Here is a 144,179-nt window from a genome sequence, read left to right as displayed (position 1 = left end):
AATGGAAATTTTGAAATTGATTTTGGTGCAGAATTTTCGGCTTTAACAAGTTATTTTAAATACGCCCCAATTACTTCTGTTGATGTTGAAAATAGTTTTTTAAGTTATAGAAATATTTTATCTAATCAAAGAAAATGTTTCCTCGTAAAAATTTTGGAAAAACACATTGTAGTGAATTATAATCGAAGATAAATATATTTATGTATATAGTGATATTGTTGTATAGGTGTAACTATTGGTATCAGTTTTTGTAAAAAATGTGAATAAATTGCATATATAAAAAATAATGATTTTATTTGAAAGATAATAAATAAGATTGCCGCCCACCCCCTATAAAAGAACCCCCTAGAATAGAATAGAAAAGAAAATTTGTGGTTTCTCCAAATTCGCATTTTTTGAATTTTTGTGCATATCTTGCGCATATTTCGTAATTTTTTACTGCATATATATGCGCATATTTCATCAAAATTGATAGCATATAAATCCGCTCCCTACTTATTATTAACATATTTTTTTGTTAATGATTTATTTATTGATTCAATTAATTATTGCAAATGTGCTAATTAAATACGCCAATTAAAACAAACGACCGAAATTGAAATAAACTCCGATAAGTCATGAGAATCTTGAAATTAAATGTCTAAACTTCAATTTAGCACTTGACAACCGTAAAAATAATAATGTACATATGAATTTTCAAGCTTCGAAAGTGCTTATTTTCGCATTTTTCAGAATATAAATCGCTCAAAACTTGAAATCTATCAAGTTTTGAGAAAAATGACAGAAAATCTTTTTTGTTTAAGATGACCCAAAAATGCTAAAAACATATTTTCGGGAGCAAAAAAGGTGATGTTTTGGATTTATTAAACAACAGTTAAAAACAATTTCTGCCTAAAAATTTCGCACTGCACCCTCCTGATTTGTTTACCGAATTGGAACAACCAGACAGTAGTCCATTCTTTGACGGTTTTTGCGGTAAATTTTAAAGAACCGCTTGGATTGACTTGAAATTAGGCATACATATAGATAATATGTCAAAGAAAAAAAGTGATATTGTGCCGATGTGTGCTTTTGCTCTGGGGGTGGGTACCACCCCTTATCGGGGGTGGAAATTTGTAACCTCAAAATAACCTCGGAAATTAATAGATATTTCAATTCTGAGTAAAAAATCTTATATACGACTTTTTCGGTAAATTGATATTTAGCAAGTTATTCACGATCGAAATTGATGATTTCCTACATGAAAAATGCATGTTTTTGAGTGGATTTTCAAAAATATCTCTAAAATTATGCATTTTTACGAAAAAGTCATTATAATCAAAAAGAAACCTATTAAATGAGTGAATGGAGTGGTGTTTTTTAAATTATTATAGCAATAACGCAACCTAAGTTACAGCCTACTTAAAATCGGGGTTTTTTCGAATTAACCTTGAATCAAACATTTTATCATTAAATAACGCAAGAAATAGAGATTTTTAGAAAAAAATTATGGAGACATCTTTTAAATATTTCACTGATGTCTTTAAAAGGTGCTATGATAAAAGTGAATTGGATAAAAAATGGCTGAGTTATTACAAAAACAAACGATTATGTCGTTGAAAAATCAAAAGAGTAATTACTTAAATTGGTGAATTTTCCACAAAAATAAAAATTAACATTATTCCATACACAATTAGGTTTATTTATAGCCTGACTACGCGTTCTGAGATTTTAACCAGTTTAAAGTGCTTAGGTTTGAAAAAAATTTCAATTTAGTATTAAATTATTTTTTGATATTTTATAAATGTTTTCCATTTTTCCAAAATTACTTGAAAACTAAAAGAAATCTGAAAAATATATATCAATACTAAAATGTGGTACTTTTTATACTAAAACTTATTCAGTTTTTTCAATGTCTCTATGGTAAACACTGAGTGAGATATTTATATTTTAAATTTGCACGTAAGTGTGAGAAGCAGTTTTCTAAGCTGCTTGAATCGCATGCTTTAAAAATCAAAGATATCCAGAAAGTCCAGCTTCTACATGCTTTTAGCACTTACTATTCCCCACAAAATGAGCTTTGGAACAATGAAATATCTTGAAGATTACAGAAGTTATCTTAAAAAACCACATTGAAACTTATGTCGAATATTTTTAAGCGTTGATATAAGTATTTTATTTTTTTTTTTCATGAAAAAGGCTCATCGTATGAAAGAAAGGGAAGATATATTTTCTGTCATAAATTAAATAAGTAACTCAAAAATGCTTTTTAATTTGAAATATCTCAGTGGCGTACTATTTTTTTTTAATTCAGAGTAGTACCCTTATGCGCGCCAATGATGAATATAAAATTCTTAATAGTAAGTCTGTCAATAAATGCGTAATAACTACCTCTTACAACCCACCAAATTTCATTTGCATATCTCAACCGGTTTTAGAGCAATCAATAAATCTTCACTTTGTAAGAGAAATCTCAACAACCCGTATCTTGGAACTTCATTAGCTACGACACTGGTTCTACTAGGTCTCCAAACCTCATACATACACAAATTTTTTCAGTTTTTCATAATCTATATTTCTGCTCAGAATATTTTTTCGATAAAATACTTACTTTTTGAGTTATTTGCGAAAAACCGTCTAACAACGTGGTTCTTTTGTTGAAAAATGAACATATTCACTCGCAAATAACTCGAAAAGTATTGACTTAGTGAAAAAACTTTATAGAACAAAAGTTGCTTAGAATTAGTCAGTTTATCCATTTCTGGACTTATTTTGGACCTATATTTTTTCACCCCCGATAAGGGGTGAAACTCACCCCCAGGGCAAAAGTACATATCGGTACTATATCACTTTTTTTCCTTAACTTATTAGCTATGTGAATGCCAAATTTCATGTCAACCCAAGCGGTTGTTTAAAATTCACAGGTTTTGCAATATTTTAACGTGAGTGAATGATCTAATAAATCTGTTTGTAGGGGTAATTTATAAGGGTTGAAAATATTAAATACTTAATAAACTAAATTGCAAACATAAAATAAAGTTCAGATCACTACAAAATACATTATTACCTAATTTAAAGTTACAAAATATTTTTTAAACAAATTCTTATTAGAGGGTAGTGTTTAAGGGTTTAAAAATAGTTATAAACTATAAAATACATTTCAATATGAGAAACAATCAAATTCCTATATTTAACATACTATTTAACGTACCTACACATAATTTAGATTTAAATAACGCTTATATCGGCTGTTTTTAATTTTTGGTAAAAAAGGGTAGTTTTCACCCCTTAAAAATAAAAAGCATGTATTGTAGTCATATTACTTTTGAGGAGAAGGATAAGACGAGCTTATTTGAAAAATTTCTTCTAAATTGTAGCGGTTCTTTAGAATTTAGAGGTCTTGCAATATTTTACCGTTAACGAACGGACTACAGGTAGTGTCAACTCCGAACCCCAGAAGTGTCATAGGTTTTCGAAACGGACCCTCAGGACATATAATTGGTGACCCCTGCTATAGACCTACGATCCTATAGGGTGTATAGTACCTACGCCTGTAGGGATTCAAAGATAACAAAACGTTCGTACATTTTCATACATGTTATAGCCGTCACAATAATTATTGATACACGGTTTTTATAAGCCTGAAACCAAAGTGTTTACAGGTTCAGTAATTCCATCGGTTCCAGTAATTCCCTGCTTCTTCTTAAATTGCCGAGACCGCTTGTCGATCGTTGGCTCTCATGTTGTCCAGCATATTAACAATCACTGTCTTATTTACAGATGCACGTAATAGTTCAGTGCTAGTTTTCCCAAACCATTGGCGTAGGTTTTTTAAGCCAAGAAGTTGTATGGTGGTAACGAGTTTTTTACTACCCTAGCAACGGGGTTGATTAACTGGATATACTATTTTCTCATTAATTCTTTATTATTATAAAAGGTACATTTATTAGTGGTTTCTAGTACCCAGTTGACGATGGAATGAACGTCCTCTCTTCGAGGTGGCACTCTCTAAAGTAACCTTAACATTAGACTATTAGACTGCCCTAAATATCTCTGTGTATGAATACTTATTGATTATCTATGTTTGTGATACTTTCGTATATGTGTGTCAAGATTATTATGTCAATAATAATATACAGAAATGCCATCTTGCACTAATACCTACATGTGTAAGTTTTGTTTACAAGACTACTTAAACATTCGGCATGCTTGATTGTTTATTAATATATTTAAATATATTACAGTGGATTAATTTTAAGATATTTGAAATTATCTGAAATATTGTTAAAATCTAGGATAGTTGTAAGGCGGCCCAGACTTCTTTTTCCCATTATTTTACCTTGCATTACAAGGTGAAGTATGTCATATTTTTCTGGGTGATGCATTATATGACCAAAGTATTCCAATTTGCGCCTTTTAACTGTGTTCACTACTTCGCAACTTTTATTCAAACGTTGTAGAACCCTTTCGTTTGTGACTCTTTCTACCCAACTGATCTTCAGAATACGGCGGTAGACCCACATCTCAAATGCTTCTAGGTTTTTAAAAGCGGTTCTGTCAGGGTTCATGCTTCAACTCCGTAAAGTAGTACTGGGAATATATAACATCGAACCATTCTTATGCGAAGTTCCAAATTTAGATCATGATTGCACAGGACTTTCTTAAGGATTTTCTTAAATTTCATAAAACTTGTTCTTGGTAAGTAATTCCATACGTTTAAGTAATTCCATACATACAGTAGAGCAAATCATTTCAAAATCTAAAGAACACAACAGAGAAATACACCTAATATTTATAGACTTCAAAAGCTCTTTTGACACAATTAACCGGACGAAAATGTTGTAGGAGCTACAGAATCTTAGAACCCTCGAAAAATTAAGACATTTCCTAACAGTGAGCCTAAAGACCACCACACCAAAGATCAGTTTCAACGGAACAACTTCTAACGAGATCAATGTAAACAAAGGCGTGAAACAAGGTGACTCTATCTCACCGACACTATTTAACCTGATATTGGAAGTAATAATAAGAAGGACAAACTTTGCAAATAAAAACATTACTACAGATCAACTTCGTTTAGGTATAACCGGAAGTTGCAAAGAGATGAAAATATTTTCATTTAATAGATCATCCTTCAAAACCCCTTTATTCCAATTTTCATGATTCTGTTGCCTTTAGTTCTCGAGATATTTCTAATAGGCCCTTTATTTGCCTCACCCTGTATAAAAGACATAAAAAGACATTATATACATTAAGTTCACATAATTTTATTAACTAGCGGGTTTTATTGGTTAAATTTGTCTGTCGATATTTTAAGTTTTATGTCAGCTAATATATCGTGATGTTCCAACAATTTTTTTTTAATTTTGGACCCTGTTGGGGGAAATTTTCCCATTTCCCCCCCTTGTATACCCGCTACTGGTTCTCTCGAAAAATTGTAGTAAATCGTAATTGCAACAATTTCAGTTCTTACACATTTTGTCGAAAAGTTGAAAATGGCGGAGATATTGAACAAAAACAATTGCTACAAAATCAATCAGGTCTTACGCTCGCACATTTACCACATACGCACTACCTTAAATATTGATTTTATCAAAAAAATGAACGGCACCAAAATTGTACAAAATTTAAGTCTTTTCATTTTTGTATAGGTAAATATTTGTTGTAAAACTAATAATAAACGAGATAATTCAATAATTCAATAATTATGCTACAACTGTCACTATTTTCCCCTCACAACTCGGAAAATATCAACCGCACGAAAAAAATTATAATAAATTAAATTATAGAAAATCGTATTTTCAACAATTTCAGTTTCTACACCTTTTTTTCCCAAAAAATTGAAAATGGCGGAGATATTGAGCAAAAACCGTTCTCGTTTAAAATCAAGATGGCGGCTAACGCAACGGTGAAATTCAGTCGAGATTTTAAATTTATACTAATATTGACCCTCCCTAAAGATTAGAAAAATAAAATTTGGGACAGCTCCTAATGCAAGGTCAAATGCTATCCCGACTGGGCTAAATACATTTAAAAACATTGAAAATTTTGACAGGCGACATTTGGCGCCTTTCACTTTAAGGGATGCAAAGCCTACAAAACGTTCACACATTATCAGCCATGTAGGTAATAGCCGTCACAAGTGATATTTTTTATTTTATAAACCAAGTGTAGGAAAAGGCTGGTCAACGGATCTCAGTACACTGAAAGAGCTGTAAAATTATAATATTAGATTAAATAGCTCTATTCTACCTGGACCTGCGTACCAAAAAAAGTTGATTAATAGCAAGCTGAAAATGTGTTAATAGCTCAAAGTTGTCTAGTCGGACAAACTTTGATGTATGGGAACACTGTATCAGGGGAAGTTTTAATTGTGAAACAGGTTAAAAATTTGGAACATCAGTTCTGTCCGACAAAATACATAGGACGTTTTCGTAATGTGGCGTTCCAAATTTGTAAAGTGTTCCACAATTAAACCTTCCCCTGTTCCAGTGTTCCCGTACATCAAAGTTTGTCCGACTAGACACCGTTAATCTATTAACAAATTTTCAGCTTGCTATCTATCAATCAACTCTTTTGGTATGCGGGATCCAGGTCTATATATGATTCTTACAATAATTCTGTTTTTAGGTAAAATTATTTTTATCTTTTTGATTTAAAATAAAAAAATATGAAAAAAGAATTTTGAAGAAACGCTTTTCTTTAGTTACGAGTGACTAAAATTAATAATATAAAAAAATCAACCAAAAAGCAAAAAATAAAAAAGAAAATTGAAAAAATCTAACACATCCGTCAAAGAAAAGCGTGGCGCGTGTTCATCGAATAAACGGTTTTCACCCCACGCTTTTCTTTAACGAATGTGTTAGATTTTTTCAATTTTTTTTTATTTTTTGCTTTTTAGTTGATTTTTTTAAATTATTTTTAATTTTAGTCACTCATAACTAAAGAAAAGCGTTTCTTAAAATTTTTTTTTCATATTTTTTTATTTTTTACTTTTTAGTCTTACACTTTTCAAACATTAAAATATATCGTCATGTTTATTAAAATATATATAAAACATATGATGTACTAACATGAAAAGTAGTCGGAATCGGCAAAAAATTTGAAACTTTATTGTTTATTAATGAAGCATAACGTAAACAATTAACATAAAAAGTGAAATTATGTATTGTTCATATCATTAGCTATACAATCCGTTAATGTTTCAAGTTTTCACATTGTAAAAAATAAGAGAATTTAAGCGTTTTCCATTAAAATCGTTTTTTTTTTTATTTAAACAATTAATAAACATGAAATTTTTTTTATTTACTATTCGTGTATTGTTCCCGCGAATACATATGTCTGCAAATTTTCATTCATTTACATTGAAGAAAATACAGTCAAACTAGGGATGGGAAAAACCTACCGGTTTTAACCTAAAACCGGTTTTTTACTTCGCATTAACCGGTTTTACCGGTTGTTTCTTTGTCCCGGTTATAACCGGTTTTTTCTTTTTAAAGTAAAAACCGGTTATTAGGTTTTTAAGGTGATTAGGATTAGGTTAGGTATTATTTTGGATCCCAATCGTAATTATTATTTTTAAGTAATTATTCCAAACAAAACCATAATTCAAATTTTATTTTATAAATACAGAAGCAAACTGAAAGTGCAAACTCACATCAGCCAGAAACAATTCAGTTTTATAATATTTCGTTGAAAAGGTATTTGTAATAATATTATTTACATAAGAAGTGATCTGGTTGAAGTAGAGGCAAACATCATCTATTTTTCACACTTGACTCTTGACATTGAAAGTGGGTTAATGACTTTTTCTGATTACCAAAAATAATGTTCTGACTGTGAATATCGAATTCCCGATTACGAATACGAATCTCCAAGGATTTCCCTCCGTTTTCAAAACAATACACACATACAGGATATATTAAATGAGTTAAAATGTATGACAAATATACAAACGTGTTAAAAGAAATACGTGATAAATTTTTTTTGATGGTAGTAAAAATAAAAGATAAATTGCATTATCCAATTTATTTTTAAGTAAAATATTTATGTTGATATTATTTTTTTTAAATTCCATTTGTAAGAGTCTGGGAAATTTTTTATAAGTTGAAATGGTTGGGTTAAATTGTATATTATTGCATTATGTACCTATATATTAATCTTACGCTATATTATATTTAATAATAATCAATAAATATATAATAATAATAAAATAATAAATAAATATAATAATTAATAGAATAAAATGGTTTTATTAAAAATTGTGTTTAATTTATATTGATATTGATGTTCCTTCGATAGTACTAATTTTGATCATATTGATATCGAGTATCGAGTTGAGTGGAGTATCGCAAACTAAAGTGCAATGTAAATGTAACATTGTAACCTATTGGATTAAAAAAACCAAAAACCGGTTTTTACAAAAACCGGTTTTTTTGGCCGGTTACAACCGCCAGGTTAAACCGTAAGCAAAAGAAACCGGTATAACCGAAAACCGGTGTTTTGTCAAAAACCGCCATCCTTAAGTCAAACTAACGTCTAAAGATTTGACGCACACTATTGAACTAAATAAAAGCGTTTAAAAATGCTTATAAACCTTCTGGAAAGGTTGGGTTTGGGGAGAACGGTCAAATTACTCTCGAACTCGAGTGGCAGATACCCTAGGAACGGCCCTGCTTATAATATATATTTTGGTAAATCAATTTATTACAAATACAAATATTTCCTTATGAAAAAGCCTAAAGTGCTGATCGCTTCTTATTTCGAAAGAGGTTTTATTATTAAAAATGGTACTTTACTAAATGAAATAAGTCAAATTAAATAAAAAGTTAATGGATTAATGTTTTGCCTTCCCTTTTTCGTATTCGTAACAGCAGGTCTCATTCAACGCGACACCTCTGGTAAATATTTAATAAAGATGTTTACCAAAAATAGGATATAAAAGAATTTGAATTTCTTGTTAAATTAGGCTTTTTTTCGGAATGAAAGGAACAGGGTCAAAAGAAAATTAAATTTTATATTGACTTTGACATAGCTGAAATGTGTACACCGTTTCAAGAATTCATGAATTAGTGGAACATTGTATTGTCCATACGAGTATATTCCGTATATTCCTATAATACACTAAGCATCAAAATTAACGCACCATCTTAAAATGGGACATTTTTGATGTCTCGTATTTCCTAAAGCTTTTGTCCGACTTTAGTGATTTTTTAGTATATGATAGCCTTATTCTTCCAGAATATCGATGTAATAATATTATTGCTAAAGATGTAAGTGTCATTGTATACCGGGTGTAACAATAATAGTATGTTTTTTCCTTAAAGTTTGGAGCACCCTGTGGACTATTCTAGCGGCTAACGTATATAAAATATTGAAATTAAAACTCAACTATAGCCTTAGGCTTTCTTAACATTTTGCTATTTGATTCATTCGCTTATGTTGGATAACAAAAAAGTTAGGTACTTTAACAACTAACAATGTTATTCATCAATACAGAGTGTTTCTAAATAAGTGCAACAAACTTTAACGGGTAATTCTGCATGAAAAATAATGACCATTTGCTTTATAAAAATATATCCGCAAATGCTTTGTTTCCGAGATACGGGATGTAGAATTTTTTCTTACAAGCAGACGATTTATTTATTGCTCTAAAACTGGTTGAGATATGCAAATGAAATTTGGTAGGTTTTAAGAGGAGTTATTGTACATTTTTTGACATACAATTAAGAATTCTATATTCACCATTGGCGTGCATACGGGTATAAACATTTTAGATCCATCCCGTATGCACGCCAATAGTGAATATAAAGTTCTTAATTGTATGTCAAAAAATGCGCAATATCTACCTCTTAAAACCTACCAAATTTTATTTGCATATCTCAATGGGTTTTTAGTCCATGTGGTGAGACCGCTCCCGTCTGGAAAAATTTTTGATTCGGTTTCTTTGTGGATTCCTATTCAAAAATGTCCCCTTTAAACAAATCTGAAGGGTGCCGGGCGGAATTTTTGGGCAGAGATTGTTTAAACAACTTTTTTAAACAAATACAAAATATCACGTTTTTTTGCTCCGGAACATAGATTTTTAAGTTTCGCGGGTCATTCTGAACAAGAAAGGTATCTTGCAAATTTTCTCAGAAATTGATAGTTTTCGAGTTATAGGCGATTTAAAATCTGAAATATGCGAAAATACGCATTTTCGAGGCTTAACACTCATATTCAAATTAGTATTTTTGAGGTTGCCATACATTCAGATTGAAGACTGAATATTCAGCTTCAAGATTCTGAAGAGTGCTCGCGTCTAGCTTTAATTTGTACCGTTGTTTTTTAATTGTTAAATATGCATGTTTATCCGATATTTTGCCAGTGCGGCGCGATTTGTTTCAAAAATCTCCTATTTTCCTCCGAAAAATATTTTTTCTAGATTATCTGGGACATTCTAAATAAAATTAGTTTTTTGATATTTTTTTAAAAGTTAACAGTTTTAAAGTTATAAGCGATTTAAAATCCGAAAATGCGTTTTTTGTCATTTTTCGGATTTTAAATCGCTTATAACTTAAAAACTATTGACTTTTGAGAAAAATGACAAGAAACTTATTTTATTTAGAATATCACAAAGAATCTAGAAAAAATATTTTTTGGAGGAAAATGGGAGATTTTTGAAATGGAGCGCACCGCACCGGCAAAAAAATCGGATAAATACGTATATTTAACAATTAAAAAACAACGGTATAAATTAAAGTTAGACGCGATCACTCTTCATAATCTTGAAGCTGAATGTTCAGCCTTTAATCTAAGTATCTGGCAACCTCAAAAATTCTAATTTAATAATGAGTTTTTAAGCGTCGAAAATGCGTATTTTTGCATTTTTCAGATTTTAAATCGCCTATAACTCCAAAACTATCAATTTCTGAGAAAAATTACAGTATACCTTTCTTGTTTAGATTGACCCAAAAAATCTAAAATAATATGTTCCAGAGCAAAAAAATATGATCTTTTGTATTTGTTTAAAAAAAATTGTTTAAAAAATTGCTGCCCAAAAATTCCGCCCGGCACCCTTCAGATCTGTTTAAAGGGGACATTTTTTAATAGAAATCCACAAAGAAACCGGATCAGAATTTTTTTTCAGACGGGAGCGGTCTCACCACATGGACTATTTAGAGCAATAAATAAATCGTCATGTTTGTAAGAAAAAAATCAACATCCCGTATCTCGGAAACACAGAATTTGTGGACATATGTTTATAAAACAAACGGTCATTATTTTTCGTGCAGAATTACCTCTTAAAGTTTGTCGTACTTATTTAGAAACACCCTGTACTGATGAATTTTTCATTCGAAGCGAATAAATCAAAAAGTAGAATGTTAAGAAAGCCTAAGCCTACAGTTCAGTTTTAATTTCAATATTTTATATACGCTACAATATTCCACAGGGTGTTCCAAACTTTGAGGAAAAAACACACTATCATTGTTACCAGGGCCGCTCCGTCCACGTGTGCAATGTGTGCGGAGCACACATGCGCGAGCAATTAATGGGCGCCACTAGAGTTTTCACAAAAAAATTAGGCGGGTTAAAATAACACTTACCTTTTTTTCAGATTCTACCAAACGTTGGGATATCACAATTTGCAAGTCTGGCTTTAAAGCATTTATCTAATACACGCTGGTCCAGCAGAATTGATGCTTTAAATTCATTATACCAAATTTTGTCAGAAATTTATTATGCTTTATGACGTGATATAACACATTCTGATAAACATCGTGATTCAAAATATCAATCTAGATATTTAGGAGATAAAATATCAACATTTACATGCATATTATGCTCAGATGCTTAGTCCTCATACCTATGCTATAAAGTTGTGATGAAAGTTAACTTTGGTATTAAAATTTTTCAATAAAAAACAATGAATATGCAGCTGGCCTTAAATGCTTTACAAGAGATAAAACAATTGTTGCTCGAGTTTCGGACAGATAGCAAATTTAATGATATTATTACTACAGTAAATGAAACTGCAGAGAAACTGGAGTTGATTTTACTGTGGCTTATGACGTGCTTGCTTCACAATTTTCCATAATTTTGTACGTCAGCAGGTCGTTAGAGCCTGGTTGCCTGGTGGCCACATCTATTGCCCAATAGCCGTAAAATTTCGCTGGTGGCTTGAGATTTGAGACCATTGTTGCAGAGCCTGTTTTACTGAAATCTTCAAATTTCAAAAAATGTGGCTTACGTCCCCTATTGCTCCGAACTCTTCATTAAGGCTGTTTTATCAGTTGAAGCACATTGCAATTTGAAATGGGCGTATCACTTACTTTAATAGACTGCTTACGTCAGATACACTGACAGTGACTCCCTACTTGAAATTGATTTGAAGTAGGGAGTGCGACCGACAATTCGATCTTTACTCAGTGGCGCCGGCGGACAAGTATTTTAATTACAACAAAATGCATTATTCTCCATTCAAATTAGTTTTGTCGGGAATACCTTTTTAGATTGATTTTATCGTAGATAATATTTTAAAAAGAATTATCACATTTTTGTCACATAGTTTGGCCTAGGTCAAACTAGTTTATCCTGATATAATAAAGATTCACACTTCAGGATAAACTAGTACGGCCTTCTTCTTCTTCTTGCCATCATGGCAATCTCTACTTTTCACACTGCTGCTCTGAAAAGATTTGTAGTGGTTGTGTTGAACAACGTACGTAGACTTTTCAGCCAGGAAATCTTTCGCCTAGTACGGCCTAGCCTACACTAATTTAGCCGAGTCGAAAGTAATTTGACGAACATGTAAGGACTTTACATGCGGGGAATTCCCAAATTACGTCCTTTATAATCCAAGGATGGTACTAAAAGTGAGAAATTTGACCTAGGCTGTCTGTCCGTCGGTCCGTCCGACCGCGAATATAACTGCCCCGTCACTATACTAGGTAGAATGACAAATAAGGTGTCAAATGAAAGCTTATAATCCAAGGATGGTACCAAAGGTGAGAAATTTGAGCTAGGCTGTCTATCCGTCGGTCCGTCCGACCGCGAAAATAACTGCTCCGTCACTATACCAGGTAGAATGAAAAATGAGGTGTCAAATAAATGCTTGTAATCCAAAGATGTTATTAAAGGTGAGAAATCTTAGCGAGGCTGTCTGTCCGTCTTTCCGTCCGATCGCGAATGTAATTCTTCCGTCAATATACCAGATATAATGACAAATGAGGTTTCAAGTGAAAGCTTAGAATCCAAGGCTGGTACTAAAGGTGAGAAAGGACCCCGCAGAAACCTTATGGGAAATGGCTCTCTGTCAAATGCTCTGATACTTTGGATTCTGGTAGTCCTTGATATGTAGAACACAAGACGCGTGTAGCTCCAAAAAATTATAGTTCTGAGATATAAGCCTCTGAAGTTATAGGTACAGTGAGGACGTTTGAGTTGAAATAAATTCATTTTCTAGAGAATGGGAGACTCTGAAGGTAAATTACGAATCAGCTTGATTTTTATTTTTAAATAATAATTTTTTGGCGTAAATATCATACTAGTGACGTCATCCATCTGGGCGTGATGACGCAATCGGTGATTTTTTTTAATAGGAATAGGGGTCGTGTGATAGCTCATTTGAAAGGTAATTTAATTCTCTATTCAATAATGTAAACATTAACATAATTATTTATACAGGGTGACCAAAACTTTTTTTTAATTATATTAATTGAGACAAAAAGAAGAATGTATATAATTTATTTATTTCGAAATACATTTTCCTGCTGTCAGAAAACAGAAAAAAATGTTAATTTGAAAAATAAACATTGCCTTTCGCTTAAATTAAATGTTCAAACTGCTAAGAGTTAGGTGGGTGGCAGCTTTAATATTGAATTTAAGCGAAAAACAATATTTATTTATCAAATAAACATTTTTTTCTGTTTTCTGACAGCAGTAAAATGCATTTCGAATTAAATAAATTATATACATTCTTCTTTTTGTCTCAATTAATTTAATTAAAAAAAAAATTGGGCACCCTGTATAAATGATAATGTTGATGTTTATATTAGTGAATAGAGAATTAAATAGCCTTTCAAATGAGCTATCACACGACCCCTATTCCTATTTAAAAATATCATCGATTGCGTCATCACGCCCAGATGGATGACGTCACTAGTATGATATGTATGCCAAAAAATTATAATTTAAAAATAAAAATTGACCTGATTCGTACTTTATCTCCAGAGTCACCCATTTTCGAGAAAATGAATTTATTCCAACTCAAACGTCCTCACTATACCTATATCTTCAGAGGCTTATATTTTAGAACTATGATTTTTTGGAGCTACGCGTCCATGGAGTCTTTTGTTCTACACATCAAGAACTACCAGAATCCTAAGTTTCAGAGTATTTGACAGAGAGCCATTTCCCATAAAGTTTCTACGGGGTCCTTTGTTCTAGGACTTCCGGTTCTAGACGCTCACTTCAGGCCAAACTAGTTTGGGCTTTAGTAACATTCTTGGATTATACGCTTTTATTTGACACCTCATTTTTCATTCTACCTGGTATAGTGACGGAGCAGTTATATTCGCGGTCGGACGGACCGACAGACAGACAGCCTAGGTCAATTTTGTCACTTCTAGTATCATCGTTGGATTATAAGCTTTCATTTGACACCTCATTTGTCATTCTACCTGGTATAGTGACGGAGCAGTTATATTCGCGGTCGGACAGACCGACAGACAGACAGCCTAGATCAAATTCCTAACTTTTAGTACCATCCTTGGATTATAAGCTTTCATTTAAGACCTTGCTGAATTAGTGAAGGCTAGGCCGTACTAGGCGAAGGATTTCCTGGCTGAAAAATCTACGTACGTGGTTCAACACAACAACTACAAGTCTTTTCAGAGCAGCAGTGAGAAAAGTAGAGATTGCCATGATGATCACCAACATCCGAAACGGATAGGCACTACAAGAAGAATAAGAAGAAGGCCGTACTAGTTTATCCTGAAGTGTGAATCTTTATTATATCAGGATAAACTAGTTTGGCCTGAAGTGCGTCTTTATATCAGGATAAACTAGTTTGGCCTGAAGTGCGTCTTTATATCAGGATAAACTAGTTTGGCCTGAAGTGTGCGTCTTTATATCAGGATAAACTAGTTTGGCCTAGGCTAAACTCGAATAGAAATTGCAAGAGGAGCGTTTATGATACTTAGATCTATTTTGAGCAACTCTCAGCTGAACTTACAACTAAGAATCAAGTTCCTAAAATGTTATGTGTATCCTGTATTACTATATGGATGTGAAACCTGGATCATGAAGGTTAACATGATGAACAAATTAGAAGCCTTTGAGATGTGGTCGTATCGTAGAATGCTCAGAATATCTTGGGTTCAACGCATTTCAAACAGAGAATAAACAGAGTAGGTCAAGGCGATGGTGACTTAATGAAGATGATAAAAAAGAGAAAACTTGAATATCTGGGGCATATAATGAGAGGTAGCAGATACAGGATGCTGCAGTTAATACTCAATGGAAAGATCGACGGAAAAAGGGGAATTGGTCGAAAGAAATATTCATGGCTCCGAAACCTTCGTCAATGGACTGGCTTATCAGCAGATCAATTGTTACATGCCGCACAAGATCGAGAACGATATCGGCAAATTGTTATGGAAGCTACCCAAGCCTAAAAATTTGGGCACAGTACTTAAAGAAGAAGAAGAAACTAGTTTGGCCTGAAGTGTGTTTATTTATATCAGGATAAACTAGTTTAGCCTACGCGTGATATAATAAACTAGTTTGACCTAGGTCATACTAGTTTATCCTAGGCGGTTAGGAGAAATTAGTTTCGCCTAGGCCAAACTAGTTTGTCCTGAAATCGGGTTTGGCCGGTAACATATACATTATTTTAATATATTTATAGGTTGCAGTTACATAAGAAAAGTATCCAATTGATGAATAAAACACAAATCGTGGATAGTAGTATAATTTTCTGTCTTATTTTAAAACACCCTGGGACTCATTTCTTATCTTGTCAACTTATATCACTAAACTAATGTAATACTTAAAAATACGCGTAAACTAAAGAACTTGTAACTTATACCACTAAACTAATAATATATTAAATACTTAAAAATACCCGTAAACTAAATAAGTTTAATGTTTTCAAAATAACTAAGAATACTGTAAACTGTAAACACTAAGCAAGTTGATGAAGAAAATAAAAGAACGAATAACTACTGGAAATGGATTCTAATTCAAGCGAACTGACCGACTGACCGTACGTTCATGAGATTTGTCGTCACGAAGGCGATAACGATGAAACTAAGCGCCAATGCTGCGTAACACGTTTCATTATTAATTTCAATATTTTTAGCAAATTTTCTTCAAAGTTGGAACACGCTTTTCTCGATTATTACTGGACACACAAAGGTGAAAAAAAAATCAACGATTACAGAAAAAAAAACTCTTTCAAGTGATCGGAGTAAAAAGTTTGGTTATAATAGAACGTTAAACATTATAATCTAATTTTTCAACAGAATTTTCAAAAAAATAAAATAACTAAAACCATCATTTTAAAGGCAATATAATTTCGAATAACGTGTCCAAATTTCGAGACATTCTGTCGGTAAATAACAGAGAAAACACTGTCCCTAGGTTTTGGTGCACCGATAAAACAGCCTTAAAGATAGACCATCAGTCAAGAGCGGTTTACAAATTAATTTATCATCTCTATAGAATAGAGTCATCAATATTAGATGATAATCACCAACTGCAAGCGCGAAAAGTGATTTTTTTTTATGTTTACCTGTATCTTCAATCTTTCATGTTGATACGCCAAAGATTTATTTTTACTTAATTATTTTAACTTGGTTATTTTCCTGTTGCATGTATGAGAATTTTTAGTTATTTTTGTTTGGTTACAATAAATAATTGTTCATTTGTATTCACATTGTTTAATTTAATGAGACGATTTAAAAAAATGCGTATTTTTGGGCGCCATTAAATATTTTGCACACAGGCGCTAACACGTGCTGGTGCGGCACTGATTGTTACACCCGGTATACAATGGCACTTACCTGTTTAGCAATACAGTCGAACCCGCTTATTAGAATCCCTGTTATAGGAATATCCCGGTTTATGGAATATAAATTCAAGTTCCCGAAACATTTCCATTTACTCCTTAATAAATTTATCTGTTTATTGGAATAGGATCTAACTAGATAATACCGCTTATTAGCATATTTTGCAGGTCAAAGAATATTTTTTTACAATTTACTAAAAATTTAAATTATGTATGTTTGGTATTATGGTTTGTCGTCAACGGCTTGTTTGTAGTGCTGGATTAGATATTATTAGGGTAATAAATATTTATTACTTTGTTACGAATACCAATTCGATCTTTAGCAAGGCCGACAAATGCATGGGTCATAAAATAATTTTTATTTGTCTACACAAAGGCACTGTTGCCTGTTATAAAATTGTTAGAAGCAGTTTATTTATAATTCACTCAGAGAGTACCTACTTGTTTGCAAGATGGAATTATGGCTTTGTTAAATTCGAAAAGAAGAGAAAAGAACAAGAATGTAACAATCCATTTCTTGACGCCAATAAAACTTCTATTCAACCAATGGATTAAGGATGACCACACGGATTAACAACGAAAAAGTTATAATTACCAATAATTTCTCAAGAAAAAAAAAGTAATTTTGTTATATATGCATTTTAATAAGAAAATATTTACATATCTACATATTGCATACATTTCATATTAATTACCTAATGTATTCATTCACATACATGTAATGTAATTTGGTATTTAACACATACATAAATAAGTACTAGTTACACTACTGTATTATTGACGTAAAAAGACCTAAAACCATTTACATACACTGATTATGTAGGTACATATATGATATACATATTGGCATAGTATGTAATAAAACTACATAATGGCATAGTATGTAAAACTACACATTGGCATAGTATGTAAATAATATTATTACGTATATTCGGTAACACTTATTTCGACTAGCCACCAATGATCGGTTATTAGAATATCCCGGTTATAAGAATATTTTTGCCTTGCACAAAGGCTATTCCTATAAGCGGGTTCGACTGTACTATCATTACATCGATAGTCTTGGAGAATAAGGGTATAATATATAGTCGATTCGCTAATCTGAGACACAACTGTCTATACTACAATCACAATAAAAATGTACTACCTATATAGAAATAAACAAACCAAGACACGTCGAATGTTAGAGGAGCACTCCCAAATGATGATTTGGGGGTGCTCCTCGTTCTTGTTTATTTCTAATGCATCTTTATTGTGATTGTAATGTAGACAGTTGTATCTCAGATTAGCGAATCAGTCTAGTAAAATAAAATTACACTACATGTAAATCAAAATGTAAATTCGTACAGGTTGAAACAAATTTTATATCAAAGTTTAGGTGGGTACAAAAGATATTTTCAAGAAAGTATCCAAATCATACAAGGGGATCATTCTTTAAATAATTAAAAAGGGGTCATTTTTGCAAAAAACTTAATTTTTTAACTGCTGAGGTCATTCAATTACTAATGAAGGTCTATAGGATTGTTTTCTGCAAAGTTAAATGGTAAGTCTTTCACGTAAGACTTACTAAGTTAAATTTGACCCCCTATTTATTTAAATAATTATACATAAAACTTTAAAAACAAATTTGCAAAAAATTATTTTTAGAGTTTTAAACAAGCACTATAAAATATCTTATTTTACAGGTGAAGTTGCGCTATGTTATCAGTATTATTCCAAAAAAAAAAAAAATGGTCCAAAAATATTTCATATTTTTTGAGATATTGAATTTGTTTATTTAATGTTACTCTATTTTCAATTGCAAAAACGCGGTTGTTGCCAAAGAAATATTCACCTATATTAAATATTATTATTTTTATTTTTATGTATATTTTCGATAAATTTATTGATAAATTCAAATTTCAATTAAACTTCTCCCTAAAATGGCATTTGAAAATTATTCAAATTTGTTTATAATTTGTTTTTTTAATAACGTCGCGGGGATTAAATATTTTGAAATGCCGTTTCGATAATTGAGTTCCTGGGAATGTTTCACTAATTAACAAATTTTTTTGTGTTTTTTTCCTCTCCTTTTTTTTTCTTGGAGTTATATTATTACGGGCCCTTTTAGGGTTAAGTTTCATTAAGAATGTCGAATCTGTGTGTTGTAGATTCTAGACCTAAAAATATTAAGATTGGTCTAAAATCACTTAAATAAAATGTGGCTACTTACTGAGTTACAGGGTGTTTTATTTAAAAATTATTTTTACCAAGTACTTTCAAACCATTTGACGTATCCTTATCATACTTGGAGTGTGGGTACTATACAGTCTACTAAATTGTGATAAATAAAAGTTTTTAGCTACTACCAGAGGCATACGACAGGGAAGAGTTAATGGTTGATCCTTCCCAAATTCTACTCCACTGAGGGAATTACTATTTTAGCGAAATTTTTTGATTCTCCAATACTTTCTATGTAAATAATATACTCGTTACTGGTAACGATTAAATCATTAGTTTTCGAGATATTGGACGTTAAAAATGAAACGGAATTGTTATTTTGATTCATTCATTCATTCATTTTAAATTTCCAATATCTCTCAAACTGATGACTTTTTCAATACCAATAAAGTTATTTACATACAAAGTATTGGAGAATCGAAAAATTTCGCTAAAATAGTAATTCACTCAGTGACGTAGAATTTGGGAAGGGTCAATCAAACACTATCCCCTGTCGTACGCCGTTGGCACTAGCTAGAAACGTTTATTAAGCACAATTTAGTAGGGTGTATAATAGCCACACTTTCTGCCAAGTATGATAAGGATACGTCAAATAGTTTTAAAGTACTTGGTAACAACAATTTTTAATAATTGATGGATTCGACCGTTACTTGATGGAAGTTCATTTTATCTAACAATAAAACACTGACAACGTTTGTTTTCTATACTTCCACAAAATTTATTATAACTAAGTGACTACAGCTGTTTCGGCGGAGTGCCTTTCTCAAGTGATATAGTTTACAATGTGTTTGCCTTTTTAAGTCTTCAACTGAAGAGGTTGAGGAGTGGGGAGCTGTTTGTCTCGAGTTGGTCATTCAGAATTATATCTGTATTTTTCAGTTTATTAATTTCCATAGATTCTAAAAAAGATAGCTTAAGGCCTTTATTTTGAATATGTAGAATTTGAAACTCTTCGTTGAAAGAATGATTATTATCTAGAAGGTGAAGTGCGTATGTAGAAGTGTCTGTTTTTCTATTGTTTAATGCCCTTTTGTGTTCTGCTATCCGTTTGTCAAAAGTTCTGCCAGTTTGACCGATGTACGTTTTCGGACAGTCACCACAAGTTAGTTTGTACACACCACTCTGTAGTTGCTTTCTCTTTCGGCTTTTATTGTTCTTAATATATTTGCTTAAGTTGTTGTTAGTTCTGAAAGCTGGTGTTATTCCTTTCTTTTTTATGTATCTGGCTATTGTTGTTGTTATCTTGCCAGTACATGTGAGAGAGCAGAAGATACTGGGTTCTTTCTGTGGTGGTGGATACACTAATTTCAGGGCTTTCTTATGGAGTTTTTGGTTTAAAATTTTGTTAACTGTTTGTTCGTTATAGCCGTTGTTTACTGCTATTTGTTTAATGATGTTTAGTTCTATCTCGAAGTTATTTTTTGTCATGGGAATTTCTGTCAGTCTATGTATCATGCTATAGTAGGCTGCTAATTTGTGTTGTGTAGGATAGGATGATGAATTGTGTATAGTTGTGTCAGTATGGGTTGGTTTATTATATACGGAGAACTCATGTTTGTTGTGTAGTCTGGAAATCGTTACATCTAGAAAGTTTATGGAGTTATTCTGTTCTGTTTCTATTGTAAACTCAATATTATTATGAAGTGAATTAATATATGATAGAAATTGGTCAAGTTGTCTGTTAGTTCCTGTAAAGCATACTAGTATATCATCCACGTATCTCCACCAATATAAGAACTGTTTAAATACGGGATGTTTAGAAATTGTTGTTTCAAGTTGGTTCATAAATATATCTGATAGCAATGGGATATACACAATCAACAGTGCAGAACTTATTATGGGTAATCCTCTAAGCCCATTGCTATCAGATATATTTATGAATCAGAAAAAGAAAATAATCGTTTTCGTTTTGATTCAATTCCAGTCTCTTGCCATCCTCTGACACGGTGTTTCTGGATCTTTATCCTTTATCAAAGAGGCTATTGCAAGTAGACTTCAGACTTCAGTCTACTTGCAATAGCCTCTTTGATAAAGGATAAAGATCCAGAAACACCGTGTCAGAGGATGGCAAGAGACTCGAATTGAATCAAAACGAAAACGATTATTTTCTTTTTCTTTTTCATGCTTTACTCGGTTTAGAGTACAAAATGACCAAGTGTTCTTAAAGTATTCTGAGACGCATTGTTGGAGAAGCTCCTCCTAGCGGCGCCGCTTGATACTATAGTATCTCGGTTAACAGAATCCTGACTCGTGGTCGAAATTTATTTTATTTATTTTATTTATGAATCAACTTGAAACAACAATTTCTAAACATCCCGTATTTAAACAGTTCTTATATTGGTGGAGATACGTGGATGATATACTAGTATGCTTTACAGGAACTAACAGACAACTTGACCAATTTCTATCATATATTAATTCACTTCATAATAATATTGAGTTTACAATAGAAACAGAACAGAATAACTCCATAAACTTTCTAGATGTAACGATTTCCAGACTATACAACAAACATGAGTTCTCCGTATATCATAAACCTACCCATACTGACACAACTATACACAATTCATCATCCCACCCTACACAACACAAATTAGCAGCCTACCATAGCATGATACATAGACTGACAGAAATTCTCATGACAAAAAATAACTTCGAGATAGAACTAAACATCATTAAACAAATAGCAGTAAACAACGGCTATAACGAACAAACAGTTAACAAAATTTTAAACCAAAAACTCCATAAGAAAGCCCTGAAATTAGTGTATCCACCACCACAGAAAGAACCCAGTACCTTCTGCTCTCTCACATATACTGGCAAGATAACAACAACAATAGCCAGATACATAAAAAAAGAAAGGAATAACACCAGCTTTCAGAACTAACAACAACTTAAGCAAATATATTAAGAACAATAAAAGCCGAAAGAGAAAGCAACTACAGAGTGGTGTGTACAAACTAACTTGTGGTGACGGTCCGAAAACGTACATCGGTCAAACTGGCAGAACTTTTGACAAACGGATAGCAGAACACAAAATGGCATTCAACAATAGAAAAACAGACACTTCTACATACGCACTTCACCTTCTAGATCATAATCATTCTTTCAACGAAAAGTTTCAAATTCTACATATTCAACATAAAGGCCTTAAGCTATCTTTTTTAGAATCTATGGAAATTAATAAACTGAAAAATACAGATATAAATCTGAATGACCAACTCGAGACAAACAGCTCCCCACTCCTCAACCTCTTCAGTTGAAGACTTAAAAAGGAAAACACATTGTAAACTATATCACTTGAGAAAGGCACTCCGCCGAAACAGCTGTAGTCACTTAATTATAATAAATTTTGTGGAAGTATAGAAAACAAACGTTTTCAGTGTTTTATTGTTAAATAATTTTTAAAAAATCCACAAGGAAAAGAAAAAGTTTTCCTGTAGTTGGCTGTATACCATCAATCACAAAATTGGAAAGAAATCCTTTGTAAAAGGTATAAAATTTTTTATTAAAAATCCCTTAAAAGGGCTACATCACAACAAAACGTTTTCGATTTTTATAAAAAATCATCATCAGTGTTCGATAAACTGGATGCTAGCTGAGCCGCAAAAGAAAAATATCCGGGTAAAAACACTTTACATAAAATATAGATGCCTTAAAAGTGCATACTTCAATAAAAAGGCCTGTGATGGTCACATGGCAAACAGGATAATGCCCTAAGGTAAAGTATACAGGTTTCCCAACACGTGGGATCCAAATTGAGTTGATCACATTTCAATGACTTAGTTGCCATTAAGTTGCTTAGTGGCTGGAGTTGCCATTAAGTCATTGAAATGTGATCAACTCAATTTGGATCCCACGTCTTGGGAAACCTGTATACTTTACCTTAGGGCATTATCCTGTTTGCCATGTGACCATCACAGGCCTTTTTATTGAAGTATGCACTTTTAAGGCATCTATATTTTATGTAAAGGGTTTTTACCCGGATATTTTTTTTTGTGGCTCAGCTAGCATCCAGTTTATCGAACACTGATGATGATTTTTTATAAAAATTGAAAACGTTTTGTTGTGATGCAGCCCTTTTAAGGGATTTTTAATAAAAAATTTTATACCTTTTACAAAGGATTTCTTTCCAATTTTAATAATTTTTAAATTTTTAAATAAAACACCCTGTAACTCAGTAAATAGCCACATTTTATTTAAGAGATTTTAGTTAAATCTTTATATTTTTAGGTCTGGAATCTACAACTCAGAGATTCGACATTCTTAATAAAATTTAACCATAAAAGGGTCCGTAGTAATGTAACTCTAAGAAAAAAAAAGAAGAAAAAACGACAAAACAATTTTGTTAATTAGTAAAAAATTCCCAGGAACCCAATTATCGAAACGACATTTCAAAATACTTAATCCCCGCGACGTTATTAAAAAAACAAATTATAAACAAATTTGAATAATTTTCAAATGCCATTTTAGGGGGGAGTTTAATTGAAATTTGAATGTATCAATGCATTTATCGAAAACATGCACAAAAATAAAAATAATGACATCTTAAGCAGGTGAATATTTTTTTGGCAACAACCGCGTTTTTGCAATTTAAAATATAGTAACATTTAATAAACAAATTCAATATCTCAAAAAATATTAAATATTTTTCGACCAATTTTTTTTGCTTAATACTGATAACATAGCGCAACTTAGTCGCTAAAACAAGATATTTTATAGTGCTTATTTAAAATGCTAAAAATAATTTTTTGCAAATTTGTTTTTAAAGTTTTATATACAATTATTTAAATAAATAGGAGGTCAAATTTAATTTAGTAAGTCTTATGTGAAATATTTACCCTTCAACTTTGGAGAAAAAAATCCCATAGACCTTCATTAATAAGTGAATTACCTCAACAGTTAAAAAAGTATTTTTTGGCAAAAATGACCCCTTTTTAATTATTTAAACAATGATCCCCTTGTATGATTTGGATACTTTCTTAAAAATATCTTTTGTACCCTCCTAAACTTTGATATAAAATTTGTTTTAACCTGTACGAATTTACATTTTGACTTTTTTTTATTTTATTAGGCTAAATCGACTAACTAAAAAAATCACTAAAATCGGACAACAGGTTTAGGAAATATGAGACATAAAATATGTCTTATTTTTAAGGTGGTGCGTTAATTTTGATGCTTCGTATATATATACTGCGCGTTCAGAGAAAACGGGCCACCCACTAAATGAGTCAATTTTGATGTCTCGAATTTCCTAAATTTGTGGTCCGATTTAAGTGATTTTTTAATATGTCTTATTTTTAACAGGTAAATTATTGTATAACCGGTACCAATCAAACTGTGTTTTTTCTCAGAGTTCACCAGACCCTATGGAATATTTTAGCATTTATAAAATACTCAAATTAAAACCCAACTATAGCCTCAGGTTTTCTTAACATTCTGTTTTTGATTCATTCGTTTACGTTGAATAATAAAAGAGTTAGGTACTTTAACAACTAGCCAATACGTTTCTAAATAATTGCGACAAACTTTTACCTTCGTCGGGCGGCATAGGTACAATTGTAACTTTTGAGTTTTCAAATTGTGATAACTTTTTTTGTTAAAGAGATAGAGACTTAAAATTTTGTGACATCTCTACATTTATCCAGTAGATTACGTCAGCCAAATATAATCTTTATTCAGTTAGCAGCAGGGGGCTTAAATTTTTCTTACCCCCATAAACGACGGCATAGGTACATTTGTACCTTGTATTTTTTTAATAAAATATCAATACATTTTGTATTTAAGGCCATGGGTACATAATTCGCAAATATTTTACGGCTATCCGTATTTTTTCTGTCTTAACACGGCAAATTACGTGTAGTAAAATTCTCACTGGTATGAAAACTGCAGATGTAAATATTAGGTTGACAGTGACATTGTCATTAGAATGGTAGAAATGGCTATTTCGGTTTCGTTCAGTTTTTTAATGTTCTTGGATAACCTTTACTTGTATAAATGATAGGATTATTTTTTCACTAATTATACAGTGAGCACGTAAAGGTTGGAATAAATTCATTTTCTCGAGAATGGACGATTTTGGAGAAAAATCCCGAAACAGGTCAATTTTTATTTTTAAATTACGACTTTTTAAGTCTATATACTAGTGACGTCACCCATCTGAGCGTGATGACGTCATCGATGATTTTTTTAAATGAGAATAGTGGTCGTGTGATCGCTCATTTGAAAGGTAATTCAATTCTCTATTCAGTAATATAAACATTAACATAATTATTTATACAGGGTGTCCAAAAAAAAATTTTTGGATTAAATTTATTGACATAAAAAGAAGAATATCTGTAATTTATTTAATTCAAAATACATTTTACTGCTCTCAGAAAACAGAAAAAAATTAATATTTGAAAAATAATCATTGATATTGGCTTGAATTAAATGTTCAAATTGTCACGAGGCTGGTGGGTGGCTGCTTTAATATTGAATTTAAGCAAAAAACAACATTTATTTGCCAAAAAACATTTTTTTCTGTTTTCTGATAGCAGTAAAATGTATTTTGAATTAAATAAATTACACACATTCTTCTTTTTATGTCAATAAATTTAATTCAAAAAAAATTTTTTTAGGCACCCTGTATAAATAATTATGTTAATATTTATATTACTGAATAAATAATTGAATTACCTTTCAAATGAGCTATCATACGACCCCTATTCTCATTTTAAAAAATCATCGATGACGTCATCACGCCCAGACGGGTGACTTCACTAGTATGATATATATGCCAAAAAGTCGTAATTTAAAAATATAAATTGACCTATTTCGGGATTTTTTTCCAAAATCGTCCGTTCTTGAGAAAATGAATTTATTCCAACCTTTACGTGCTCACTGTATATTCAGTGGTTACCATTATTTATATACTATACAAATAGTCGAAAAAGAAAAAAAGTTGTAAAATTATTTTAATAATATACTGTTACCATGGAAAGCTTAGATAAGGTTTGAACATGTGAAGGACTGCGTTGTATAAATGTAGTTAGTATTACTCAATTAAATTATAAAGACTATTTTTATTTCTTTATTTGCGTAAATTAAAATATGGGACGTTGTTACAAGAAATGTGTTACTGAAAAGCGAAGAAATAGACGGTTAGCTTAATTGAAGTAGCTAAGTACTTTTTACATAAATCAAATTAATTACTTTTGTATTTTTCGAATTAATTTTAAATTTATAGTGAAAATATGATCTATAAAATCTATCGGCAAACCAAGAATTTTCGCATTAAATTTTATTCTCGTTTAAAGGAATAAACTATTTGTTGGATTATTTAATTATTAGAATTTTACATGAGTAAACATGAGTAACTCAGATTCCGAAGCGACAAACGAGTTACGCGAGGATACAAATGAACAATTGTTATTTGTTAACCTTCTTCACAATTGTTAAATTTTATTTGATAAAAGAATGACCCCAAAAATTAAGAATCTTCTTCTTAGTTTGTAAATTTTTCTATGACACACATTCATGGATGCTGCCATATTGTAACAAAAAACTACCTACGCCGAAGACGTCCATCCACCAACTTCACTTAAACTGAAGCAAAATACATACTACTAAACAAGCACATACTTCAAAAGCTTAGTACATTCTTCTAGGTATCTGATAAATAGTAGCAAATACTAAGGAGAAAAGAAAATGCTTTGTAAGTGTAGTGAAATCTTCAAAAATGTAGTAGTACGTACTTAAAGCATTAGCATTTACTACGTTTTATACCACCATGGGCACTTTACTTTATAGCTAAACTCGTACCTATTTATTGTTATCAAAACAAACTCTTATAAAATAATACTTTTATTTGAACTTTAATGACTTGAAATACTTGCATTTTACATAAATAACCTATAAACAGTAAATAACTTTTTATTAATTGTACGCCTTAAATCAATTATTATTTTTTAAATACACTATCAATACTATTTAATAAACAACTCTTTGATTGATTTTATTATCATAGTAAAAGGGTTAAAAAGCAGTAGCAGAATCAACTGCTATATTGAAATAACGGATCGGACACATCTCTACTTGTCACTGTCTTGAGTGAGCGGCCGTGGAGTAACGGCATAAACGCTGGCCTCATACGCCAGTGCACGTGGGTTCGAGCTCTGTCAAAGACAAATTTTTATTATATCGTCGCCTTAGTACTATAACTTGATAACTCCAAAATTGACGTTTTTGAGATCACTAGTTCACAAGATGTATTTTGTTTGCCTCCATATTTTGTAAAAACTTGATATCTCACTTCAAACGGGTTAAGTATTTATTTATGATTGACGAAAGTTGATAAAACTCAAATGCCACTAATATTCTGTGCTAAAACTTGACAAGATAAGTTATCAAGCTATTATTTAATCGAAATAATCGTGAATACGACATACACTGAATGCTATAACTAGATAACTCGAGTTATCTAGTTTTAGCACGTGTTTCTCTGAAACCATTGAACTTACCACATAATTGCTATCTGTTTATTCGGTTCATTTTAATGCAAGAATTCGAGAATTGTTAGCAGATCTGGCAACCCCCATGACAGAGGGCTAATTTTCAACAAAATAATGTTTAAAATATTAGTTGTGTTAAAAAGTTCACTTATATGCGACTTAGCACAACATGCGACATTACCAAAAATGTTAACATTATGGTAGTGCTAAAAGTTGATAACTTTAATTTTTCATGTTTTTTTCCATATTGGAAAACAAATTTACACCATATTCCTAAATAGATCAGTTGCCAAAAAGTTAAGGAACAGTATTTTAGAGCCGCAGAGTGAATTCCGTATTTACCAACATCATGGTTGCAGCACAAATACCTTTATAATCTTTAAACTCGTTTATCTCAAAACTACTAATTTCGAGTTATCAAGTTATAGTATTAAGGCGACGATATACTGTCTTGAGTCTTGTCATAACATTATATTCGACTGAGTGCGTTGTATGACAAAGATAGCGAATGTTTGATTGGTAAAATATCACCACGGATATGGTGTTCATTTTTTTCGAATCCTGAAAAAATTAATAAATTTTTTTTTAAAATTTAAACACAAAATGAAAGACTCAATTATTATCGAGGGCCGAAAGTCCCTTAGAATATATAAGAAGTTTCTTTCGAATGAGATATTTGAAATTAAAAATCACATTACATTTTCTCTTAGTTTTTCACCCCTGTAACTTATTAAAATAAACATTATATAAGTTCTCAGGGCCTTTCGGCCCTCGCTAATAACGTAATCTTTCATTCTGCATTTAAATTTTTCAAAAATACTTATTAGTTTTCTCAGGATTCGAAAAAAATTAATCCCCATTTGAATAGCATTGCAGCCGAAAATACAGACCCATCCTCTTAAATGATAGTTTATTGGAACCAAAATAGAAAAATGAATGTTATGTTAGTGTGGATTTGTAAACAAAAAGTTGTTTTCGTTTGTTAAAAATGTGCTTTCTCCAGGTCAGTCCTTTATCCAAGTGCATCCCTAAATACTTAACGCTGTCAGATTGAGGCAGATCTTGTCCATTTAGTGTAACAGGTATTTGGTATATTGTATATTGCATTTGGTAAATGTAACCTGCACTGATTTTACTTCATTGACTTTGATTCTCCAGTTTCTTGTCCAGTCCTGAATTTTCACTAGATGTTGTTGGAGAATTCTTGCGGCTATGACTGGGTCTTTGTGTTTGACCATTATCGCTTTATCATCTGCAAAGGAAGCTGTGATTGTTTGGTTGCTTACTGGAAGATCAGCTGTGTACATAAGATAGAGAAGTGGACCAAGAACACTGCCCTGTGGTACCCCTGCCTTTATCAATGTGATTTCTGATGTCTGTCCGTACCTTACCGTAAAATATCTTTCTTTTAGGTAGGATTTCATAATAATGTACAGTGTGTGGGGGAGTGATTTTTTAAATTTAAATAGTAGTCCATCATGCCAAACCTTATCAAAAGCTTGACTCACATCTAAGAAAGCAGTCGTGCAGTAACTTTTTTGCTCAAATGCTTCATTTATTTCGTCCACTACTCTGTGGATCTGTTCAATTGTGCTATGATCCTTTCTGAATCCGAATTGGTGTTCAGGAATCAGGTGGTTTTCTTCTATTATGGGAGTCAGTCGGGTTATGAGTAGCTTTTCTAGGAGTTTACCAAGGACGGGCCGGGCAGCAGGCTGATTGTTCTGTATGATGTTACTTCATTTCTTGGTTTTCCAGGTTTTGGAATAAGTATAAGCTCGGCAACTTTCCATTGGGCAGGAAAGTGTCCTAATCGTAGCACCGCGTTGAATATTGTTGTTACTAGCACAATCCCTTTTCTTGAGAGTTCTTTAATAAGACGGCCTTTGACCAGATCAAACCCTGGAGCCTTATCTGAATTTAAGTTTCTTCTGATTGTGTCATGTACCTCTTTGACTTTGAAGAGTTTTGGAATTTGGGACATTTGATATGGAGCTTCAAGAGTTTCTTTGAGATTAGCATCTATTTCAGGCGTATTTTGCGATGGAAGAGGTTGAAATACTTCCTCCAGATATTCTCGGAAGGTATTTGCTTTTTCCTCGTCAGTGCGTGCCCATGTTCGGTCTCTTTTACGAATCGGAGGAATTTGTTCATTTTGCCTTTTTAAGTTCTTAACCGCTTGCCATAACGAATAGTCTGTATCTTCTGTACTTGTCAGATTTTCTAAGTATTCGTTAAATGATGCATTCTTTATATTGTTAATAAGCTCTTTCAATTCTCTAGAAGCTTTGTCATAATTTATCCTGTTTGTCGGGTATCTATTACGCTGCCAAATCCTCCGGAGTTTTCTTTTTTCAGCTATTTTCTTTTTTATTATTACTGGGCAGTGTTGTTTTTTTTTGTGATTTGATATTTCTGGTGTTGCATTTTTCGCAGCAGTGTGAATCATGTTTGTTAATTGATTTACTGCAGTTTCAAATTCTGTTTTTGTTTTTAATGATATTTTTAAGTCAATTTCTGCATTAATTTGGTTTCTATATTGTTCCCAATTGGTATTCTTGTTAAACAGCATTACAGGAAGTTCTTTTTCTATAATTGTGGTACTAGCTTGTGCTATTATTGGTGTGTGATCAGAATAAAGGTCTAGATTTGATTCTACATTTGGGTAACCAGCTCCTATGCTTTTAACTATGAAGAAATCAAGTAGGTCTGGTATTTTAGCTGGATCCTTAGGCCAGTACGTTGGAGTGTTTGTGGATAGGTAACTCAATTGCAGTTCTTGGACGATGCTATACAGTACTCTACCTCTACCTGGCGCTGTTAGTCTTGAGCCCCACGCTATGTTTTTCGCTTTGTAATCACTTCCTGCTAGGAACCTGTGACCTAAAGACAAGAAGTATTCTTTCATCTCTTGTTAATTTGGTGGGTAATTTGGTGGGAAGTATGCCGCTGATACTGTTAATGGACCTAGCCAATCTTCAATTACGATTCTGGTTGCCTGTAGAAAGTTTTTACTGAATTTAGGTAATTCATAGTGTTTAATTTGGTGTCTAGCTGAGCACTGCCGTTCCTCCTCTGGCTATCCTGTCAGCTTCTGGATGTGTTGTGTGGTACATTAAATAATTTTTAATATTAAAGTAAGAACTACTGTTAAAGTGGGATTCCGACACCAGAAGAATGTCAATGTCGTTGTGCGCAAGAAATACTTCTACTTCTTGTTTGTGTTTGGCAAGGTCTGATAAATAGTAGCAAATACTAAGGAGAAAAGCCAATGCTTTGTAAGTTTAGTGAAATCTTCAAAAATGTAGTAGTACGTACTTGAAGCATTAGCATTTACTACGTTTTATACCACCATGGGCACTTTACTTTATAGCTAAAATCGTACCTATTTATGGTTATCAAAACAAACTCTTATAAAATAATACTTTTATTCGAACTTTAACGACTTGAAATACTTGGATTTTCCATAAATAATCTAAAAACAATAAATAACTTTTTATTAATTGTACGCCTTAAATCAATTATTATTTTTTAAATACACTATCAATAATATTTAATAAACAACTGTTTGATTGATTTTATTATCATCGTAAAAGCGTTAAAAAGCAGTAGCAGAATCAAGTGCTGTATTGAAATAACGGGTCGGACACATCTCTACTTGTCACTGTCTTGAGTCTTGTCATACATACAATAGTCAGCATTGTCTATGTATCTCGTATGAGTGCAGCCTTATCGGCATTTTTGCGTTATTGGCGGGTACTTTCGTTGTCAAATCTTATAAATCTTAGCATTAGAAACGATCACGAGACATTGCTGCACGTATTAGTGGCAGAGACTCCATGTTCCACATCTCTCACAAGTTTTCTTTGTTGAATATATTGTATGTATAATGTATACCTCTGTTGTCGGCATTTCGGTAAACTAAATTTAGGATCATTATTACTCATGATAAATTTTAAGTATACACTCTGAGCTTCGCTGGTGTCGCTCCTGGCGGATTACTAGTTCAACTTTTACCGGTAGTTTTTAAATTTATTATTTAATTGTTATCGCTTAATATTTACAACGCTAAAAAGTAATTAAATTGTAATATATTTTTTTAAGATTTTGCTAATCATTTTGACGTTCTATTGATGAAATATTAATTTCTTACTTCGGATACTTTCACAATTATCGTGTAGATGGCGCTAAGATTAATTTATAATTACCTATTACGGAACATTAAAAAAACGTAAATGCAATATTTAAAATGTAAGTATATTTAAGGTAAAAATATATACCACAGCTTTGCCAACTAATATTTTTCATAATTAATGTTTTTAATTTTAATTTTAAATTAATCACTTTGACATTTAAGTCAAATTTCCGGTAAACGTTTACAGACTTGCCACTACTGGCGCTCGCGAATTTATAAATATCCCCTCTACGTACGAGCTCACAGCGTATACACGTATTGACAAAAACCAAATAACTAAATGTGGATGAAATCTATTATGTCTTCAATTAAAATGCAATACAATGCTACTATTCCTAGAATTTGTTTACGACCACTATTTCCAAGTTTATTTTTGTAGTAATTTTAATAATTTACGATAGATAACAGGGGTCACTTAAAAGCGGCTTCTAATCTTTGTTTGTAAATCCGTACAAGAACAAATTGCCGAATATTATTATTTATTTATTGCAATATTAAACAATTTCTAACCAATTATGCTAGTAATAAATAATATTATCTTAAAACTAACAATGATTTCTCTTTAGATTAAGGAAATTTTAAGAAAATATATAACAGGTACAATAATTGTACCTAGGCCGGCTGTTACCGGTGTAAAATTATACCGCTCGACAAAGGTGAAGGTGTAATTCTGCATGAAAAAATAATTAGACCAGGGCGCATCTGTAAAAATATTAGTACATTTGGACGTTGAGAGGTGACTCAATTTTTTTTGCAGAAATTGCTTGAAAATAAATCAAATAATAATATTTGAGTTATCCTCCCTCTCAAAAAGGTCCGGAACATTGTTTAAATATTCAAAATGTCAAAAAATTAAGGAAAAATTCGATTTTTTTCTTGGTTTTTTGATTATAACTTTAAAAGTATTCATTTCAGAGAAAAGTCGTACTGACATAAAAGTTGTGTAATTAGATTTCCTACAATATAGAATTGGTTAAAAATTTAAAAAATAGTCACCCTTGTTGCAAAATAGCAAGAATTGTGAAAAAAACATACAAAAACAAGTATTCGCATTTTACCTTTTTCAACCATTTATGCTACACTTTAGGAGATTTAGGACATTTATATTTTACCCTAAAAAACCTTATGATACAGTAAAACAATATTGTAAATTTCATTAAGATCGGTTCAATAGATTTTGCAAAATAAATTTTGCAATCCAGCTTTCGTAAAAAAAATTCGCAGATAGCAAGTTGAAAATTTTTTTGCTTATAGAAGTGTACTGTACCTTTCATTTGCAATTTTGCAAAATTAAAATCGATTAACACCACGGCGTCAGGAATTTTTTAAGTAAACATTAATTATTGGTGCTACGCGCAGGACAGCGGATAGTTTGCTCTGATTGGGAATTCCAATGACCTTTGATAATGATTGATACATTTTAATTTTTATTACATTTCGATATAAATAAATAAATTTGTTTATTGCAAAATAAAAACACATACTCTATCCTTTGAAATAACACTTTTATTAGCAAAAATCTTCTTTGTTCATATAACTTAAATAATAAAAGTTTATTATTTTTAAACATATGCAATTGTTTAAACAATATTTCACAAACAATAATAAAATTTGTTTGATTTTTGTGGAATTAAAATATTAAGATACAACAAAATATAGAGTAAGAAAATAATATATTAGATAAAGATTGGAAGAAATTTTGGTGGAAATCAACTTGTGTGAATCGAACACCGCTGTCCTGCGCGTAGCACCAAAAATTATTGTTTATTTCAAAAATTTTCTGACGCCTTGGTAAATAATCGATTTTAATTTTGAATATTGCAAATGAAAGGTACAGTACACTTCTATAAGCAAAAAAAATTTCAACTTGCTATCTGTTTTATTTTCAGTCCTGTGACATTTTGAAAAAATGAATTTTTTTTGCGAAAGCTGGATTTCAAAATTTATTTTGCAAAATCTATTAAACCGATCTTAATGAAATTTACAGTATTGTTTTCCTGTATCATAAAATTTTTCTGGGTGAAATATTAAGGTCCTAAGTGCAGCATATATGGTTAAAAAACGTAAAATGCGAATACTTGTTTTTGTATGGTTTTTTTCGAAATTATTGCTATTTTGCAACTAGGGTGAATATTTTTAAAATTTTTAACTAATGCTATATTATAGGAAATTTAATTACGCAACTTTTATGTCAGTACAACTTTTCTCGGAAATGAATACTTTTAAAGTTATAATCAAAAAACGAAGAAAAAAATCGAATTTTTCCTTCAATTTTTGACATTTTGATTATTTAAACAATGTTCCCGACCTTTTTGAGAGGGAGGATAACTCAAATATTATTATGTGATTTATTTTCAAGCAATTTCTGCAAAAAAATTTGAGTCACCTCTCAACGTCCATCTCAAAACCGATGCGCCCTGGACTACATAGCGATTTGCTTTATAAGCATATGTCAGCAGATACTTCGTTCCGAGATAAAGTCTGTTCGCTAAACTCAGACGCAACTTTCTAGATGTTTTAGTCGGTAATTTTGCCAATTTTAGTAAAATTGGCAAAAAATAATTACTAAATAGGTAATAATCACTAAATAGTTAGTAATTTTGCCAATTTTTGCAAAATTGGTAAAAAACAAAAAAATTATCGACTAAAATACCTAGCCAGTTGCGTTTGAGTTTAGCGAACAGACTATACGTGATGCTCCCATTTCAACTACTTATTCAATTCCAACCATTTTTGTAGAAAAATTAAAAATTGAGGAGATATTGAGCAAAAACGGTTTTTCGTTACTCAGTGTGGTAGCTAACGCGGTTGCGGAATTCAGTCGCGATTTTAAATTTACATTACTATTGATCCCCCTAAGTTTAGATTAATCAAATTTAGAGTTGATTGCTATGCAGGGTTATACTTTTTTTTTGTCTAACCTGACTGGACTATTAGTGTCTGCGTAAGAATATATTACATATCTAATAACGGTCCAAAATAATTAGTGGAATATTATATGAAAAACAAATACACAAATGATTGCTGGTTGTTTGATTATAGACCTAGAGCAAGGTCTATTTAATATTTTATTTCCTCAAGTTTCTTTCCCCTTAGTAACAACTAATAGACTAAAATCATAATTTAAAATAGTTTATCGAGTCTTTAATTTGAAGAATATCTAAAATATTTATTCAACTGTTACTATCGGTAAGGAAATTAGTTTACATTCTTAGAATTTTAAACGAGAATATCCTATATTTTCTATAAAATCTTCCATGACTATTTTATCCTTTATCTCATTAGTTTCTAAGATTAGAAAAAAAATATGTGTTTTCTATGGATGCTATACAATGTGCAACTTCTCTCACTACTTACATACATTCAAAACGAACAATTTCTCAGGCTGTGAGAAAAGTCGGCCATTGCAGTGAGAAATATTTTTTCTCACGGGTTCCATACGTAGAATCGCGGTTTCCATGGTAACATGCACAATAAAAACAGAAATATTTTTGTCAAATAAAATGTGTCAAATCAAAACTTACCAGGAATTACCTTTCAAAACTGTTCAAATATACATAACTTTTAACTGTAATTTTAAATAAATAAAAGTATATAATATTTAAGTGATTTTTTTAATATGTTATAGCCTTATTATTTAACAATATCGCTGTAAAAATATTGTTGCCAAACATGTAAATTTTTATTTTATACCGGGTGAACCAATCAAACTCTGTTTTTTTTCCAAGTTCGCAACACCCTGTGGAATATTTTAGCATCTATAAAATACTGAAATTAAAACCCAACTATAGTCTCAGTTTTTCTTAACATTATGTTTTTTGATTCATTCGCATATGTTAGATAATAAAAAAGTTAGGTACTTTAACAACTAGCCATGGTCTTCATCAATTCTGTCTATTTCTACATAAGTGGGATAAACTTTAAGGAATAATTATTGTTATGCATGAAAAAATAATAACCGTTTGCTTTCTAAGCACAAACATATTACGGATCATATTATCGTATGCACTACAATGGTGGATATAAAATTCTTATTTGTATCTAAAAAAAGGGCAATAACTACCTTTTAAAACCTACCAAATTTCATTTGCATATATTAACCGGTATTAGAGCAATAAATAAATCGTCAGTTTGGAAACGAAACATTTGCGGACATATGTTTATAAAGTAAACGGTCATTATTTTTTCATGCAGAATTATCCCTTAAAATTTGTCGCACTTATTTAGAAACACACTTTATTGAAGAAGAATATGGCTAGTTGTTAAAGTACCTACCGAACTTTTTTATGCAACAAAAGCGAATGAATCAAAAAAGAAAATGTTAAGAAAACATTAGGCATTAGGCTATAGTTGGGTTTTAATTTTAGTATTTTATAAATGCCAGAATATTCCACAGGGTCACGCGAACTTTAAGAAAAAATCACAGTTTGATTGGTACACCCGGTCGGTATATAATGAAAATTTACCTATCTAGCAACAATATTATTACAGCCATATTGTTAAAGAATAAGGCTAGGCCGATATGTGAAACAATTGCACATTTAATGATACAAGCATATAATTTGGACCACATATAATACACATATAAAAGTTCAAATTTATATTATTAGATTGTATATTATATATTAGATTATATATTATATTATATATTAGATTATATATTATTATATTTATTAGATATGAGGCCATCTCATATTTTGCCTTTTACAAAAATGGCCGGCATTCAAAATGGCGACTATAAATATGTGTTTAATAGTACCATAACTTTTGAACGAAAGGTCCGATTTCAACTAAATTTGGTATATAGGTTCTTTTTTTTTATTTACAAGATGGATGTGGTGAACCAGAAGAATCGGCTTACCAGAAATTGTGTTTTTACTAGTTGTTTATGTAAAAATATGTTTTTTTTTCAATTCTTTCCCTCTGTATATATTAATTTTTCAAAAAGGTAATACCGCAATTAAAAAAAACGTAAAAATATTTTGTAGAAAATATTTTGAACTTTTTAGTTATGTTAATTACCATTTAATAAATGCATAACCTATCTTCACATGTACCCTATGTGTGGCCGATTCGTGGATATATTATAAGAATTATTGTGAATTTAATGGTAGAAGCATATAATTTGGATCACATATACTACACACATCAAGGTTCAAATTTAGATATAAGGCCATCTCAGATTTTACCTTTTACAAAAATGGCGAGCATTCAAAATGGCGACTATACATATGTGACTAATAGCACGATAACTTTTGAACAAAAAGTCCGATTTCAACCAAATTTGATATATAGGTTTTTTTTTTATGTGTAAGACCAAGGTTTTGAACTTGAAGGATCGATTTACCAAAAGTTGTGTTTTTTCTGATTTTTATGTAAAAACATGTTGTTTTTTACCGAATATTTCACTCTGTATATATTAATTTTTTAAAAAGTTAATAATGGCGTTGAAAAGAGCGTAAAAGAATTTTCTAGGAAATATTTTGAACTCTTTAGTTATGTTAATTACCAATTAATAGATGCATAACGTATCTTCACATGTACCTATAAATCTATCTGCGGCAGATTCGTGCAAATAATATAAGAATTATTGTGCATTTAAGGGTAAAAGCATATAATTTGGACCACACACACTACACATACAAAGATTCAAATTTAGATATGAGGCCATCTCAGATTTTGTCTTTTACAAAAATAGCGGGCATTCAAAATGAATCTGCCGCACATAGGTACATGTGAAGATACGTTATGCATTTATTAAATGGTAATTAACATAACTAAAGTGTTCAAAATCTTTCCTAAAAAATATGTTTACACTCTTTTCAATGACGGTATTACTTTTTTTTTAAATTAATATATACAGGGTGAAAGAGTTGAAAAAAAAAACATCATTTTACATAAAAAACAGTAAAATCACGACTTCTGATAAACCGAACCTTCCGGTTCAAGACCTCGATCTTATTCATCAAAAAAAGAGCCTTAATGCCACATTTGGCTGAAATCGAACTTTTCGTTCAAAAGTTGTCGTGTTATTAGTCACATATGTAAAGTAGCCATTTTGAATGCTCGCCATTTTTGTAAAAGGCAAAATCTGAGATGCCAATATCTAAATTTGAACTTTTGTATTTGTAGTACATGTGGTCCAAATTATATACTTCTACCATTAAATGCACAATAATTCTTATAATATTTTCAAAAATCTGCCACACATAGGTACATGTGAAGATATATTATGCATTTATTAAATGGTAATTAATATAACTAAAAAGTTCAAAATATTTCCTAAAACATATTCTTACGCCCTTTCCAATGGTGGTATTACCATTTTGAAAAATTAATATATACAGGGCGAAAAAATTGAAAATAAATTATTTACATAATATAAAATAGTTTTACATAAATAACCAAGAAAAACACAACTTCTGGTAAACCGATTCTTCCAGTTCACGACATCGATCTTGTAAATCACAAAAAGTAAAGTAAATCACAAAATTTTGTACCAAATTTGGTTGAAATCGGACTTTTCATTCAAAAGATATCGTGCTATTAGTCACATATGTATAGTCACCCATTTTGAATGACCGCCATTTTTGTAAAAGGCAAAATCTAAGATGGCCTCATATCTAAATTTGAACCTTTATATGTGCGGTATATGTGGACCAAATTATATGCTTGTATCATTAAATGTGCAATTCTTATAATATTTGTACGAATCTGCCGCACTAATATTAAATGAATCGCTTAAATCGGTCAACAGGTTTAGGAAATACGAAATATCAAAATATGTATGACCCATTTTGTGGGGTGCCCGTTTTCTCTGACACGCAGTATATAATGTTACCTTTAGTAGGGAAATTACATCAACAAAATATGAAAACATAATTTTCATTTTTCAATATTCATTAAATTAAAAAAAAATTATATACCATTTTAATTATTTTAAAATATTTTATTAAATTTGTACATTACATTTTATTTTAAATAAAATGGAAATGTAACGAAAGTGGTACTTAAGTAGTGACACTTTAAAATATAAAATGTATATATTTAAAAATGTTGCGTTTACGCAACACGCAATATTTATTATACTTATTTCAAACTAAATCTATCAAAAAATTTTTACCTGCATTTTTCGAAACAATCTGCACGTTTTTTGGTTAGTTTTGGGTATTTTCCATTTTTTCATTAATTTGCGTTATTATTACATGTCTGTCTCTAATAAACATTAAGCCAAACGGTCAATTTTTATTTCGCTGCTCTAAATATTGTTGATGAATGGTAGTTCGGTGAATAATGACCAATTATTCAACATTCCCTGAATTGCTTCGGACTGTTTCATGGCTCTATCGATCAAGATAATATAGATTCGACGAAACGTGAGTCATATTTTTCACAAGCAAAATGCATACATGGAATTTAGTTCATTAAAATATCGATAGAGGTATATAGAGATTTTCCCTATTTGTGAAAGGTTTTGGAGGAATAATGCAAAAAATACATGAAAATGTTTATTCCAAATATTAACTTTTGAAAAATACTGTTAAGTATTAAGAAAATATATTTTTCTACGACCGTTTAATAATATGCTCATTATTCGCTATTTTTGAATAGATAATAACACCCATTACTTTACCCGTGTGTAATAATTCATTACTCACGGGCTGAATTTACTCACGGGTCATTACTCACGGGTTGAACTTAGATTCAATTGGTGCATGGCACTTTTAATATACCTGTTAGAAAATAAAATTACTTAAACTTGTTTATTTAATAAAATAATCGTTGTAATTTATATCAAAAATTTTATTCGAAAAATGTTTTTTTTTTAAACGTTTTTTAAAAGATGTTTTAAAAAAGGATTTTTAACTGTTACAATGGGTTAGTATATTTTTTACGTTTAAATTTCAACATTTGACATTTTAAGATTGATGTTATTAAAAGGTAAACAATCATAAACAATAGGTATTAATTCCGTAAAAGGGCTTACGGATATGAAATGTATACCAATTAATTGTGTTTTACTTACTGTTGATTGTACAATAGATTTTTATTGAGAGCATACGTTTTCTTTCATGTAATTGCCTTAAAATATGTCTTATTTTTAAAAGCCACCGCCATTCCATGACAATAATGACAACTGTTTCATTGTTTCATAAGCTCAAGGAGGGTAAGTCTAGCAGTGTTGCCAGAGTTATATAAAATATCTTTTCCTATGAAAAATAAAATCTTTCGATTTGAAATAGTGTTAGTAGTTAATAATTATACTTTTCTACTAATCACAATAAAAACGGTCGTAGAAAAAGTATAGTATTCTAGTTGCATGTAATTACATGCTCGTTGAAAAATATACTATAAGAGGTATAACTAGAATTAGGTATAAGTGAATAAAAGAGTGTAACAAAACATCCACCAATGTGTAATATGTAAAGCTGCAACCTCTAACTCTATATTTTAGATCAACGATTCTCAACCTGTGGTAGGTACATGTACCAATGGTGATAGATGTCATTATTTGTGGTTTTAAGCAAAACGCAAAATCACAAGAACACAGTAAAATCAGCACCGCATAACATAAAGCAAAAATAATAAAATGGGAATTTTACGTTACTCAGTTTTACGAATAAATTTCAGTAGGTAACTATAAAACTACAATACGGGAGCATTGTCGATTAGTACTCTTAGTAGGTACATACATAGTAAGTTTACGTTAGCCGCTTACCTTGATATTTTAATTATAAAGTAAAGGGTAAATGGTTAAGGGGACTCTAGCAGCTGTAGAAGAATAGTCTTTTTAAGAAAAAGGTGATTTAACATGTACCTACTTACTGTAAAATGGGGTGAGATTGATCTCCCGGGGGGACATTGATCATTTGCCGTTGTATCACATATATGTAGATATAACCGGCAACAATGTAAAATTGTTTCTGGGCGTGGCACTATTTATTTCTTGGATCTTGACAATGATCAGTTCACGTCGTTGTTAGTTTGCAATTGGCATTGGGAAGACGTTCTGTGGGTTTGAAATTAACCATAATTTTTGGCCTATTTTTATAATTTGTGTACTTTTGATGGTAGAGAAAGAACAGAGGTAAGTTCGCTATTTCTAGAGTTATAAAATTATTTTGTATGATTCTGTAATAATAATTTTAAGTATCTAGCATTTTAACTAACGCCAGCTTTTTTAAGATGGCGGATAATATTGAATGGGGTGACATTGATCAAGTGATCAATCTAACCCCACGTTACGTACGGTCCAGAAATTAATTTATAATTTTTGTCACAGATTTAAGAACATCAATCACAACGGGAAGAACGCACAAAAGACAATTAGGCAGTAGAACGTATGGCAATTTTAATGAAGAACAAGTTAATCAGGCGCTGCACGATGTATTGGAAAATGGATTATCGCTAAGAAAAGCCGCAAAAAAATACAAATTGTCCTACGGAACTTTAAATAACAAGTACCATGGAAGGAAGATTAAGAAAACAGGTGGACAATCTGTATTCACATAATATGAAGAAGATGTAGCCATTATAGAAGTAGCCATTTTAACGTGTGCAGATTAGGGATATCCTCTAAGTGCAATGGATTTGAGAATGTGCGTCAAAAGTTTTTTGGACAAACTGGTAGAAGTGTATCTAGATTTAAGGAGAATATTCCTGGAACTGACTGGGTAAATAGCTTGTTGAAGAGACACGGAGGTATTGCTGGTAAAAGATTAGCAACTAATATTAAAAAAAGCCGAGCAGAAGTATCTCCGGACCTGATTAAAAAATACTTTGACAATTTACAACAAACGATTGAAAATGTCCCAGTTGAAAATATTTTTAATTACAACGAGTCCAACATCTCAGATGACCCCGCAAAAAAAATTGTGCATCTACCGAAGAGTGTCTACCTATGTCTGTCAGGAAAAAGGAGTTTTAGAAGGAGAAGAAATCGAAGTTCAAGGCCTTAAATCAGTAGAATCGAGGAAGATTTTCAAAATAATTAAAAATGACATATCCACTGTTCCCTTCAAGGAAGTAGTTGCCTTACTACACAGATCCACCACTTGAGACTATTTCTGATAGGATAGAAAAATATCATTTTCGGGGAAATTAATATAAAAGAATGTTAAATCAAATTTTCTTTTTTTTATAAATTGTTCTGAATTACATTTTTAGTTGTTAAAATATGTTTTTTTTTGTATAAATAAAGAATAGTACAATAAAAATAGTGTGATCATTCTCACCCCTTTGTAAAAACTCGAAAAACTGTCTGACCGAATTAGTCAGGGTTAAGATTGATCATATTCTATTTAAAAGCACTACTGTTTCATGCTATAAAATCATCATAATCAATCTCTCACCCCAGTCACGGCTCTAAGATTGATCACCCTTTTTTTATGAGATAAGTGGATTTTCTTAATAATTAAAACAAAACTAGTGTTAAATCACTACTCTTTAGATATTAATATAACACGTGAAGTGATTAAATATAAGGTAGTGTGGCCAAATAAGGCCAGTGTCTTAATTAGGCCAATTGCAAATATTTTCTTAAATATAGATATTATATATATTAGACGTCACCGTAAATGTCTTTCTCAGTCAAAGTCGTCTACGCCATTCAGTCGGTAGTATCACATAGCAGCGCCAAGTAGACTAGACACGTGTTTGTTACGGTGCGGAATTTCGTTTATAAATTTAAGGTAAGTTATAAAATTACTAAAATGGTACTTAATGAATATAAGCCAATTATTTTTTCTTTGTAAAGCGATAGTAAATTAATACTTTTTAAGGAACTAGAACTGTTTTTTCTCTATATTGCTTTTTATTATTTTTTTCTGTTAAATATTAAAAAAGTAGACAGTGTCCTAATAAAGCCAATTGTCCTAGATGTGTGTAAATGTGCGATATGTGTGCTTAATGTATTGACAAATTTTTGTTTTTAATATGAATAAAAGTTTCTTTCACTAAATTTTGTATTTGCTCTTTAATTCTTAGGTTTAAAATTTATTATCCACCTCAATTTGCGTAAAAAATGAAACTGGCCTTATTAAGCTACCAGTTCCTAATAAGGCCAAATATTTCAGATTTATTCAATGTTAAAATTTTATATTTCTTTATTTATTTAGTAAGTATTTTTTCCTGAAATTCGATAGCTAAAATGTTAGGCAATACATATACAAGAGTTTTCCCCCATATTGTTCCTGAATAAAATATTACAGATATTTAAACCTTAAGGTGGCCTCAATTGGCGACCTTACCTTAGAACAGTAACAAAAAAGTTTAAAATATAAATAAAATAAAGTTAAAATTGATCAATCTCACCCCATTTCACGGTACTTCAAGCAATGTAATAAACGATGATACAAATTCTTTAAAAATGGGATATTTTTTGGCGTTGTTAACGAAGAGCCTGCAATTTGTAATATGTTTTAAAGTATTTTTAAATCAGTCAATGAATTAGTCTTTGATGCAGCGCCATGTTAACTTAAAGCACAAGAAACCTATCAGGAACACCACTAGATTTTTTCAAAATGATAGAAGCTAAAATTTATGGTGGGCAGAAGAAAATAACTGCGTTTTCTTCAAATAACGAAAATGATCTTAAAGCTTCTTTTTGGCCAGTTTATGAATAGCCAAGCGTGAAAAACCACATACAGTTGGGGAAATACTTATTTTACCACCTGCCAAAGACTTTTCCATCGTTTTGCAACACTTAAAAGCTTCGTTATGGTAATGAAATTAATATTAATTCGGAAGTATTTTTACGTTGTAAGATCTGATTAATCTGAGGTTAACGACGAGGTTAATAATTAGTCCATGTGGTGAGACCGCTCCCGTCTGAAAAAAATTTTGATTCAGTTTCTTTGTGGATTCCTATTCAAAAATGTCCCCTTTAAACAAATCTGAAGGGTGACGGGCGGAATTTTTGGGCAGAAATTGTTTAAACAATTTTTTAAACAAATACAAAAGATAACTCGTTTTTGCTCTAGAGTATATATTTTAGGATTTTTGGGTCAATAGCAACAAGAAAGAAATCTCGTAGTTTTTCTCAAAAATTGATTGTTTTCGAGTTATAGGCGATTTAAAATCTGAAAAATGCGAAAATACGCATTTTCGAGGCTTAAAATCTCACATTTAAATTAGAATGTTTGAGGTTACCAGATACTTAATTTGAAGGTTAAATATTCAGCTTCAAGATTCTGAAAAGTGATCGCGTCTAATTTTAATTTGTACCGTTGTCTTTTAATTGATAAATATGCATGTTTATCCAATTTTTTGCCTGTGCGGCGCGCTCTATTTAAAAAATCTCCTATTTTCCTCCGAAAAATATTTTTTCTAGATTCTTTGGAATATTATAAATAAAATAAGTTTCCTGACATTTTTCTCAAAAGTTAATAGTTTTAAAGTTATAAGCGATTTAAAACTATTAACTTTTGAGAAAAATGTCAAGAAACTTATTTTATTTAGAATGTCCCAAAGAATCTACAAAAAATATTTTTTGAAGGAAAATAGTAGATTTTTGAAATAGAGCGCGCCGCACTGGCAAAAAAATCGGATGGACATGCATATTTAACAATTAAAAAACAAAGATTTAAATTAAGGTTTGACGCGATCACTCAGAATATTGAAGCTGAATATTTTAACTTCAATTTAAGTATCTGGAAACCTCAAAAATACTAATTTAAATATGACTTTTTCGAAAATGCGTATTTTCGCATTTTTCAGATTTTAAATCGCCTATAACTCGAAAACTGTCAATTTTTGAGAAAATTTACAATATACCTTTCTTGTTTAGAATGACGCACAAAACTTAAAAATATATCTTATGTTCCGGAACAAAAAACGTGATCTTTTGTATGTGTTTAAAAAAATTGTTTAAACAATTTCTGCCCAAAAATTCCGCCCGGCACCCTGCAGATTTGTTTAAAAGGGACATTTTTGAACAGGAATCCACAAAGAAACCGAATCAGAAATTTTTCCAGACGGGAGCGGTCTCGCCACATGGACTAAATCAGTGGTTCCCAACCTTTTTCCGATGATCGCCCCCTTAGACATGTTTCGTCAGTTATGAATACTACAATCGCCCCCCCCCCTCTCAAATTAAATTGAAACAAATAATTAATCAGTACAAATAGACAGGCCGAAAACGGCGGGTCCGTTGTGAAAAATATTTCCATCAGATTTTTTTGCATAATCATATTCGTGAGACATCCCAGAATAAGGTTCAAGAAGTCGCCCACGTGAAAAGTGGTCCAAATTTTTTTTAACAACTTTTTTTAATCAAATTGCAAAAATTAATATTTTTGGCCCGAACAAATTTTTTTTTGGTTTTTTGGACCATTCTAGACAAAAAAGGGCGCTTATAATTTTTCTTTAATGTCGATCTTTTTCGAGTCATAAGCCATTTAAAATTTGAAAAACGCGAAAATTGCCATTTTTAAGACTTAATAACTCGGTTAAAAATTATTATAATGAAAGTCAGAAAGTGACTAAAACAAAGTTTAAAGCCCCCAGAAATCTGTGTCATTAATTTATTACTAAGCTGTTATTATTTAATTAATAACAATGAGCGGTTAGATCGTATTGACGCGGCTGTAAATGTGAGTGCTATTAAGATGCACAATTGGACTTCCGGAATGGCATCTCTCTCGCACTCAGCATTGACGGCCGCCTAACACGTGCATGGCGCTCATTATTATTATTTAAAAATAACAGCTTAGTAATAAAATAATGACAAAAATTTCTTCAGGATCCTGTAGGGAGGGCTTTAAACTTTGATTTAGTCACTTTTTGACTTTCAGAATAATAACTTTTAACCTAGCTGATAAGCCTTAAAAATCGCCATGTTTCGTTTTTTTCAATTTTAAATTGCTTAGAACTCGAAAACAATCAACTTTAGAGAAAAATGATAAGAGAACTTTTTTGTCCAAAATAGTCCAAAAAAACCAAAAAAAAATTGTCCGGGCCAAAAATATTGATTTTTACAATTTGATTAAAAAAATTGTTAAAACAAATTTCGACCACTTTTCACATGGGCGACTTCTTGAACCTTATTCTGGGATGTCTCACGAATGTGATTATGGAAAAAAATCTTATGGGAATATTTTTTCCAACGAACCCGCCGTTTTTTTCTGGTCTAAAAAGGTACGTATCCGTATTTATTTATTTTTACATTTCGTAAAATGATAAATGATTATATGTAATGGCTTCCTTGGGCCTGGTGTCTCTCACATAATTTCTTTATGTCTGGCTTAATGTTGGTTAATAGCAACCTCAAGTCACCTCTTTAAATTATGTTTTTCAATATGCATACAGAACTAAAACCTTTCTCCACTAGATATATTGTGGGGGATGCTGATAATCGTAATTTGATTGCATTTCACAAGATTGAATACACTTCTTTTATCTGCGGTCAAAATCTTTCATATCCACACTCCTGAAACAGACTTTCAATTTCAACATCATGTTTCAAATCAATCAAGCTTTCTTAAAGATAAGGACATGCCGTTGAAACTTCCACGCTAAAAGGATTGATAAATCAAGTTGGCACTTTCAGACTAGTCAGATCTTGGAAACGGGGCTGCAGATTTCTTTCAATATTTGAAGGTGGAGGCAATATGTTTGAAGATCCTCAGAATCACCACAACCACAAGGGGATTGCTTGTTGGGGAATTTGGCCAGATCTCTTTTCTGCATATTTTGTTCAAAAATAGATAGTTTATCACTGAATACTCCGACTACTTCCTTCGCTTTGGCCATATTTATATTCTTCCCTTGTAGTTGCAGGCCCATTTCATTTAATTATTCGCATAGTACAGTTAAAATAATTACACTATAACTATTACGCAAGAGAAATTGAACGTTTTTTCTACTTTTAAGGACAAAAAAGCAAATTAGTTAGCGAATCGAATTAAAAATTATTTTTCACATCAAATTTTAGTAGGGGAGAAAAGTATGCTAAATTTGCAGTTACTCGAGCGTTATGGAAAAGTATTGGGTTGTGAAGGGTAGATCCTAAAACCAAAAAAGTCGAGTTAAGTTTTCCATAAGTGGGGGACTTTCCATTTTTTAATTTAATTTTTCATTTCCAACAATCGTTTTTCCGATTATAGCGCCATCTATCCATAATTCGAAAAAATGTCTTGAAAAAAAGTTACTTATTTTTACGTAAGAAATCCAAATCTGCTATAAAACTATGAGGGCTCCAATTTAAGATTTTAAAGTAACTTCCCACCTCACCTCCATGGGGGGTCGTGTTTGGTGTCATTCGGTAGATTTTTAAAAAATATTGAATACCTGCATTTTTCAGCTTTTCGATCTGATGTTCATTTCGCGAAATATTGCTGGGTTCGTATTTAAAAATCTTAAATTTAAAGCCACGCCTCTCCGTAGGGGGTCGTGTTTGGTATGATTCGATAGATTATTGAAAAATATGGTAACACGTATTTTTTAGTTTTTCGATCTGACGTTCATTTCGCGAAATATTCGCTTTTTCTTTGTGAAACTTTGTGATTCGCCCATTTCGTTACACCCCGCTCAAATCGTTAGATTTTTGAAATATACACTGTTTTGCATGTACTTAACTTACCTTATCTTAATCTGAAGATTTCGAGTTTTTCTAAGAATAGATTTTTTTTCAGACCCTTCGACCCGGACCTTTTTCGAACCTTTTTCCTGAACGAACTCCCCTGTATGAAGAGCCAATATATTTATGGTAGAGGTATATTTACAGGGTACAGGGTTTTTCCCCTGTGCTTTTCTGACGCGGTCGAGTAACTGCAAAAATCCCCGCTTGGGCTCCCCTACTATTTGAAACTTTATTTGGTTAAAACATCTCAGTTCTTTGGCAAATATATATTTTAATTTGTCTGGATTCAATTATGGTTCTGTCGATATCTGAGAAGACTTGGTATTTACACAATGTCGCCAAACTGAATTTTGTTATAATCGGTTTAAATTTTCTAGTCCATTTGCGAGGCGACTATACCTATCGAATTAAATTGTGTCATGATTCATAGCCCTCTGTTACTAGACGAGATGCTTGTGTTATTATTACCATATTACCTGCACGGGTATACATATTCACTTTTTATTTTCCTATGGATATCCGATAGGAAGTATTGTATTTTTTTTTCTCAACTACCCATTTCTCATTTCCTGGATTCTAAAGGCCCGTTATCGCCCCCTTGTCTCTATCGCCCCCCTGAAAATCTTAAATCATCCACCGATCGCCCCCCGGTTGGGAATCACTGGACTAAATGAACTGAATGAAAGGTATGATATTGTAAGATTTGTGAAAAGTCAAAGACTGTCTTGGCTGGGATAATATGTCCAGAGACAAGACGATGCAAAAACAGCAAAAAACATTACAGTGGAAGCCGATACAAAGACCAAAAAAGGAAGACTCGAAAGGTGATGGTTTTATGACGTGAAAGATGACCTAAAAACCATGAATATGACTATGGAGGAGAAGGGCACAAGAGAGATTCAAATGGAAACACGTAGTCAGACAGGCAAAAAACCATCCGTTGTTATAGTGCCAAAAGAAGAGGAATAGAGTACCTGATCGCAAACGACACTAATAAACTTACGTGCATAGAAATCGGCCCACTTAAAAATTTGGTCATTTTTGATGTCTTATATTTCCTAAACCTGTTAGCCGATTTAAGTGATTTTTTGAACATATTATAGCCTGATTCTTTAACAATACCACTGTAATAATATTGTTGTTAAACAGTTAAATTTTCATTGTATACCGGGTGTACCAATCAAACTGTGTTTTTTTTTTTCTCAAAGTTCGCATCACCCTGTGCAATATTCTAGCTTTTATAAAATACTGAAATTAAAACTTAACTATAGCATCAGGTTGTCTTAACATTCTGCTTTTTGATTCATTCGTTTATGTTGGATAATAAAAAAGTTAGATACTTTAACAACTACACATGTTCTTCATCAATACACGGTGTTTCTAAATAAGTGCGACAAACTTTAAGGGATAATTCTGCATAAAAAATAATGACAGTTGGCTTTATAAACGTATGTCTGCAAATGTTTAAAACCAGTTGTGATATGCAAATTAAATTTGGTAAGTTTTCAGAGAAAGTTATTGTGGATTTTTTGACATAAAACTAAGAATTTTATATTCACCATTAGCGTGCATACGGGTAATATGATCGGTCATATTACACGTATGAGCGCTAATGGTGAATTAAATTCTTAACTGTATGTCAAAAATTGTGCAATAACTACGTCTTAAAATCCACCAAATTTCATTGGCATACCTCAACTGGTTTTAAGGCAATAAAATAAATCGTCAGTTTGTAAGAAAAAATTCAACATCCCGTATCTCGGAAACAAAACATTTGCGGACATACGTTTATAAAGCCAACTGTCATTATTTTTTCATGCAGAATTATCCCTTAAAGTTTGTCGCACTTATTTAGAAACACCGTGTATTGTTGAAGAACATGTCTAGTTGTTAGAGAACATAACTTTTTTATTATACAACATAAACGAATTATTAAAAACGCTGGACGGAAGGGCCGCCCGAGAACTTTATCGTACCGATCTATTATCGTTATGGTACTAGATACTGGCATTCTATAAAAATAACAAAGTTACTCGTTATTTTGATATTTTAGAAACACCTACTGTAGGTACTTAAAAGTATTTTATGGTTCTACGCATCATTAATTCCTGCATTTGAGAAAATGTTCGACGCCATATTTCGGAGACACACTATAGATGTGTAGATTATTGCATAAATCAATAAAATATTATAGTCATACTTTCATTTCAAATTAGTTCATTTTTCTGAGAAATTAATAGTTTACAATATTTGCATTTCATTCTATTTCGATTACGCCAGTCAATACGCGAGATTAAGAACAAGATATTATCTCCAAATTCTATCCTACTGCATGGATTTTAATGAAATTTTTGGAGTAGCCCAATCTCCTAATTCAAAGTCTATCCTATATACTATGGCGCTTTTATCATGGGGGATGTTCCCACCACCTCTTAGGGGTGAAATATTTTTATTTTCGAATTACATGGAGAAAAAGGAAGATTTTTGAGAAAATTTAAAAATTCATTCTAAAATTTGATCACATTTTTTACAAAAACCATTCATTTTAAACCCTTTCAACTTTTTGAAAGTAGAAATAACACTATATATATATATATATTAAAACGTATTGTAGAAGGAAAACAATGCATTTAAATTATGGTGGATGGGGAGTTAAATGTATATACTTTTCATTTTTCCTTAAAGTACATTAGTCATATATTTTTTTGCACCATATCTCGCTTAGTTTGTAAGTAACCGACATTTAACGGTGCTCGTTTTAAAGGCCTTTTCAAACACTACAAAAGGTGTTGGTAGCATTATACACCTAAAACCTACCGTTCCTCTGTTATTTCAAGTTGAATACACCAATTGGAGCATGCACCAAAAAACAAACTATTTTCACCTACCATATCTCTTTTTGTATTATAAATAGAACATTTACGAAGGAACGAATCACTTTATTATTTATAATCTAAAAAATGTTTTATATAGTGTTTTTAGTTCGATGCATAGTTTTTAAGGTATTCACAAAAAATTCGTCCGAAAAGGTGTCATTTTTCAATGAAAATGGCCAATTTTCAACTACGCATAACTCAAAAGTATTGAGTTCTCAAAAAAAGTATAGACCAGTTTTTGCTTAGAAATAGGTTCTTTAGTCACTTCCGTGCTTATTTTGACCAACAAATTTTCCACCCCCTTGAAGAAGTGGGAACCGCCCCAAGATAAAAAGCGCCATAGTATATAGGGTAGATTTTGTTTCTTGAGCTATTCCCTACTTACTGTGAAAATATCAAGTACATCAATGTAGTAGGATGGAATTCGGAGCCAAATACCCTCATTGACTGCCCTGCAATAATGCTCTGCTCTGAACGCGTGAGAGAGGACACACATAAGATTATAGCAAAATTTATATTTACCGTAACTTTTCGAGTTTTCGAGCTACAGCAATGAGTTTTATGTCATTGGAAAGGTAATTTTGCATTCTTTCAAAATATGTTAAAATATCTAAAAAATTAAGATTTTTTATTCATTTCCGGTTCAACCGGAAGCCATATTTTTGGTAAAATTTATTGCGATAATAGATAATAAAGTACCATATATGTTTGCAAAATTTCAAATTTTAGTTTCTATTAAGAAGGAAGTTACGGGCACTCGAATATTTTTTTATTAAAAATTCATAACTCCCTTCTAATGGGGAGTTAAGATATATGACTAATGTCATTCAATTTACTGATAGGATATCAAAAATATATCAAAAAATAAAAAAATTCCTTGGAGCCATTTTTGAGAAAATCCCGTTCAAATTTATGTCAAAATTTGACCCCTTAAATGTAGGCAACCCGTAACTTTTTCTGAAAAACGATAACATCCTTCTTATAGCCCCATCTTTAGGCTATATAACGACTTTTTCAAATTAAACTTATCTTAAACAAGTTTTTAGATAGATAGGGAAATGTGTCGGGTGGGCGGTCGGCCATGTTGGCCGCCATTTTGAATTTGGAAATGTCAAATTCCGTATTTTAATTTACCTATCGATGAGCTTACTTTTAGTTGAATTTCATTCATTTCGGTCAAAATTTGCAAAAATGGGCCATAAATAACCCCCCTATTTCGGCCCCCCTTTGAGAGGTTTTTTTTTAAAGCTTAGTTTCTCGACAAAATTCTCTTAAACTTACTCATACCGAATTTCATAAAAATCGGTCCGGTAATTATTTTTGCTGGGCGGTGGCGACATACGTACGTACGTACGTACGTACGTACATACTTCCGACATGTTTTTTTTAACTGCTTTTTAGACTCAGGGGGACTCAAAAGGTCGAAAAAAAGTGAAATCTGAAAAACTTTTTTTTTTTGCACGATCCTATAACTTTATCTATTATACTATACTACGTATATAGTACGATAAAGTAAAAAACAGAATGTTGAGAAAACCTAAGGCTATAGTTGAGTTCTAGTTTCAGTATTTTATAAATGCTAGAATATTCCACAGGGTGATGCGAACTTTGAGAAAAAAACACAGTTTGATTGGTACACCCGGTATACAATGAAAATTTAACTGTTTAGCAATAATATTATTACAGTAGTATTGTTAGAGAATCAAGCTATAACCTGTTCAAAAATTACTTAAATCGGCCAACAGGTTTAGGAAATATGAGACGTCAAAAATGACCAAATTTTTAAGTGGGCCGATTTCTATGCACGTAAGTTTAGTTCAGAGACATAGAAACTACTGTAGGGCACCAAAAAATTGTGAAAACCGTATTGTAGCCGTAGTTAACTCGATAAAAAATACTTTTTTATCCCTTTTCGTGTAATAGTTGAACACATTTGAACTAATTAAAACAATTTTTGACAACCCTTGTACATTTCTTTATGTTCGATAGTAAATAAAAATTAACTCTTTCTAATTTCACGACTTAGTGCTACTCTTAAAATCTAGTTAAAAGTTTTTAAGGGCCATTCAATAACTCTTCGCTTCAGTGATTTTTATTTTCATTTCCAACTTCCAAGAATTGTAATGAATGCAACAAAGTATCTGCCTGCGATCGAGATAGTCATAAATTCACTTTTTACATCCTCGTATCATAAGCACTGCTAACTTTTAGTTTTACAACTTCCGAGATTGTTTAGTTTATTAAAGTATTTATGGATTTAACAAAGGAAAACTTCAGGTTAATATACTACAGAAGTATAGAAGTATAGAGTTTTCTGTTATTACTTACTATAGAAATATATATTTAATACAGTTAACAATGTATTAAGTAGGTACTACTTCTTCTTCTTAGCAGTATTAGTGTGTCTTCCGAACAGTAAGGTTGGTTTTGTGACACGCGCTTAATTACATTTTGCTCGAATTTAGGCAGGTAGATATTTTATTTTGGTTTGTTATTTCATAAACCCATAGTTAAGGTAAGTACAAGTTTTTTAATATTATGAGTAACTCTTCTGACGGGGGTACTCCCCCGTCTGGAAAAGACCCACCAGATGAGAAAGATATACAAGGCGAAATGGAAATTGATAATAAAATATATAATTTATACAACAAATATATTTCGACAGACATCGGACCGTACTATGTTATCGTTGAACCGGTTGATCAAAAAAGTCATTTATCGGCTGTTAAAGTTGGTCACTATTTATTTAAAAGTACTGCTTTTAACAAGGATGTTGTTGACATAAAATTAGTCGGGAGAAGTAAAGTAAAAATTATTTTTAAATCTTATATTATTGCTAATGCCATTATAGGACATAAATTAATAAAATATAACAATTTGATCGCGTATATACCTATTTTTTTCAACCATAAAAAGGCAATTATCAGACAAATTGACACATTTTTGTCCGAAAAGTATATAATGGAGAATATCGAAAGTGAACATAAAGTTGTAGATGTAAAAAGAATGAAACGTAGGATAGTTGATTCTGATAATGAGACACAGTTTGTCCCTAGGCAAATGATCGTCTTGACGTTTTTAGGAAATAGTTGGCCAAAATTTGTTAAAATTGATTTGGTGAGATTTGCTGTAGAGCCCTACATATATCCTGTAGTTCAGTGTTTCTGGTGCCTTCGATATGGCCACACAGCCAAATACTGTAAAAGCACTACAACTAAATGTAAAAAATGTGGTCAAACCCACGATGAAAATGATGATACCGATTGCACTTCTGACACTTACTGCATATACTGTGAAAATCATGACCATCAGTCCGTATCAAAAGTTTGCCCGAAATACCAGGAACAATTAAAAATTAAAAAGATCATGTCTGAAAAAAATGTATCATTTAAAGAAGCTGAAGTTGTTTTAAGAAATCCGTCTTACGCTAAAATAGTAACACATATTAATTTCGATATTTTAAATAACTTAAACAATTTCCCTGAGCTGAATGGCAATATTGACACGAACAATTCCCCCTCCACGAGTAATAAAAATTGGGTACCACGTCCTCATTACCAACAGCCGAAAAAACGCAAAGTAAGTTCGCCCCTTTCAGTTAATAAACCCCCTTCATTTAAACTTTAAAATACCGCTTCAAATCCTATCATTCCTAATCCACATAGAGCAGCTTTCCATTCATACAAAGAAAAATTAGAATCACAGATAGTGCAGAAACTTTCTTCTATTTTTGAAAATATGCTTAAAAAATTTAATTTGGTAAACCCAGATCCACTAGTTATCCAGGAAACACAAACAGAACTCAGAACAATCTTAGATACGATACAATACAATGATAGTGATAGTGACAAAAATCATTATTAACCCTTAACTGGTCCGGCGTCGTATGACAGACGATTCAATAATTTTGATTATTTTTTATTGGAAATTGGCACCGCCCCCAGGCAAGTCGTTCTATCTAATCCTTAAACTATTGGAGCTTGACAAGTGGGTGTATTTGAGACAAGTTTCTCTCAGTTCCTAAAAAGTTATCGCAACAGTTAGGTTGAGAGTAGTTCCTCAGACGACGCCGGACCGTTTGTGTCACTTTTTTGTGTTCATATTTGGAGTTCAAGAAGAGCAAGAGGATGTTCTTATTTTAGAAAAAGCGCAAGATTTGCAGTTTATGTCCTTGTAGAAAGCGCAGGATGACAAAATACCTGTGCTTGAGTTGCAAAAAGCCTGTTTGTTTGGGATGTATAAAACCACTACCTATGTAAAAATTGCATATAAAATAGGTAAAGTTTGACTGATGCTGGAAACAAACATTTTTGATCGATTTTTATTTTACCTAGTTTTTTGTTTAGTGTGCAGTTTGAACATCTATCCTAGCAATACATTTTTTTTCATGTTATTTTTTATATTTTTTTTATTTACTTTACAAAACTATGTACTTTTTCACAAATATTTGTGCGGATTTCAGTTTTATTTTAATATTTTTTTCTTAACAAAAATAATGCCCAAATCTAATACGTTCACTTTTATATAAACATATCAAGGTATGTTTGTAACATTTATTCTTAATAAAAAAATTATTTTCGAGTGTTGTTTTGCTTTCTTGAAAAGAGTAGTTTCGCAGACGACGCCGGACCAGATACGCTACTGCTACAGTACCGGACCAGTTAAGGGTTAAGTAGATGATAAATATATTGCAATGGAACTGTGACTCCATTACTAAAAACAAACCTAATCTTATTAATTTTCTAAACGATCACGCTGCTAAATTTGATTTAATTATGCTTAACGAAACTTGGTTATCTAAAAAGAAAATATTTCATTTACCAACTTACAATATATTACATGTAGATCGAACTGATGGATTCGGAGGCACTGCCATACTTATTAAAGATTCCCTATGCTATCATGAAATTTCAATTCGCAAAAACTTTAATTCCAAAATAGAAGTATGTGCAGCATATATCGATGACCTTAAGATATCCTTAGCCTCCATTTATAAAGCTCCCAACATAAAAGCAACTAAGACTGACTGGAATAACCTTTTTTCACAACTACAGGGTGATGTCATTATATGCGGTGATTTTAACTGTCATCACAGAGTCTTTGGGGCTCTATAATAGATAACTCACAAGGAAATCGACTTGTAGAAGCTATAGAAGAAACTAACCTAATTATTTTAAAAGACGGACGACCTACTAAGATTATAAGATCTAACGAAAGACCTTCTGTCATAGATCTTACCTGTGTCTCACCTAACCTTTTAAGTTTATCTGAATGGAATCCTCTGAATGATACACTTGGCTCAGATCATCTCCCTATCCATATTACTATATCTCGGGAATATATCCCCACTAACAAAGCACCTTCTAGAAAATGGATTGAGTCTTCAGCTGACTGGACGCTTTTTCAAAACCTAATCGAAACACAAATCTATAACAATAACAGTAATAATAACTCCTTTGATTTTTTTATGAAAGTAATAAATGATGCAGCTTCTAAGTCAATGAAATCTCGTTCAGGTAACAGTAAAAAACCTCCAAATCCTATTTGGTGGGATAATGAATGCACTTTAATTGTTAATGATAGAAAAGACACATACCATGAATATAAAATTACCACAAATTATGAAAATTACCTCAAGTTTAAGCATATTCAGGCCAAAGCTAAATTACTTTTTAAACAAAAGCAAAAACTATGCTGGAAAAATTTTATTAACAAATTAAATAAAAATACTCCAATATCAAAAATTTGGAGTTTTATAAAAAAAATATCGAACAAAAACTCAACTTTTAAAAAACATCCTCTATCTGAAGAACTAATAAACCAAATTTTTGATATTGTAGCACCTATAGTTTTGTGCTAAATATGCTTGAAGTTCCGAACGAGAAAATTGGCAGCCACTACATGGATGCACCTTTTGATATAGCAGAACTTGAAGCTGCAATTAATACCTCTAGATGTACTGCTCCGGGTAATGATTATGTTACATATGACATTATTAAAAATCTTCCCCAAGTTGCTAAAGAATTTATACTAAATATATACAATGATTGGTGGGTGAATTCAAACTATGTTGAGCATATTAAACAAATTACCATTTGTTTAATTTTAAAACCTACTAAAGAGAGAAATATGCCTTCCTCTTTTCGCCCTATATCTTTAATGTCATGTATAACTAAAACGTTCGAAAGAATGACAAAAACAAGACTGGAGTGGTACATCGAGTATAACAATATTTTAACTAATACTCAATACGGTTTTAGAAGGGGATATGGTACTTTGGATGCAGTAACTCATTTAGTAAATGACATCCAGATTGCCTTTTCTGGCAACAAGTATCTAGCTTGTTTATTCCTAGATATAAAAGGGGCTTACGACTCTGTAAATATAAATATACTTAAGCAGAAAATGATTAAGATTGGTTTAGTGAAACGACTGTTCTAAATATATTGCAACTATATTTTTCTAGACATGTCTATATTAGAGACCATATAAATGTGTTACATGGTCCAGGGATTGTTTATCATGGGTTGCCACAGGGATCCGTACTTAGTCCTATACTCTTTAATATATATTCTGCCAATATTCATTCACTATTTCATAATTCCGTAAATTGCATACAATATGCAGATAATATCTGTATATACACCATCCAAAATAGTTCTGAAGCATGCACTGAGGCTCTTGATAATATTATGCATAAGGGAAGTACATGGACAGAAGAAACTGGTATGACCCTTTCAACAGAAAAATGCTCTATGTTTTTTACCAGGCATAGACTACGTGCACCAGAGAGATTAACTCTGTGTGGTCGTACCTTGTCGGTAGTTAAAGAGTTTAAGTATTTAGGTATCATTGTTGATACCAAGTTACTATGGTCGAGTCACATACGTCACTTAATAAACAAATGTGAGAAAGGCTATAATTTGCTAAGGTGTGTAACAAATCGAAGTTGGGGCTCAGCTACTGGTATAGCTTTATTATTTTATAGAGCCTATGTGCGGTCTATCATTGACTATGGATGTTGTTTATACGGATCTGCTTGTAACACCAATCTAAACAAAATAAACAGAGTTCAATATAAATGTCTTAGAACTTGCATCGGTGGGATGATATCATCACCGGTGAAGGCAATACTGGCAGAATGTAATGAATTACCTTTGGATTTGCGTCGGCAGCTATTATCACAAAAGTATCTTTTAAAACTAAAATCCTTAGAGTCAAACATGATCAACAAATTAAGTGATATTGCAAAATAAGATTTAACAAACCGCTATTGGAAAATAAAGAATTCTCCTCCACTGGCAGAAGCTTTCATTGAGACCAATGCTGATCACATTTCTTTTGGTAAAAATAAAACATTGTTTATGTATACCATACCCTATAGATCTCTAATAAAACCACACAGAGTCATAATACCCAATTATATAGAATACCTCCATATAAATCACACTCTTCTAAAATCCATATTAGGTGGATTAGTCAATAAGCCATTTATATATACAGATGGATCAAAAACAAAACACGGAGTTGGTTGTGGAGTTTTTATCCAAAATACAAAACAATCATTTATGTTTAAATTACCATCAATATGTAGCATATATACTGCTGAACTTATAGCAATTTGGAAGGGCATTATTTGGTTAACATCAAATAATTTACGAGATGGAGTCATACTAACAGTTTCTAAGTCTGCTTTGGAGTCAATTAAAAGCATAAAATTTGAAAGAATGAAATGTCCTATATTATGCAATTTAAAAAATTTGATAGCAGATTTAAATATAACATTTGTATGGGTCAAAGGTCATACAGGTATACTAGGTAATGAAAAAGTTGATAGTTTGGCTAAGGAAGCAGTACTTAACGGTGTTCTTTGTAATATTTATACATTACCAGACGTCTTTCATTTGATAAAAAATAAAATAAGAATAAAATGGGAACGACAGTGGGAAAATACTGTAGAAAACTCACAAAATGCCTATTTTAAAATACATCCTACCCTACCATCCCCACCTCAATATATTTTCAACTACCCTACTTCAAAATTCTTTTCGGCAAGTGTTTTTCGACTTAAAACAAATCATGGGCGATTTCCATCGCACCTTGCTAAGCTGGGCATTATACAGTCCTCGGCCTGTAGTTGTGCTTGTGATCAGAACTCTTACGGAGATCTAAACCATATATTTTTCGGTTGGAAAAAACATTTTAAAAAATCCAATGATTTAATTCGTACACTTATTGAAATGAAATATTTTCTTCCATTAAATCTCACACACATTTTGTTACCTGCCAATAAAAACACCTTGTAACTTTTAGTAAATTTTATTAAAGAAAATAAAATACAAATTTAAAACCGCATAACCCACATCTCTGTAGTTATTCTATAAGAAAAATTCATTTTAAAACTTTCTGTGGCAAATGGACTTGATTCCATGCCATTATCTTTCCACATACACACATTCTTCTTCTTAGGGTGCCTGTCCGTTCCGAACGTTGGCGATCATTCTGGCTATGATGACTTTGTTAGTTGCTATACGGAATAGTTGTGTTGAGGTCTTTCTATACCATGCTCTCAGGTTAGCAAGCTAGGATATTCTTCTTCGTCCTGGGGCCCTTTTTCCTTCAATTTTACCTTGTAGCATGCACTGGAGTAGCTCGTATCTGCCTTGATTTCTCATTATATGCCCCAAGTACTGCAGCTTACGGCCCTTCACGATGTTGACCAAACCTGCGGTTGTGTTCATCCTCCGTAGTACTTCTTCATTGGTGACTTTGTCTGTCCATGGTATCTTCAGGATCCTTCTGTACAACCATAGCTCAAAAGCTTGAAGTTTCGATAGAGTTTCCGCCTTCAATGTCCACGTTTCTACTCCGTATAGAAGCACTGAGTACACGTAACATTTAAGGAGCCTTATTTTTGTTTTTAGAGTGATGTCATGGCTCTTGAACACAGAGCTCATAGTCAAGAATGCACTCTTTGCCTTTCCGATGCGACATTTAAACTCTTGAGTATTGTCCCACGACTCATTGATTATAGTTCCCAAATAGTTGTATTGTGAGACACGTTCAATTCTCATTTGGATCACATACAGATTTACTCCAGTTATGTTTTGCTTGCTGATGATCATTAGCTTTTTTTTGCTGGTGTTTATATCTAGTCCATATGTTCTACTGGTTTCAGTTATTTTATTCATTAAGTTTTGCAGCCCTTCTATGGTATTGTAAAACACTATTGTATCATCTGAATATCGCAGGTTACTGAGCTTGACTCCATTAATTGAGATGCCTTCATCAATATCTTTTAGAGCCTCTTCAAAAATGTGCTCAAAGTACAGATTGAATATTAGCGGTGAAATTATGCATCCCTGTCGCACTCCCCTTAAGATTTTGACCTGATCTGTATATTCTCCATCTATTCGGAGCACTGCTGATTGATTCCAATACAGTTTAGCTATTATTTTCAGGTCTCTTTCGTCAATCCTGTCCTCTTCTGCACTTCCATCATTTGTTCATGTCGGACTCTATCGAAAGCCTTTTTGTAGTCAATCAGGCATGCAAAACCATTACAGCTGACATCTCTACATTTCTGAAACAACACCTGCCCGCTAAACAAAGCCTCCATCGTACCAACAGCGTTCACAAATCCAAACTGATTGGGCGCAATTTGTTCTTCGCATTTTCGGTAAATTCTATTATGGATGACTTTTAAAAACAGCTTCAGAGGATGGTTTATTAGGCTTATGGTCCTATAGTCTTCACAAACTTTTGCTCCTGGTTTTTTGGGCAACGGTACAAACTGAGATTTGAGCCACTCTGCTGGTATTTTTCCTGCCTTGTATATGTCATTAAATATTTCAGCTATTACTTTTATTTGTGCTCCATCTAATAGCTTTAGCAGTTCTGCAGGTATTTCATCAAGTCCCGGTGCCTTTTCATCCTTCATTTGTTTGATGGCTGTGGTTACTTCTTCTGGTAGGATTTCAGGACCTGAATTATCTTGAATGGTGGGTTCTTTTTCTGTTCTAAGGTCGTGGAAAAGTTTCCCCAAGTATTCTTTCCATACTTCCTTTTTATCTTCTTTAGTTATGGTAAGATTGCCTTCATCATCTATTATTTTTCCGCTGCTGCGTTTTCGGAACTTTCCAGCTATCTCCTTCACCTTTCGATGGACATTGAAATTGTCATATCGACTCTGATACTCCTCTATTTCTTGATATTGTTCTGTTTTTTGTTTCTCTTTTGCTTCTCTTATCTTTCTTCTGACGATGGTATGTATTCTTTTATATTCTTTGAGATTTTCTTAGTTCTTTTTTCTCTGATCCATAAGCTCGAGTATTTCATCGGTCATCCACGATTTCCGTTTCTCTGTATCTTTCTTCAGGTGTTGTTCTTTTATTTCTCTCACTGTTTCTTGTATGATGGTTAGACTTTCATCTATAGTTCCTGCATTTCTGCATTTTAGCATCTTTGTATTGAGGTTTTCACTCACCTTCAGTTGAACATTGGGATCTTTCAGTTTTCTAATATCATACCCCTTCATCGGATTACTTGTAACTCCCTTCATGCTGACTTTGAAATTACCTACAACTGGTACATGATCAGAATATTTGTCTGCCCCCGGGTATATTTTGACATATGTACAGCTGTTCCTATACCTCTTATTTACTAGTATGTAATCAATCTAATTTCTTACAATCCTTCCCACAGAATCTTGTGGAGATTTCCAAGTGTACAGTTTCCTTGGGTGTAACTTAAAACAGGTGTTCGTTATTACTAATTGATTTGCTTCCGAAATAATTTCCAATGTATCTCCCCGATCGTTCCGGTTTTCTAGTCCAAATGGTGCAACTGCAGATGATGTTTTGCTAGCCCCAACTTTGGCACTGAAGTCACCCATGACAATTGTTAGGTCTTGCTTTTTTAACCTTTTCACGACTTAATCAATGCTACGTTATAGTTCTTCTACCTCTTCTTCTGTTCCTTCTGTTGTAGGTGCATACACTTGAATTATATTGATGTCAATTGGTCTTGCTTTCAGTTGTATGCGCATAACTATTGCTGAGACTGGGATAAAGTTGTCAACAGATTTTGTAATTTCTTTTGTCAATATAATTCCAACACCTAATTTATGTTTGCTGTTATCTGTTCCAGAGTAGTATACGCGGTGTTCTCCGATATTTGCGGTTCCTGAGCCTGGCCAACGCGGCCCGCTTATTCCTAGAATATTAGTTTCATGTGTGCCATTTCTTGGATTGCATTCTGGATTTTACGTTCCTGTGCCATGGTTTTCACGTTCCATGTGCCTATTCTCATGTTTTGTTTGCATTTTAATCTAGTTTTTATACTTGTAACTGCTCCTCCCGTAGATCCGATTGAGGAGCTTACTCCGGAATTGAATTTCACTGCAAGCATAGCCATTTGATTCTACTAGGACTTATCCAATCCGGGTCTTTAATGAGGTGTCTTGTCCAATCTTTCTTCTTCATCTCTATGCCGTTGACCGCTTCCGCGGTTCTTCTGCCTTTGAAGCCAGTTTCCCAGCTCCAGGACAAAGGGGTGCCCTACCGTTTACTGTTAGCCAGTAAACGGGGATTGCTTATTCCGGCATCACTCGGTCCCTATCTGCGTCAGCCATCAAAAGTTGATGTTGCCCACCTTCTACCACGTGGAGGTGCAGATTCAGAATTTTCCTTCATCAAGATTAAGACCTTTCGGCATTTCCTAATCTCTCCAGAGCTTTAGAAGGTTTAGGTACTACTTAGTCTACTACTATTATTGTAGTCGTTCTTACACAAATACGCCCTAGATTATTACGACTAAAAATTTACATAATATGATGACTGAATGTATAAAGTAGAGCGTAAGAATTTGAATAAATTATTAAAATTTCATTAGTTTGTTTTTTGTTTTACCTTTGTGGAACATATATTATTCGCGAAATGAACTACTGATATAATTAGAGTTTTATTTATTAATTAGTTTTATAACTAATGTAAATTTTATACCATATCTACGTAAAATAGCTATATAACGAGTCCGCAAATCATGAAAAATGTTTATGCATGTTGGAACCCCAATTAATTAATGTAGACGTGGATATTGCAACCTGGACATAGAATTTAATTTACGACGGAACAAAACCTACGCAGAGAAAACCCTATATAACGAGAAATACAAAATATTGGTTTATATTGCATTAATCACAATATCAAAAGTAGAGCTAGACAAAGAGTAGACTTTAAATAAATGAATAAAACCCAACTAATTGCGACCCCAGTCACAAGCACTAATTAGCAACGCAATGGAATACTAAACCTACCAATGTTCGCTACACAACTCGCTACACAAATATATAATTTTTGTATATTTATGATTGTTTTCATTCTTATTTCTCCCTCTCTTGTTAAATTGTTGCACAGTACTGTTCTCATTATTTTTGTTTCAAATTCGTCGTTATGTAACAACAGGTCTTATTAAGGTCTTATATAGGTTCATATTTGTTCTCTCACTTAGAGTCTTGTTTCTCAGAAGATTTCTATTCATTCTATATGTTTTTTGCTTTTCAGAATTATTTCCTCTGTTTCAAATTAATGTCCTATGTTATTAGATAATTCAAAGTTGTTGTGTCCCTATCGTCATGTATTTTGTTTTGTGCTGGTTTATCTCTAGCTCTATTCTCTTCGATTCCTTATCTAATTTTTCAATTGCTTTTATGTGTCCTCTTCGTCTTCGTTATAATGACTAGATCATCTGCATATGTTACTAATTGAAGTTGATCTGTAATAATGTTTTTGTTTGCTGTTTATTTTTGTTAACAATAAAGATCACCAAAGCAAAATGAAGAATATGATGAAGTTGAGGAAAGGGGAATTAAAAGGGATAGAAGTAGAAGTATGAAGAGACAGGGGCAAACTAAATGGAGTTGGCTAGCAAGACTATAACAATATATTCCGAGGACAAGCCTAAATTTTGAAGTTTTCGCTACAAATTTTGTGTTAAATGAAATTTGCAACAAAAAATAATAATGCCGGGCCGCACTAACTGGGCTGCATTTTGAATTGCTATTTCAAAATCAGAAATTATTCGCTTCGGTTTTAAATTTAAGTTCAAGTCTGTACATATTGTTGTGAATGTATCAAAAGTACTTTTGTACGATTGCTGTGATTTATTTGGTAACAAACAAAATATTAGAGGAACTAAAAACCATTTTTTTAGCATAGTAAACATCTGACAAAAATATTTAAAACAGTATTGAAAAGTTCCATCTACATACAAAGAATCTACATTACACAAAAAGTAAACATTTGTGAAACAACTAAAAATGGCGAATTTATTTTTCGTAGATAATAAAAACTTTTCACCTGTATTTGTTTTTAAATTTAAGTTAACTCACACTTGTAGAACTTCTTCCTGTGACTTGGGCAATGAGGGTGTAGATTTTCGTCTTGCAGCATAGATAAGATATTTCTTCGAACGCAAGAAATTTCTTTCGTCGTCAGCGGTAAATTGCTGAAATTTTCCTTCCTCAATTCCTTGTGGACAATATTTAAAGGTCTTTCACAGATATCTTCTACAGCTTTCCTCTTTGTAGAATTACTAAAAATTTGCCGGTCAACGCGAATATCTGCAGCACGATTATGCTCCACCGATGCTTTTTTAAGAATAACGTAATTTCCATCACCTTCCTTTGTGTACACTTTTTGTTGATACCCTTTTTTGATGCATCGCCATCTAACTTTTACATCTTTGGAGACATGGGCCTTTGAATATTTATATTCATTAATTATTAATAAAAGTTCTCCCCTTTGACTAAACATAGTCGTTGGATTCGCCATTTAAAAGTTAAACACTAATGGATAAAACCGGACACTATACCGTAATATTTGCAACTAAAGTGAATAACTGAAATTATTTATATTCTTACTTTCAACTATAATCAAATTTAGAATTTCCGGTCATTAAGGTGATACATTAGCGATCAACAGGTAGCAAAAACGCGTTCCAAGATTGCGGCTGTAATTTTGAATATTTTTTCGAGATATTTTGCACACGTATTCGTAATATAATAAAGAATGGCGGTACAGAGCCCAATTTGAAAAATATATTAATATGTGGAAATTACTTTGTAATTAAATACAATATTACAAAAGCGAGCCTGTACCCCCATTAAGAAGAACAAAAAAATACACTTTCTTCAAATAAATTTTTTATCCGATGCCTAGATTTTGTGTCATTTTGGAACTACTAAAATTTTTTATTTCATTAGTAGTTCCAAAATTACACCAAATCTAGGCATCGGATAAAAAAGTTTATTTGAAGAAAGTGTATTTTTTTGTTCTTCTTAATGGCGGTAGAGGCTCGTTTTTTTAATATTGTATTTAATTACAGAGTAATTTCCACATATTAATATATTTTTCAAATTGGGCTCTGTACCGCCATTCTTTATTATATTACGTATACGTGTGCCAAATATCTCGAAAAAATATTCAAAATTACAGCCGCAATCTTGGAACGCGTTTTTGCTACCTGTTGATCGCTACTGTATCACCTTAAAGTTGGATTTATAGTTTGACGTAGCGTAGACGTAGACGCAACGGAGACGCACTGGAAAAGATCAACACCGAATTTTGTGTACTCGTGTTTATAAATGAACGCAAGCGCCTGACGGAACGTAAGAGAAACGTTACGTAACGGAAGAGATGACCAACTTTCATCTTTTACAGTGCGTTTCTTCCGTCTGGCCAATCATAAGGCAGAATTTTGTTCTGTCACTCAAAGTGGACCCGCCCCGCCCCCTCATCCCTTGTGTTGTGTAAAAAGTTGATTGTCAACATATTCGAATTTTGTTAATTATTTGTTAATACAATGGATGTTAAGTTATTAATTTAATAAAAATATATCATAGAGTCATTTCAATATTTCAGATAAATATGAGTTGTTTATTAGCCTAATTCGTGGTTATCCACACATATTATACGATAGGTAAATCCAATAAACATTTAAAGACCAGGAAATGAAACAAAATAGTTGGAAATCCCATGGCATGCGGCACCAAAGAGCATACTTTCGTTTATTTCCTAATCCATATAACACACAAAACAGATAAATATTATAATAAATAATAGTATAAGTATAAATAAATAAACACAAAGTTTGTTTACTGTTCGTATAATTTATAGGCTATGTTGTTGAATTAGAATTAAGTCATTGTTTACTCTTTCTACTCATGCGCAAAAATTCCGCTACGTCGATTTATAAATTGACATAATATTTTCTTCCGTCTCCAGTCCGTTTCTTACGTCTACGTTGCGTCTACGTCTACGCTACGTCAAACTATAAATCCAACTTAAGACTTAATCCCCAACTTTCTCGGCGATGGGGCAGCAGGTATTTGGGATTAATGGGCCCAGGTAGTTCGTTAGTTAGATAACGCTGACGTTGTTCGAAGTTACGCCACAGTATAAAAAGGGACAGTAAGGGACCACTCTCCAAAAAATTGGAAGTAAAATCTGTAGTCGCGCATGGCGACCGCGCAATGTTCTTAGTTGCTTTTGCCCCACTCTCGCATTGCTAGTCACATAGAAACGTGCGGGTTTTAACAGGGAAAACCTGCATCCACCACTGGGCCCTGATTCTAAATCAAATTTCGACACTAAACAAGTCGCTTTCAATATGGCGACGGTTGAAATGCGATTGTGCGAGCCTTGTGGATTTTAGTTGAACTAACGAAGTGACGTCATGAAATAGCGACTATCGAAATTAATAGCGACTTTAAAAAGGGTGTTGATATTATAATTTCGACTGTCGAAATTATTTGACACGGAGATGAATGATTGGCCAAAAGCGAGGTTAGGTTTAGTTTAGATGTGTTTTGTTTATTTCTTGCAAGGAAAACTAAAGCAAAAGGTATTATAATATAGCTGGGTTTAATTGAAATTTGCTTGTTTTGAGGAATTAGATAGAATAGTATTAAATTAGAAATATAATAATTGAGAATGTCCACAACATGAATCATCAACTCAATGAAAGATGTAAGGTAATAATCTGGGAAAATTAGTAAAAAACAAGAAAAATTAATTACCAGCTATTTTATTGCTGGACATGCTGAAATCAAATCTTAAGACTTCCTATATTAGTAATATAGCTGTGCAAAGTCCACAGAAAGTGTGCTATTTTGTTTATAAACAAATTAGTGCTCCGAAATCTTTTTTTATTATTGCTCTATAACTCCGAAAATTTTAACTTTAAACCAAAACACTCACATAAAAATTGACAGTAATTCTGCACATTGATAATTTATTCCAATTTCCTTCGACGGAAATTTTCCTCGGAAAATTCGGGTTTTCCAAACAAAATCTTTAATTTTCAACTAAAATTTGAGGGAAGTAATTATTTATCAATAATTAAATAATTTGGTGACAGTGTCATAAATCTTTTTTGTTATAAGTGTCTTGAAGATATGAAAATTTGTATGTACAAAGAGGACCGGAATTAAAAGGTATCTAATGGTTCAAAGATTAAAATCCTGTTGTTTATAACTCTGTCGCAAATGCCGGTCAAATTTGACCGGTTATACCTGGAATCACTCCTCGCAATTCAATTTGTTTTTCTTCGTAAAGGACACAGAAGCCGTGCCCTTTTCAACAGCGTTAACTTAATTTAATTAAATCTAATATTTTCTGAGGGGTTCTATTTGTTTATAAGCCAAAAAATTGTTTCTTTATAACATTCCTGAGACCGCTCAAATGGTCCAATTTCAATCCTGTAAGGAACGTTGAATAGGTATAGTGCTTTTTTATACGAAAATCATAGTTATTCTGGTGTATCATAATCTTTCTGGTTATTATTTCGACCGAAATTTTTTAATTAACATTTTAATTATTGCTAAACTATTGGTTAGATTGTCGCCGGTCTCCTGATATACAGAGAGGGGCTAAATTATGGAATAAATTCATTTTCTCTAAAATGGACGATTTTAGAGAAAAATCCCGAAACAGGTCGATTTTTATTTTTAAATTAAATTTCTTGGCATATATTTCAAACTAGTGACGTCATCCATCCGAGCGTGATGACGTAATCGATTATTTTTTTTAAATAGGAATAGGGGTTCGTGTTGTAGCTCATTTACAAAGGCGTTCAATTATCTATTCAGTATTATAAACATTAATATCATTATTTATACAGGGAGGCCAAAAAAATTTTTGAATTAAATTAATTGACGCAAGAAGAAGAATGCATGTAATTTATTTAACTCAAAATACATTCTATTGCTGTCAGAAAATAGAAAAAAATGTTTATTTTGCAAATAAACATTGCTTTTAGCTTAAATTAAATGTTCAAACTGCCAATAGGTAGGAGGGAGGCTATTTGTGATTTAATTTAAGCGAAAAGAAATGCTTATTTGTGAAATAAACCTTTTCTTCTATTTTCTGACAGCAGTACAATGTATTTTGAGTTAAATAAATTACATACATTCTTTTTGCGCCAATTAATTTAATTCAAAAATTTTTTTTGGCAACCCTGTATAAATACCTAATGATAATAATGTTTATATTACTGAATAGAGAATTGAACGCCCTTTCAAATGACCTACCACACGACCCCTATTCCCATTAACAAAATTATCGATTACGTCATCACGCTCAGATGGATGACGTCACTAGTAAGAAATATATGCCAAAAAATTGTAATTTAAAAATAAAAATCGACCTCTTTTGGGATTTTGCTCCAAAATCGTCCGTTTTAAAGAAATGAATTTATTCCATAATTTAGCCCCTCTGTATAATCTACTATAATAAATCTTTCATGTCATCAATTATTTAATTATTGATAAATAATTAGGTGCTTCCCTAAAATTTTAATTGAAAATTGCAGATTTTTTGGGAAAACTCGGATTTTCTGAGTAAAATTTTTGTTGAAGGAAATCGGAAAAAAAATAACTTTGTGCAGAACTAAATTATGGTGAATTTTTATTTGAGTGTTTTTGGCTCAAAGGAAAAATTTTAGGAGTTACAGACCACTAATTGAAAAATAAAGAAGATTTAGAAGTGCTAATTTGTTTATAAATAAAATAACACACTTTCTGCGGACTTGTCATACCCCATATTACTAATAAAGTAACGCATAAATTCGTTATTTCGTAAAGTGGTTACTTTAAGGAAAATTCCCGAAACACGTCGATTTTTATTTTTAAATTACGGTTTTTTGGCATATATATCATACTAGTGAAGTCATCCATCTGGGCGTGATGACTTAATCGATGATTTTTTTAAATGAGAATAGGGGTCATATGATAACTCATTTAAAAGGGTATCCAATTCTCTATCCAAGAATATAAACATTAACATAATTATTTATACAGTGTGTTCAAAAAACATTTTTTAATTAAAATAAGTGAGACAAAAAGAAGAATATAATGTAATTATTTAATTCAAAATACATTTTACTACTGTCAGTAAACAGAAAAAAATTTTATTTGACAAATAAACATTGATTTTCGCTTAAACGAAATGTTCAAACTGCCAAGCGACAGGTGGGTGGCAGCTTTAACATTGAATTTAAGCAAAAAACAATATTTATTTCTCAAATAAACATTTTTTTCCTGTTTTCTGACAACAGTAAAACGTATTTTGAATTAAATAAATTACGTACATTCTTCTTTTTGTTTCAATTATTTTAATTAAAAAAATGTTTTTTGAACACCTTGTATAAATAATTAGGTAAATGTTTATATTAGTGAATAGAGAATTGAATACCCTTTCAAATGAGCTATCACATGACCATTCTCATTTAAAAAAATCATCGATTACGTCATCGCGCCCAGATGGATGACGTCACTAGTATGATATATATGCCAAAAAATCTGAATCTAAAAATAAAAATCGACCCGTTTCAGGATTTTTCATTAATGTCGCTGGTTTACGAAATAATGAATTTATGCGTTACTTTATGGACGCACTGTATATGCAATCTTAAGATTCGATTTTAGCAATAAAATAGCTGGTAAATAATTTTTCCCAACAATGGCATTTTTTCGATAATTTTCCCAGACTATCAACAAGTTCCAATAAACGGGAGCGCCAACCCAAATTCTGAGCAGTCTCAACATGATAAGATTAATATCCCCAGTTGTAACTAATATCGAAATGAATAAGAATCGCGGCTGTCATGGCGGTGTCGAAATGAAATTGCGACTGTCGAAATGAATTAGAATCAGGGCCCTGGTGAATTACTAATTGCGTACTGACGGTATTACTTCTTGAGATTATCCCTCTTTATACTATGCCGACTGTAATTATTATTAGTAGCTGTCATTAATTGCAGTCTATTATAGAAAGTTACCTGAACAAGATCTATAGTATAATACTCAGTAGCTGTCAATAAAACTATATGTTACTCCACACTTCAAACATTTATTTACCATCGTCGATCGAGAAGAATCGGACAAAGAGGCATTAGAAAACAATTCGATCCTGATATTTACATCGAATTGTCCACTTGCGCTAATTGCGATTTTTTTCTAAGTTTCAGGTGTGTGTATATTTATTTTTAAAATTAATCAAATTTGTATACTTACTAACTGATGGTCAAACTGCCAAGAAACTTACCTAGAAAAATATTAAGATTAGCATAAACATATATTATGTACAGAATAAATAAGTAACAAAATATCGTTTACAGTACACGAAGACTAACACTTTTTGGTGTATTTTGAAAAAATAAAAATAATATGAAATTAGGTTTTTTATTAATACGTATAGAGAGAATTGTCAATTGTCCACCTCGTTAACGCATTGAAAACAGCTTAACCTAAACATTTCATTGCTGATGAAATATACCTAACGCGATCTGGGTGCTAAGTCGATTTTTCGCCGCATTTACATTGTATTATTCTGGTCGGTATTGGCCTGGAATTGCTTCATCCATAATATGAATCTACACTGACCTTATAAGTACACTTTTGTGTACGAACTCAATAGAACTACAACTTGTCTCAGTCAAAGTCCATCGAATACTAACCTCAAACCAGTGTTTTTCAATCTTTTTGATTTCGCGACCCTTTTACAGGTTGAAATATTCTGACGACCCCCGTGTGTCATGGGAAACCAAAGAAATAATGTAATTAAAAACTACATACGTTAAGTAATAATTTTTTCCTATTTTGGTACATTTATCTGTTATTCACGCGGGCAAAAATTAAAGAACAGCCCACATTTTGTTTTGCATTTTGACGAATGTATTTCTCCGACTGTGTTCAGTTTGTAGTGTGTGCGCGCTTTGAAGCAGATGCCAGTATCACTTACGCAATCTTATTTTGCAAAGAAATTCCTGCAAACACTACTGACAAGTGTGTGTACGATATGTTTTTGGAAAACACTTGTGACTACAATATTCGTTTGAAAAAATTCATCGCTATTTCCAGCAATGGTGCTAAAGCTGTTACTGGCAAAAATAAAGAACTCTCATTGCAAAATAAGATCGATAATACCAAACATATCCTGGACATACTGTTTTCTTTATAGACAGGCTCTATCTGCTAAGTTAGTGCCTTCCGATTTAAATGACGGGCGCAAGGACTTAATAAAAATAATTGTGAATTCTCTCAAAGGTAAAGCTTTGCAAACCCGGCTATTCAAAATCCTTTGTGAAGATATGGGCTCGCTTCATTAAAATCTTCTTTATTACACAGAGGTCAGGTGGCTATCCAAAGGAAACGTATTGACAAGGGTTCTGGAACTGAGAGCTGAATTATTGGTATTGTTTTTACACTATGAAAAATCTAAATATGCTTATCGTTTTTCTGACCCTATTGGCTCTTGAAATTAGCATTTTTTGCAGATCTTTTTAGCCGCCTTAACAATTTAAACAAGAACCTTCAAGGAAGAGATGGGAAAATGTTAACAGATGAAGGTAAAGTAAAAGCTTTTCACGTAAAATTTTGTTTGTGGTCAACTTCCCTGCAAAACAAAATATTTGAGTATTTTCCATGGGTTCAGAAGATTGTTGAAGATAATTCAACAGACCAAAGTTTTGCAGTATCGGTTCACATTCCTTGCATGATACAGTGCTTGCAAAATTTACAAGAGCAACTTTTGACATACTTTCCAGACATGCACTCCAAATCTGATAATAGGCGTAGATGGATGTTAAAACCTTTTTTGAACAAATCAATAGATCTGGCTGGTGTCATCACAAAAATGAAAGAATGTTTTCTAGATTAAGGTGCTGATGGCATGCTTAAAATGGAATTTTATTCGCAAAGTTTTGACGTATTTGGATGAATAGAAAACACAATTCGCTACTTTATACTTGTGTGAACTGACATTTTCTCCAATGGTAAACATTGAAAATAAACAGAGAAATAGACTGCAATTAGAAAATGATTTGATTATTAACGCTTCAAAAATAGCACCATAATGTGTTAAACTTTTGAAAAATAAATAAGCACATCCTTCCAACTAAAATTGTTTTTTTTTTGTGTAAGATCCTCAACTGTTTGTTTCATTCGGCGACCCCCTGAGTAAGGCTTCGCGACCCCTCTAGGGATCGCGACCCACAGATTGAAAAACACTGCTCTAAACGAATGTAGATATTATTTACATAATGCACCTGAAAACGTCATGCGCACTAGGCGGTAGTAACGGTATGATGTTCTTAGATGTCATCAGCTCATCAGCATTCAAAGGGTTAATACGTGAAAGCACCAGACCCCACACAAATTGGAAAATGAGCCCCAGACTGCATACCATAGCACCAGATGGGTCTCATGGCGATTCATTATTACAGTAATATTACAATTAAAAAGGCATGAAAATAGAAATGAATTTATTTTTAAGGGGGTAGGCGCAAAATATTGGTGGAATGCTATTTAAATGCATTAATTTTTTCGAATCCTGAGAAAATGAATAAATATTTTTGAAAAATTTAAACGGACAATGAAAGATTACATTATTACCGATGCCGAATACCCCTTAGAATAAACAAAAAGTCTTTTGAATGAAATATTTGAAATTAAAAACCACACTCAATCTCATTGTTTTTACCCCTGTGACTTATTAAAATAAATATTTTAGAAGTTTTCAGGCAGTTTTGGCCCTCGGTAATTATGCAATCTTTCATTCTGCGTTTAGATTTTTCAAAAATACTTAAAGAGTATTTTTATATATTTATATATTTTATATAATTTTATATACTCTGGGCTAATTAGCAAAATACAAGGAAAAGTTATTTACCAGCAATTTTATTGCTGGAATCGAATCTTATGATTGTATATATTAATAATATAGGTATGCAAAGTCCGCAGATAGTGTGCTACTTTTTTTATAAACAAAATGGCGCCCGAAAATCGTGTTTTTTTCAATTTTTGCTCTATAACTCCAAAGATTTTATTACACCAAAAACACCAAAAACACCCAAATATAAATTCACCGCAATTAAATTCTGCATAGAGGTGTGTTTTTCCCGATTCACTTCGAAGAAAACTTTCCCCGTAAAAAGCGGGTTTTTCCAACAACATCTTTAATTTTCAACTAAAATTTTAGATAAGTAATTGTTAATCAATAATTAAATAACTTGGTAACGTAAAAGCTCTTTTTATATAGATTATAATTCCAGAAGCCGATGCAAATTGAATGAACAGTATAGCAACAATTGAGTTGTTAATTAAAAATTTACGGTTGCTATAATAACGACAATAATTACGATGCATAAGAATAACTATGATTTTTTCATAAAAAGGCACTATACCTATCTAATGTACTTTACAGAATTGAAATTGGACTATTTAAGCGGCCTCAGGAATATTTTAAAATTATAAATAATTTTTTGGCTTATAAACAAATAGAATATCTCGGGAAATATTAAACTAAATTAAATCATAAAAACGGCAATCGAAAAACAGCGGCAGGGAGCTTCTTATAAAGAAAAAATGTTTAATTATGATGAGTAGTTCCTGAGATACAGCCGGTCAAATTTGACCAGAATTTACGGCAAAGATATATACAATAGGATCATAAGTTTCAAACCATCACCTTTTTATTTTTATCCTCTTTCGCCACACCAATTTTCATGTCCTTAAAATACTCATAACATATATTATTATAATAAAAACTATCGACAGTACGTGTGAAAATTGTCAAAAATAGCAAAATTCCAATCAAAAATTAGGTTGGAGAAACTGTAACCCTCAAAGTTCAAAATCCGTATACGTTAAAAAAATGCATTTTCTCGGCTTCTCATGGAGCAATTTTCTTCATTCTTTTTCTGTTCCCAAGTAACTCGAGTAGAGCCATCGAACTAACGCATTATTAAATGTCAGACTTGCTTTTGTTTTGTTATAATAGATTAATTTATTTATAAGAACACAAAACTACATATTTTTTCCAGTTGTAGGCTTTTTTTACATAAACTTACTACAAGTGTACCTTTTAAAGTTAAAAACTTAAATATTCTCATTTGAAAGCTGTATAATTATTTAAACAACTTTTATTTAAACAAATTAAAATTTTGTGTTATAATAAATAAATTAATTAATTATAACAAAACAAAAGCAAATCTGACATTTAATAATGCGTTAGTTCGATGGCTCTACTTGAGTTACTTGAGAACAAAAAAAGAATGAAGGAAATTGCTCCATGGGAAGCCGAGAAAATGCATTTTTTTAACGTATACCGATTTTGAACTTTGAGGGCTACATTTTCTCCAACCTAATTTTTGATTGGAATTTTGCTATTTTTGGCAACTTTCACACGTATTATCGATAGTTTTTATTATAATAATATATGTTATGAGTATTTTAAGGATATGAAAATTGGTGTGGAGAAAGAGGAAAAAAGTAAAAAGGTGATGGTTTGAAAATTATGATCCTATTGTTTATATATTTGCCGTAAAGTCCGGTCAACTTTGACCGGTTGTATCTCAGGAACTACTCATCATAATTAAACATTTTTCTTTTAAAAGAAGCTCACTGTCGCTGCATTTCGGATGCCGTTTTTACAATTTAATTTAGTGTAATATTTCCCGAGATATTCTATTTGCTTATAGGCCAAAAAATTGTTTATAATTTTAAAATATTCCTGAGGCCGCTTAAATAGTCCCATTTCAATTCTGTAAAGTACATTAGATAGGTGTAGTGTCTTTTTATGAAAAAATCATAGTTATTCTTATACATCGTAATTATTGTCGTTATTATAGCGACCCTAAATTTTTAATTAACAATTCAATTGTTACTAAACTGTTCATTTAATTTCCATCAGATTCTGGAATTATAATCTATAAAGAAAGAGCTTTTACATTACCAAGTTATTTAATTATTGATTAACAATTACTTATCTAAAATTTTAGTTGAAAATTAAAGATGTTGTTGGAAAACCCCGCTTTTTACGGGGAAAGTTTTCGTCGAAATGAATCCGGAAAACACGTCTCTATGCAGAATTTAATTGCAGTGAATTTTTATTTGGGTGTTTTTGGTATAAAGTTAAAATCTTTGGAGTTATAGAGCAAAAATTGAAAAAAACACGATTTTCGGGCGCCATTTTGTTTATAAAAAAAGTAGCACACTATCTGCGGACTTTGCATACCTATATTATTAATACATACAATAATAAGATTCGATTGCAGCAATAAAATTGCTGGTAAATAACTTTTCCCAAAAATGGCCTATTCTCCGATAATCAGCCCAGACTATAGGTATATGTTTGTTTAACGGGCTTTATAAAAGGGCTAAACTAATATGTGTTGCAATAATAACGCCACGTGTGCGTGTATAACTGCAGACACATTTGCGGTATTAATATTAGAAGATAGTGAGGATAAATTGAAAATAATTCGACAATTTTTCGAAAATTTATTGCCTAGCAATAAAAAGGAGAGCCCACAGGGTTCGAGTGAATATTGCCGGTTGGTAACAAGTTTAACAAACTTAAACATTATTTTAAACTTGTCAAAGTTAACACCATGAGCAGGTTTAGCAAATATTCAGACAAAGATATCAATAAAATACAGTTTTAGTTATGAAATATTCTTACCGAATGACACTTGAGCTCTTAAAATTGCCGGTTTGTATTAACCCTTAACTACAGACATCCGGTATTTTTTACCGGCGGGCACTCCCAAAATGTGGATTTCATGGTAACCCCACGACTAACAAGTTCATGTGTCTCTGTACCTCTCGGGTAGTTTGTATAACAATGCTAGTCAAAGCGTGTAGTGTGTATTGTCAATATTTTCTTTTCTAGCACACATCAAAAATCTTAACCGGTAAAAATTACCGGATGTCTGTGTTAAGTAAGTATTTTTATATGAGTACTACATTTGTAAATCTGAAATGTTTATATTATTTTTTATGTTTTTAGGAAAAAAGTAAAGAAATGGACTGCGGAAGTCATCCTGGACCTTAAATGAAGGTTAAATTTGACGATAAACATTTTGAGGCCACTTTGCAAAAATGGAATTGCCATTTAATTCTGTGATAATTTTACCCCTTGCAGATTTTTTCTCATGGATGTAAAAATTTTTGTAAATACTATTTTATGTTTCCTTTGTGATTCTATGTTACGTTTATTTGTTAAAAAAAAGTCTAAATTTTTGTTCATAGCATTTATGGCCGTTTGTTTCATTATACCAAAAATGTTACCAAAATTCTGGTTTAATAGATTATTCTTCAAAAATCTTGTATTATATTATTAAAATCACTCATTTTACCATTTTTCCCATATATAGAGACTCCAGAAAAACTCATAATGCAATTTTTTTTGTTTTTTATTATTAGCTTTATATTTTAACTCTATTTTATAATGACCGGTAAAAAATACCGGGGATCTGTAATTACGTGCTAATATTGGGATGTCTGTAGTTAAGGGTTAACTTCGTTACAATTTAACATTAGATGAAGGACCAGAAGTTTATTTTGGTTTATTTTGGTTTATTTTCTTAAATATTACAGTTATCAAAACTAGAAATCTCGTAATTAAACAGAAAGAAAATGCTTAAATTTATTCTCAGTGCAATAATGTAAAGAGATTATTCGCAATATAATAATAAACTGATTGGACAGAATTAAACACGTGATGAAAAATCTTACTACATCATTGGAAATTAAAATCATTAAAAAATAATTATCGAAACTACAATTTTTGTCTATTTTTTATTGCTGGACAACATTGTATGAAGACAACATTATATTGTTTAATAGTTGGTAGTTTTAGGACATCGAAATTTTGACTAGCTACAAGGGGAAACCAAAATATCAAAAAAGTATGTTGATATTTCAACAGTTTCTTCTCTTGGTGGGCCTTAATTTGTAGTTGCTAATAAATATTAACTTAATATGCTATATTGTCATATTCTTCAGTATAATCTAAATTGTCGTGATCGCTGAAATATTAAATCCATTTATTTTGTATCTTTGCATTGAGTTTGTACCTTTTTAGTTTTGCATATAGCCACTTAGAGGGCACCACCAATAAAACCTTCTGACACAAACGTAACCTCAATCTTTTTTTTTACATAAATCGAAAGTTTCATTTCGATAAAAGTCGTGTAGATACAATGAATTTTTGAAATTAGCAAATCGGTCGAAAAATGGATCTTAGCTGAGAACAATTTAGAGAAATATTTTTTTTTACAATTTTCGGAGAGGATTGGTTTCTAGGTTTGGGAATGAAACATTACACCAGTCAACTATTTCCCGCTGATATTGCGAATTTCAACGTGGTCGCTCCGGTCTCTCAGACCAGGTCCACCCAAAACATTAGTGACACAGCCAAACCAAATTAAGGATAACAGCAAATTAAGGATAACCGCCGTGTAACATACCGGGAGATAGAGGTATCTTTGGGCATTTCAAACACCTCGGTCCAAAAGATCCTACATAAAACACTGGGTGTTAGGAAGTTGGTTTGGCGTGGGATCCCTCATTTGCTTACAGAAGAGCAAAAAGCGGTTCACGTCAATTGGTGTCGAAAAATATTGGAACGGTTCAACAAAGGAAGCTCGAGAAACGCTTATAGTATTGTCAGTGGCGATGAATCTTGTGTTTACTCCTACCAACAGGAAAATAAACGCCAATCTAGTACCTACGTTCTTTAACGGTAAAATATTGCAAAACCTCTAAATTTTAAAGAACCACTTGAATTGACATGAAATTTGGCATGCACATAGCTAATAAGTCAAAGAAAAAAAGTGATATTGTGCTGTTGTGTGCTTTTACCCTAGGGGTGAGTTTCACCACCTCTAGGTGATGAAAAAATGTATGTCCAAAATAATTCCGGAAATATTTAAACTGGCTAATTCTAAGCAACTTTTGTTCTATAGATTTTTTTCACCAAGTCAATACTTTTCGAGTTATTTGCGAGTGAACATGTTCATATTTCAACAAAATAACCACGTTTTTAGACGGTTTTTCGTAAATAACTCAAAAAGTAAGTATTTTGTCGAAAAAAACATTCTTAGCACAAATATAGCCTGTAAAAAAGTAAAAAAGATGGTGTATATTATATTAGGTCTCTATACGTATCAGAAGCAGAGTTACTAGCTAATGAAAATATAATGTTCATATTCGTCAAATTCCAAATCGTATATTTTAACGTGATATAACCAAAAATGAAGCACTTTTTGAGGAAAACTCATTACAACTTTTTTAATGATAAAAAAACCTTTATTTGTGTATTATAAATTATAGCATCAAAGTAAACAAGTTAGGCTCAAAATAAAGTTGGTCCCTTTTCTTTGGTAAAAAATCAGAAAAATAACCCCCTAATTAGCATCTCAAATGAACTTATTCGTTACCATTTCACAAGTTTTTTTACTCAAGTATTTATTGTTTATATGATCTGTAAATTTTATCGGTTCAAAATCCTTATTTTTGAAAGGGCTGTAGTTAAAAGGGCTTGAACGATTCACCAATCACGAGTGTATGCAAATTTAAAAACACCAAATCTTAACCAATTTTTGTCTAACAGAAAATCAAAAAAATAAAAACAATTTAAAAAAAGCTAAGCCGACTTTTTTTATTGTTTGAGATTTTTGTTATCTCCAAAAATTTTTAAGGCATTTTGAAAAAAAAGCATTTTTTTCAAAATTAAAATCTTTAAAAAGTTTTCCCTAAAACCAATTGTTTTCAAAAATAAGCACTTTGAATTAATAAAACTTACAGATCATATAAACACAACAAAAGTAAAGGAACTTATGATTTGGAAACGATTAATTCATTTAAGTTGCTAATTAGGGGGTGATCTTTACGATGTTTTTTTGCCAAAACAAAAGGGACCAACTTTATTTTGAGAGTAACTTGCTTACATTTGATGCTAGAAATTTTTTTTATAAAAACAGAAATAAAGCTTTTTTTAACACTTTAAAAGTTTGTAATGAGTTTTCCCTAAATAGTGCTTCATTTTTTGAATATTTCACGTTGAAATACCCTATTTGGAATTTGGTATGAACCCATTTTTCATTAGCTATAACCTGGTTCTGCTAGGTGTAGAGACCTCGTGCATACACATATTTTTTATTTTTTAACATGCTATATTTTTACTCATAACATTTTTTTCAACATTTTTTTCGATAAAATACTTACTTTTTGAATTATTTGCGAAAAGCCGTCTAAAAACGTGGTTATTTTATTGAAAAATGAACATGTTCACTCACGAATAAGTCGAAAAGTATTGACTTTTGAAAAAAGTTTATAAGTAGAACAAAAATTTCTTAGAATTAGTCAGTTTATCCATTTCCGGACTTATTTTGGACATATATTTTTTCTCCCCCAAGAGGCATGTCAATCCAAGCGGTTCTTTGAAATTTACAGCAAAAACTGTGAAAGAATGTACTAATCCGCTGTGTGGGTGTTTTACAATGAGGAAAAGCCAACAAAAGTGATCAGTTCTCGAAGTGTGTCAAAGAAAATGGTCAATGGTTGCAATTCAAAATCTGGTCATGTGGCAGCAATTTTGCTTTAGATAATCTAACAACGGTTATTGCTGATTGGTGTATAACTGCTTGTTTACAAGAGGTTATTGCGAAGCTCCGATAATGCAACACACAACGGAAGATCATCCTACATCATGACAGTGCAAGTGCTCGCAGTGCCCAAAAGACTTCAGATTCAGTTTTTGGAGCTTCAAAACATCTAATTGTTAAAACATCCACCATATAGCCCCGAACCAAGTCTTGACGACTTCTTCACATTCTCAAAGATCATGAATTCAATGCGTGGGCCGCGATTCAGTCGCCAGAAGAAGCCATCGATGCCTTTAAAACAGCGATTTAGCAGGTGTCAACTGAAGATTGGAATAACTGTTTTACCAATTGGCTTGAACGTATGCAAAAGTATTTAGATCTTGGTGGGACATATTTTGAAAAGCAATAAAGTACTTTAATCAAAAATGAATAACCATTTTCAATTTCGTTACAACACGAAACTACAGCCGCGTCATATTCTAGTTCAATCAGAGAGTGCTGCAACCACCTCTACCGGTTTCGAAACTTATTAGTCTCTCATCAGGAGGCACACATGCTGCTCTCTCTGACCAAACCAGGACAAACCCCGACGTGCAGTCACGAATTGCAACGAATGAAATGGCAGGGTAGAAAGTACTTTAAGTTCTATACATTTTTTGTTTTTGTGGCTATACGCAAAACTAAAAAGACAACCTATCGTATCATTTAGAATTTCACGGTTAATAGCTCTACGAGTTTTTATTCTTAGCTTAAATTCTTGACAGCTCCTATTTAGGGATTTGTAGTAACATGTAAAATGTTTTGTTCATAATGCCTCTTCTTCTTTCTTAAAAGTGTATTAAAGGTCAACATTTGTATATTTTGTAGGCAAATATTTCTGCTCCTAAAATTTATTATCATCTATAGGTAGCATGGTATAACTTGACCCAAACCCAGACGTCCAAAGTGAAAGTTATCCTTCAACATCAAATTGTTATATATGGCCCACATATTGTTCAGTAAAAAGTTGCACCATCTTGAACGTCGGGTTGGGGGGGGCGGAGGGGTTGCAGAAGTCGGTACAGTATGAGTTTTTTACGTTATTCGTCAATATTTCTAAAACAATGCGGTTTATCGTGAACCATGTTCTAAACAAAAATGTTTTACATTAAATTTTAAACAAACAAAAAAAACGCATAATCCTTCTAAGACGAACGCTTCCAAAGATACAGAGGGAGTATAGTAAAATTGATTGAAAAAAAGCCTAACCCCGTCATCCAAAATAAAATTTTCCTCCAATATCAGATTGTTCTATATATATGCACATATAGGGTGAGGCAGATAACTGGCCTATTAGAAATATCTCGAGAACTAAAGGTAACAGAATCATGAAAATTGGAATAAAAGGGTTTTGAGGAATGATCTATTAAATGAAAATATTTTCATCTCTTTGCAACTTCCGGTTATACCGGAAGTTGCTTATAACTTGGTTTTTTTAAATGGGACACCCTGTATATTTTTACATTTTTGGATTCTCCTCAATATCTTCTTTCTTAAAATATGAGATTTTGTAATAGTATAGAGGGTATTTTAAAAGATATTTACTTTTATTTTATTAATTTCGTAGCAATATTCACACCCTGTAGAATTGTAATAGTTTGACATTAAAAACTCTGCTTACATTCAAGTGATTTCTAATATAGTCTATTATTGTTAAGAATCATTAGTATAGCTTATTTTGAAATTTTAGTATACAGGGTTGGTCGAAACTCGGAATGAATATTTTCTGAGTTTTCTTAAATAGAACACCCTGTATTTTAGTATTGTAATGAAATGGTATTTCATAGTACTTTTTTATTTTATGAGTATTCCCTATACCTAACTGCTTTAATTTGTGAGTTATTGGTGATTAAATCTAAACATTAATTGCAACCAAAAATAAGTAAAATTTTATTAGGTTGGCCGTGAAAATATTCAATTACAAATAATTTTTCAGAAATAAATACATATTAATCCAGACTGATCCTTAAAATTACCAATAATGGTTTAGCTATCAAAATACCTACGTAATTAAGATTGTTGGTGCGACTAACAATTAAGCACAAATTAAAGCAGTTAGGTATAGGGAATGCTTAAGAAATAAAAAAGTACCATAAAATATCATTTAATTACAATACTAAAATACAGGGTGTTCCATTTAATAAAACTCAGAAAATACTCGTTCCGAGTTTCGACCAACCCTGTATACTAAAATTAAAAATTTAGCTATACTAATGATTCTTAACAATAGTAGACTATATTAAAAATCATTTGAACGTAAGTAGAGTTTTAGTTGTCAAACTACTACAATTCTACAGGGTGTGGACATTACTACGAAATTAATAAAAAAACGTAATTATCTTTTAAAATACCCTGTATAACATTACAAATCCTCATATTTTAAGAAAGAAGACATCGAAGAGAATCCAAAAATGTAAAAATATACAGGGTGTCCCATTTAAAAAAACGAAGTTATAATCAACTTCCGGTATAACCGGAAGTTGCAAAGAGATGAAAATATTTTCATTTAATAGATCATCCTTCAAAACCCCTGTATCCCAATTTTTATGATTCTGTTGCCTTTAGTTCTCGAGATATTTCTAATAGGCCAGTTATCTGCCTCACCCTGTATTGTTCAGTAAAATGTTACACCATATTGAGCGTCGGGTTTTAGGGAGATGGAGGGGAGAAGTCGGCAAGTTAGTAGTTTTTTACGTTTTTCGTCAATATTTCTAATCATGAACAATATTATATACAAAAATGTTCTACATTAAATTTGAAACGAAAATTTTACTCTTGGAAAGATATTCATGAAACATTGTCCATAGAAAGTTCAGATTGGGTTTCGTCGTACCAAAGATTGATATGGCCTAGGCCTAAAGAGGTTTCGTGGTGAGATTGACGTTCCTTCAAGCGTTTATCAGTAACACCACCGGCCAACGAAATAGCAAATTATATTTTGAAAATACACTCCTGTAAAAAAATTAGTTTCTTCAGCCTAATAATATTATAATTTGTCCAAACAATATAAAAAAAATATGGAAAACATCCACTTTACACCCTCCGTAGCTCCGGAACCGTTGATTTTAGGACAATTATGCATGGAACCTTTTTCCTATTAAATATAATGTAGGACATTTTTGTATAGAATATTATTCACGCTAAACCTCTTAGGGGTTCGGCGTGTTTTTTGTTTGGGTTTTTTGTTTAAAACTTAATTTAAAACATTTTTGTGTAGAACATTGTTCACGCTAATTTAGAAATATTGACGCAAACCGTAAATAACTACTAATTTACCGATAACCCCTCTACCCCCCCTCCCCCAAACCAGAAGCCCAAAACGGTGTAACTTTTTACTGAACAGTATAGTCCTGTCGCCAGGGGGGGTGCAACGGCCTCCTTAATTCAGATGGACTTACCCAAGTTTTTTTTATATATTTTGACCCGTAGAATACGAATTTCTTGGGTAACAGTTGATCCGGATGTCGATAAGATTGTTATGGACAAAGAACTTGAGGAATTACATAACAGCGATTTCTCGCAAAACAAAACATCTTTTTGTATTTTTTGGGTCATTTTAAGTAAAAAATATTCCTACAAGTTTTTTCGTAGAATGCATAGTTTTCGAGATAACCGCGGTTGAACTTTCAAAAAATCGAAAAATTGCAATTTTTGAACCCGAATAACTTTTGATTAAAAAATAAAGTAGCAATTCTGCTTACCGCATTTGAAAGTTTAAGTCAAATTATATCGGTTTTGATTATTTGAATTGCTAAAAATTAATTTTTTTATTGTTAAACAAATCTATAAACACATAGTGTTTCCCGTACCTAATACATGCGTTTTAACGCATGCTACGTAGAAATTGCCTCGCTTGCACTTGTAGCTACTCTACCTACTCGTTCGATTTTAAATGAGAAATCATTGAAAACATCACTCACATACTAGGTGTTTATAACTTTGTTTAACAATAAAATAATAAATTTTTAGCAATGCAAATAATCAAAACCGATATAATTTGACTTAAACTTTCAGATGCGGTAAGCAGAATTGCTACTTTATTTTTTAATCAAAAGTTATTCGTGTTCAAAAATTACAATTTTTCGATTTTTTGAAAGTTCAACCGCGGTTATCTCGAAAACTATGCATTCTACGAAAAAACTTGTAGGAATAGTTTTTGCTTAAAATGACCCAAAAATTACAAAAAGATATTTGGTTTTGCGAGAAATCGCTGTTATGTAATTCCTCAAGTTCTTTGTCTATAACAAACTTATCGACATCCGGATCAACTGTTACCCAAAAAATTCGTATTCTACGGGTCAAAATATATAAAAAAAACTTGGGTAAGTCCATCTGAATTAAGGAGGCCGTTGTACCCCCCATGGCGACAGGACTAGTATATGGACCATATAGATCAATTTGGTGATGAATGATAACTTTCACTTTGGATGTCTGGGTTATGCCTTTTTTGGATCAACTGTATCATACTAAGGGGAATCTATTAATAAATAACTTTTTGTTTTAATTTGCGAAATGTGTATATTCAATTGGTTTGTTAAAACTAATGGTTGGAATTAAATCGTAACAGTAAAGCCCCTAATTACTTTTTAATTGTCTGTTTAATTTAATATTTAATTGAATAATAAAGCCTATTTTTTTTTTAATTTAATCTCATTATGTTATTTTATTTTCCATTAAAATATGGGTTACACTGGTTACAAGTATATTACATTTAGGAGGGCTTTTATAGTTTATATAATAATTAAATACGTATTCATCTTCTCATGATCATCTTTCATTGCGTCACAGTTTTTCGATTTCTTTCTAACGCATTAAAATGTATTTGACAGAAAAAAAAGCACGTCCGTGATTAGAGACATTTACAACATTTATTCTAGTTATTCTAGTTGTCGATAGACGGCGTCATAATAAAAAAATATTTTTTTAATTAGATAATAATATTACAAATATAATCTGTATAATTTATAAGACTATACAAATCAAAGAAAATACCATTTTATAAATGCAAGAAACACATTTGATTTGTTTTTATCCCAAATTGAAAATAAAATGTGACAACTGTCAGATTTAACTAAAATGTCATGTTAGAATAAATGTCATTAATGTGTATTATCACGGACTTACCCTTTTTACTATGATTTGTTACGCACTGAAAAATGCTCATGAAAAGGACAATACATAAATATGTGTTAGATTTGAATGTGAAAATATTTTAATTATACAATTTTAATGTCAAAATATTATGATTTATCTGAAATTGCTTAATGGTCCATTAGGGTTAGATCTAACCCAAATATTATTATTCTGTCCTTTAGTAAGTGCGAATAGTAGTTTATATTTAAAATCGCGACTAAATTTCTCCGCCTCTTTAGTCTTCGCCTAAAAAAGGAGAAACGTTTTTGCTCATCTACTAGGCAAGCGGTTCTCAATCTGTGGTACATGTATCACTGGTGGTACATATCATTAGTTGAGGTGGTACACAAAACGCAAAAACAGCCAAAATCAGCATCACTATTATAGTTAATTACATCACCTAGCTAGGTAGATATTTTAGTTAGGTGGTACCAAAAATAATAAAAAGTATTTGGTGGTACATGATTCAAAAATATTGAGAACCGTTGTCTAGGCTATTGAGTATGTTCAAAATAAAAGGGCTAAAAGGAATTACAAAGTAACTTGCCCCATAACTTTTTTCCACGGGGATATAGGTAGGTATACGTATTGCCTCACAGAAAAAAAATATCCATCCTTCCGCTTTAAAATGACGTTTGGTAGGAGTCTCTGGAATTTATAGTTTCCGAAATATTATATTTTTAAAATTTTGCCACACACAGCATTTTTGGGCCATTTTCCCCATTATATCGCAAACATTGTTTCGTAACTTTTTTCTACGTATTTCTAGGTATATACAATGCTACATTTAGTAGGAAGAGAAGTCAATTATTACCTTTAAAATTACCAATTTATAAGGTTGAACTACTATTTTTAAGCAAGTTATGGTTTTTCCAAGTTTTATACTTGTAATGGTTTTTGATATTTTTTACGATTATTTTAAATTTCTCATTATAACTTTTTTTCTTGTACATTTAGGTATATACTTACATGGAGTAATAAAAAGAAAAGCTTATTTTCTTTACTTTAGAATGGTGTATTGTAAAAAATTTGGGACTATTTTTAAAAAAAGAAATCCGTAGAATATCCAAGGGTAACCTTAATTTAATAAAAAATTTGAAATTATTTTTTTCAATCAGAAGAATATAACTGCATATTTTTATAACATGTTTTTAATTCCAAATAACTTTTCTTAATAACACTGTTCGATATTGTGAAATATAAAGGTTAGTGCTTTACGCTTGAGCCAAATTCTACCTCCTCGTATACTATTGATAAAATTTTATATCTGATAATTGCACTCGCCAGTTCATGTTAGGTTTTAGACTATGTAGAGCATTTTATAAAGAACAATTTTTTTTATAAAGTTAATAATAAAAAAGTTTTACATTTACCGGCTACATTGTTTCTCTTGGTCTTTAAGAGTGTGAAATAAAAATAATATATTTACCTGTAATGTAAATAAAAAAGACATGTTCTAAGAAAGGTTCTGTTTTACGATTTTTGTTTTATTGTTCCAACTTGGTGGGACATATTGCAAGTGTATATGTCACACTTTGAAAAAGCATATTTTTTTTTAAATAGTCCTAGAATTTTTGATAGTACAGCATTTTAAAGTAAAGAAAATAAGCTTTCTTCTTTATTGCACCATGTATATCTAACTGTACAAGAAAACAAGTTATTATGAGATTCAAGTTGTATCTGGCTAAATAGCTAAGTGCTAAAGTCACAAATAAAAAAAAAGTTATTATGAGAAATTTAAAAATAATCGTAAAATATATCAAAACTCGTTAAAAGTATAAAATTTTAAAAAATCATATCTTGCTTAAAAGTAGAACAGTCATGTAACTTTCTACAATAGACTATTTTAAACGTAATTTACTTTTCTTCCTATTAATGTACCATTACATATACCTAAAGCTACATCGAAAAAAGTTACAGAAAAATGTTTGCGAAATAACAAGGAAAATGGCCCAAAATCGCTGTGAGTGGCGAAATTTGAAAAATCACATTTTGGAAACTATGTACTTATAAATCTGTGAGACTTCTACCAAACGTTATTTTAAACACAAAGGATCGAAGTTTTTTTGTGAAGCAATACCTACACCTATATCCCCGTATATAAAAAAGTTATGGGGCAAAGAACAAAATTCCTTTCTTTCATATTTTTTTAGCTTTCTTTTGAATATATTTTTATAAGAAAAATATTTTTGACTTTAAAAGATTATATTTCAATAGTAAATTTAATTTGGAACAATTTTTCTGTAGACGTATTTGTACCAAAAGTGCATAGTACTCATCCTAATGCATCTTGTGCCTAGACCAATTGACCCCTTTCTCAAAAACGCATCACTTTATATAGTAGCACTCCGAGGTTTTTATATTTAGATATTCATATGGCCCATTGACCATATGAAACAATAAAACCCCGTTAACGTTGTAGTTCCTTTCTAAAGTGCATATACCCCCTTCTCAAATTTTCGACAAAAATGTGAAGAAGTAATATTGTTGCAAATACGTCTACTGCCTCCCCCTTTATAGAGTATTGAGTGCTCTTGCTTTTCTTAGCTAAAAGTGAAACATGACTGATTGGCTGGATCAGCGCATCCTCTTCTATTTAACTCTTTCGAAATTTGCTCCAATATGGCAATATGTGAGTACGCTGAACCTAAGGACGTGTCCAACTCATGTGAGGGGTCAAATGGTGCCCGGTGCTAAATCTAGGATTATTTAAAGCATCTATGTTATTTAAAACACAATTTATGTCAGTATTTTTATTACTGTAATATTTCAAAGGGTCCTTGCCCATATATTTTAGATCGAAAACATTCTGCATATTTGATGTAGCCTTATAGGGGAATTTTAATAAATTATATACCTTTTTTAAAGGATTTTTTCTACAACCGTGTTAAAAATGCAATTTTTAGCACTCCATACGAGCGTTAAAAATACTACTTAAGAAACTAGTGCTTTAAAATATTTTTTCTACGAGCGTGCAAAAATGTCTACTTTCGCGCACGAATTTTGTTTTAGAAAGTTTCACTTTTCCGCACGCGTGTTACTTTTCCGCACGCGTGTTACTTTTCCTCACGCGGTTTTTACTTTTCGGCACGCGTGTTAATTTAGATATGTTGAAATGGCTTTAAAGTAATTATAATACATGCAATAAACTAATATTCAGATATTATTTACTAATTTATTTCAAATATATCTTATTGTGTTCCTGTTTTAATGAAATTAACGCGACAATTCGATGAAATAAACTTATTTTGACATAATATTCGAAAGTCAAATCGGTAGACAATAACAGTCGTTTTGAATCATCGTCATGGAAACCAAGATCGTCGTCATGCTAACTAATTATATTGAAAGTTTGATTTTGACAACCTTGTCAATGAATTAATTTGTGTATGTATTTTCATATTAATTAAATTTATTGATTAAGATTTGGTAATTTTTTAAAGACTCTTAAAAAAATATTGTTCCTAACTCTTGCAGAAAGTCTCTGTTCCGCACTCGACTACTTGCCGAACTCCCGCTTCGCGTCGTTCTGGAAAACTGCAGTCGCGTGCGGAAAAGAATGACTTTCTGCACTTGTTAGGAAAATAACTACTTAAGGCACTGCAGTTCGTATTGACCGTATCGACAATTTTGATGTAATGTCAAAATAATATAAAATTGGAATGTCAGTCACGTTCAAGTAAAAGTTTTTGTAGATATTGTCCTGTAATTACGTTGGTAGAAAAAATATTGTATGATATGCGTGTTAAAAAGTACATTTTTAAGGCACTCATTTGATTTGCAGAACTCGCTATCGCTCATTTTTGTTTTCTCCAAACTATTCACATGCGTGCGTTAAACGTGTACTTTTAACGGGTCTAGGACGTTTCATCGCCGCCGTTTCGATGCCGCCAGTTCGATGCCGGTGCCGGCCGATTCATCGCCAGTCAATTAATCACTATCTGATATATTTCCGAATTTTCGACAGTTACAATTATTATTTATTTTTAGTATTAATTAGGAATTCTAGAAAATGCGAGATATGACGGCGATGAACCGGCGGCGATGAAACGTCCCATTCCGACTTTTAACACTTATATCATAAATAACTATTAATTAACAAAAAATGTTTGTGACTTTTTTTTTCAATGTCTTGATCATTTTAAACTTTTCGACAATCTTTTCAGATTGTTGCAATTGCGATTTCCTATAATTTCTTCTCTGAAAATTTTTTCGTGCGGTCGATGTTTTCCGAGTCAAGGAGAAAAATAGTGGCATGGCATAATTATTGAATTATCTCGTTTATTATTGACTTTACGATATAATGGTGAATCGGTTGCACTCGTGAGTTCATTTCAACAAGGTTAAACAGATATATAATATTAGACATTCACAATAAGATTTCATGTACCTTGGACGACCGGTTTCGAACACTAAACATTGCTGTTCATCGTCAGGCCTGCGGAAAGGTTACGTAAATGATGTCAATGCAAGGAATGTAGTTATATCCGGAGTATAATATATATATTATATTATCCGGAGAATGTATATATACAGCGTGTCTACTTGAGTTGGAGACATATGGGAAACTTTTTTATTATTAATTTTACGAAAAAAAGTTATTCTCTATAAAAAGTTCTGCATGCCCCAAAACCTAAGAGTCAATTATCAGATATCAAATTTTCTCAATATTATACGAGGTATGTCAAAAATATGAATTTCGGCTAAGGGTAAAGTACCTTTATTTCTCTCAATATCGAAAATTCTTATGATAAAAAGTTGTTTGGAATTAAAAACTAAGATGAAATATGCAATTACATGCTTCTTATTGAAAAAAAAATATTTTTCTCAAATTTATGGATACCCAACATCGTTTTTAATTATTACAAATATCATAACTCGCTTATTATTCATTTTACGAAAAAAAGTTATTCTTCATAAAAAACTTTGCATGGTCTAAAATCTAAGACACAACCATGATATATCTATTTTTATTAATTTTATACGAGGTGTGTAAAAAAATATGAAATTCGCTCAATATTATAGCACCTTTATATTTCACAGTATTTCAATTAGAAGGATGTAATTGCATATTGACACATAGTTTTTAATTCTAAACAACTTTTTTAATAACCGTTTTCAATATTGTGAAAAATAAAGGTACTTTACTCTTGAGTGAAATTCATATTTTTTGACATAACTCGTATAAAATTAATAAAATGTCATATCTGTTGGTTGAATCTTCGGTCTTAGGATATACAGAGATTTTTATACAGAATACCTTTTTTTCGTAAAAGTAATAATAAAAGAATTATCGTATGTGTAATGAATAAAAACGAAGTTAGTATCAATAAATTTGAGAAAAATTTGGAAAATATTTTTTTCCAATTAGAAGCATGTAATGTATATATTTGGGCTTGGTTTTTATTTCCAAACAACTTTTCATAATAAGAATTTTCGATATTGAGAGAAATAAAGGTACTTTACCTTTAGCCGAAATTCATATTTTTTGGCATACCTTGTATAATATTGAGAAAATTTGATATCTGATAATTGAATCATAGGTTTTGGGGCATGCAGAACTTTTTATAAAGAATAACTTTTTTTCGTAAAATTAATAATAAAAAAGTTTCCGATATGTTTCCAACTCAAGTAGACACGCTGTATATTATAAAAAACGGAGTACTTTTCAGGGAAAACTCATTACAACTTTTTAAAGTGTTTAAAAAAAGGTTTATTTATGTTTTTTAAAAAACTTCAACATTAAAAGTAAGGGAGTTAAACAAATGTTGTTGGTCGCTTTTATTGTTTGATAAAAAAATCGCGAAAATCACCCCCTAATTAGCATCTCAAATAAAATTAATCGTCACCGCCTCACAAGTAATTTTGCTTATGTATTATTTATAATATTATCTTAAGTTTTATCGGTTCAAAGTGCTTGTTTTTGAAAAGGTTGTAGTTAAAATGGCTTAAACGAGTCACTAATCACGTGTGTATGCAAATTTTGAACAGTGATCGCATAACCAATTTTTGTCTACCAGGAACACAGAAGAATCCAAAAAATTCATAAAAGCAAAACGTACATTTTATTACTCCTTGAGATTTTTGGTATTACTAATAATTTTTAAGTTATTTTGAAAACCAAATCCCATTTTTCCCAAAATTAGAAGAAAAAATTTATTTTAAAACCAATTTTTTTCAAAAATGAACAGTTTTAACCAATGACACTTATATATAATTATAAAGAATAAGCAAAGTAACTTGTGAAGCAGTAATGTATAATTTTATTTGGGATACTAATTAGGGGGTGATTTTCGCGATTCTTTTTACCAAAATATAAAAGGGAGCAACAATATTTTGAGCATAACTCACTTACTTTTAAAGTTATAAGTTTTTTAAAGAACAAAAATAAACCTTTTTTTTAAACATTTTTAAAAAGTTGTAATGAGATTTGAGAATTGGGTGAATAAGAACCTACTTTTCATTAGCTACAACTCCGCTTCTACTGGGTATACAGACTTAATGCGTACACCATTCTTTTCACTTTTTTATAAGCTATATTTTTACTAAGAATAGGTTTTTCGATAAAATACCTACTCCAAAAACATGTTTTTGTTGTTAAAAATGAACATATTCACTCGCAAATAACTCGAAAAGTATCGACTTAGTGAAAAAACTCTAGAGAACAAAAGTTGCTTAGAATTATTCATTTTAACCAATTCCGGACTTATTTTGAATGTATATTTTTTCACCCCCGAGAAGGGGTATTCCCCTCCGTTTTGTAAAATGAAGGGGATGTAGAATTGCAAACTTTTTCTTATATAATAATAGACGATTTCAACTACCTATTCCCAAATTTTCATTTTCCCTTTATTTTTTTTTGGGTCAGATTGTTCTTTGATCGGGCTATTATTAATAATTTTAATTAATAATACCGCACAGATCTTAAAATCTGAGCGGTACTAGAAATTCGTAATTGATTAAATCGATTCATCTCTGGAAGAAAATAAATGTACCAGTTTAAATTTTTCGAAATAGTTTTTTTTTGAAAAAAGTTTTTAAATGCAATTACCGAAAAATTTTCAAATCGATTTTTCTAGAAAACGGTGTATCCCACCAACTTAAAGCACGAGTACCTTTTGGAACCAGATCACCTCACAATTTAATAATCCAGTGTCAAAATTCTTAAAAGTTAAAGACAAAAAATTTTGCGATAAAATAACCGTTGCCCTATCCAAAATGAACGCCTATGACCAGTAGTGTAAATTTTAAATTTATGGAATCCATTTATCTCTGGAAGATAAATAGCCGTTCAAGTTTTCGTTTTTCTAAATAAAAGTGTTCTGGAGGTATATAAAGAAATTAGTTACGCGACGTCATCTTCAAAGAGATCTAGCTGCTAGCTCCCTTAAAAGCAATTTTTGGTAGATCATTTGGTTACCATAATATTTTGAGCCCAGGAATCTACATTTAAAATATCTCCAATTATTAATGAAACACTCTGTATATTTGAATTAAAACCGATCTTGGTACGCCATCTGAGATACAGCTGTAAAATTTTTGAAAGTGTAAACTATATAGGTCAAATCGAAATAAACTGACTTCCAGAGTATAGCAGTTTTCTTTTTGAAGGACGTTTATATTTGATTGAATCCTGATGAAACAATATTTTCCAGGAATGATCGGCACGTCACAGGAATTTCGTCTAATAAAAACGTACTTCAATGTCTGCCAACTGAAATTTTCATTAAATTGATGTACCTATTGTCACTGGATTTGTCAGCTGCAGCTTCGTTTTTGAAATTACATTGAAATAGATTAGAATAATTCGATAGCAAATTTGTGGGTAGTATCTATTTGAAACAGACAGGAGAGAGATTCTGTAGTTAACAGAACAAACAGAACTTTCAAGTTTTATTAATGAACCGATGGGAAATTGCCTGAGTAATTTGATTAACGCACACATATTATGTAGGCTTAGTAATTACACGCCCATTTGTAAAGAAAGTTTAATTAAACTATACAAAAATGTATTGGACATGAGTTTTGAAACAAATTGACCTTGAAATTCCCACTCCATTTTGATATCTGATTAGTTTATCAATAACAAACATTTAATAAAATGTATACTATTTTTATTCAGTTGCAATGCGAAGTCAAAACAATCTTACTTTTCAATTAGAATACGGAGTGCAATCCAGCTCTCTGAATCGCGAGTTTCGATTCTTATTGGAATCTCATCGGAGAGAGCGCAGGCTTGTTCTCCATATCCTAACTGACATCATCATCGCATTGTTTGATTTGCGTGTATAGATTAAATGCTATGTGGAAATGCTATCAATGAGAGTCCCCGTTTAGGATTTTGTCATCTTCAGGGTTTGTAGTGAATGTATTGAGTTGAACAACGAAAAGTGGCCGCAAAAGCAAACAGTCCGAAAACACACTGGGGCATGTGTCGTTTCCTGGTGTTCCTGGTGATCCTGGGTTATGCCGGACGGTGGTGTCCAGAAGGCCAAAAAGACAACAGAGAAGAAAGTTTGATGGAGTTGTTGTTGGTACCATAGACATTTACGTGTACTGTCCGTGCTTTGCCCTCGACCACCCCTCTAGAAACCATTGTACGCCAACTGGTAGAACCAGCGGCCCAGGTATAATTGTGCAATGAAGTTGGGAAACCGCAAAAAACCAACTTCTCCCTGTTCGGGGTAGGGAAGAGGATGTGTTATAGGTGGGTGCGGTAGGCTAACGGGGTAGCCTCGAGGATGTTTTCATATTCTACCGGGAGTTCGTCAATGCATGTTTGCATTAGAGCAGACGGTGGATGAATCTTTTTGCGCTTGTGCTTTGCGCGGTAGAATACGTGGCCGGAAGATGAACAGGAACATTTGAGAGATTCTTGTGTGTCGGAGGGGGTACCGTTGATTACTTTGGTTGTGAAGTTCCTGTTCAGAGAGTTTATTCTCTTACTGATTTTGGGGATGTTTGAGATGTTATGGATTTCGTTTGAGGGATATCTCCAGTGCTCGTAGTTGTATCTACGCAAGATTCTTCGTTCCACTCGCAACAACCTCTCTTTTTGTGCTCTAGCGCAAAGAGAGTAGAGGCATGATTTGTACTCAATGACGGGTCGAATATAGGTCTTGTAAGTGTGTAAGAGAGTCTTCTTGTGTGTCTTGCCAATTCGTCCAGAGAGAGGGTTGAGAAGTCTCTGTTCTGGCTCTGTTCCTTACCCTATCTAAAGTTGCCTTTAGATCTGCGTCCCAGTTAAGAGTCCTGGTGAACAGTACTCCCAGGTAGGTCGCAGTCGGGCTAAGAACAAGCCTTTCCGCCAACAATCTCAGTGGATATTGGTCGTCTTCATTTCTTATGATTTTTTGTGACACACAGAAGGGGTGCGAAACACAATTGTTGTTATTTTGTTCGCGTTCAGCGTGACTCTCCACTTACAACACCAATCCCCGACCCCGTCCAACAGAACCTGGGCTATTCTGTGGATGAGTAATGGGTTGTATCGAGAGGTTGTCGTGAGTAGAGCCGTGTCGTCTGCATAGAGAAACAGCCGAGTGCCTGGGATATTTTGGTTTGTGATATCGCTGTTGTAGATGATGTACAACAGTGGTGCTAGGACTGAACCCTGGGGAACTCCAGCTTGTGGAGTGAAGGGGGTAGACTTTTGATCGCTTATTTTCACTCTGACAGTTCGGTTGTGGAGGTATGAGTGTACAATTTTGGTAAATTGTTATGGTAGCCCGATGTCCAGAAGCTTCCCAACAAGTCCGTCGTGCCAGACCTGATCGAAAGCATTCTGCACATCCAGGAATGTGGCTATGGCGAATGAACCATCGTTGATAGTTTGAGTAACTTTAGTTGTGAAATCTATTAATGCATGTTTAGTAGATTTACCAGACTGGAATCCATATTGGAATTTTGGGATGATGTTGTGGTTTTCGAGAAAGTTATTGAGCCTTTCTTTTAGGATTAGCTCAAGAACTTTACCCAGAGTGTTTATTAAAGAGATTGGTCTGTAGGATTCCACGTCGGTTGGGGGTTTGCCTTTTTTCAAAAGCATGATGGTATTGGCCACTTTCCAAGGAGTAGGGAAGTGGCTGTTTTTGAGACATGCATTAAATATTTTAGTTAGAAGAGGGATGATACTCTCTGGAAGTTTTTGAGGCACCTTCGGTTGATGCCATCAAGTCCGGGAGCGCTGTTTTTACTCATTTGGCAAAAGCTCTCCGTTTCCCTGTTTGTGAGGGGGTCCATGATAGGATCATAGACTGGAACGTGGTAGTTGAGAGTAACATTTACTATGTATTCTGTGTGGAGTTTAAATAAGCGATCAAAGTTCGGGTTGTCTGGAGTTTTAAAGTTGTTTTGAAGCGAATTTCTGAATGCTTCAGCTTTCCCGTCTGGGGAATTGACTATGTGATTGTTGACCAACAGATGAGATGGTTGAGATAGTTTTTGTTTTGTTAGGACTTTGAATTTGTGCCAGAAATTACTTCCATCTCTGTAGTCCAGTTTTGAGGTAGCATCTTCCCACCGGCGAGCCGTTAGGTCAGATATCTCTCTCTTTATCCTGGCGCAGATTCGGTTGTATTCTGTTTTGACTAGTGGATTTCTGTTGGCCTTGTATTAACGTAGAAGACGTCTTTTTTGTTGGATTTTGGCTATGATGTATTGTGGAAGTGCCGGAGATGTATGGGTTATTTGTTTAAGTGGGATTGCGTGCGTGATCGCCTCGGTGATAAGGTTCTCAATTTCTGTTGCACTGGTGTCGATACTATCGTTAGTATCGAGTTCGCCTAACATAGGGAGATTTTGCGTGATGAAATTTTGGAATTCAGTCCAGTTAGCGTGACGATAGTCTCTTATAGTTCTTGGAGGGTTGGGTTGTTTTGGAATTAGTATGTCGGTATTGACAAGAATTGGTACGTGGTCTGACGTTATTGAGTCGCCTATGTGGCATCTATCCTCGAACCGATCCAGAATGTTACTGGTAACTAGGATGTGGTCGACAATAGAGGCCCCAGTGGCGTTCAGAAACGTGTATTCAGTGTTGGTGATTCGTGAGATAGGAAGGTCTAGTAGAAAATCCGTGATGCGGATGCCTTCTGGGTTTTGTCGGTGATCACCAAACTGTGTATGTCTACAATTCAGATCGCCCATCAACACGGCTTTGCCGAGCGTTGAAAAATACTCTAGCAAATGCCTGTTGAGTGGTTGATCCGGGTATTTGTAGTAAGAGACTAACTGACCTAACTGACCAGCACTGAGAGCTTTTCCCACACATTGCAACTGAAACAAATAGCGACGATAGAAACAAAATGCAACTGAAATGACTAGCGTCATCTGGCAGTTGAAAGATGAAGTTTTTCAATCCTAATAGTATTGAATTAATAATATTGAACATATTAAAAATATTACTAAAAGATTTTTAAATTGAAAAACTTATTGGTACACTTTCCTGGTGACACCTCCAAGGCTTCTACAATTTGCAAGCCAAATGGATGCTGCAGTGAAGACAAAGGGAAGGAATTATACACTATGCAATTCACATCCCCCGTCTGCAGCTTGGTAAAATTCCAACGGAAAATGCACCTAGTTACTCCACAGGGTAATACGACTATAAAATAAAATGTATACCATTTTTATTCAGTTGCAATGCGAAGGCAAAACAATCTTACTTTTCAATTAGAATACGGAGTGCAATCCAGCTCTCTGAATCTCGATTTTCGATTTTTATTGGAATCTCATAGGAGAGAGCGCAGGCTTGTTCCCCATATCCTAACTGACCAGCACTGAGAGCTTTTCCCACACACTGCAACTGAAACAGATAGGGTAGGTAACTAGCGTCATCTGGCAGTTGAGAGATGAACTTTTTCAATCCTAATAGAAACATTAATAATATTGAAAATATTAAAAATATTACTAAAAGACTTTTAAATTGAAAAACTTATTGGTACACTTTCCTGGTGACACCTCCAAGGCTTCTAAAATTTGCAAGCCAAATGGATGCTGCAGTGAAGACAAAGGGAAGGAATTCTACACTATGCAATTCACATCCCCCGTCTGCAGCTTGGTGAAGTTCCAACGGAACATCTTTCTATCTAACAAACATTTAGTTTACTTTATTTATACCCCAAGAAACGAGGCATTTAACGATCCGTGACTAACATTAGGTCTGTGAGAACGACCAGTTAGAGTTTTTACGATTAATCCAAATCGTTCGTTATGAATCTTGGTCGCCATCAGTAGCTGCTTGATTTAGACGCCTGTTTTTAGTGCTAAAGTTTTAGTCTTCAGTGTCAACTAATTATGTAATTATCGGCAAATCTTGTCTCAGAGACCCATGTTGGACCCATGTTGTACCCAGATTAACGTAAGACCGTGCAAACAAGTGCTGATAATTTAGTGACCCAATTGTCAGGAGTAAAAAGTGAACCAAGAAAACAAACGTTAAGAAAACAAACAAGTAAACAACCTCAATTCATTGCTGTTTTCTTGTACCTAGGTTCACTTTTTACTCCTGGAAAAATTTTTTTTCAGTAGTATTTTGTATTTTGACAACGAAACCCGATTTGGGCTTCGACACGTTAATAAAATTACTTTTTTAATTTAATTGTGGCTTATTTCCCATCTAAATAGTTAATCATAAAAATGCCACAAGGAAATAGCTTCAGAAAAACATTTCGATTTGACCTAATATAGTTTACACTTTCAAAAATTTTACAGCTGTATCTCAGATGGCGTACCAAGACCGGTTTTAATTCAAATATACAGAGTGTTTCATTAATAATTGGAGATATTTTAAATGTAGATTCCTGGGCTCAAAATATTATGGTAGCCAAATGATCTACCAAAAATTGCTTTCTAAGGGAGATAGAGCTCTTTAAAGATGGCGTCGCGTAATTAGTTTTTTTAAATACCTCCATAACACTTCTATTTAAAAAAACGAAAACTGGAACGATTATTTATCTTCCAGAGCTAAATGGATTCCATAAATTTCAAATTTACACTACTGGTTATAGGCGTCCATTTTGGGTGGGGCAACGGTTATTTTATCGCATAATTTTTTGTCTTTAAATTTTGATAATAATTTTGACACTGGATTATGAAATTGTGAGGTGTTCTAGTTCCAAAAGGTGCTCTTGCTTTAAGTTGGTGGGATACACCATTTTCTAGAAAAATCAATTTGAAAATTTTTCGTTCATTGAATTTAAAACTTTTTTCAAAAAAAAACTGTTTAGAAAAATTTAAACTGGTACATTTATTTTCTTCCAGAGATGAATCGATTTAATCAATTACGAGTTTCTGTTCCCGCTCAGATGAGCCCGTTTTGGGTAGGTCAACAGTTATTTTATCGCATTATTTTTCGTGTCCTTAATTTTTAAGCATTTTTGATACTACAGTATCAAATTACGAGGTATTGTAGTACTGAAAGTTACTCTGCTTTAAGTCGTTAAAATACACCGTTTCCTGAATTAAAAAAAAAACACTTTCAAGTTCAAAAAACGAAACATTTTCAAATGTATTTTGCTAGAAAACGGTGTATCTTGCCGACTTAAAGCAAAAGTATGTTTTAGTACTAGAATACCTTACAATATAAACGTCCTTCAAAAAGAAAACTGCTATACTCTGGAAGTCAGTATATTTCGATTTGTCCTATATATAATGGTTAAACATGTTAATTGAAGCCTTTTTTAGAGTCCAGCATGATGAAAAATAAGATATTATTACACATGTTGCGAAGTTACAGAAACTGTTTGTATATTTGAATGATGAATTGCAGAAAGATGATAAAAATGTTTTAATCGAAAGAATGTTAAATGGTCGGATTTTATCAACTTTGGATAAGAATTTTGATAAGTTCAAAGATTTCTGGGACACGATACCATCAAAGAATCAAATTTTGAATTTATTGTTTGAGAAGTTGTGTGCCATTGAATTACGTGACCAAAGTGCTATAGAATCTTTTGCGTCTCTTGCACGCAATATCCCGGCCAAAAAATGCAATCAGAGCCAAAGTGCAACTACTACAAAATCAAAGAGAAATGTACATCGTGCAAAAGAAAAATTTCCATGTCATAAATGCAAGAAATGAGGCCATTAGGGGAGAAAGTGTCCATTGAAAAAATCTGCTGAGAATTTAGGCAAGAATGAAAGTAATGATTCTGCTTTTTTGTCTGTTGTTTTAAGTGCCTCATCTAACAATAATTGTATTGAAGCTGGGAAATGGTATTATGACAGTGGAGCCACAAAATCATATCACTACAGATAAGCAATATTTCTCATCTTATACAGAGTTTGCCGAACCCGAAAATATACCACTGGGTAAGAAGGATGTAGGTATGTTAACCCGTGGACAAGGAGCAGTGAAAATTCAAGCGGGTCTGAAAAATAAATGGAAAGACGCTGAATTGAAGAATGTTTACTATGTTCCTGAAGCAAGCGCTCATTTGTTTTCTGTCAAAGCTGCTGCACAAAGTGGGTTCGTTACAGTACTCGACGGAAAAGGTGTAAATCTACATAATAAAAATACTCTTGAATCTGTAACGGCTGGGTACTTCAGCAATGGCCTGTATGCACTTGATATACGTGTTATGAAACCGACCAATTCCAATCAAGCAAACTTAGTAGAGTCAACAGATATGTTACAAGTGTATCATAAAAGATTTGGTCATCAGCACAAGCAACACGTAAAGAAGGTCTTGAAGAAAATGAAGATAGACATTGATGGGTGCAAAAAAGGCTTTTACGACGGATGTGCAATTGGAAAAATGCATAGATTGCCATTTAAAACTAGGATCAATCGGCCACAAGTCACTTTTGAACAGATCAATGCAGATGTGAATGGACCTATGTCTATAGAATCACTGGAAAGAGCACGTTATTGCGCATATTTTAAAGATGACTTTAGTAAGTTTCGTAAAGTTTTCTTTATGGAACACAAAAGTGAGGTATCTACCTTCTTAGAAAAATTTTTAAATGAAGCAAATACAAATGGCCATGTAGTAAAGCAACTGAGACGCGATGGAGGGAGAGAGTTTGACAATATAAGGGTATCTGAAATTCTTGCGAGTAGAGGTATAGAGCATTCTATTACTCCACCCTATACACCTCAGCAGAATGGTGTTGCTGAAAGGGAAAACCGTACCATTGTAGAGTGTGCTCGTTCCTTGTTAAATTTATGCAAGTTGTCCAAAGAATTGTGGGAAGAATCATGCAACACTGCAGTGTATCTTCTGAATCGCGCCGGAAAGTCATCAATTGAGAATAAAAGTCCCTATGAATTGTGGTATGTATAGCCAGTTGGAAGTTTGAAACATTTAAGAATATTTGGCACTGAATGTTATGTTCACGTAAACAAGAATTTTCGCAGTAAATTTGATGACAAAGCGATACATGGTTATTTGGTTGGTTACGTGAATGACAGGGATGTTTTAGAATATGGATTCCATCTGAAAGAAGAATCGTATCGAGGCACGACATACGAATTAAACCTGAACTTACATGCAATTTGCGAATTTTTGAGGTTACAACCGAATCAGTGAACCAGAATCAGTCAGAATGTTTTAGTGTAAATGAATACTCCGATGAAGTGAAAAGTGTTATCAATGAAATTGTGGAATCTGCGAATACGGAAAGTGTACAAATTTCGAGTGAAAATCAAGAAGTGAATAGAGAAGAAAGAAATAGTGAGAATCAAGAATCTAACCCGTTGTCCTAGGTGAACGACAAACGCGACAACGCGACACGAGGCGACGCGACGCGACGCGACGCGAAAATATCAAGTAATGGTTGTATTTGTGTATGGCCAACGTTTTCGGGTTAATCAGTCTACGACAAGACGCGACGAAGTGCGAACTTGATTTGTTCGTGACGAGACACGACACAGTGTGACGCCCCATTGCTTTTTTCAATTCAAATTAAGGATCCCCCAAACCAACGTGAAATTTTCGCAGCCGCAACCTAGGCGGAATCGCGGCGAATCGATAGGCACGGCGGCTTATGAGCGTGTTCACACTAGTTGGGGCGGTATCCGCAACGGTCGCGGTAGATCAGCGTTGTTTTCTTGAAACGCTGCACGCACGGTGTTTTCCGCTGCCGTTGTAGTTTCGCGTGAATTAAAATGTCTGTTACAGAAAAACTCATTGAAATTGTGAAACAATATCCTATACCTAATATATGATTTAAGTAAAGATTAGAAAAATATAAGAAAAAAGGATGAAATCTAGGATAGTATAGGGTTAGAATTAGGAGAAAATGATTGAATTAAAATTAATATTTTCAATTAGTAAAAATGCATGAATTTTCATGAACTAGTCATCCATTCTCAGAAATAATATTTGATTAATGATTATGAAATAAAAATACTAACACCAATAAAGGTAACATCAGTTAAAAAACCAACTGTCAAGCGTAGGTTTTTCCTGGTCATTCTCAAGTACTTTTCTGATGCTGACCTCTCAAAGTTCTTTAGTGTTCCCTTACAAGTCTACATCCAGGCCCTTGTTCCCATCTTTTCACGGTTTGCGTGGGGAGTGACATTTTGGCAATTTCCTAGATTGTTGTAATTGACCAGCCAAAAAGATCAGCAGGCCTAAAACTCTTACGCCTACTGCCTTCCTAGATAGCTGGTCAGCAATGCGGTTGCCGTTATTTCCATTGTGCTCCGGGTAACTATGTAGTTATCGGGAAGTTTATCTGACAGTTTTATTAAATATCTGTCAGATAAACTTCTCGTTAATTTGTTATCCAGAGATGTAAAGACCGCCCTAAAATTATAATTTGTTCATATTTGTATGGCGAAGAGTCGCGTCAGGTTCCGCGCCAATGTGGGAAAGCCTCGTCCGCTACCGTTTCGCCTGCGAATGTTCCGCAACGAAAAATTCGCGTCGCAAAAGTTTCGCGTCGATTTGGGGGATCCTTTATGCTACGCAATAGTTTATTAAATAAATAAAAACTAATAATAACTATATAGTACCAGTGTTTTTTCATTAACATACCTTAAAGTCAGTAACAGCCTCTCCTCAATAGAATTTGTTTTTTGAACATTACTTATTGATAGTTATTGATAGCTCAGTTATTAATTCTGAGTTTAACAGCTGCAATGATATAATCGAAAGTGAATAAGCCACAATACTCTTTAAACCAACGTGGATTATTTCATTAATTTCGGATATAAATGATTAAACTCTCCAAATTTACTCGTTCTAAATATATGACATTTGTTGTCTTTCTTTTTCGTTTATGGAATTTTTTAGCTAAGTATTTAAAATATGAATTTTCTAGTAACACTGCCGTATACTTCCCCACACTTAAGAATAGGAATGAATAATTGACATCGTCACGTTTGTCCTGGTTTGAGTGATGGAAAGCGACGCGATGCGACGCTACATAAGCCAAACGTCGCGTGAATTACTGGTCGCATCGCATCGCAACGCATCGCATCGCGTCGCGTCGTTTTCCGTCGCTCACCTAGGACAACGGGTAAGCGTTACCCTACGCGTGTTAGAAAGAAACCAAAATTGTTTAGCTTATCTACTTTTCATGTTGAGGGAGAGTGTTAGAATATACAACATTAAAAGTGGATATTGCTTTATGATTGTTATTTATGTATTGACAGAATAGACAGTTTTCTATAAAATTAAAAACCCAAAAGCTTTCAAGGTCAGTTATATTTATAGATTCTCTAAGTGCAATACCAGGAATGAAAATATTCTGTCCGACTCATCCGGTACAAACTCAAATAAATAGAAATGGTTTTGTCGTCTGACTGGTTAATAAATGACGAGTTAATGGATTTTTTGTCTGCGTCAGGTAGGACATGACAGCGACTGGAACCTGCATTTCAAATTGTTATTTGAGACATGTCCGTCAATATTAAGCATCGCCTGGGTAGATTAACGGAAAATATGCCATTTTTGAGAAAAGTTATTTACCAGCAACTTTATTGCTGGAATCGAATCTTATATGATTTTATATCCTAATAATATAGGTATTCTTTTTCTCATAGGCATTTTTCAGTGCGTTACAGTTTTTCGATTTTTTTCTAACGCATTAAATTGTATGTTGAATTGTATGTGTATATCTACGAATATAATCTGTACAATTTATAAGACTATACAAATCAAAGAAAATACCATTTTATAAATGCAATAAACATAATTGATTTGTTTTTATGCCAAATTGAAATAAAATTTGACAACTGTCAGATTTAGCTAAAATGTTATGTTGCAATAAATGTTATAAATATGTATTATCACGGAATTACCTTTTTTCTATCATTTGTGATGCACTGAAAAATGCCTATGAAAAGGACCATATGCAAAGTACGCAGAGAGCTTGCTACTTTTTTATAAACAAAGTAGCGCTCCCAAATCGTGTTTTTTTAAATTATTACTCTGTAACTCCAAAAATTTTAACTCTACAAAAAAAAACAATCAATTAAAAATTCGAAATGAGTTAAAATAATTTCGACCACGAGTCAGTATTCTGTTAACCGAGATACAATAGTACCAAGCGGCGCCGCTAGGAGAACACTCCAATAATGCGTCTCAGATTACTTTAATGAAACGTGGTCATTTTGTACTCTAAACCGAGTAAGGTATGAAAAAAAAAAGAAAATATTCGTTTTCGTTTTGATTTAATTCGAGTCCCTTGCCATCCTCTGACACCGTGTTTCGGGGTCTACCCTTTTTCAAAGAGGCTTTGCAAGGAGTCTCCTACACAATTAGTTTTATTTAATATAATTAGCGACGCTTCTTTGATTTTTTTCTTTTCGCCATCTGTTTCTTTCATGTCTCTACTTGAATCTATCCACTGAATTCTATGCTCATGGTCCCATGCCTGTTTACATATCTGAGATCTATCAAAGTCTCTAATTATAATATAAGAGTGATGTTAACGGTACATTCCATGTCAAATCACTCAGGCAAAAAATTTTGGATCTCCGATTTGTCTGAAAATTGGTATATAGCTTCTGCGGGACGTAAAAATAAGATATTTAAGGTCAAAAAATCTTCTTCTTCTTTTTTTCTTCAAAATGTGATTTTATCGATTTTACAGTGATTTGGTGTTTATTTAAACAAATTTGCATTTTCTGTCGTAAAGTATCAATGAAAAACATAATATTTTAATAGAAAGAACTCAAAAATGTTATTTTGAATCGATCAAATTTTATAGTGTAAAAAACGTTAAAATACATTATTTTACATTTTCCTCCATTCCCAAAATACATCACCATCGATTTGGCTGAAAATTTGCCCACAGATATCCAAAAGATAGAACTTTAAGTGGTTAGAAGGATTTGAATTATATTACAATACCAAAAAAGTTACATGCAGTAATATCAAACTCAAAAGTATATATTAGTCCAGTCGGGATAGCATTTGACCTTGAATGCCGAGCTGCCCAAAATTTTATTTTTCTGATCTTTAAGGGAGTCAATAGTAGCCTAAATTTAAAATCACGAATGAATTCCTCCGTTATGTTAGCCGCCATCTTGATTTTAAAGGAGAACCTGTTTGGCTCAATATCTCCGCCATTTTTGACTTTTCGACAAAAATGGTAGGAACTGAAATTGTTCCAAATAAATCGTATTTACAATTATTACAATTTCTTTTTAACAATTTTTTCGTGAGGTCGATATTTTCGAGTTAATTTTACTTACAGTAGACGCCTATATTTTTGACTATAATATTGCATGTAACTTTTTTGGTATTGTAATGTAATTCAAATCCTTCTCACCACTTAAAGGTCCTATGTTTTGTCTATCTGTGGGCAAATTTTCAGCCAAATCGATTATGATGTATTTTGGGAATGGAGAAAAATGTAAAAAACGGTATTTTAACGTTTTCTACACTATAAAATTTGATCAAAAGCTTGTTTTGAATCAAAGTAACTTGTTATAATGCCATATAATGACATTTTTGAGTCCTTTCTATTAAAATATTATGGTTTTCATTGATACTTTACGATAGAAAATGCAAATTTGTATAAATAAACACCAAATCACTGTAAAATCGCATAAAATAACATTTTGAGAAAAAAAGAAGAAAAACATTTTTAAATATCTTATTTGTACGTCCCGCAGAAGCTATATACCAATTTTCAGACAAATCGGAGGTCCAAAATTTTTTTTGCTCCAAAATTGAATGATTTGAAATGGAATGACCTTAACTTATTCTAACGTTTAATAGTCTTGATGTTTCACCTAAATAAAAATGTTTGCATTCACAAAGTATTTTATAAATACAATTTTTTGTTCGGTCTTGTTCATTGTTAGGTTTAGTTTTAGATAAAATGGATCTCAAAGTGTTTGTTTTTTGAATTTTTTTGAAATGTTGAATTTATTTTCGACTGTTTTCAGTTTCTCGGATAGTCCTTTTATATACGGTAGTACCTATTGTTATTTTCCTCGCATTAGTTCTTGTGAATGTTGGAGGATCGCGTTCTAAGTTGTTTTGTTCCATTTGGTCAATTCTTGATAACTTATTATTTATAAATAACAAACGATAATCATTTTTAATAAAACATATGTTAACAATAATTGTTTTTCTTCTCAGAATGCATATTCTCTAGAACAAATAATGGTAGGGGAGCCCAAGTGGGGAATTTTGCAGTTACTCGAGCGCGGCAGATTATCATATGGAGATAAACCAGATACCTTGCACATGTACCTCTAGCATATATCGGCTCTTAACACAAAGGGGTTTGTTTAGGGGGGTCTGAAAAAAAAATCTATCCCTAGAAAAATCGATCGAAAAATTGTCAGATTAAGATAAGGTAAGTTAAGTACATTCAAAAGAGTGTATATTTCAAAAATCTGACGATTTGGTTGGGCGTAAGGAAATAGACGAGTTAAAAAGTTTCACAAAGAAAGCGAATATTTCGCGAAATGAACGTCAGATCGAAAAACTGCGTAATATACTTATTCAATATTTTTGAAAAATCTATCGAATGGTACCAAACACATCCCCCAAGGATGTGGGGCGGGGGTTACTTTAAAATCTTTAATAGGAGCTCCAAATTTTTATTACAGATTTGGATTCTTTACGTTGGGGCGGAAACATGGATTGTCCAAAAGAAACATGAATCAATGATAAACGCGACCGAGATGAAATACATGAAAAGAATAGCCGGAGCTACGAAGAGCTGGAACAAGAACCGATAATTAGGGAGATCGAAAACAAACAATTAAGCTGGTTTGGAGCGTAACTCGTATACTGATTGCCTGGAGGCTCTGGACTTCATCATGCATAAGGTTAATAATTGGGTAACAAATCATGCGCTGACCATTTCCCCTGACAAATCAGCCATAATGATATTCACTAGACATAGGATTCGTACGCCTGACAAAATAAAACACTCTGGATATGATATACCTATTGTCAAAGAATACAAATATCTTGGCATTCTTCTTGATCCGAAACTTTTATGGTCAAAACATGTTAAATATATAAAAAGCAGAATTGAAAAAGGTATTAATATCCTTAAATGTGTCACTAATCGTAGATGGGGTGCTGACCCTAAAGTTGCACTGATGTTTTACAGAGCCTACGTGCGATCTATTGTAGACTATGGTTGCATTCTCTATGGTGCTGCCAGTAAAACACATTTATTGACTGTAGACCGCATTCAGTTCAAATGTCTAAGAATATGCTTGGGCACTATGAAGTCTACTCCTAGCCCTGTTCTACTTGCTGAAAGTAACGAAATGCCTCTTCAAGATCGTCGAGAAATGATGGCAATTAAACATTTTTTGAAGTTAAGATTAAACAATAATAATCTACTTAGACAACTGTATGAGTTATCAACTGAAAATCTTTCAAATAATTATTGGCGCATAAAAAATTCTCCCCCCACTTGCTGATGCTTTCTTAGAAACCTACGATTATTCTAACATCTATGGTAGGGAAAAAAGATTACCAATATATAGAGGTGATTTTCAGGTAATGTTAAATAAACCAAAAGTCATTATACCAAAGTTCACAGAATCTACAGAAATAAATTCTGTCTTACTTAAATCCATATTGAGTGACTATAATGATCACGTTATAATGTATACTGATGGTTCCAAAAAAGAGGATGGTGCCACAGACTGTGCAGTTTACATTCCACATAAAAGCGAATCCTTGAAAATTAAACTTCCATCACATTGTTCAGTATATACCGCTGAAGCGGTAGCATGATTCCGCTATGATACCGCTATGATTCGAAGAAAAATAAGATCAGCTAAATCAGAGTGGCATAAACAACAATGTAAAGAAATTGAGAACTACGAGCGTATCTATGACGCATTCAATATGCACAAAAAAACGGAAAGAAGTTGCAGGACTGAATAAAAAATGTAATCCTCCACTAATCGAAGATAAAAACGGAAAAATTATAATCGATATCGAAGGTCAACTAATACGATGGACAGAATATATAAAGGAATTATTCGATGATGAAAGAAGCGAACTAGAAACGCTAAATGACATAAGCGGTCCTCCAATAACTAAGGAAGAAGAAGTGCAATACGCTATAAAGAACGCAAAAAACGGGAAGGCGATCGGACCAGATGGGATTTACGTAGAAACACTAAGGCTTTTAGGTGTCGAGGGCATTAAGATACTTACGAAATTGTTCAACTTAATCTATGAAAGCGGAAAAATTCCTAAAGATTGGCTTAAATCCTCATTTGTTGTACTACCAAAAAAACACAGAGCCACAAAATGCAGCGACTATCGCACCATCAGCCTAATGAGTCATGTATTGAAAACGTTTCTTAGAATCATTCATCAAAGAACATATAGAAAAATTGAGGAAAGAATCTCAAGTACTCAATTCGGTTTTCGCTGTGGCCTTGGAACGCGTGATGCACTATTCGCAACCCAAGTTTTAATTCAAAGATGCAGATGTAAATCATGACGTTTTCATGTGCGCGATTGATTTTGAAAAGGCCTTTGATAAAGTTCGCCATGAAAAAATGCTACATATTCTCAAAACTACCGGTCTGGACGGTAGGGACATTAGAATAATCGCAAATTTGTATTGGGGCCAGGCTGCATGTATTAGGGTTGCGAATCAGTGCTCTGAAGAAGTAAAAATCAAGCGCGGAGTTCGACAAGGCTGTATATTGTCACCAATGTTGTTTAATCTTTACGCTGAAACATTCTTAAATGAAGTCTTGGAAAACGCAAAAGAGGGAATACTCATTAATGGTATGCTTATGAACAATATCAGATACGCAGATGACACCTTGTTGCTGACTGGATCAATTGAACATCTTCAAGCGTTATTGAATCGAATGGTGGCATTCTGCGCGATATATGGACTCAAACTCAACGCAAGATAAACAAAGTTTATGGTTATTAGTAAACAGGCAGCCGTAAATAATAATAACTATAACGTAACAATCGGTAATGACTCAATTGAACGAGTAAGTAATCTTGTATATCTGGGTACTCATGTTAATGAAAGCTGGAACCCTAGTACAGAAATAAAAAGTAGAATTGCCAAAGCAAGAACAAGTTTTATGAAATTTAAGAAAATCCTGTGCAGTCATGATCTAAATTTGGAACTTCGCATAAGAATGGTCCGATGTTATATATTCCCAGTACTACTTTACGGGGTTGAAGCATGGACACTGACAGAATCGCTTTTAAAAAACCTAGAAGCATTTGAAATGTGGGTCTACCGCCGTATTCTGAAGATCAGTTGGGTAGAAAGAGTCACAAACGAAAGGGTTTTGCAACGTTTGAATAAAAGTTGCGAAGTAGTGAACACGGTTAAAAGGCGCAAATTGGAATACTTTGGTCATATAATGCGTCACCCAGAAAAATATGACATACTTCACCTTGTCATGCAAGGTAAAATAATGGGAAAAAGAAGTGTGGGCCGCCGTACAACTTCTTGGCTTAAAAACCTACGCCAATGGTTTGGGAAAACTAGCACTGAACTATTTCGTGCGGCTGTAAATAAGACAATGATTGTTAATATGCTGCGCAACATGAAAGCCAACGATCGACAAGCGGTCTCGGCACCTTAAGAAGAAGAAGCGGTAGCAATAGAAAAAGCGTTAGATTGGTTAAATTCACACAAATTAAATAAAGCAGTTATATTATCAGATTCATTATCGGTCATTAAAGAATTAAACTCAAATATGACACAACATAAAAGAAATAGTATTCTGTGTGCCATCAAAAATAAAACATATAATAAAGATATTACAGTTATTTGGGTAAAAAGTCATACCGGCATCAAGGGAAATGTAATGGTTGACCAGCTTGCTAAGGATGCTACCCATGCTGGATTATATTTACCTATATTCACACTGGATGACTTACAGCTACATTATAATAACACAACTTTAATAAAATGGAAAGAAAAATGGAAAAAAATAGCAGCGAACTCAAATAATCAGTATTATACTATCCACCCTACCTTACCACAAGATATTTCCTATATTTTTAAATACGCAATGTCGAAGAAGACTACAGCGACAATAACTCGTATGAAAACCAATCACGGCGCATTCCCAGCTCACTTAGCTAAGTTAAATATTATCCCTTCTGGGTTATGCTTATGTGATAATATATCACAATGTGACATCAACCATATTCTTTTCAAGTGCGGTAAACATAAGTCTGAAACAGATCAGCTCTATTTAAAATTAACAGATCTTAAAATTCAGACTCCCATAAACATCACCCATTTACTTTCTTTAGACAGTAGAGAAATATTTGAGCTAATATGTAACTTTCTTTTTAAAGTTGGATATATTATTTAAAAACCCATAACCTTTACTACCATTCTGTGGCTAAAGGACTAGCTTCCAAGCCAACTCTTCAAACACACACACACACACACAGCTGGTTTGGACACATACAACGAATAGAGCAAAATAGACTTACAAAGAAGGTACATGAAGCCAAAATGGGAAACAAAAAAAAAGGGAAGGCCGAGGAAAACATGGATGGACCAGATCCAAGATATAGGTGAAAGGAGACACATCAGTATGAGGGATATGAAGAACCTGGCCACCAATAGAAGCAATTGGAAGAAGTGGATAAAAGGCGGAACCCGACATCCGACGCCCTGAAGGACACTAAGGATTATGAGAAAGAAGAAGAAGGATTCTTTACGTAAAATTAAGCAACCTTTATTCGAGAAGTTTTTTCGAATTATGGATAGATGGGGGCTAAAATCGGAAGAAACGATTGTTGGAAATGGAAAATTAAATTAAAAGAATGCTTAAATTGAAAATGTTACTTAACTTTTTTGGTTTTAGGACCTAATAATCACAACCCAATAGGTCCCCATAACACTCGAGTGATTGCAAATTTAGCATACTTTCCTCCACTACTATAATTTTGCCCAAATTGCGTAAGGATTTAATAATTGCCTTTTTAACTTTTATGTTGTGATTTGATTTATAATTAAGATCTGTTGGTATGTGCTGGTTTTCTTTATAGACTTGAGTCTCATTTCCAAATTTGTTTATAACAAACTCCCGTCACTTCCGATGCAAAAAAAAAGTTAAGAAGTCGAATTCAGAGGGTTAAATTATATAAAAATACAGCCTGAAAGTCTCTGGCCTATATCTTATTATACGCCCACAGAAGAGTTCAAAATAATAATTTACCACATAAAACAATTTTCTTTATTGTTAAAATCTCTCTTTCATCTAATAAAACAATTTTATTAACTAAATAATAATTATTGGCTACAAATATCCATTTAAACTCAGGTATACAAAATTAAATTCAATTTACTTAATATTTGTTATAAAATTAAGTTTGATACCACTACATGCTCCGAATATAAAGGGTTAATTATTAACCGCCTGATACAACTTCACCACATTCAACCAACAATATAAAAGAACAAAACGCTATGGAACAAAAAGCAGTAATGGATACAATGTTGTTTATTTTAACTAAAATGTGGTACAAAGAATTGCCGCCGGTGTCGCATTTTTTTTTGTATTGCTCCTAACTACATAAGCGTACCCCAAAAAATTTCAGGAGGTACAATTTTTAGAATTATAATAATTGTTTCTCATAATATATCCCTCATTATTTTCCATGAAGATGTTAATATAATTGCACAGGAAGTACGAAAAACACTCGAAAAGCTGAAGAACAGAAAAGCTGCAGGTAAGGATGGAATACCAAACGAATTACTGAAATATTGTGGAGCAGAAATGACAGAACCATTAACAACATTAATTAACAAAATCATAAAACAAAATAAAATACCGGAAGAATGAAGAACGAGCGAACTTACAAGCCGTAATGAATCAAAGGATAATACTCTGGGCTAATTAGCAAAATTCATGGAAAAGTTATTTACCAGCAATTTTATTGCTGGAATCGAATTATAAGATCCTATATATTAATAATATAGGTATGCAAAGTCCGCAGATAGTGTGCTACTTTTTTTATAAACAAAATGGCGCCGACAAATCGTATTTTTTTCAATTATTGCTCTATAACTCCAAAGATTTTAACTTTACAAAAAAAATACCCAAATAAAAATTCACCGCAATTAAATTCTGCATATAGATATGTTTTTCCCGGTTTGCTCTGACGAAAATTTTCCTCGGAAAATGCGGGTTTTCCCAACAAAATCTTTAATTTTCAAATAAAGTTTTAGGTAAGTAATTATTAATCAATAATTAAATAACTTAGTGACATCAAAGCTTTCTTAGTATAGATTGTAATTCCAGAAGCCGGTGAAAATTAAACGAATATTTTAGTAACAATTCAATTGTAAATTAACAATTTACGATCGCAATAATAACCAAAATAATCATGATACATTGATCAAACTTATAAATATTATAAAGATGAGATGCTTATTTAATATTTTATTGACAAAATATAAATATTTCGTTTTTTTTTGCACAATCTTTAAATTTTGAAAAAAAAATAGTTATAATACGCTGGTCTAATTAGTAAAGTACAAAGAAAGGTTATTTACCAGCAATTTTATTGCTGGAATCGAATATTATAATCCTATATAATAATAACATAGGTATGCAAAGTCCGCAGATAGTGTGCTACTTTTTTTATTAACAAAATGGCGCCCCCAAATCGTGTTTTTTTCAATGATTGTTCTATAACTCCGAAGATTTTAACTTTACACCAAAAACACTCAAATGGAAATTCGCCCCAATTTAATTCTACATCGAGGCATGTCTTTCCTGATTTGCTCCAACGAAAATTTTCTTCGGAAAATGCGGGTATTCCCAACAAAATCTCTAATTTTCAAATAAACTTTTTGGGCAAGTAATTATTTATCAATAATTAAATAACTTGGTGAAATAAAAGCTTCCTTGGTATAGAGTATAACTGCAGAAGCCGGTGAAAATTCAACGAATATTTTAGCAACAATTCAATTGTTAATTAACAATTTACAGTCGCAATAACAACCAAAATAATCATGAGACATTTATCAAACTTAGAAAGATTATAAAAATGTGACGCCTATTTAATATTTTGTTGAAAAAATATAAATTTTTCATTTTTTTGCATAATCTTTAAATGTTTAAAAAAAATAGTTATAAACAAATTAACATTTCTCAGAAATTGTTTATTATATTATAATTTAAAAAATACTTGAAATGCGTATTTCAATGGTCTTGAAAATGAATGCTTTAAAAAATTTTTCCAACCATTTCCAAAAAACTTATGAAACAGCAAAATAAACATACGATTATTCCGTTGTGTATAATTTGTTTTAATTGTTTTAAAGCTTAAAAGTGAGTTTAAGGTACAAACTAATTACTCTCAAAAAATATCAAATATTAGTTCAATGGTTATAATATAATCAAAGATTAAAATTGTTTTTTTTTGTAATTTTTAGCGCGAAAATAAGCTTGATACAGAGCCGGAGATAAAATGTTCACTCAAAGCGACTGACACGATTTAAACTCGCGCGAGTTGTGTATATGGACGGGTAGCTACCGTACTGTATTATTCTACTTTCGCGCGTGTAAATTACAAAAAAATATATTTATAATCTTTAATTAAAATATAACCATAAAACTAATAATCAATATTTTTTGTAAGTAATTAGCTTGTACTTTAAACTCACTTTTACGCTTTGAAAGAATTAAAAAAAATTATAAACAACGTAATAATCGTATGTTTATTTTGTTGTTTCATAGCTTTTTTGCAAATGGCTGCAAAAAATTCTAAAGCATTCATTTTAAAGATCTTTGAAATACGCCTTCTACCTATTTTTTTAAATTAGAATATAATAAAAACTTTCTGAGAAACTTTAATTTGTTTATAACTATTTTTTTTTAACATTTAAAGATTAATCAAAAAATTTAAAAATTTATATTTTGTCGGCAAAATATTAAATAGGCATCTCATCTTTATAAGATTTCAAAGTTTGATCAGTGTATTAGAATTATTTTGGTTATTATTGCGACCGTAAATTATTAATTAACAATTGAATTGTTGCTAAAATATTCGTTTAATTTTCACCGGCTTCTGAAACTATAATCTAAACCAATAAAGCTTTTATTTCACCGAGTTATTTAATTATTGGTAGATAATTACTTACCTAAAACTTTATTTGAAATTTAATGATTTTGTTGGGAAAACCCGCATTTTCCGAGGAAAATTTTCGTCGGAGCAGATCGGGAAAAACATGTCTTTATGCAGAATTTAATTTCGGTGAACTTTTATTTGGGTGTTTTTGGTGTAAATTTAAAATCTTTGAAGTTATAGAGCAAATATTTAAAAAAAACACGATTTTCGGGCGCCATTTTGTTTATAAAAAAAGTAGCACACTATCTGCGGACTTTGCATACCTATATTTTTAATATATATAATCATAAGCTTCGATTCCAGCAATAAAATTGCTGGTAAATAACTTTTCCCAAAAATGGTCTATTCTCCGATAATCAGCCCAGACTATAAGTTTAGCAGATGATCAACTAGTGGAGTCACTGAAGGTGGATATGAGCTATTACCTCCGATTTCGTTGAACCTCCATCGATTTGCATGAAAATTGGTGAGTGGTTAGAGGATATCTCAAGGAACAAAGGTGACATGGTGCCAACTTGCGCTTTTACCCTGGGGGTGGATGCCGCCCCTTCTTGGGGGTGAAATTTATTTTATTAAAAATAACCAAATAATTCGATAGAGGGACAAATTTCAAGCAAAATTTGTTATATAAAGGTATTAAAATAAATCAAAACTTTTTAAGTTATTAAAGATCAAAATTTTTAATTTTTCTTGAGAAGAATGCATGTTTTTAACCAATTTTTCATCAATAATTCAAAAAGTGTAAATTTTGACAAAAAAGTTATTATTATCAAAATTGAAGCTAATAAAAAATGAAATAAACCTGTTACTAAAAAAACCTTTTAATTTTAATTAAAAGTGAGTTATAGGTAATTGAATGTATATTTTTTTCGGCGAGTAAAAAACTCTAAGTATTCAAGCTGAAATAACGGGATATTGATGCATTTTATAACATAAACTTATTAAACATTTGTCAAAGTACTTAAAAATATCTATCAAATGAGCCCCGAACGTGTTGATAGCGTTAAAATTTATTCTCCAAATTTTTAAATTTATCTTTTAAAAATTTTTCCAAAAAATGTTATGGTTTTTTTTTAATAACTTCGTTCGTATTTACGATATCAGTTTCATCTAAAAACTTTTTGGAAGTTAATTTCAAACGCTATTTAAACACGTTAAACCTAATCTTTTAAACCCCTTAATTTTTGAAAAATAAAAGGTTAAATGGCCCCGGTTGCATGGTTCCCACAGCAAAATTTAAGATTTAAACGTTTTTATCTCGGTTATTTTTTACCCTATAGAAATAGTAAATTACATAAAATATTTGGCACAGATAAAAGTAAAATTTGGTTATATACAATTTTTTACGTACATTGAGTATTTTTGGAGTATTATCAAAAGAATATGAGAATTACAATAATTTTAAAAATTATGATTTTTTTAAATTAAATCTTTTTTTCAAAAATATGCATTCTAAACCGGTCAAAATTATCGAAAGCATTACTTATGGTAATATAAAGAAGTTTTTGGAAAAATTACTATAAATTTTAAGTTTTATGGAAATGGCGTATGTTTAATTCTTAACTTTTTCCTAAAAAATTCGAAACGGTTCTTTTATTTTCATTATAACTTACTTAATTTTGACGCTATTACCTTGTTCTGAAGCTCATTTAATAGTTATTCCAAAGTACTTTGATAAATGTTTAGTAGGAATATGTTATACGTTGCATCGTTTTCCCGTTATTTAAGCTTGAATACTTAGATTTGAGTACTCGTCGAAAAAAATACACATTCAATTGCCAATAACTCACTTTGAACTAACATTATTTTAGTTCTTTATGTGAGGAGTGTTTTCAGTTTTTTATTATCTTCAATTTCAGTAATAATAACTTTTTTGTAAAAGCTTATAGTTTTTGATTTATACGTGAAAACCCGATTTAAAACATGCATTTTTTTACTAAAAAATAAAATTTTTGGTCTTTAATAAATCAAAAAGTGTTGATTTATTTGAATAACTTTATATAACAAATTTTGCTTATAATTTGCCCCTGTATCGACTTATGGTATTATTTTTAATAAAATAATTTTCACCCCCGAGAAGGGGTGGCATCCACCCCCAGGGTAAAAGTGCAAGTTGGCATCATGTCACCTTTGTTTCTTTAGGTATCCTCTAATTACTCACCAATTTTCATGAGAATCGATGGGGGTTCAACGAAATCGGAGGTGAAAACCTTCAGTGACTGCACTAAACAGGGTTTTCGTACTGGAAGATCGTGTACAGATGCAATATTCGTCATAAAGCAAATTACTGAGAAATCACTACTGAGAGTGTAATGACCAGCATTTCTATGTCTGATTGACTTAAAGAAAGTATTTGACAGAGTAAGACTCGAAGATGTAATCCATCTTCTCTATAATAGGGAAGTCCTTCTAGATATCATAAAAACTATTGAGAACATCTACCAAAACAACAAAATGGAAATCAGAATAGATGGACAATTCGCAGAACCTATAGATATAGGCAGCGGAATAAGACAGGGAGACTCATTGAGTCATATGCTTTTCAATTTAATCATGGATGAAATCATCAAAAACGTCAACAGAGGAAAAGGATATAGAATGGGATACAAAGAAGTAAAAATACTCTGCTACGCAGACGAAGCAATATTGATCCAAAATGGAGATAGTCTGCAAAGATTAGTCCACAGGTTCATCTCAGAAAACCAAAACAATAGTAATCAGTAAAGAACCAATCAGATGCAAAATAGAAATTGATGGTATCAGTACTGAACAAGTAATGGAATTAAAATACCTTGGAATTACATTGTCAAGTTACGGAGACATAGACAAAGAAGTCAGAAATCAAGAACAAAAAGCAAATAGATTGGCAGGATGCATTAATAACACTATATGGCGAAACCGACATATTAACACTGAGATGAAGTCAATAATTTATAAAGCCAGTCTAAGACCAATAGTGACATATGCATTAGAAACCAGATCCGATACAGCCACAACACAAAGACTACTGGAAACGGCAGAGATGAGAGTACTGAGAAGAATTACAGAAAATACACTGAGAGATCGAAAGGGGACCGAAGATATTAGAAGACAATATAATGTACAGTGTATAAACGAATGGACACTAAATAGAAAAAAAATGGAACAACCACATAACCAGAATGGGGGAGACAAGTGTGGTCAAAACAGCACGAGATAAATCACCAACCGGTAGAAGAAGTATCGGCCGACCGCGCAAAAGATGGAGTGACAACCTTCCATAGAGGTATCAATCCGCCAATGAACAAGCAGAATTGCTTATAAAGAAGAAGAAGAAGAAGATTATTTTCCATCTGTTTCGATCTTGTGCCTCTTGCATCTAATTCTTATGGCAACGTTTTAGAGTTTCAGTCCAACGTGATGGTGGACGACCTCTGCTTCGGTAAGGATCATCTCTTTGTCTCAATTTTAATATCCGCTTTGTCCATCTATTATCTGTCATTCGAGCCAAGTGACCTGTCCAGTAGGGTGGAACGAAAAATTTTTCTTTATAATTTCAAAGTGTAATAGTGATAGAAAGTTGTTTATAGCCATTGTTAAGCCACAAATAAATTATTTTTCAAAACAAAATATTTTTAGAGTTGCCGCAAAAGGGTAGAAAATTAGAATTTTTAGTTAAATTTTGCGAATTTTGATGATTTTATTTTGAATCAAAAATAGCTATTGTAATGTCTTAATTCCTATTTTAAATGATAAATACACTCTCTAAAACTACTCTTTAAAGATGATTTTAGTTTTAACTTACAACAATCCAATATTTATTTTTACTAAAACTGACAAAGTTTGAACTAGAATTCCACATTTAAAGAAATATTTAGTAGTAAATATTTATTTCATTCCTTAATATAATTTAACATTCTTAGTAGCAGATGAATGCCAAAACGTGAAGAAAATGTGTATTGGTAGAGGTGACAAGATAGTTTCAAAGGTTCTGGCAACGAGGGAGGAAAGGAGGTAAAAACTAGTACAGCAGCATTTGAATTACAGACAATAATCAGTAGCTGATGGTAACACAGCAAGCTGTGAATATTACATGTGTTACATGCTGATGATCGTGATCAAAGTTACGAGCAAGAATTTATTTATTATTCCAAAAAGCCCTCAAGTTCTTTAAGTATAACTGAACAAATGCGAGTAGAACTGCCAATAATAGCTTCTATCTTTGACAAGACTGGTGTCTCAGACTGAATAGCAGCAGCAATCACCAGTGCTGTACAGGATGTTGGCATTATTATGGAAGATAATAAAAGTAAGGTAATTGACAGGATGAAAATACGCCGAGCACGTTTGAAAAATCGTTCAAAAAGCCACAGAAATTAGCTTCACTCATCAAATTGGAAAAACGGGGGGTTATTCTTTGATGGAAGAAAAGACAAAACAATTAATCAAGAAAAAAGAGGGAACAAATTTTACAAAAAGACTATACTATAAGAGGACATTTCAATAGTAGAGGAACCTGGATCCACCTTCCTGAGGCATATAACTCCTGCGTCCGGAACAGGTGAAGCTATAAAAGATAGAATAGTGTAGCATTTTAAAGGAGACAATCCCTTGAATATTTCCAATATAACAGCTGTCGGATGTGATGGAACTGCCACTATCACCGGTGTTAACAATGGTGTAACTGCTTTAATAGAAAAAAAAACCTAAATAAGCCGCTGCAGTGGCTGATTTGTTTGTTCCATACCAATTAATTGCGTCATTTGTCATGGAAAAACTAAAAACCATAATGAATTTGAAGATGTTTTAAGCAAAGAACTTAAAATCTGTAACCAGCTTCCTGTGGTTAATTTCGCTCCCATACAAAACAACCTCCCTATTCTAGAGATTAAGGATGATCTAAGCATAGATCGACAATATTTACTTGAAATGTGCAAAACAATCTCCAGTGGCGTATGTCCTTCTAATCTTTCTTTAAAAACCCCTGGGAAATTAGCTTATTCACGATGGCTTACGTTGACAATCACATTTTTCGGTTATGTGTTGCAACAGGGAATCCTTCAGATAATCTGAAAACTTTAACTATGTATGTGTATGAAGGTGTATGCCCCAGTCTTGTCTCATATCAAACTAAAACCATCTTGTGTAAATGGATCAAAACATCTATGGAGACTCAATCATATGGGGATCAAATTTTCACGTTATCTTTGTGAGGAACATCTCGAAATAGCTGATCCAGTAATTCAAAGGAATGATTACTTCTCTCACCCAGAAAATATGCTTCTCTCCATGTTATCTGACAAGAGAAAACACATAAGAGAGCTAGGTCTACGGCGACTTTTGAAGGCAAGATCGGAACTCATAAATGGTGTAAGGAACTTTGTTGTTCCGAAACTTAACCTTAATGCCAATGACTACATTGATGTAATTAACTGGACGGAAGAAGGAATTACTGAACCTCCTATGACAAAACATGTCACTGACGCAGACTTAAAGTATATAAGTGAAGCAAGAGACCCTAGTTGTCAGGTGCAGTGTGTGGATTTTCAGTGTTTTCCCTGTCATACACAGGAAGTGGAAAGACAAAGCTCGTGACTGAGTCATCTCTTAATGTCTGTGGTCTAGAAGCAAGAAATTACTTTGCTAGGGCAAATATTGCTTCCCAAAAGATTTTGCTTAAGTTTGAGACAAAAAAACAATGTTTTGAATATCAAGAGGAATATTGTAACTAAAGAAATCTTATAGCAATGTGTACATAATATAGCAATTATAGCAATGTTAACTGTTATTATAAGCAATATTTTACTAAGAAATGTTAGCTATGGCACCAGGTTAAATATAGAAAATATTTGAAAATTTCTGTATTGGTTTGTTAAAAACCTATATTTTCAATGCTCTTGCGGCACCTCAAGATGTAAACCTAGAACAAAAATATTTTTTAGTTTTATTGTAGACATGAAAAGGCAACTTTTGAGAGCTATTAGAAAGTTTTTGAAAAAAAAAATTTTTTCCTATCCTTTCGTTCTACCCTACTGTCCAGTTCCACTTCAGTGTTGATATTCTCTCTACAGCATCAGCAGCTCCTAATCTTCGTTATATCTGGCCGTTTGGGATCTTGTCTCGAAGTGAGACACATAACATAAAACGCAGCATCGCCATTTGAGCCATACAGATCTTTACTCTATAGAAAAAACTCTACAGAACAATCGTTGCTTATAATCAGTCAATTTATCTATTTCCGGGCTTATCTTGAACGTATGTTTTTTCACCCCCGAGAAGGGGTGCCTGTCACCCCCCAATCAGTTAAACGCAACCAACGGCACAAATTCAGCTTTGAAGTGGAGGGTAAGTAGAACCTAAATCCAAATTTTCATGCAATTCGTAGTTGCCCCTGAAAATTACACTGTATCGCCGTATTTGCCGTTAATTTACTGGGCTAGATCTCTCGTACCAATTTTCATTCTGCCTTGTTATAGGAGTATATCCGTACTATCTTTTATTCGCTATGTATATTTAGACATAATTTACACTGTATTTTAATCAGGTTTTAAAAATCAATTCATTAACGACTTTGTTACCTGAAATCGGCTTGTTCTACACCACCCAACAACCGCCATTACTATCCCCAAAAGCGCGCGATAAGCTGATACCTCTTCTAATTAAACTTAAATTGGTTTTTTATTTTAATTTTGTCGAATCTAATTTCGGGTGTTGCGGGGTGCGGCAAGGCGAGTAAATTGGGTCTGCCGATGCTATACCTACACCTACCCCGAAAGGTTTATAGTCCAGGTTGTATTCTCGTCCCCGTTAGGTAAAATATTCCGATTCGGATTTTTTGCGCAAGCTTACTGAAAAATAGGTCTTCTTCTTCCTTCTTGTTGTAGGCTTTAAAGCCTGCTTCTTCTTCAATATTAGCCTCCTAAATTGTTTAAGTTATCGCACCATTTTTTCTTAGTCTGCCAATACTTCTTCGTCCATTTGGTGACTTATCTCATGTTATTCGTACTATCCTATCCTCTGCCATTCTACTAATGTGTTCGTTCCACTACTGTTTCCGTTTTGTCGCCCATCAATTTATGTCTTCTAAATTGCATGATCTTCTTATGTTTTCGCTTTTCTCCCTATACAACAGACTTTTCCCTGATATTCGACGGAGTATTTTCATATCTGTTGTTTCTAGTAGTAATCTCGTTTTAGATGTGTCAGGTCGTGTCTGCGCCGTGTATGTCAATAGAGTTGTAATTACTGCTTTATAGATTCTTGCTTTTGTGTCTTGTGTTAGGTGTTTGTTGCCGTACTTTCTCTTCAACATCTCCGTAACGGGTTATACCTATTCCCAGATATCTAATCCTTCCTTCCTGCTTTATTATTTTCACATCAATTTCGATTTAACATTTTAGTGGGTATTTAGACGTTGTCATTAATTTGGTTTTTTCTGCTGATATTATCATATTGTATTTCTTGGCTGTTGTATTGAAGATGTGTGTTAATCTTTTGAGATCGTCTTCTGTATCGGCGATTAATGCGGCGTCGCATCGTCTGCATAACATAATATTTGGATTTATTTGTTCCCCATTCTGTAACCATGACTTTTACGTACTGCTTCTATTATTTCGTCCATTATTATATTAAAGAGCAGTGGGCTTAACGAGTCACCTTGTCTGACTCCGCTTTGTACTGGTATAAACTGCGTTAGTTTTTCATTTATCTTTGCCTGTGTTCGATTATGAAAGTAGATATTTTCGATGGTTTTTATAATATTGATTGGTATGTTTCTTTTATACACTAAATGTAAGACGTCTACTTGGATGCGATCAAAAGCCTTTGTCAGGTCTATAAAACATAGATATGCTGGTTTATTGTACTTAATGGCCTTTTCTGTGATTTGTCTCGGTACAAATACGGCGTCTACGCAAGATCTTCCGGATCTGAATCCTTGTTGTTCATCTGATAAAGTTGTTAGTTTATTGATTTTGTTGGTTAGGACTTTTGTGGTTAGCTTAAGTGCGGTGTTTAGTACATTTATACCACTATAATTGTTGGGGTCTTTTTTGTCTCCTTTCTTGAACACTGGTATCATTATGCTGTTTCTCCATGCGTCTGGTATCTTGCAGTGCAATATAAGGTTTTATATAAGTTTTGTCATCTCTAGCATCATACTTTCTCCTCCGTATTTTAGAGACTCGTTGGTTGGTCAAAAAGAGGTCATTATAACAAATCCATAGGGTGCCAGGCGGTACCGCTATCGGAAAATTGTTAAGATATCTTTAAACAAATTCAAAAAAATAGAGCCCAAATAACAATTTTTAACCGAGTTATTAAGCCATTAAAATGGTCATTTTCGCATTTTTCAAATTCACATTGCGTGCCACAATTGTGTGTCAAACAATTTTCCCAATCGCGTCTAAAGAAGTATAATTAAAAAAAATTTAAATTAAAACAAAAAATCTTAAGAACTTTTAAGTTTCTAACATTTCATGTACTAACATTTAAATAGCAAATACTTTATAAATAATTTTAAATATACATACAGTCGGAAAAATGATAGATTACTCATGAACGATCATATCAATCACATACTATTCAGATTAATAATAATCTCTCTCTCGTTTTGCTATTAATGAAAACAGACAGCAAATACAAAATATGTGATTTATGTGATCGTTTATGGATAATCTTTCATTTTTCCGACTGTACTAACCCTATCTTTTGTAATGAGAGAACTTAAAACAAATTGACTGACCAGTTGTTTGTTAAAATCGTGCGAATAAAACACACACAAACACATTGAAAAATGTCACAAACAAATGATTTCGGAGCAATTGTTGGCAAAAATTTCTACTAAGTACGTATTTTCTGAAAAAAAAATTATACAGTATAAACTTATATTCATAAAATGTATACAAAAAACAAAAAATATAAATTTGCAGTGGGGATCGAACCCGTGTATATTAGATTGTGAACCAAGCACGTTAAAATGCACCCGATAGACACACTGAATGTAGGGCTTACAATACCGGGATTCCGGGATCCCGAATACCGGAATCCCGGAAGATTTTTCTCCGGTATTAAAAACCGGTATTTATGTAAAAATACCAGTATTTTGGTATTATATTAGTTGATAAAAATTGAATTTATACACAATATTAATTAATTACAAGAATTTTTTTTAAGATAAACGAACAATTTCGTTGTAAGTATTAAAATCTGCAATGCCACATTTCGCAAGAAAAAATAACCTGGTGGAATTTTGGAAACAATACAAATCCACTTTTCCTGAACTTTATTATTTATCTGCCACATCAGTACCTTCCGAAAGAGTATTTTCAAAGTCTGGGCAGTTAACAAACCTAAAAGAAATCATTTATCGCCCAAAAATTTGGATCAAGTTTTATTTTAAAACAGCTTGTTTCAGGGTTTCATATATTATTTGATAGCGAAAGGCCACACGGGCCATAATTTACGGCGCCGTAAGAGCAGTAAACCCATTGGTTGACTAACTCCTTCTGGTGGAGGAGTTAGTCAACCAATGCCTCGTCAGGTTTACTGCTCTTACGGCGCCGTAAATTATCTCCGGTGTATAGCAAATCAATATAACAACTAGGGAAAGTAAAAATATAACTAGTAAATTTTTTATTTATAATACCGGCTTTAATACCGGTATCCCGATATTTCAAATTTCAAATATCAAATACCGGTATTCAGATTTTCTTATTGCCTGAGTTAATAAAATTAGTTTGATTTTTGTGGAATTATAATATTAAAATACAACAAAATATAGAGTATGAAAACAATATATTAGACGGAGATTGGTATAAATTTTGTTGGAAATCAAATTGTGTAAATGGAGGCACTACTATGTACATTTTACATTTTCCAAATAGGTACTTATATAATTTTTTATTGCAATACTAAAACATTTACAGGTAAGTACCTGTTGCTTTTAAAAACTATTTACAAAGTCACTACAACTATAAACTTACTTTTATCTCTCTTCTCATAACAATAAAAACTCAAACACAACATTTGTTTGCATAGAGCCGCCATATTGAATAATTTTTGACAAGTCATTGGAATGGCCAGTTAGAGCAAACGTATAATGTTCATCTGCGCGTAGGGCTAAAAATTTTTGATGAATTCGCGCACATTTATATTTTTTACTCGCAATCCCAACATTTTTCCCAATCGCGCCTAAAGAAGCATAATTTCAAAAAAAAAAAGAATGTGTGTGTACTTTGTACGCACGTAACAAGTTATACTTCTATTAATGATTTGAACGAAATTAATATACTGTAAACAGTTTATTTATATTTTATTTTAATATTAAACTAATTTAATACTGTAACAAAAGAGAAATCTTGGCCGACCGCCGTATAACAGTAAACACCTCGAGAATGACGTCATCGAATGATCTAGGCCTCGGCGGAAAGGAGGAGGAACTTCTCGAACATACTACCCGTAGGCGGAACACGCTGATAACTAGAGATGGGCGTCGATTGTTCCAGAATAACAACTGGGTATAAATACGGGCATATTTGTAAATAAAGTTTAGTCTTAAGCTAAAGTTTGTAAAGTAAACTTGTATAAATAAATAATAAAGTCGTATATAAATACCCGAACGCTCGTTTATTACAGTTGGTGTCGGTGTTCGGTAAACTTAGTGCGATATAAATAAGTGAATTACAGAGAGACTTTAAAAGACTTTTGAACTTTATTCGTCGGGAATAACCGGAGTGCGTTAATTGTTCGATATTCGGAAAGACTTTAAAAGACTTTTGGACTTTATTCGTCGGGAATAGTTAAAGTGCGTTGATTGTTCGGTATTCGGAAAGACTGTTAAAAGACATTTTGGAAAGTACGTGTGTGCCGACCAAAGATGTTGCTACAAGAACTTACAGTAAAACAGCTCCGTAAGCAGCTAGAGGAACGGGATCTGGACAGCAGTGGGCTCAAGATAGTCCTACAAGCACGACTCGAGGATGTCCTCACGAAGAACGGAGAAGACCCAAAGACGTTCCACTTCCAGTCAGCAGAACAAGCAATCTTATCGAAATTAAAAACTGTTTCTGAAACGATCGATGAAACTTCTAGAAAAAGCGACGAGAAATTCGAAAACGTTGCTAAAAGATTCGACGAGACTTCTCAAAAGATTGATGAAATTTTAAAGAGGTCTGTAGACAAAACAACGAAAAACTTGAAGAAGTTTGTAAACAGAACAATGAGAAATTTGAAGAAGTTTCTAGAACATTCGATAAGATACAGAAAAGTGTAGACGACAATAAAGAAACGTTAGAAGAGAAGATCAAACAACTAGAGACTATGGTAACCAATACGAAAGTTCTACCTTCAGTTAATGCAGTAGTTTTGGCCGTAGAAGAGAAAATCAAAGAATTAGAAAGCATGATAACCGATACAAAAGTGCAACCGTCAGTTAATGCAGTAGCTTTAGATCCTGTAGTGAAAGATGAACTACCGAGAGACGAAATGTCGCATAATATGAGATTCAAATTACCACCATTTGATGGAAAGTCCTCTTGGTCCATATACCTTAGACAATTCGAAGCTATTGCGACCGCCAATCATTGGACCGAACAGGAAAAGGCTGTTTCCTTGACTGCTGCTTTGCGAGGTGATGACCTTGTTCACTCGTCTAGAAAAACGCTATGGAGATGCCCATCTACAACAAGTATACAAAGCACAACTGCGAAGTAGAAGTCAACGAGCAAGTGAGAATCTGCAAGAAATTGAAGCAGATGTGGCTCGTGTGGTGCGGTTGGCTTATCCAGAGGTGCCAGACAGCGTTTTAGAAGAAATTGCAGTAGATACCTTCGTCAATGGGCTGAAAGATAGTGAACTACAGAAAGCTTTACGACTAGCAAGACCGAAAGTTTTAGATGAAGCACTTGCTATTGCCTTGGAACACGAAGCAGCTAGCCAAGCTTCACGAAACGATCGAGTAATAGCCGTGGAAAAAGGCGATAAGAGAAAAGATGAACGTTTGGTGGAAATGGTACGGAGGGTGATTCGTGACACGATGCCGAAGAGACGCGTGAAGAGGGCTGGAAGAGTTCGTTCAAATACAGATGCTTCCTCGATACGGCCATGCGGTGAAAGTTGTAATCACCGGCTTAAAGTAGAGGAACAGCGTTGCCCTGTGAGACGAACTACCGTAGTTAATGAACAATGGCAGACCCAACAGCTACAACACGCCCAAGAAGATGATCCAGGTATAAAAAGAGTATTGGATTGGATGCAGCAAGGTGAGAGACCTAGTTGGCAGAACATTAGTGCATGTAGTCCAGAAGTCAAGGCCTACTGGAGCAAATGGAATTGCCTGGTACTAAAAGATGATCTTCTGTACAGAACCTTTGAGAACGATGATGGTACAGAATCTAAGCTGCAGTTGATTGTACCTAAAAGTAAAGTGTCAGAAGTATTGCGTCAGTTGCATGACGGTACATCAGGTGAACATTTTGGTATTACGAAGACTCTGCAAAAGGTTCGAGAACGGTTCTATTGGGTGAACTGTAAAGATGATGTAAGAAGATGGTGCCGGAAATGTGAACTATGTGCATCCGGTAATGGTCCAGTTGGTAAAAAGAGAGCACCCATGAGACAGTACAATGTTGGAAGTCCTATGGAAAGATTAGCAATCGACATTGCAGGTCCATTTCCAGAAACCGATGCTGGAAATAAATACATTCTGGTAGCCATGGACTATTTTACGAAATGGACCGAGGCCTATGCATTACCGAATCAAGAAGCTGCTACCGTTGCAAAGGTACTTGTTAAAGAATTCTTCAGCCGATTTGGTGTTCCCTTGGAGATCCACTCCGACCAAGGGCGAAACTTTGAGTCAGCTCTTTTCCAAAACGTTTGTAAATTGATTGGTGCCAATAAGACCTGAACAACACCCCTGCATCCTCAATCAGATGGAATGGTCGAGAGGATGAACCGAACGATGGGTAAACACTTGTCCAAAGTTGTATCTGAACATCAGCGAGATTGGGACCAACACATTAATTTATTCCTGATGGCCTACCGCTCGGCCGTGAATGAAACTACAGGTCAAACACCAACCTGCCTGATGTTGGGTCGTGAAGTTCGTTTGCCCTGCGACCTAGAGTTTGGCTGCAGACCTTCCGAGGAATATGTTGCAGGCGAAGAATACGTAGACCGCCTGAAGTTACGAATGAACAACATTCATGAACTTGCCCGACAACACATCCAGATAGCCAGTGACAGAATGAAAGATCAATATGATTCTCGCTGCAAGAATGAAAGCTTCGAAGTAGGTGATCTTGTCTGGCTTTATAATCCACAACGTCGTCGAGGCCTGTGTCCTAAACTGAAAAGACAATGGGAAGGTCCGTATGAAGTTAAGAAGAAAATAAATGACGTAATATACAGAATTAAGAAGTTACCAAACGGTAAACCAAAAGTTATTCACATAAATCGTCTTGCACCATATGCTGGCTCAAATGAAGCAGAGGAAGCCCGAGTCCTCCAACAGGAGATGAAAGATGCACCACAGCCAAATTTTAAGGAATTTATGTCAAATTACGCAGAAAGAAGGAGTGCTAGATTCGGCGTGACCACAGAAGTTCAGCAAGATCTGTTTGGTGTTCCAGAAAACGTCTCTCTAGCCCACTGTGTTGCCCAAGACCTCGAGATGGCTAAAGGAATCTCGTCCGTATTCAATAGAAAGTTCGGCCGCCTGGACGAGTTAAGGAATCAACAACCTAAAATTGGAAGAGTATTGCGATTGGAAGATGGTCCTCGATCTTTGCTGTATATAGTGACCAGGAAGTCTTATACGGACACGCCAAGCTACGAGAACATATGGCGTGCTCTAACTAATTTGAAGAAAATCGTGTGTAATTATGACATCAAAGATTTGGCTATACCAAAAATAGGCCATGCAGTAGAAAATCTGGATTGGAAGATTGTGAGAAGCATGCTTGAAGTGATCTTCAGAGAAACTGGCGTACGAATTACTGTGTGTTGCATGAACCCGAAAATGTCATACCTTTCAAAGGCAGTAGACTGCTATTTCTTCTTGAAGGGTGTATGCAGAGCTGGAGAGTCGTGTAGATTCCGCCATCCTGGGCCTTCATCTAGAGTTGCTGATCGGGACGCTCAGATCTTAAGAGGGGAGCAGTGTAACAAAAGAGAAATCTTGGCCGACCGCCGTATAACAGTAAACACCTCGAGAATGACGTCATCGAATGATCTAGGCCTTGGCGGAAAGGAGGAGGAACTTCTCGAACGTACGACCCGTAGGCGGAACACGCTGATAGTTAGAGATGGGCGTCGATTGTTCCAGAATAAAAACTGGGTATAAATACGGGCATATTTGTAAATAAAGTTTAGTCTTAAGCTAAAGTTTGTAAAGTAAACTTGTATAAATAAATAATAAAGTCGTATATAAATACCCGAACGCTCGTTTATTACAATACTTACTACTTTCCAAAAATATTTATTAAAACAATACCAAAAATAAAAGAAAATAAAAGAATAAAACACACACAAACACATTGAAAAATGCCACAAATGATTTCTGAACAAGAATTATTGGCAAAAATTTTAACTAAATACGTATTTTCTGAAACAAAAATTATATAATAAATATACTTACAATCATAAAATGGATAAAAAAAATAAAAAAATTAAAATTTGCATTGGGAATTGAACCCGCGTCTATTACGGCAGATTGATTTGAAATCCAAGCATGTTAGATTTTAGCTACAGCCATTGTGTCGGAGGAAAGACGAACTGAACGTTTTAAACTTCTCTTAAGCCGGGAATATGGGGTCGTTTTCTTGCGAAGGGGTTGTAGCTCTATAATCGAAAGACGCGTGATTTAAGAGTTTATTCTTAGAATATAAGCTATACGAATTAAACTACTATTAACTTTTTTGTAAAAACTTAAAGTTTTTCAGTGATTTACAAAAAAACCTTTTCAAAACCTGCATTTTTTTCACAAATAATTAAAATCTTTGATCTTTAATAACTTAAAAAGTATTGACTTATTTTATTAACTTTATATAATAAATTTTGCTTTTAATTTGTTCTTTTATTGATTTGTGCATTTATTTTTTATAAAATAATTTTCACCCCCGAGAAGGGGCGGTATCCACCCTCAGGGTAAAGGCGCAAGGTGGTACCATGTCACCTTTGTTTCTTGACGTATCCTCTAACTACTGACCAATTTTCGTGAAAATCGATGAAGGTTCACCGAAATTGAAGGTAATCGTTGATTTTTACCTTCAGTGACTGCACTATACAAAATAAATTGCAATTTACTGATCTAAATGCGCGTAATTTGGAAGCTTATAAATTATTAAATGATATGTAGTCGCCAAATAATTAGTTTAATGCATTTTAAGTACAACTTTCTCTTAAGCCGGGAAGATAGGGTGGTTTTCTTGCGAAGGGGTTGTAGCTCAATAATCGAAATGCTCTTGATTTAATAGTTTATTCTTAGAGTATATAAGCTATATGAATTATATCCGCAATACGATATATTTTAAGTTTTCTCAGCATCTTTCTCTTAAGTTAAATCAATTAAAGGGTTGTTTGAGGGTGAAGGGGATGAGCTCAAAAATCGAAACTATATAATTTCAAGAGCTCATAAATAGCTCGTAATTCTGCCGCAGAAACCGATTCAATATTCCTATTTTTAAGTAGGGGGGGGGCTGACTCAGCCCCCCCACTAGGGTATTAAATTCCTGCTCAGTGGAACGAGCTCAAAATTTTTAGTTTGCGGAATATGAGAGCTCATAAATAGCTCATAAATCAGGGCTATTTGTTTTTTAATTTTTGCAAGTGGGGGGGCCAGCTCAACACGGGTCTTTTGACGAATTCGTGCACAGATACATTTACTCCTAAACGCGTCTAAAGAGGTATAACTTCAAAAATTGTCAGAAGTAAAAAAATTGATTTTTTAAATTTGTTTAAAAAAATTGGTTAAATAAGTTTCCGGCCGCGGTAACGCCTGGCACCCTGTGGATTTGTTATAAGCACCTCTTTTTGAGTAAGTTTGTGCAAAGAAAACGAATCAGAATAATTTACCTAAGGAGGTCGAGCATACAGCCTGGACTATACCCCGAAAGGTTTAAGTGCGTCATTTACATACTCACGTAACAATGGTCGTGACCAAAATTTGGCAAACGTTTTGCTCATGTCAGCGATTATGCGAATGGGAATGGGGTAGCGCTGCTACGAAATCTGATTTGAAAAATTGGATTATAACAGGTGTGGGGAGATTAACGCGCGTGCTTTCTAAATTAAAGGTCAGTTTAAGCAATTTTAAGCAGAGAGCTATACACATAAATTCATATTATATGCGTATATGTATATATCCGTATCTACAGGATGTTTCATTGGGAAACGAAAATTGAGAAACGGAATATTGCACAAAGCACAGTCGGTATCACTGTTATGTTATATATTTTTAGCCTTGCTCTTCGGGTAAGTTCCTGTTTTCCCAGTATTTGGGCCAACGCATCGTATAGCTTGTTTAATTGCTTTGCTCTACTTGTTATTTCCTAGTCTATTTTTGAGAAATGTTTACATCAGCATTTGTGTATTTGCCAAAGAAAGTGAATGACCAAGAGTGCAGTGACTATGGAACCACAAGCTTAATGTCACATACCTTGAAAATTCTGTTGAAAATTGTAACGTTACAAACGTTACATCTTTGATATTTTATTTTTAAATAGTTATTTTATTCTCATTTTTTAATATTTATAGCGATACGCTTGAATTACTATTTTTGCTAATTTTAATTTTAATATTTTTTTTAAAAACGAAATAATATGGGTCATATAAAGTCACCGTTAATATACAAAACAGACGCTAAGAAAGACATGGTTTTACGAAACGAATGCATCCCCTGACCATATGTTTTTGGAGTGGCAGTTTAACAAACTGAAGTCCTCATAAATTAATTACCATATCAGACCATTATGTCAACAACTCACTTTGGGACATGGCATTCGTTTCTAAAACTGCAGAAGTGTGTTAGTTTTTATGCGTCAGATCGGAGTGATTTATTGTCCTCTCCGGACCGTATTGTAGGAAGGCATAACATCGATATAATCGATTGTGGCTTTTCTTAACAGTCACGACACAGCGGGTGAACGAATCACACAGAAACCGTTCTGCCCTTTTTCGAGAGAGACCTAAGCGCAAATACTTATGTTACGAAAATACATAAATATTTACCGTTCGTTTTATTATATTCATTTCAATTAATTCCAGCAACACACCTACCGGAATATATTTCATTAATAATTATCTTCTATCCTTGTTAACTTGCTTTTTCGTTAAAAATTTGTTTGGCGCCCTCTTTTATTGCCCCCTTTTATTGTCTTCAATTTACCATATCTCTTTTTATTTAAATCATCAAGTCATCATACTTAACGTACCCCGTATATCCGTACTCTCTAAATATCTGTCTTTCAATACGGAACATGCCTGCTACTTCAGACGTACTTAGTCGTCATTTCAAATGTCGTTTTCAATGACAGTGACAGTTCATCCCTACCCGCTGACAAACTGAAAATCGAAGGGACGAATTATTTCTTAAATAGGCATGTAATTCGAATATTAGATTTATTTTCCATCAACAACTAATATTCTCTTGGGGTGAGTTTTTCATACAGCTTTTTATAATAATGTCTTCTAATATTTTTTATATCTAACCTAACCTCCCATCTAAAAGCATGTATTCTGATATTTTAGTTTTAAATACCTATATCTTTTTAATTTACATGCACGCAGTGGTGGTTATCCCTTTAGGTCAATGGGTCAATGACCTCCCTGTAATAATTGTACATTCAAATGATTATAATGTAATTATTTCCTTAAAAAAAGAAAATTTTCTGTATTAAAAATGTTCGGAATACAATAGTATCGTTCAAAGTTAAATTTTGCTTTTATTGTATTGACTTTTCAGTCATTTTGTTGTTGTAAATTATAGCGATAAAGATGCCGCCAAAAGATTACCGATAAATAAAGTGGAAATACGAGCTGTTTGACAGTACCGAAAAGCCAAATTTATCTTTGACTGAAACTACCGCAATATTACTCTTAAATAGCTAAATACGAACATTCACGATGGTCAAGAAATTTATTTGACCTCACTGTGAGAATACAGCACTGAGATTCCGAACGTTCACGAAAATACGCTCTTATATGCAAGTTGGTACCATCGTGGTCATTGACCGTAGACCGTAGATCTACGCAGGGAGTAAGATTAGTTCGGAATTTACAAAGTTAAGTTAAGTGCGTTCGTGAGATTAATATTATTTTATTATAGATTTTTACAAAATGTCGATAGTGGTTAGTATAAATGAACTCCAACGCCAAATGAAATTAAATTGAAGAAGGATCGATTTACTTTTTAAATCCGCATAAAAATGTAAGTTTTTATTTATTTTAGGTTTTGAGTTTAAGTAGTTTGTTGATATTCTGGCTGTTATAATTACATATTATATCATACTATTTATCTAATTTATTTGACAATTAGTAATGAAGACTTGTTCCTTTTACTTCTTCTTCTTGTAATTTCATGGCCTCCACCTCTTAGGTACTTGGCCAGTCCTCGTATTTAGACTAACTGGAAGGGAATCCTCTTTTCAAAGGGTCTGGATTTTTCCATATTCCCTTCTTTAAATTCATTGTGAGATGATTTTCAAATAACTATTTTTATTTTATATTTTAATTTGAAATATTGTTAAAAATTGATTGATCTTTCTTAAGGTTTGGTCATTAATATTATGTAGGAGATTTTGTATTAAAATGGGGGTTGGACTTCCTATATTAACAAGTTCCTGATACAGGTCAAATTGATTTGTTTTGTTAATTGGGCATTCAAGTAACATATGAGTTATACTTCCTATTTGTCCACATTCACAAAAAGGCTTGTTCCTTTTACTTATTTCATATTTACTTGTCAAATGAAGATCCGCTTAAATTTAAACAACATATTGCAAAATAAGTTATAAGAAACCAATACAGATGGTGGAATAAGAAATTATTTAAAACGGGATTTGTAGGTCTTGTTTTTCCAAAAAATTCTTGAACCACCGGATATGACCTCCCCTTCACTTACAGACCAGCCGCCACTGCATGCACGTTTAGTAATCAAATTTTAACTAGTAATATTAAATCTTAATTCCAATTAATTTATTCTTGTCATCTGCTACTCTTTTTGATTGTTTCTGAAAAGAATGGCAGACTTGGTACAATTTGATTATTAGCTTCTTGATTGTCACTTATACGCATTATTCTTCTAGTTTTTGGATAAAATCTACTTTTCTCCTTTCGGGAGCATGAGGTCCATCGCTGGCGATGCACTACTAGATGGCTGACAACTTAAACAAAGATGCATCTCTAGACAGACAGCAGCACCCAACATCTACGGCACCACCAAGACCGTAGCTGCAGGGACCTAGGGCCACAACATCTGCCCTGTTCTACAACAAGTCGACAGCGGTACCATCCGACATCAAGAAGTTACCATCGAACCAACACCACAAGCCATGCATAAGTATAATCCAGAAATTGTTATATATATTAGTATAAGTTATATATTAGTTATATATATGGTATATATTAGTTTTTGGCAAGAATTTGAATATAATTTGTTAATGCATTTAATAAGTCATATTTTTATTATATCTTTATGAACAATAAACATGATTAGTTAAAAATACTGTTTTGTTTGCTTCCATTCCGAATCTTCATAGTTCATATCTAAGATTAGGATAAGACGAACACACACCCTGAGAGACTGAGCTAGGCTGGGGTGAACAATAACTATCTCGGGTGATTGGAATAATATTTTCGAATATTATTTCAATTAGCTGGAGTAGTTTATCGCCTATTTCGTTTCAAAATTATCCACACCAGAACATATTCTAAACTGGAGCTGGATATTAGTGACACTCAATATGGGTTCCGCAATGGTATGGGTACCTACCAGAGAGGTATTATTCTCTTTTAACGTGCTGACACAGAGTTGTTTGGATGTTGACCGTCCTCTTTATGTCTGTTCTATAGACTGAAATAAAGCGTTTGGTAGGTAAAACATGATCTACTAGTGCAAATTCTAAAAAATAAAAAGCTAAATGAAAGAGATTTAAGGCTAATGAACCTTTATTACAATCAGCGAGCAATAGTAAGAATTGAAAAAGAAACATCTGAAGAAATGGAACTAAAGAGAGGAGTCAAGCAAGGATGCATACTATCACTTCTATTATTATTTAACGCTTATTCTGAAGAGTGTTACATAAAATAAAGATTGAGAAATGGTACTGAATAAATTAGTCTAGGCGCCAAATAGAGGTCACCGTGTCATTTTCAATTCTGATGGACAAACTCAACGGTTTCTTATAAATTTTGGGCTGCTGATTACGAATTTCGAGGGGGGATTTCGATCCTAGTGGTCAAAAAATTTTTATAAACAATTTAATTGTATATAAATTGTTTATAAGGCTCTGGCTCATAAACTAAAAGAGATAAAAAAATGTTTCAAATAAAATTTGTTCCCTAATAAAAAACGAGGAAACAACGGTTTACTAAACTTAAATCTGACAATTAGAACTCAAGATATTGTAAAATTAGTGCCCAATGCAAATTGCAAATTGCAAAATAAGTATTTTTCGAAGCTTTACTGATCGTAACTCGGCTTCTACGCATGCAAATGAGCCTTGTGAGTATCCTTTTAAAAGCTTAATTAAGAGGCTTCCAAACAAAGTTTGTTAAATTATTTGATCTTCATTTGTTTTAAAGTTATACCCGTTTGAAGTTATAATTTTCTTAAAAAAATTGTACATTAATTTGTTTATAAAGGTTTCAAGCAAACTTGAGCTATAAACATTTATACTTTAATTAACAATAATGATAAAACAACTCAAAAGGAACAATTTGAGCTTACGAAAATGTTCGTAAGTTTATTTTTGGCTAAGATGTCGATATTTTAATGGCGCGCTATGAGGCGCAAGATTGGCTCACAGTCAAGTAAGTATGTATTCTTTGACGCTTTATCGATAGTAACTCGGCTTCTACGCATGAAAATGAGTCAATATGTGATATCCATATAAAAATGGATCGAGTTCTTTTGCAGCATCATCATTGCATATAAAACGAGCATTTATGATGTGGCGGCATACACAAAATTGACGGGCCTTGATGATGCTGCAAAAGAACTAGATCCACTTTATATGTATATCATATAGATAATTAAACTCTCAAGCCTCAAAAAGTTTTAGTTTTACTGCCTACAAGAACAGACTTGTACCACCATATAACTGTTAAAATTTCGCTAAGAACTTATGCAGATATAAAAAAGCTGATATTCCCTGTATATCTCATGCATGAAAAAAATGTTTGTAAAAATAGTATTAATAAATAATATCAACTTACTTTTTAGTTATACTTCTGAAACATTAGTTTTTAATGTTTTTTTCTCATTTAGTTCAAAAAATAGAAGACAATGTAAATAGAATGAAAGGTGATACGAGGTACAGTATGATGATTTAATTATAAGAATTATATGATAAAATTTTATTAGGATCTTCAAATATGAAAAATGAAGATAACGTATGTATACATAGAAATTATAATTTGCATCGAGAAGTTAGCGCGTGAACCTTTACGCGGTGAGCCGATCTTGCGCCTCATAGCGCGCGCCATTAAAATATCGACATCTTGGCCAAAAATAAACTTATGAACATTTTCATAACCTCAAATTGTTCCTTTTGAGTTTTTCTATCATTATTGTTCATTAAAGTATAAATGTTTATAGCTCAAATTTGCTTGAAACCCTTATAAACAAATGAATGTACAATATTTTTAAGAAAATTGTAACTTCAAACGGGTATAACTTTAAAACAAATAAAAATCAAGTAATTTAACAAACTTTGTTTGGAAGCTTGTTAATTAAGCTTTAAAACGACATCTTCTAAGACTTATTTGCTTGCGTATAAGCCAAGTTACGATCGATAAATCTTCGAAAAATACTTATTTTGCAATTTGCAATTTTCATTGTGCACTTATTTTACAATATTTTAAGTTATAATTGTTAGATTTAGGTTTAGTAAGCGGTTTTTTCTTCGTTTTTTATTAAGGAACAAATTTTATTTAAAACATTTTTTTTATCTCTTTTAGTTTATGAGCCAGAGCCTTATAAACAATTTATAAACAATTAAATTGTTTATAACAATTTTTTGACCACTCGGATCGAAATCCCCCCTCGAAGTTCGTAATCAGCAGCCAAAAATCCATAACAAACCGTTGAGTTTGTCCATCAGAATTGAATATGACACGGTGACCCCTCTGGCGCCTAGACTAAATATAATGAAAATAAAACGCAAAATATTCAGTTAATCTTTCTATCTCTTCTCAGGAATTTATTATGGGTTAGTAAAAGGTGATCCGGATATTTCTGAGCATTAAAACAACCTATAACTACAATTATTTCTTGAACATAAAATGAAAAACAGAAAATGAAACCAAATAGGGGGAATTGTATCAGAATATACGGAACTATTAACTATAAAATATTGCTATGACTTAAAAAGGCCCTAACTTATCACATACACATACAACTTAATACCTTTAATATGGAAAATATACAGGGTGTAACAAAAATTCAGGTCATAAATTTAATCACATATTCTGGGACCAAAAATAATTCGATTGAACCTAACTTACCTTTGTACAAATGTGCACATAAAAAAAGTTACAGCCCTTTAAAGTTACAAAATGAAAATCGATTTTTTCGAATGTATCGAAAACTATTGCAGATTATTTATTGAAAATGGACATGCGGCATTCTTATGGCAGTAACATCTTAAGAAAAAATTATAGTAAAATTTGGACACCCCATAAAAATTTTATGGGAGTTTTGTTCCTTTAAACCCCACCCCCCCCCCCAAATTTTTGGGTACGTTCCAATTAAAATATTATTGTAGTACCATTAGTTAAACACAATGTTTTAAAACGTTTTTGCCTCTTAGTACTTTTTTGAGAAGTCAGTTTTTATCGAGATATTTCGAATATTTGTCAAATCCACCACATATTTGTATGTGGGTAAGTACGATTATGGAGACTTCGTAATAATATGGACATTTATATATGATTTACATTTTTAGGGATATTTTGAACCATATTAAAAAAGAAGTCACATCTCGATAAAAAGTGCCTTTTCGAAAAAATACAAAGAGGCAAAAAAGTTTTAAAAACACTGTGCTTAACTAATGGTACCGTAGTAATATTTTAATTGGAACGTACACAAACATTTGGGGGGTTTAAAATAACAAAACCCCCATAAAATTTTTATGTTAACATATTGAAAAATAAGCCTCAACTCGATAAAAACTGCCTTATCGAAAAAATACTAAGAGGCAAAAAAGTTTTAATAATATTGAATTTAAGTAATGGTACCACAATAATAATTTAATTGAGACGTACACAAAAGTTTGGGGGGGTTTAAGGGAACAAAATCCCCATAAAATTTTTATGGGTAGCATAAATTTCAATATAATTTTTATTTAAGATTTTCCTGCCATAAGAATGCCGCGTGTCCATTTTCAATAAAAAATCTCAATTAGTTCTTGATATATTCGAAAAAATCGATTTTCATTTTGTAAGTTCAAAGGGCTGTAACTTTTTTTATGTGCATATGTGTACTAAGGTAAGTTAGGTTCATTCGAATTTTTTTTGGTCCCAGAATATGTGATTTAATTTATGACCTGTATTTTTGTTACACCCTGTATATTGCCCTGTAATTACTCTGTTAAAGTTAATACCCTCGTATAACGCTAAATTCAGGTGTACAATGAAGGTAACAGGAAGGACTTAGATCTGAACAAAATGGTAGGTATAGACACAGTATAGGGTATATGGAATATATAAAAATAGAGGTGATACGGTTAATACTGACTTCCTCTTCTTGCTTACGGGTCTTGTAGGTGGGTGTTCCAGTGGTAATGATTCTGGTTAACTAGGCGTTAGACAACGGACAGCCACTATCACGAAATTGGCCTACCAAGGAGAGAAAATACACTGTCAGTAGGGACTATGCGGGACAGTAGAAATACTAGAGGCTATAAGCTTAGTAATAGCTTTAAAGATATTTACCTGTGGTGGTATGTGGCTAACGGATAGGGGTTGTTACCAGGACCTTCCCTTAGCGTCGAGCGATGAAAGACAGCCTAAGAAAGACACAGGGCATTAGTCCAAGCATACCACAACGACCAAAACTATTGATTATAGTATAAACTTCTAAAATACTCACGTGTCCCAAGCTAAGGTTATGTCACAGTAACTAATTAAAACTTTTTAGCAGCTTACAAAATATTACTAGCTTTAAATCCGTCACTGGCACAAGCCTTTCAAATAATGGTGAGTTTTCATAAACTCAGCTAAATTGTTGCTGATGAATCGGATTTGCAAAGTTCTCCACTTTACAATGGACGATGTCGTCAAGCCCCAATCAAAGAGCCCGGATATTCACCTTCTCCTTCTTCTTCTTAAAGTCCGTCTCCTATCGGAGGTTGGAAATCATCACAGCTATTCTTATTTTACTGGCGGCTGCCCTAAATAGGTCGATGGAACTGCAGCCGAACCATTCCCTCAGATTTCTTAACCAAGATATTCTGCGCCTACCGATACTTCTCTTACCCCTGATTTTACCCTGGATGATCAGTCTCAGCAGCGAGTATTTGTCACCTCTCATAACATGGCCCAAGTATTCAAGCTTTCTTTTTTTAACAGTAAGTACAACTTCACATCCTTTTCCGATCCGACGTAAAATTTCGGCATTCGTCACGTGGTCCACCCAAGATACACGGAGCATTCTACGGTAACACCACATCTCAAAAGCTTCAATGTTTTTAATGCTGCCCATCTTCATGGTCCATGACTCAACTCCATATAATAAAGTGGAGAAGATACAACACCGCAGCATATGCACTCTCAGATCAAGATTTATGTCACGACTACAGAGAAATGTTTTCATCTTGTTAAATGCTGATCTAGCTATTTCTATTCTTGCTCTTATTTCTTTTGTTTGATCGCCTGTATGATCCAGGCAAGCTCCAAGGTATTTATAGGAGGATACCCTTTCTATAACGGTGTTAGTGACAACCAAATCATTCCTGGCTTGTGGATCTTTTGTTATTACCATCCATTTAGTTCTTCTGAGGTTTAATGTAAGTCCTTAGCTGTGACAGTAGTGGTTAGTGCGTTCCATCAGTCGTTGCAGATCTGCAAGATTGTCTGCTAATATCACTGTGTCGTCAGCGTATATCACATTATTGATTGTATTTCCGTTGATCATTACACCACAACTAACCTCCGACAGAGCTTCTTTAAATATGACTTCGCTATAAAAATTAAACAAAAGAGGAGACAGAATACACCCCTGTCTGACTTCTCTACATATTTTGATCTTCTCAGTCATTTCATCATCGACCTTGACTTGTGCTGTTTGATTCCAATAAAAATTAGTTATTATTCTAATATCTTTTTCATCAATGTTCTTTTCTATTAGAAGTTGTCTCAGTCGGTCGTGTCCGACTCTATCGAAGGCCTTCGCAAAGTCTATAAAGCAGGCGTATACATCCTGATTGATATCCAAACACCGCTGAAATAGTACGCCCACACCAAAGAGCGCTCCCTTCGTACCAAGGCCGTTTCTGAAGCCCATTTGTGTTTCACTTATATTTTCTTCAAGTTTGCTTCAGGTTTGATATTCACCGCTTTTCCTAAATGTCATGCGAGTCCAACGCTCAAAACGAACATCTGAACACGGAACCACGGTTGATGTAGTTACGTGACAAGAACCTATGCACAACCTGTGAACAAGAGAAAGACAGCCTATTTCTATAATCTCAAACCATTCCTAGACAAATCAACAGAACAAAACCTTTTTGCGAACAAACCAACTGTTTTAAAGGAACTACCATAGGCGTAACCAGGGGGGTTTAAAGTATTTAAATATCTTTCAGTTTAACATACCTCAATGAATTGTGACGGTTTAAAAAACCGTAACAAGAGGTAATTCGAGAAACTATGGAAGATGAAATAGTCGGCATAAGAGTAAATGGAGTCTTAGTGAACAACTTCAGATATGCAGATAACAGTATGCAACAGTAATAATAGCCGATAGTTTACAAGATGCGGAAAGACTCATGAGTAAAATAGTAAGGTGTAGTAGGGAGTACGGACTCTCTCTCAATATCAAAAAGACGAAGTTTATGAAAATTAGTAAAAACAACCATCCCTAATAGCACAAGGACGTCCAATGGACGTCCATAGGACGTCCTTCACGGACTTTAAGGACGTCCCTTGGACGTCCGTTTTCGTCCGAGGAACGTCCTGTATACGTCCTATTTTGGTCCAAATGTCGCGCTACCGAACGTCCATTGGACGTCCATCTAAGGTCCGAGGGGACGTAAATTGGACCTTAATCGGACGTCCTAGGGGACGTAAATTGGACCTTAATAGGAAGTCCTAGTTTAGTCCAAATGCCACGTTGCCAAACGTCCAATGGACGTCCACCTAACGTCCAATGGACGTCCACCTAATGTCCAATGGACGTCCACCTAACGTCCGAGGGGACATTCGTTGGACGTCAATTGGACCTTCATAGGACGTCCCAGTTTGGTCCAATGCCGTGCTGCCGAACGTCCATCTAACGTCCTAAGAGGACGTTATTTGGACGTTCATCGGACGTCCAAAAAATACCTTCGGTGGACTTCAATGAAGAATGTATTTTGAATTTTGGGAAATAAAAAATAAAAATTTTAAAGGAACTTTTATTAAAAATTACATTAAATTACATTATAATATATTAATTTATTGATATTTATTTATTAATAACAAACGGGACAAACAAACTTTCAAAATTATATGTACATGAATGTAGCATTAAAGAAATACATAATATACAATTATTACCTATTACTATCTATATAAAATTATAAATAAAAATAACTGTGAAATTTTCCATACTCTAAGCCCTAAGCCTACATAAATAACAGTTAATACTTTGGGTATTGTATGAACTATGGGTGGATTGACTAACAGAAATACCGAGAAATCTTTGCACTTGAAGACAATAACGACGCTTTCACTTTCAGGTAAAAAGATTAGTGACAAATAGTCAGAAAATAGGAAAAACATATTGTGAGATGTATAATAATATCGAACTAAATTAAAAATTCAACGAAAAGCGTAGAAGATTGTAAATTATCCAAAAAAAAATATAAAATTAGATAGAAAATATAAATGAGGTATAAAAAAGTATCCAATAATCGAAAAATGTGCTAAATATGTACCTATATGGTAAAATTGTAAAGAATTTTTTGTTTATTGAAATAAGGTTTCGACAACACAACACAAAAATTAAAAATCTCACTGTTTAAAATGTTTGGATGTCATCCTCCTCGGCGTTTGTCCTCCTCTAGGCCATCGAGAATCCATAGGCCATGTTCAGACGGTGGTAGCAGAGTCTGAATGCTTCTTCTTCGGCGTTCAGTTACCAGAAAGTGACTGGCTACCCCGGGAAACTCCATGAGCTGTATGGGGTTGATGACTTCCAAAACTCCTCATCCGGTCGAGGAATCAGAAACATGGACTGCTTCGGCACTTCAGAAAAACTCCAGGAACAGGAATCCTCAGCGTAGTTGATTAAAATTTTGGGCGCCTATGTCACATTATAATCCATTGGATTGACCTATGCATTGATGCTCTAAATGGCCCGATGAGGCGGCCGGACGCTGTGTTATGCTGTGAAACAGCGTCTTCCTTTCTTTACATAATAATATATGAAGTATATTTATAATATACAATTCGTATAAATGTAATATAATTTGATGAATAAAACACTAGGCGGGAGCCCTAACGACGATAACGACTGAGAGATCAGCTCTCGAACTTCGAACTGATGTCGGTAAATCGAAAATCTATCGCCTATTGTTTTAGTTTTTGAACAGAGAAACCAGGTAGTGGGGGCGATTTTCAGACTTTCAGAAAACGTCCGTATTTCGTCCAGTACGGACGTTCAAAGGACGTACATATTTAGTCCACCGAAGGACGTCCAACGTCGGACGTCAGAAGGACATCCATTTATAGTCCATAGACATTAGGACTAAAACTGGACATATTTTGGGCACGTATGTTCAACTTCAAAAAGATGCTCTCAAGATTCATCTGTAGTACGAATACATTGATAAAAAATAATATTTTTGCTTATTAGAACTACAAAATTAGCAAACTTATGTTATCTTGGTAATTAGAATAATAAAACTTTGTAACAAATAATTTACAAATAAGATTTTCACACTTTACAAAAAAACAAAAACATGTTTTGGATATTAAACTGTACAATTTTGAATTAAATATGATTATCTTTTCGATTTAAACTATTTTATTGACATAATTAAGTTAATATTTTATGGAATTATTTTGCTATTTGATCCCGTAATTCGTATGATATGCGTCCAGTATGGACGATCAGAAAACGTCCGTATTTCGTCCAGTACCGACGTTCATATTTATTTCACTCGAAGGACGTCCAACATCGGACGTCCGAAGGACGTACATATTTAGTCCACCGAAGGACGTCCGTTTTTTGTCCATGGACGTTAGGACCAAAAATGGACCTATTTTGGACGTTCAGAGGACGTCGTGTGCTATTAGGGATAATACTAACGAAATCTTGATAGTAGAGGGCCACCAGATCGAAAGAGTAAAAAAGTACACTTACCCATTAACACTTATAATAGAAACTAATGACTACAGTGCAGAAATCAAAGTCAAAATCGAACAAGCACGTTCTAATTTTATGAAAATGGGTCCCATGTAGCAAATATTTAACATTAGCTCTTACAGTACGCCTAACAAAATTTTACGTATACAGTGTACTATACTATCTACTGGAATCATGGACGTTAAATCTAGAGTGAATGAGACGACTTAACGCCTTTGAAATGTGGACCTATAGAAGAATTATGAGGTATTTCTGAGTAGATAGAGTTGCGAACAATGAAGTACTGGGAAGAATAGGTAAAGAAAAGGAAGTTGAATTTACAATTAAAGAAAGAAAGCTACAGTATCTCGTACATGTGATGCGGTGCGAGAAGTATAGCATCATGCGACTCATAATGCAATGAAAGGTAGATGGCAGAAGAAACACCGGCAGAAGACGAATTTCATGACTAAAGAACCTGAGAGAATGGTTTGGATGCAGCTCAAAACAACTATTTAGAGATACTACCTCAAAAATTAAAATAGCTATGATGATTGCCAACCTCCGTATTGGAAATGGCATCTGAAGAAAAAGTCTATTATTAGTTGTTAGTAAGTATACTTACCAAACACTCATAAGTTGTACCTATTTCCAGTTATGAGATTTTACAACTTAACTATATTTTTCATAATCGTCATTGCCACTAATTATTTTTAGCTTATTTTCCTCGTTTATTTCATTTTTCGTTCTTCCATTTGTGCTACCCATATATACATTATGTTCTGCATTTTATTCTCGAAGTCTTCTATTAGTACTATGTCGTTTGCATACATTAAAGACTCTATTCTAACCGGTTGTAATCTATGGTATCCTATTATTATCTGCAGTTGGTTGGTTCTTACTCCAATATTTCTTATCAATTATTAGTTCATTACTATTATGAATAGTAATGAAATGGTACTACGATTAAATTTTCTTGATCTTCTCTCTGATATTCGTACCCTTTCTTTGTAAGTACTTTCTATAATGTTTTTCAATGTATTTGGTACATTTATTTTCCTCGATCATTTCCCTATAATTTGTCTTTCTATAAAATAGTAACTTAATTTTCTATAAAAGTATCCAAGTCATAATCAAATACATATTTTCATTTTATACCTAACCTAAAATTTATCATGTCAAATAAAACGAACAAAAATTCATACAGGCAGTAAATGTAATAATATAAAATAATATCTGCAATAAATCCAAAACTAAAATAAAGTTATTAAACTACGAATTATAACAAATCCAATTTCCTACTCGACTGCTCCAACTTTTTATAAATCCGCTCCTGCTGACTTTAATGCAGTAATTTATTATGTAGGTACTTTCCTATTTCTCGGCTAGTTTTGATCTTGTTTTAGAACTAAAGGTATACAGGGTGAGTCATGAGGAACTGTACATACTCCTACCTCGTGTAGAGGCTCCTATGGGGAATAACAAATGACCATTAAAAAGTGTCTGCTCTCATTGTTTAATAATATACAGGGCGAGTTTCGCATTTTGACAGAAATTTGTATTCGTCATAATTTTTGAACGGTCAGATCGATGTATCTCTCATTTTGGTCAATCGTTACACTATTACCACCTAATCAACTGATTTATTCAAACTAAAAAAAAAATCAGGTCCGGCTTCAAAAAAATTAGTTCTTTTGGGTCTTAGAAAAAATTTCACCCTGTATACGCTTTTTGAAAACTCTAATATGAATTTTACAAATTAGACAAATAGGCAATTAAAATGGCATATTTATTTTTTTCCCCACACGACTACTTCATTTTTTATAAAAAAATCAAATTTGAGTATGAATTAAAAGTTTGGTAAAGTGAACCATAGGTTTAAAAAAAATAACTTTTATTACAAAAATTAATTTTTTTTTGAACAAATATTTAATTTATGTTACCACCCAATCAACTGATTTATACAAACTAGAAAAAAATCAGGCCCGGATTTAAAAAATTAGTTCGTTTTGGTCTTAGAAAAAATTTCACCCTGTATACGTTTTTTGAAAACTCTAATATGAATTTTAGAAATAGACAAATAGGCAATTAATATGGCATATTTAGTTTTTTCCCCACACGATTACTTAATTTTTTATAAAAAAAATCAAATTTGACACTGAATAATTAAAAGTTTGGTAAAGTGAACCATAGATTTTAAAAAATTAACTTTTATTACAAAAATTAATTTTTTTTTGAACAAATATTTAACTTATGTTACCACCCAATCAACTGATTTATACAAACTAGAAAAAAATCAGGCCCGGATTTGAAAAATTAATTCGTTTTGGTCTTAGAAAAAATGTCACCCTGTATACTCTTTATATTACTTAGTTTACTTAATTTT

Source organism: Diabrotica virgifera, chromosome 9, assembly GCF_917563875.1.
Source record: "Diabrotica virgifera virgifera chromosome 9, PGI_DIABVI_V3a".
Classification (NCBI taxonomy): Eukaryota; Metazoa; Arthropoda; class Insecta; order Coleoptera; family Chrysomelidae; genus Diabrotica; species Diabrotica virgifera.
The sequence above is the reverse complement of the archived record's forward strand: the minus strand, read 5'-3'. Positions refer to the sequence as shown.